Source organism: Musca autumnalis, unplaced genomic scaffold, assembly GCF_047663935.1.
Source record: "Musca autumnalis isolate F117 unplaced genomic scaffold, ASM4766393v1 scaffold_5, whole genome shotgun sequence".
Classification (NCBI taxonomy): domain Eukaryota; kingdom Metazoa; phylum Arthropoda; class Insecta; order Diptera; family Muscidae; genus Musca; species Musca autumnalis.
Genome location: NW_027412088.1, coordinates 170526976 through 170671154, shown reverse-complemented (window position 1 = coordinate 170671154; position 144179 = coordinate 170526976). Strand labels below are relative to the sequence as shown.

Below are 144179 nucleotides of genomic sequence, written 5' to 3'. Positions count from 1 at the left end.
TTCATTCAGAAAAGGTCTATAGAAGCACCCTTTCATTCAGAAAGGGTCTATAGAAGCACCCTTTCATTCAGAAAGGGTCTATAGAAGCACCCTTTCATTCAGAAAGGGTCTATAGAAGCACCCTTTCATTCAGAAAGGGTCTATAGAAGCACCCTTTCATTCAGAAAGGGTCTATAGAAGCACCCTTTCATTCTGAAAGGGTCTATAGAAGCACCCTTTCATTCAGAAAGGGTCTATAGAAGCACCCTTTCATTCAGAAAGGGTCTATAGAAGCACCCTTTTATTCAGAAAGGGGCCATAGAAGCACCCTTTTATTCAGAAAGTGTCCATAGAAGCACCCCTTGATTCAGAAAGGGTCTATAGAAGCACCCTTTTATTCAGAAAGTGTCCATAGAAGCACCCCTTGATTCAGAAAGGGTCTATAGAAGCACCCTTTCATTCAGAAAGGGTCTATAGAAGCACCCTTTCATTAAGAAAAGGTCTATAGAAGCACCCTTTCATTCAGAAAGGGTCTATAGAAGCACCCTTTCATTCAGAAAGGGTCTATAGAAGCACCCTTCATTCAGAAAGGGTCTATAGAAGCACCCTTTCATTCAGAAAGGGTCTATAGAAGCACCCTTTCATTCAGAAAGGGTCTATAGAAGCACCCTTTCATTCAGAAAGGGTCTATAGAAGCACCCTTTCATTCAGAAAGGGTCTATAGAAGCACCCTTTCATTCAGAAAGGGTCTATAGAAGCACCCTTTCATTCAGAAAGGGTCTATAGAAGCACCCTTTCATTCAGAAAGGGTCTATAGAAGCACCCTTTCATTCAGAAAGGGTCTATAGAAGCACCCTTTCATTCAGAAGGGGTCTATAGATGCACCCTTTCATTCAGAAAGGGTCTATAGATGCACCCTTTCATTCAGAAAGGGTCTATAGAAGCACCCTTTCATTCAGAAAGGTTCTATAGAAGCACCCTTTCATTCAGAATGGGTCTATAGATGCACCCTTTCATTCAGAAAGGGTCTATAGAAGCACCCTTTCATTCAGAAAGGGTCTATAGAAGCACTCTTTCATTCAGAAAGGGTCTATAGAAGCACCCTTTCATTCAGAAAGGGTCTATAGAAGCACCCTTTCATTCAGAAAGGGTCCACAGAAGCCCCCTTTCATTCAGAAAGGGTCTATAAAAGCACCCTTTCATTCAGAAAGGGTCTATAGGAGCACCCTTTCATTCAGAAAGGGTCTATAGAAGCACCCTTTCATTCAGAAAGGGTCTATAGAAGCACCCTTTCATTCAGAAGGGGTCTATAGATGCACCCTTTCATTCAGAAAGGGTCTATAGAAGCACCCTTTCATTCAGAAAAGGTCTATAGAAGCACCCTTTCATTCAGAAAGGGTCTATAGAAGCACCCTTTCATTCAGAAAGGGTCTATAGAAGCACCCTTTCATTCAGAAAGGGTCTATAGAAGCACCCTTTCATTCAGAAAGGGTCTATAGAAGCACCCTTTCATTCAGAAAGGGTCTATAGAAGCACCCTTTCATTCAGAAAGGGTCTATAGGAGCACCCTTTCATTCAGAAAGGGTCTATAGAAGCACTCTTTCATTCAGAAAGGGTCTATAGAAGCACCCTTTCATTCAGAAAGGGTCTATAGAAGCACTCTTTCATTCAGAAAGGGTCTATAGAAGCACCCTTTCATTCAGAAAGGGTCTATAGAAGCACCCTTTCATTCAGAAAGGGTCTATAGAAGCACCCTTTCATTCAGAAATTGTCCAGAAGCAGCCTTTCTTTCAGAAATTGTCTATAGAAGCAGCCTTTCTTTCAGAAATTGTCTATAGAAGCACCCTTTCTTTCAGAAATTGTTTATAGAAGCACCCTTTCATTCAGAAAGGGTCTATAGGAGCACCCTTTCATTCAGAAAGGGTCTATAGAAGCACCCTTTCATTCAGAAAGGGTCTATAGAAGCACCCTTTCATTCAGAAGGGGTCTATAGATGCACCCTTTCATTCAGAAAGGGTCTATAGAAGCACCCTTTCATTCAGAAAAGGTCTATAGAAGCACCCTTTCATTCAGAAAGGGTCTATAGAAGCACCCTTTCATTCAGAAAGGGTCTATAGAAGCACCCTTTCATTCAGAAAGGGTCTATAGGAGCACCCTTTCATTCAGAAAGGGTCTATAGAAGCACTCTTTCATTCAGAAAGGGTCTATAGAAGCACCCTTTCATTCAGAAAGGGTCTATAGAAGCACCCTTTCATTCAGAAAGGGTCTATAGAAGCACCCTTTCATTCAGAAAGGGTCTATAGAAGCACCCTTTCATTCAGAAAGGGTCTATTGAAGCACCCTTTCATTCAGAAAGGGTCTATAGAAGCACCCTTTCATTCAGAAATTGTCCAGAAGCACCCTTTCTTTCAGAAATTGTCTATAGAAGCAGCCTTTCTTTCAGAAATTGTCTATAGAAGCAGCCTTTCTTTCAGAAATTGTCTATAGAAGCACCCGTTCTTTCAGAAATTGTTTATAGAAGCACCCTTTCATTCAGAAAGGATCTATAGAAGCACCCTTTCATTCAGAAAGGATCTATAGAAGCACCCTTTCATTCAGAAAGGGTCTATAGTAGCACCCTTTCGTTCAGAAAGGGTTTATAGAAGCACCCTTTCATTCCGAAAGGGTCTATAGAAGCCCCCTTTCATTCAGAAAAAGTCCATAGAAGCACCCTTTCATTCAGAAAGGGTCCATAGAAGCACCCTTTCACTCAGAATGGGTCTATAGAAGCACCTTTTCACTCAGAATGGGTCTATAGAAGCACCTTTTCATTCAGAAAGGGTCTATAGAAGCACCCCTTGATTCAGAAAGGGTCTATAGAATCACCCTTTCATTCAGAAAGGGTCTATAGAAGCACCCTTTCATTCAGAAAGGGTCTATAGAATCGCACCCTTTCATTCAGAAAGGGTCTATAGAAGCACCCTTTCATTCAGAAAGGGTCTATAGAATCGCACCCTTTCATTCAGAAAGGGTCTATAGAATCGCACCCTTTCATTCAGAAAGGGTCTATAGAATCGCACCCTTTCATTCAGAAAGGGTCTATAGAATCACCCTTTCATTCAGAAAGGGTCTATAGAATCACCCTTTCATTCAGAAAGGGTCTATAGAAGCACCCTTTCATTCAGAAAGGGTCTTTAGAAGCACCTTTCATTCAGAAAGGGCCTATAGAAGCACCCTTTCATTCAGAAAGGGTCTATAGAAGCACCCTTTCATTCAGAAGGGGTCTATAGAAGCACCCTTTCATTCAGAAAGGGTCTTTAGAAGCACACTTTCTTTCAGAAAGGGTCTACAGAAGCACCATTTCTTTCAGAAAGTGTCTATAGAAGCACCCTTTCTTTCAATAAGGGTCTACATAAGCACGACATTTCCACTTACAATTATTAACATGATAAAAATCACCTAGAGCGACCTTCTTTTTGCTCTGTTCCAGAAACTGCAAGAATCTACTAATTTTTACTACGATAACAAGTTTCCCTTTATGTTATCGAAGAAAATAGTAAAAATTAGTAGATTCTTGCAGTTCTGGAACAGACCAGTTGTTTATGTATCTTAAGTCCAATTTACATATTCTTAATTAATATCGTTTTACGAAATCCTAGAATCAAATGAAGTGTATTTACATCTGTTTTTTGCGTCATTTGCTTACGCACACAATCGCACATACACACTTATACAATAACACAAACACACGCACACAATATATTTATTCAGAGAAATAGGAATTTCACAACACAAATGTGTATCAAATAACTTAAATTAATTCTAAAAACAAAAAACATAATTTTGCAAGTTTTTTAAACATTTATTTTCACTTTTGTCAGCGTTTGAGTATTTTTGTTTTTCTACAACACACACAAACAAACAAAGGCATCTTAAAACAGTTGCATTTTTTGGTAGTTTATGACAAAAAAACTGGGCTGCTTATAATAGTATGGTGTTTTCGTGCGTTGTTTAGAATAAATGACGCAGCTATCGTCATTTATTTTTGTATGGTAAATGACGCAAAATGTTGCCTGTTTTAGCAAATAAATGACGAAACAGCTATAAATGACGAAAAAGATGTAAATTGGACATAAGCCTTTTTTCTAATACACCGTTTACATGCACCTAAACAAACATATGTAATCTTCAAATTTTGACTGAAATTAACTTCTTATACATGTTCCACTTAAAATTAGGTCGATTACTTAATAAATAATTAGAGATGAGCAACCTTTACCCATGACCTGCATGACTTGCATAAAATCGAGCCACAATTACCAAACAAAACGATGACTAATCGCCAATCGCTTTACATGAGATGATTCCACAGATCATTGACCACCCTAAAGTTCAACTAAATTCTCTCATTTCTTTGATTCTTTTCAAATGTTGCTAATTATATTTCCACATGTGTTGAATGTTTCGGATCTGTTCCGAAATAATTATTTATCAACACGAGTGACTGTGATATCATTTAAATCGCTGAATATAAAACACGAAATATGATTCCTTTTTTTTTAGAAAAAAAAACTATTAATACACTGTCCAAAAAACTGTTTGACCATTGTTTGACACTTAATTTATGAGCTTGTCTTCTTTTTATGCTAATATCGGGATTATTGTATTTTATTGTATCCAAAAATGCAACAATATAACAACTTTCTTGCTTTCTTTTATTATTAGCACCCCTGCCTGAAATGTTGGAAGAGGAAATAACTAATTGTCGTTCATGGTTCTGTTTCTGTTTTCCTTTTCACTTTGGTGCTGGGTGCTTCATATTTGCTCATATTTTGCCGAATTTGAATGGCAATTCAAATAAGAAAGTCCATATCTCCTGGCTTAATACTCTCCCCTGTGGCACAATACTCTCACTACCCGCCCGCCACCCCTATATTGTGCGATGGTGACATTTGTCGGTGATATGTATTCTATTGTATTGTCATTTATATATTTTGCTGCTACAATGCATCTTGAAATGATTGGTGAATTGTATAGACAGTCAGTCTGTCTGACGGAAGGTTAGACTTTAAGAAATATTCTCATTTAGATTTTAAGTAACTTAACTCACACACACAGACACACTATGGTGCTAAACCTAAGATGTGTTATTGGAGGCTTATTAAGAGTGTGTTGTATACTCTGTGTGGCACTGGCTCACATTAAATGTTGCTGAACTGTGAACTGACCGACCGCCCCATCCCAAAACAGACTGACACACAGAGGCACAAAAATAGATCGCGTATTATCTGCACATCTGCAACAAAAGCACGTCTTTAATTGAATAATAATAACAACAAATAACCGTAGAGTAGCCAGCGAAGCAGCCAGTAAGTCAGTCCATAGAACTGACAATATGTCACAAATGAAATGCGCAGGCGAATGGACAGAACCAAATGATTGAATGGACGAAAAATATACTTTAGATACAGAGAGTATCAAAATAAGTTAAATTCATTGCAGGGTCTATAAAGGCATGCTTTCTTTCAGAAAGGGTCTATAAAAGGACCCTTTCATTCAAAAAAGGGTCTAAGAAGTCTATAGAAGCAATATTTCTTTCAGAAAAGGTCTACAGAATCAACCTTTTTTTCAGAAAAGGTCTACAGAAGCAACCTTTCTTTCAGAAAGGATCTATAGAGAAGCACCCTTACTCTCAAAAAGGGTATATAAATACACCCTTTCTTTCAGAAAGGGTCTATAGAAACAACCATTCTTTCAGAAAGGGTCTATAGAGAAAGATTCTAAATATGCGCCCTTTCTTTCAGTAAGGGCCTATCTTTCAAAAAAGTCTATATGAGAAAGTGTCTATAGAAGCACCATTTATATGAGAAACGGTCTATAGAAGCAAGCTTTATATGAGAAACGGTCTATAGAAACAACCTTTATATGAGAAAGGGTCACCCATTATATGAGAAGGGGTCTATAAAAGCACCCTTTATATGAGAAAGGGTCTGTAGAAGCATCCTTTATGTGAGATAGGGTCATTAGAAGCACCCTTTATTTGAAAAAGGGTCTTTAGAATCAACTTTTATATGAAAAAGAGTCTATAGAAACACCCTTTATATGAGAAAGAGTCTATAGAAACACCCTTTATATGAGAAAGAGTCTATAGAAGCACCCTTTATATGAGAAAGGGTCTATAGGAGCACCCTTTATATGAGAAAGGGTCTTTAGAAGCACCCTTTATTTGAAAAAGGGTCTTTAGAATCACCCTTTATATGAGAAAGAGTCTATAGAAGCACCCTTTATATGAGAAAGAGTCTATAGAAGCACCCTTTATATGAGAAAGGGTCTATAGAAGCACCCTTTATATGAGAAAGAGTCTTTATATGAGAAAGGGTCTATAGGAGTATCCTTTATATGAGAAAGGGTCTATAGACGCACCCTTTATATGAGAAAGGGTTTATAGAAACACCCTTTATACGAGAAAGGGTCTATAGAAGCACCCTGTATATAAGAAAGGGTCTATAGAAGCACCCCTTATATGAAAAAGGGTCTACAGAAGCACTTTTTATATGAGAAAAGGTCAATAGAAGCACCCTTTATATGAGAAAGGGTCTATAAAAGCACCCTTTATATGAAAAAGGGTCTATAGAAGCACCATTTATATAAGAAAGGGTCTATAGAAGCACCATTTATATGAGAAAGGGTCTATGGAAGCAGCCTTTAGATGAGAAAGGGTCTATGGAAGCAGCCTTTAGATGAGAAAGGGCCTACAGAAGCACCTTTTATATGAGAAAGGGTCTATAGAAGCACCCTTTATATGAAAAAGGGTCTATAGAAGCACCCTTTATATGAAAAAGGGTCTATAGAAGCATCCTATATATGAGAAAGGGTCTTTAGAAGCACCCTTTATATGAGAAAGGGCCTTTAGAAGCACCCTTTGTATGAGAAAAGGTCTTTAGAAGCACCCTTCATATTAGAAAGGGTCTATAGAAGCACCCTTTATATGAGATAGGGTCTTTAGAAGCACCCTTTATATGAGAAAGGGTCTTTAGAAGCACCCTTTATATGAGAAAGGGTTTTTAGAAGCACCCTTTATATGAAAAAGGGTCTATAGAAGCACCCTTTATATGAGAAAGGGTCTACAGAAGCACCCTTTATATGAGAAAGGATCTTTAGAAGCACCCTTTATATGAGAAAGGGTTTTTAGAAGCACCCTTTATATGAGAAAGGGTCTATAGAAGCACCCTTTATATGAGAAAGGGTCTACAGAAGCACCCTTTATATGAGAAAGGGTCTGCAGAAGCACCCTTTATATGAGAAAGGGTCTACAGAAGCACCCTTTATATGAGAAAGGGTCTTTAGAAGCACCGTTTATATGAGAAAGGGTCTGTAGAAGCACTCTTTATATGAGAAAGGGCCTTTAGAAGCACCCTTTATATGAGAAAGGGTCTGTAGAAGCACCCTTTATATGAGAGAGGGTCTTTAGAAGCACTCTTTATATGAGAAAGGGTCTGTAGAAGCACCCTTTATATGAGAAAGGGTCTGCAGAAGCACCCTTTATATGAGAAAGGGTCTGTAGAAGCACCCTTTATATGAGAAAGGGTCTACAGAAGCACCCTTTATATGAGAAAGGGTCTTTAGAAGCACCCTTTATATGAGAAAGGGTCTTTAGAAGCACCCTATATATGAGAAAAGGTCTTTAGTAGCACCCTTTATATGAGAAAGGGTCTATAGAAGCACCCTTTATATGAGAAAGGGTCTTTAGAAACACCCTTTATATGAGAAAGGGTCTTTAGAAGCACCCTTTATATGAGAAAGGGTTTTTAGAAGCACCCTTTATATGAGAAAGGGTTTTAAGAAGCACCCTTTATATTTTAAAGGGTCTATAGAAGTACCCTTTATATGAGAAAGGGTCTACAGAAGCACCCTTTATATGAGAAAGGTCTATAGAAGCACCCTTTATATGAGAAAGGGTCTATAGAAGCACCCTATATATGAGAAAGGGTCTATAGAAGCAACCTTTATATGAGAAAGGGTCTATAGAAGCAACCTTTATATGAGAAAGGGTCTAAAGAAGCACCCTTTATATGAGAAAGGGTCTTTAGAAGCATCCTTTATATGAGAAAGGGTCTATAGAAGCACCCTGTATATAAGAAATGGTCTATAGGAGCACCCTTTATATGAGAAAAGGTCTATAGGAGCACCCTTTATATGAAAAAGGGTCTATAGGAGCACCCTTTATATGAAAAAGGGTCTATAGGAGCACCCTTTATATGAGAAAGGGTCTATAGAAACACCCTTTATATGAGAAAGGGTCTAACGGCGCACGCTTTATATGAGAAAGTGTCTAAAGAAGCACCCTTTATATGAGAAAGGGTCTATAGAAGCACCCTGTATATAAGAAATGGTCTATAGGAGCACCCTTTACATGAGAAAGGGTCTACAGAAGCAACCTTTTTATGAGAAAGGGTCTATAAAAGCACCTTTTATATGAGAAAGGGTCTAACGGAGCACCCTTTATATGAGAAAGGGTCTAACGGAGCACCCTTTATATGAAAAAGGGTCTAACGGAGCACCCTTTATATGAGAAAGGGTCTAAAGAAGCACCCTTTATATGAGAAAGGGTCTGCAGAAGCACCCTTTATATGAGAAAGGGTCTGTAGAAGCACCCTTTATATGAGAAAGGGTCTACAGAAGCACCCTTTATATGAGAAAGGGTCTTTAGAAGCACCCTTTATATGAGAAAGGGTCTTTAAAAGCACCCTTTATATGAGAAAGGGTCTTTAGAAGCACCCTTTATATGAGAAAGGGTCTTTAGAAGCACCCTATATATGAGAAAAGGTCTTTAGTAGCACCCTTTATATGAGAAAGGGTCTATAGAAGCACCCTTTATATGAGAAAGAGTCTTTAGAAACACCCTTTATATGAGAAAGGGTCTTTAGAAGCACCCTTTATATGAGAAAGGGTTTTTAGAAGCACCCTTTATATGAGAAAGGGTTTTAAGAAGCACCCTTTATATGAGAAGCACCGTTTATATTTTAGAGGGTCTATAGAAGTACCCTTTATATGAGAAAGGGTCTACAGAAGCATCCTTTATATGAGAAAGGTCTATAGAAGTACCCTTTATATGAGAAAGGGTCTACAGAAGCATCCTTTATATGAGAAAGGTCTATAGAAGCACCCTATATATGAGAAAGGGTCTACAGAAGCAACCTTTATATGAGAAAGGGTCTATAGAAGCACCCTGTATATAAGAAATGGTCTATAGGAGCACCCTTTATATGAGAAAGGGTCTATAGGAGCACCCTTTATATGAAAAAGGGTCTATAGGAGCACCCTTTATATGAAAAAGGGTCTATAGGAGCACCCTTTATATGGAAAAGGCTCTTTAGGAGCACCCTTTATATGAAAAAGGGTCTATAGAAACACCCTTTATATGAGAAAGGGTCTAACGGCGCACCCTTTATATGAGAAAACGTCTATAGAAGCACCCTGTATATAAGAAATGGTCTATAGGAGCACCCTTTACATGAGAAAGGGTCTACAGAAGCACCCTTTTTATGAGAAAGGGTCTATAAAAGCACCCTTTATATGAGAAAGGGTCTAACGGAGCACCCTTTATATGAGAAAGGGTCTAACGGAGCACCCTTTATATGAGAAAGGGTCTAACGGAGCACCCTTTATATGAGAAAGGGTCTAACGGAGCACCCTTTATATGAGAAAGGGTCTAACGGAGCACCCTTTATATGAAAAAGGGTCTAACGGAGCACCCTTTATATGAGAAAGGGTCTAAAGAAGCACCCTTTATATGAGAAAGGGTCTATAGAAGCACCCTTTATATGAGAAAGTGTCTATAGAAGCACCCTTTATATGAGAAAGTGTCTACATAAGCACCCTTTAAATGAGAAAGGGTCTATAGAAGCACCCTTTATGTGAGAAACGGTCTATAGAAGCACCCTTTATATGAGAAAGGGTCTACCGAAGCACCCTTTATATGAGAAAGGGTCTTTAGGAGCACCCTTTATATGAGAAAGGGTCTACAGAAGCACCTTTTCTTTGAGCAAAGTTCTATATAAGCAGCCATTCTTTGGCAAAAGGTCTATAAAAGCACCCAAATTTCCGCTAGCCAGTCCGAATAGCAAATTTCCTATGGAAAACTGGGTGAATTTGTAAGTCTGTGCACCCTCTAATGACTCCCACTGTATTTCTGTTGCTTTCGATCCCCCTCTGCATCTCGTCTGTGTGGGTATGTGCGTTTCTTTTGCAATACAAAAACAAACAGACAAGACAAAATATACCACACACAAACACACAAGCGTTCCTACACATTGTTATTGGATGTTTGAGAACATGGTCATTCCCGAGACAAGATCAAGATCTGACAACGGTAGTCAAAAATTGAAGAGCAGTTCTAATTGAACACTGGTCTCGATCACATAAACACGGAATAACCTAAAAAAACGGAACTGCAGTGCAAAAGGAAATTCAATCATAACTAATTAAAATCTCTCAAGCTTTGGAAGCTCAAAGAAATTTTAACTTTCTTAATTAAGAAAAAAAAAACGTTTACACTTTCGCAATGTTTCGGCAAAATTTAGCGTCATTTACGGTTTGTCTAATGGTCTTACATTTTTCAAGTTTTGTCGGTTCAAATATCATAAATTCGTTAGCAACAACCGTTAACAGCAACAACAACAACAATGAAGAAGAAGCCTATTCGCGAGATTTTTACAGTGTACCCACCACCGTTAAAACCTATGAAAATGATACGGTTCTATTGCCCTGTGATTACAAATGTAAGTGAAAGTTCAACAAAAAAAGAAAAACACGACAACGATACAAGTGACAGGTGTCATCTTCTTTTAAAACACGCAATGTAAATGTTTTGTGAAAATTGATTTATTGTGTTTTGTGTTTCCTGTCATCATGTAGCTTCTTATCGTTCGGTACGTTGGCTAAGGGATGAGGATTTCCTGATGGAAGCTCCCTATATGGAGGAGGTTTCACAAAATCGTTATCATCTCTTGAGTAATGGCAGCTTACTGGTCATGGATGTTCAAACCGAGGATACGGGTCGTTATTTTTGTGAAATGTTAACTGCATCGGAGAAAGCTGTACAGGCTCATGCCATTGAAGTCCAATATCCTCCAAAGGTGTATGCCACCCCCAGTGGTTTTATTGAGCTACCAATTGGTGCAGTTTTGGAAATTATTTGTGAGACCGAGGGTGTCCCCCAACCGGCCGTTTCGTGGACATATAATAATGAAACGATTATCGATTATTTGGTGGGTAATCGTCAAACCCACATTGTGGAGATCAAGTCACGCAACATGTCGGGGAATATTGAGTGTGTGGCTCAAAATGGTGTGGGCCAACCTGTCACGGATGGAGTGGAATTGCTAGTTATGTGTGAGTATATATTATATGGGGTTTACATTAGAGCTTTTTGTCGGATTAACCTTCCTTATGAAGATTTATTTCACGCATGTTACACGGGGTTAAAGGACGTACTTTTTTGCTGATGTGACTAGATTTCGGAATATGAAAACTGGAAGATTTTTACATTATTCAGTTTTTCCATTCCAAACTCGGAAAAAAAAAATCCCCTCCACAAAATTAAAATTTCTAAGTCATTTCTGCATTAATCGATCGCTGATTTGATGTGGTATATCATGTATATTTCTATACTGCAGCTTTAAAATGTTCAGAGACAAACAAAAACAATGGCGCCCAACCTTACTTCTAAACGCTTATAGAAACGTATCAAAATTAGGACTTACCGCACGATCTGAGCATATTTTTTTAGCCGGTATCACTAGATTTCGTCATATAATATCCGGCATTATTCTGTCAAGCCATTATTTTGTTTTCCTGAACCCGCAAAAAATAGATCTCCTCAACACTACTTAAGCATGTTTGCCTTAAACAATGTCTAATCTGATATCACATTTCCTATTCATATACTGATGGTCTGAAAATGGCGCCCAACCTTTATATAAGCCTCTTATTTGACAGGAAACTATAGAACCATAAATAAATTGGGAATTAACTCAGATACTGAGTATATTCCGAACAACGCTGCTTTAAAGGAAGTAAAGGCCTCGGTACATAAGAAGCCTCGCAGTCTGGATTAAGTCATTACTTACTTAGTTGGCCCACTACAGAACATTTGTTCCATAGACCGAACTAAGAAAAGATGTCCATTCCTCTCTGTTTTTCGCTTGACTTTTTGGAATACCGCGCCTTTTCATTTCTTCATCCACTTGCATGCTCCATCGAAGCTTAGGCCTGCCGATTCTGCGTGCACCGTCATGTGGCATGTATTCATACGCCTTTTTAGCGGGTTCATCATCATTCATTCCCATGATATGGCCTAGCCAACGCAATCGTTGCATCTCGATACGTTTAACTATATTCATGTCTTTGTATAGCTGATATAGCTCGTCGATATTCACCGTCAACGCATATCGGCCCGTAGATCTTTCGAAGAATTTTCCTCTCAAACACACCAAGCACTGCCTTATCTGATTGCGCAAGTACCCATGCTTCGGAGCCATACATTAGCACGGGTAGAATCAGCGTTTTGTATAGTGTTATTTTTATTTGACGAGATGTGGCTTTGTTTTTAAATTGCTTACTTAGACCATAGTAGCATCTGTTGGCCAACACAATTCTTCTTCTTATATCACAACTGATGTTGTTTGTTGTATTTATGGCAGTGCCGAGGTAGACGAAGTCTTTAACTTCCTCAAAATTGTAGGTACCAACTTCCACAGTTGGTCCGAGCTCTATGGACGCTTTGCGCGTCGACACCATCAATTTGGTCTTTTCGCCGTTTACCGCCAGACCCACTTTCGCAGATTCTGCTTCGACCTTCCTAAAGGTATCAGTTACTTCCTTTACTGATCGTCCCATGATGTCTATGTCATCAGCATAGGCAAGTAACATGTGGCTATTGGTGTAAATTGTGCCATTTCTTTTGACATTTGCATCTCGTATTACCTTTTCCAGCAAAATGTTGAATAGGTCACACGAAAGGCTGTCTCCTTGTCTGAAACCTCTTTTGGTACAAAATTCTTCGGAGAGGTTCTTTCCAATTTTAACTAAGGACCTAGTATCAGTTAAAGTCATCTTACAAAGCCGGATGAGCTTTGCGGGGATACCAAATTCAGACATTGCATGGAATACCTTTGACCGGAGGGGACTGTCGAATGCTGCTTTATAATCGACAAAAAGGTGAAATGTGTCGATCTGCATCTCTTGGGTCTTCTCTAGGATCTGCCGCAGGGTAAATATCTGGTCAATGGTGGACTTGCCAGGTCTAAAGCCACATTGGTATGGTCCAATTATCTCGTTGACCATAGGCTTTATTCGTTCGCAAAGTATCCCTGACACTATCTTATAGGCAATAGGGAGTAGACTTATGCCCCTATAGTTGGAGCATACAGTCTTATCTTTTTTCTTGTGGACGGGACATAGGATGCTCAGGTTCCAATCGTCGGGTACGCGTTCTTCCTGCCAGATGGTGCTAACTAGCTGATGCATACACCTTATCAGCGCGTCGCCTCCGGTTTTAAACAGCTCGGCTGGTAAGCCATCGGCTCCTGCTGCTTTATTATTCTTCAGCCGGTTGATTGCTGTTTTTACCTCATCTTGGCCGGGTGGTATACATTCTATACCATCTTCTGGGATTGGATCTGCGGTATCATCGTCTTCGCCACTATTGGATACCAGCAGATTGGAGAAATGTTCCTTTCATATCCTGAGCACGCTATCTGTATCTGTTACCAGATTACCTTGCTGGTCTCTACAGGAGGATGTGCCTGTACCAAAGCCATCTGTTTGATGTTTCACTCTTTGGTAGAATTTTCGGACTTCATTCTGGCTCCTGTACATCTCGATTTTTTCACACTCCCGCTTTTCCATTTCTCTCTTTTTCTTGCGGAAAAGACGTTTCTCTTCTCTCCTTTTCTCCCGATATCTCTCTCGTGCGCTACGCGTTGCTACTGATTGTAAAGTAGCTCTATATGCCGCATTTTCATCTTCGGTAGCAGCACGACACTCCTGGTCATACCATGAATTCCTTTGTGGAGGTCTCTGGAATCCAAGTATGGATTTTGCGGCTGTTTGCATGGAGTGGGCAATATTTTGCCATTGTGTTGTTATGTTATCGGGACAAGAAGTGCTCGCGTTAAGCAATTGGGCTAGTTGAGTGGAATATGCTGGGGCTATCTGTTGTGTTTGCAGCCTATCGATGTCCAACTTCCGCGTTGTGTCTGTTCGTGCTTTATTTGCAACGTTTAGACGGGTACGTACCTTTGCTACAACAACATAGTGGTCCGAATCAATGTTTGCGCCTCGGAACGATCGTACATCCAACACGCTGGATGAATGTCTTCCATCTATCACAACATGATCAATTTGATTACTTGTTCTTTGATCTGGGGACAGCCAGGTGCCCTTATGAATATCGAGATGATTAAATCTGGTACTGCTAACTACCATGTTTTTTGCAGCTGCAAAGTCTATCAGCCTCATACCATTGTCAGATGTTTCACTGTGGAGACTGAATTTCCCGACTGTTGGGCCAAAGATATTCTCCTTTCCAATTTTGGCATTAAAATCGCCTAGAATGATTTTAATGTCATGGGCAGGGCAACGGTCATATATTTCTTCTAAGCGCTCGTAAAATATATCTTTGGTCTGTTCGTCCTTTTCTTCAGTGGGAGCATGAGCGCAAATAAAGCTGATATTGAAGAATTTAGCTTTTATTCGAATTGCAGCAAGTCTTTCATTCACTGGGGTGAAGCTGGATACCAGATGTTTTAGTCTCCGACTAACTACGAATCCGCAACCAAACTCATGCTTTACGTCATGGCAACTATAATACAGTGCGTCACCTTTAGGTGTTGTTGTGACGCCTTTCCCAATCCATCGTATTTCCTGTATGGCAGTAAAATCGGCCTCGTACTTTTCAAGTACGTCTGCCAATGCGAAGACTGCACCTTCTCTATAAAGAGTGCGAACATTCCAGGTGCAGATTCGCAGATCATGGTCCTTAAAACGTTTGCGGGGTTCGTCAACTTTAGAGGGGTTTGTTTTTCTTTTCTTTCGTTTTTTCATAGTAGGCTGTTTTTTTCTAGGGGAGGGTTACTAACCCGACGCCCAAACCCAAGTTTTTAACGTTCTTATGGGTGAACGCGCGGCACATGTTAGCTCACTACCTTTAACGGGTGTTAAAGGCAGTTCCCCAGGTGACACCACGGGGAGGTCAGTGTCCACTTGAGATGAAAGAGGGACCAAGATAAATCCTGGGCTTTGCCATGTTAAAACCGGTCAGGACCGTTCCTTGGTATCTTCCATCCCCTACGTCACCCATTGCTTTAGAACATCTCTACAAATTATGATCAGTGCAACCTTGTATCGCTTAATGGGCATTATTGGCAGAGGTTAGCAACAATTATTCTTCAGGTAATCTTTGAATGCGACTTGCTTACGTCTTCGTTAAGGCGTTGACCGACCGCTGATCTGATATCGTTTTATCTGTTCTTACCTAGCTAGTAGACGTCGTCATAGCGGGTTTTCCATCGCGAACCAACCATCAAATAGATCTGCCTGTCAAACATCAATCTCCGGAGGCATTTCCGAACCGATATCGCATTTACTTCTCACACTTCTGAAAAGTTTAGACTAAAACAAGAAAATCGCGCCCAATCTTAATGCAAGACGTTTGTCCCACAGGAAATTATAGAAGCATAGCAAAATTGGGACTTAATTCAGGTACTGAGGATTTTTCGAACTACACGAGATTTAAGAAAATTGAGTTTTAGCGGATTCTCTAAATATCGGCATATCCCGAACCAACCATAAAATAGATCTCCTTGGCAAATATCAGATATCCAAGGGTTTTCGGCGTTTGTCCTTTACTGATCTAACATCGTATTTCTTATTCCAATTCTGAAGTTCTGAAATATTTCGGATCAAACAAGAAAAAGGCTGCCAACTTCAGTTATGAGTATATTTATAACAACGCAGGGTTAAATTTCTTTAATCAGGGTTAAATTTCATTAGTCAATGTTATTGACTTCAGTTTTTCATTCCGAATCAGCAAAAAATATATTTTCTCGTCAAATATTAGGCTTCTATAAGACTCTAAACATTAATTCGGAGATTCATGGGTTACAATACCATCTTTTGAAGCTCTCTATAATTCCACTTGGACGACCAGGAGCTGCACAGAGTTCTAATTGCAGATGAAATCTGTAAAGATGTCCGATAGATTTTAAGGAGGTTTATAGATCACCGAGTTACTCAGAAAGAAGCTCTGTTGAAGCCTGAGTAGGGTACGATTGTTGATGAGGATGTACAAAGGTACGAGATTTGGTGAGGAGCCCTATAATTGTCTGAACGTATGAAGAGGAGGTCCATATTTATATTATGCAATTTCCCTTGCGGCAATTGACAGTTTGAAGGAGAGAGAGGTGAGGCATATGGTAACCCTTTGCCCTCAACACCCTCTCTCACCGACAAACAATTGCCGCAACGAAAATTGCCTAATGTAAATATGTATGAGGTCTGTTTTCCATTCCGAACCCGCAATAAAATAGATCTATTGGTCGCATATGAGACTTCTAAGGCATTTTCGAATTGATCGATATGATGATCTTTTTATTCTAAAATGTTTAGAGTCATACATGAAAATGGCGCCCAACCTTAAACTATAGTCAAAAATTAGTACTGAGTATATTTAGAAGTTCTGAGTATATTTCGAACAAGCCTGTGTTAAAGGAAGTAGGGTTTTAGGCAACATATTATACCGTGAGATATCGTCAAGGCATAAATTAGTTTTCCGTCCTGAACCAGCATTAAAATAGATCTCCTTGCCAAATCTCAGACATTCAACATCTATTCGGAAACTAATGGGGCACAATATCATCTATTGAACCTCTATAGAGTTAAAATTTGACGAAGAGGAGCTGTACAGAGGTATCATTGCAGATGAAGTGATATGTAGGCTTCCAGATTTCTGAAGAGAGGTCCGAGAGTTGGTGAGGAACCCTATAATTGTCTGAGCAGCTGAAGAGGAAGTCAATAAAAGTGTGATAGTCGTTGAATAGCTCTATAACACCGACAGCAGCTGAGAAAGTTCCCTATAAACGTCTGATTAGGCAATGAGGAGCTTGATGAAGGTCCGATAGTTGAAGTGCAATAGCAGTATGCACAAGTAGTTGAATAGGGCCTCTATTGATGATGAAGTGTTTCAACGACGTCCGAAAGTTTATGAGGAGCTCTAAAGATATATAGGGGTATGATTAGTTGATGGCTTGATGTGCAGAGGTCCGTGAGTTGGTGCGGAGCCTATTAGTCGGGGCAATCTAGTTCCCGGAGCGGATCGATCTTTCTAGTTCCATTTTCCAAAAGGAACTAGTTCCTTAAAATAGTTCCATAGTTCCGACACCGAAATAGTTCAACGAATCTTTCTCTCTCATCGTTCTTTTTGTTCCAAATAGTTCCGAGACCGAAATAGTTCAACGAATCTTTTTCTTTCGTTGCTCTTTTTTTCGTTCCGAGTTCCGAGACCGAAATGTTTTCATTGTATGGTGGATGAATTGACATAAAAAAAATTGCAGCGAACAAACAGCAACAACGAAAGATCGACGTAGGCGTTAAATTGAAGGAATGAGAAAAACGAAAGGAACTAAAGGAACAATAGTTCCTTGTTCGGAATAGTTCCTTGGAACTAGTTCGTACCGGATCTATACAACTCTATGTGAATGTCCTTAAAATTGCAGGCAGCTGATGAAGTTCCATATCGATGTGTGGCTAGTTTTTGTGAAGTTATCCCGATAGTTGATGGGTAGCGCTAAAGTAGTATGATTAGGAACTCTATAGAGGAAAAAGTGTTCCTTAGAGGTCCAATAATTTATGAGAATCTCAATAGATGTCCGAGTACTCGAAGATCTAAAGAAGTATGATTAGTTCATCAGTTTATATATAGAGGTCCGGAGCTCGAAGCTCGATAGAGGCCCGATAGTTGATGGGTAGCGCTAAAGTAGTATGATTAGGAACTCTATAGAGGAAAAAGTGTTCCTTAGAGGTCCAATAATTTATGAGAATCTCAATAGATGTCCGAGTACTCGAAGATCTAAAGAAGTATGATTAGTTCATGTGTTTATATATAGAGGTCCGGAGCTCGAAGCTCGATAGAGGCCCGATAGTTGATGGGTAGCGCTAAAGTAGTATGATTAGGAACTCTATAGAGGAAAAAGTGCTACTTAGAGGTCCAATAATTTATGAGAATCTCAATAGATGTCCGAGTACTCGAAGATCTAAAGAAGTATGATTAGTTCATGAGTTTATATATAGAGGTCCGGAGCTCGAAGCTCGATAAAGGCCCGATAGTTGATGGGTAGCGCTAAAGTAGTATGATTAGGAACTCTATAGAGGAAAAAGTGTTCCTTAGAGGTCCAATAATTTATGAGAATCTCTGTTGATGTCCGAATACTCGAAGATCTAAAGAAGTATAATTAGTTCATGAGTTTATATATAGAGGTCCGGAGCTCGAAGATCGATAAAGGCCCCATAGTTGATGGGTAGCGCTAGAGTAGTATGATTAGGAACTCTATAGAGGAAAAAGTGCTACTTAGAGGTCCAATAATTTATGAGAATCTTTATAGATGTCCGAGTACTCGAAGATCTAAAGAAGTGTGATTAGTTCATGAGTTTATATATAGAGGTCCGGAGTTGTTGGGGAGCTCTATAGTTTTTTAAACACTTGAAGAGAAGTTCTGTAGAAGAGTGATAGTTGATTAATATCCGGCATAGCTGCTTACCATCTCTCTAAATAGTTGAATAATGCATCTACCATGTGAGGAGCTTCATAAGTACCATAGTAGTCGAAGAGGAGTTCAATAGAAGTCCGAATAGTAAATAATGGGTTCTATAAAAACACGATTAGTTGATGTGAAAGTACAGCTGTCTAAGAGAAGCCCTATAATTGCCTGATTAATTGAAGATAATTGAGGAATAGCTCTATAGAGTCCAGAATAGTTGACGGAGAACTCTATTAACGACGGATTAGTTTATGATAGAGTTGTACAATCTAGTTCATTTAAAAGATCTTGTTCAATAGTTCAGCCCTATTAACTGAACTAGTTCAGTAATTTAGTTCATAGTTCATTATCCAGTTCAATCATTCGGGTCACAATCGTTCACAGGCTCTTAATCGCATAATGAAAATGCACACATACACCAAATAAACAAACAGACCACATTACGAAGGCAGCACTAGATTGTAATCGTTCGTTGATCGCACAGTCACCGACTGATTCTAGTTCACTGAACTATTGAACTATAATGAACTATATCGACTGAACTAGTTCATGCACTCCTTTAAATGAATCGTTCAATTGAACTAGTTCGTTCATGATAACAGAGAATAGTTAAATGAATAGTTAAATAGGGACCCCTATAGAGGCGCTCAAAATAGGAGCAATAGAATCCTATACAAACCCAGGAAGTTTATGTGTTATAATAAATATGTAGATCTGACAGTTGACAAAGATATCTACATATACATGTTCGAATAATCGAAGAAGACTTTTATGGACGTCGCATATTAGATGAAGGCCCTAAAGATTTCCGAGAAGTTGATGAAAACCTCTCTAGGTTCGGAATAGTAGAATAGAAGGCCTATATCGGTATGAATAGTTAACGAGGATCTCTATGGATGACCGTCAATTGATGAAGAACTCCGCGGAATTCAGAGTACTTAATCAGGAGAGGCTCTATAGATTTCCAAAAAATTATGAAAAGCTCCACAGAAGCCCGCGTATTTGTTGAGGACCACCAGGGTAAAAAGGACCTAGGCCTATGAAGTTTATAAGGTCTGATAGTTGAGTAAAATTTCTGTAGATATCCGAATAATCGAAGTTTCACATAAACCTGCATAGTTTATAAGGATACTACCGGAAAGTTGATTAGAACACCTATAGCGGTGAACAGAAGCCTGAGCGTTAAGCAGTAGGGCTATATCAGTCCGATAGTTTATGAAGATCTTTATAGATGTTCGAACAGCCAAAGAGGAGCTCTACAAAAGCTCGTTAATTTATAAAGAGCTGCAATGGGCCCGTCTAGTTGATGATCCATACGACCATATCTATATAAAAATCGAACAGTCGAAGAAGAACCCTGAGGCTATTTACATAAGCTCGAGCAATTGATTGAGAACCATTATAATTGTCTGATAGCTAATGAGAAGCCGCATAGTGGTCGGATAGTTGACGAGACGAGTCTATAGATGACCTATAGTTGATGAAGCGAAGTTTTACCTAAGGAAACCTCTATTCAGCCAGGCTGAATTGAAGTTTACGTATGGAAACCTCTATTCAGCCAGGCTGAATTGAAGTTTACCTATGGAAACCTCTATTCAGCCAGGCTGAATTGAAGTTTACCTATGGAAACCTCTATTCAGCCAGGCTGAATTGAAGTTAACCTATGGAAACCTCTATTCAGCCAGGCTGAATTGAAGTTAACCTATGGAAACCTCTATTCAGCCAGGCTGAATTGAAGTTAACCTATGGAAACCTCTATTCAGCCAGGCTGAATTGAAGTTAACCTATGGAAACCTCTATTCAGCCAGGCTGAATTGAAGTTAACCTATGGAAACCTCTATTCAGCCAGGCTGAATTGAAGTTAACCTATGGAAACCTCTATTCAGCCAGGCTGAATTGAAGTTTACCTATGGAAACCTCTATTCAGCCAGGCTGAATTGAAGTTTACCTATGGAAACCTCTATTCAGCCAGGCTGAATTGAAGTTTACCTATGGAAACCTCTATTCAGCCAGGCTGAATTGAAGTTTACCTATGGAAACCTCTATTCAGCCAGGCTGAATTGAAGTTTACCTATGGAAACCTCTATTCAGCCAGGCTGAATTGAAGTTTACCTATGGAAACCTCTATTCAGCCAGGCTGAATTGAAGTTTACCTATGGAAACCTCTATTCAGCCAGGCTGAATTGAAGTTTACCTATGGAAACCTCTATTCAGCCAGGCTGAATTGAAGTTTACCTATGGAAACCTCTATTCAGCCAGGCTGAATTGAAGTTTACCTATGGAAACCTCTATTCAGCCAGGCTGAATTGAAGTTTAACTATGGAAACCTCTATTCAGCCAGGCTGAATTGAAGTTTACCTATGGAAACCTCTATTCAGCCAGGCTGAATTGAAGTTTACCTATGGAAACCTCTATTCAGCCAGGCTGAATTGAAGTTTACCTATGGAAACCTCTATTCAGCCAGGCTGAATTGAAGTTTACCTATGGAAACCTCTATTCAGCCAGGCTGAATTGAAGTTTACCTATGGAAACCTCTATTCAGCCAGGCTGAATTGAAGTTTACCTATGGAAACCTCTATTCAGCCAGGCTGAATTGAAGTTTACCTATGGAAACCTCTATTCAGCCAGGCTGAATTGAAGTTTACCTATGGAAACCTCTATTCAGCCAGGCTGAATTGAAGTTTACCTATGGAAACCTCTATTCAGCCAGGCTGAATTGAAGTTTACCTATGGAAACCTCTATTCAGCCAGGCTGAATTGAAGTTTACCTATGGAAACCTCTATTCAGCCAGGCTGAATTGAAGTTTACCTATGGAAAGCTCTATTCAGCCAGGCTGAATTGAAGTTTACCTATGGAAAGCTCTATTCAGCCAGGCTGAATTGAAGTTTACCTATGGAAAGCTCTATTCAGCCAGGCTGAATTGAAGTTTACCTATGGAAACCTCTATTCAGCCAGGATGAATTGAAGTTTATCTATGGAAACTTCTATTCAGCCAGGCTGAATTGAAGTTTACCTATGGAAACTTCTATTCAGCCAGGCTGAATTGAAGTTTACCTATGGAAACTTCTATTCAGCCAGGCTGAATTGAAGTTTACCTATGGAAACTTTTATTCAGCCAGGCTGAATTGAAGTTTACCTATGGAAACTTCTATTCAGCCAGGCTGAATTGAAGTTTACCTATGGAAACTTCTATTCAGCCAGGCTGAATTGAAGTTTACCTATGGAAACTTCTATTCAGCCAGGCTGAATTGAAGTTTACCTATGGAAACTTCTATTCAGCCAGGCTGAATTGAAGTTTACCTATGGAAACTTCTATTCAGCCAGGCTGAATTGAAGTTTACCTATGGAAACTTCTACCTATGGAAACCTATGGAAACTTCTATTCAGCCAGGCTGAATTGAAGTTTGCATATGGAAACCTTTGTTCAGCCAGGCTGAATTGAAGTTTACCTATGGAAACTTCTATTTAGCCAGGTTGAGTTGAAATTTACCTATGGAAACATCTATTCAGCCATGCTGAATTGAAGTTTACCTATAGAAACCTCTATTCATTCAGGCTGAATTGAAGTTTACCTATGGAAACCTCTATTCAGCCAGGTTGAATTGAAGTCTACCTATGGAAACGTCTATTCAGCCAGGCTGAATTGAAGTTTACCTATGGAAACCTCTATTCAGCCAGGCTGAATTGAAGTTTACCTATGGAAACCTCTATTCAGCCAGGCTGAATTGAAGTATACCTATGGAAAACCGACAATATTTCATTCACTTCCATCTTTCTTACAGTTCCCCCGGAAATTCGCAGCCCCCAAAAGATCTACTATTCCAAAGTAGGTGGCCGCATACAAATGGATTGTTATGTTGAATCGGCACCACTTGCCAAGATGCGTTGGTTTCATGCTGGCAAGTTAATCTCCATGGGTTCCTATTACACACGTCAGGATGTTGAAATGCCCGCCAATAATTCGTACAACAACAACCACCCTCGTTACTATTCCGACATGAAACATTCGTTGATATTGAAAAATGTTCGTGAATCCGATATGGGCATGTATGAGTGTCGTGCCGAAAATCCACATGGCGTTCAAAGCAATTACATGGAGCTAACATTCCGTCCAATGCCATGTACCTTTAAAATTAGCCCCGACATGCAGAGTCCCACTTCGCATACGCTGGTGTGGCAAACTGAAAGTTTTTCGCCGGTTATTGAATTTAAACTGAAATTCCGACAAGTACCATCTGGTGAGTATGATGCTACGCAATGAGGGAGCGAGTGGATGATTGAGTTTGCGAGTGAATAAGCGAGGGAGGTAGCATGATCTCCAGCACTTTTAAATTGTTTAGCTGGTGTAGTGGGGCTACTCGGGTCATTATTCAATTTAATTAATTGAATTGTGGGTGTGAGGTTGAGTGTGTGCGAGTGAGCTTCGTGTTTTGATATGTCCAACATAAATATTTAATTATGTTGCTGTTGTTGTTGTTTTATGGTGGTAATTGCGTTTTTTATTGCAGAAACTACAGTGTCTTTCACAACATTGGCCAGCAGACCCGAATGGACCGAATTGACAATACCATCAGATATTTCAATAGGTAAGTAGGTGGAGAATAAAATTTCCCATTGGAAAATTGCTATTCGCCTGCCTGAATCCTTTGCTTAACTTCTCTCTCTCTCTCTTTTAGGACCCATTTACACCACCACTTATACTTTATATGGCCTATATCCGGCCAGCATTTATCAGGTGGTGGTATTGGCACGAAATCATTATGGCTGGAGTGATAGCAGTAAAATATTACGCTTTGCTACCGGCGGAGAAGGTAGGTTGGGCAAATTTTGCCGTCTATCTGCCCATGACTAAGTGCGGAGTTTTGTCATTGTTTTTTTCAGTTGAATTTCCCAATTACTCAACCGAATCGGATAGCGGTATCAGTGGCACTACTGACGACGATGATGATGGTTTAGCCAATGACGCTAACAATGTTTTGAAGAGCGGTGCTACTGATGGCGATCATGATATGGAGATAACCAGCAACGATATTACGGAGCGTTCAATTGTCGCCGAAAAAGATAAGACGCTATACTCAAGCATGTATGCTTTTTCTTCATCATCGTCGGCGTCAACGGCGTCCTCAGCATTGTCGGCTAGGTCATCATACTGCGATCTCATACTAAATTGGTGTACAATAAATTGTTTTGTAATCATAATTGTGCACAAATGCCACACATAAAAATAAACCTCTAAACTAAACTAAGAATCATTTGTCCATCCATTTAGATATCCAGCGGGACAGACATGCCAACAGACAACCAATTTACGTACTTAGCTATAATCTCTTTGCTGAGTACACAACCTTTTCAAATTTAATTCAAATGCCGAGGTATTTGAAGAAAGTCTGAGGCAAAGCAATTTGCCATTCCAGTGCTAAACTTGACACAAAAGTGCAAAAACACTTTGAAAGCTCAACAAAACTATCAGCATCATTTGTTTGTTGTTGTTATTGTTATTCTTAAATATAGGTATTTATTATTAATCCTATTCACAATCTTTTCTTTATTCAATTTGCACTAATTATTATTTTGTGTGTATTTGGTTTATATATTAAATGTCTATTTTGTTGTTGTTGTTGTTTGTTCTTCGAAAATCTTCTTTCTCCTCTCTCTCTCTCAGTGTACTATTTTCGTTTAATGTCGCGTAATAAGCCTAAATAGCGTTGTAGTAATAATTAGCAGCAGTCCATAGAGGGATAGATGACACCTCGTTGAGGCAGATGATTTTTGTTCTTTGGCTCCTCCGCCAAAACCGGCGATGACCACATTTTCATTGTCATCGACAATGTCCATTTCATTGTTATCTAAAAAAAGAAATATTTTCATTATATTTCAAAGAAAATATGTATAAATTTCCAATAAAATTCCTATTCAGCCAGGCTGCATACAAATTTCTGTCAGAAATCCCGATTAAGCTAGGCTGAATGGAAGTTTACCTTTAGAAACCTCTATTCAGCCAGGCTGAATTAAAGTTTACTTATGGAAACCTCTATTCAGCCAGGCTGAACGGAAGTTTACCTATGGAAACCTCTATTCAGTTAGGCTGAATTGAAGTTAACATATAGAAACCTCTATTCAGCCAGGCTGAATTGAAGTTAACCTATGGAAACCTCTATTCAGCCAGGCTAGAAAACTCTAACCTATGGAAAACTCTATTCAGCCAGGCTGAATTGAAGTTAACCTATGGAAACCTCTATTCAGCCAGGCTGAATTGAAGTTTACCTATGGAAACCTCTATTCAGCCAGGCTGAATTGAAGTTTACGTACGGAAACCTCTATTCAGCCAGGCTGAATTAAAGTTTACCTATGGAAACCCCTATTCAGCCAGGCTGAATTAAAATTTACATATGGAAACCTTTATTCAGCCAGATTAAATGGAAGTCTACCTATGGAAACATCTATTCAGCCAGGTTGAATGGAAGTTTTCCAATGGATATCTTTATTCACCCAGGCTGAATTGAAGTTTACCTATGGAAACCTCTATTCAGCTAGACTGAATTGAAGTTTACCTATGGAGACCTCTAATCAGCCAGGCTGAATTGAAGTTTACCTATGGAAACTTCTATTCAGCCAGGCTTAATTGAAGTTTACCTATGGAAACTTCTATTCAGCCAGGCTGAATTGAAGTTTACCTTTGTAAACCTCTATTCAGCTAGGCTGAATTGAAGTTTACCTATGGAAACCTCTATTCAGCTAGGCTGAATTGAAGTTTACCTATGGAAACCTCTATTCAGCCAGGCTGAATTGAAGTTTACCTGTGGAAGCCTCTATTCAGCCAGGCTGAATTGAAGTTTACCTATGGAAATCCCATATTCAGCCCGGCTGAATTGAAGTTTACCTATGGAAACCTCTATTCAGCCCGGCTGAATTGAAGTTTACCTATGGAAACCTCTATTCAGCCCGGCTGAATTGAAGTTTACCTATGGAAACCTCTATTCAGCCCGGCTGAATTGAAGTTTACCTATGGAAACCTCTATTCAGCCCGGCTGAATTGAAGTTTACCTATGGAAACCTCTATTCAGCCCGGCTGAATTGAAGTTTACCTATGGAAACCTCTATTCAGCCCGGCTGAATTGAAGTTTACCTATGGAAACCTCTATTCAGCCCGACTGAATTGAAGTTTACCTATGGAAACCTCTATTCAGCCCGGCTGAATTGAAGTTTACCTATGGAAACCTCTATGCAGCCCGGCTGAATTAAAGTTTACCTATGGAAACCTCTATTCAGCCAGGCTGCATGGAAGTTTACCTATGGAAACCTCTATTCAGCCAGGCTGAATGGAAGTTTTCCTATGGAAACTTTTATTCAGCCAGGCTGAATTGAAGTTTACCTATGGAAACTTCTATTCAGCCAGGCTGAATTGAAGTTTACCTATGGAAACTTCTATTCAGCCAGGCTGAATTGAAGTTTACCTATGGAAACTTCTATTCAGCCAGGCTGAATTGAAGTTTACCTATGGAAACTTCTATTCAGCCAGGCTGAATTGATGTTTACCTATAGAAACTTCTATTCAGCCAGGCTGAATTGAAGTTTACCTATGGAAACTTCTATTCAGCCAGGCTGAATTGAAGTTTACCTATGGAAACTTCTATTCAGCCAGGCTGAATTGAAGTTTACCTATGGAAACTTCTATTCAGCCAGGCTGAATTGAAGTTTACCTATGGAAACTTCTATTCAGCCAGGCTGAATTGAAGTTTACCTATGGAAACTTCTATTCAGCCAGGCTGAATTTCCTATGGAAACCTGTATTCAGCCAGGCTAAATAGAAGTTTTCCTATGGAAACCTGTATTCAGCCAGGCTGAATAGAAGTTTTCCTATGGAAACCTCTATACAGCCAGGCTGAATTGAAGTTTACCTATGGAAACCTCTATTCAGCCAGGCTGAATTGAAGTTTACCTATGGAAACCTCTATTCAGCCAGGCTGAATTGAAGTTTACCTATGGAAACCTCTATTCAGCCAGGCTGAATTTAAGTTTACCTATGGAAACCTCTATTTAGCCAGGCTGAATTGAAGTTTTCCTATGGAAACCTCTATTCAGCCAGGCTGAATTAAAGTTTTCCTATGGAAACCTCTATTCAGTCAGGCTGAATAAAAGTTTTCCTGTGGAAACCTCTATTCAGCCAGGCTGAATTGAAGTTTTCCTATGGAAACCTCTATTCAGCCAGGCTGAATTGAAGTTTTCCTATGGAAACCTCTATTCAGCAAGGCTGAATTGAAGTTTTCCTATGGAAACCTCTATTCCGCCAGGCTGAATTGAACTTTACCTATGGAAACCTCTGTTCAGCCCGGCTGAATTGAAGTTTACCTATGGAAACCTCTATTCAGCCCGGCTGAATTGAAGTTTACCTATGGAAACCTCTATTCAGCCCGGCTGAATTGAAGTTTACCTATGGAAACCTCTATTCAGCCCGGCTGAATTGAAGTTTACCTATGGAAACCTCTATTCAGCCCGGCTGAATTGAAGTTTACCTATGGAAACCTCTATTCAGCCCGGCTGAATTGAAGTTTACCTATGGAAATATGTATTCAGCCAGGCTGAGTAGAAGTTTTCCTTTGGAAACCTGTATTCGGCCAGGCTGAATTGAAGTTTACCTGTGGAAACCTGTATTCAGCCAGGCTGAATAGAAGTTTTCCTATGGAAACCTGTATTCAGCCAGGCTGAATAGAAGTTTTCCTATGGAAACCTGTGTTCAGCCAGGCTGAATAGAAGTTTTCCTATGGAAACCTGTATCAGCCAGGCTGAATAGAAGTTTTCCTATGGAAACCTCTATTTAGGCCGGCTGAATTGAAGTTTACCTATGGAAACCTCTTTTCAGCACGGCTGAATTGAAGTTTACCTATGGAAACCTCTATTCAGCCCGGCTGAATTGAAGTTTACCTATGGAAACCTCTATTCAGCAAGGCTTAATTGAAGTTTACCTATGGGAACTTCTATTCAGCAAGGCTTAATTGAAGTTTATCTATGGAAACCTCTATTCAGCCAGGCTGAATTGAAGTTTACCTATGGAAACCTCTATTCAGCTAGGCTGCATTGATGTTTACCTATGGAAATTTCTATCCAGCAAGGCTTAATTGAAGCTTATCTGTGGAAACCTCTATTCACGCAGGCTGAATTGAAGTTTACTTATTGCAACCTCTATTCAGCTAGACTGAATTGAAGTTTACCTTGGGGAATCCCCTATTCAGCCAGGCTGAATTGAAGTTTAACTATGGAAACCTGTATTCAGCCAGGCTGAATTGAAGTTTACATGTGGAAACCTGTATTCAGCCAGGCTGAACAGAAGTTTTCCTATGGAAACCTGTATTCAGCCAGGCTGAATTGAAGTTTACCTATGGAAATATGTATTGAAGTTTACCTGTGGAAACCTGCATTCAGCCAGGCTGAATAGAAGTTTTCCTATGGAAACCTGTATTCAGCCAGGCTGAATAGAAGTTTTCCTATGGAAACCTGTGTTCAGCCAGGCTGAATAGAAGTTTTCCTATGGAAACCTGTATTCAGCCAGGCTGAATAGAAGTTTTCCTATGGAAACCTCTATTTAGGCCGGCTGAATTGAAGTTTACCTATGGAAACATCTTTTCAGCCCGGCTGAATTGAAGTTTACCAATGGAGACCTCTATTCAGCCCGGCTGAATTGAAGTTTACCTATGGAAACCTCTATTCAGCCCGGCTGAATTGAAGTTTACCTATGGAAACCTCTTTTCAGCAAGGCTTAATTGAAGTTTATCTATGGAAACCTCTATTCAGCCAGGCTGAATTGAAGTTTACCTATGGGAACTTCTATTCAGCAAGGCTTAATTGAAGCTTATCTGTGGAAACCTCTATTCACGCAGGCTGAATTGAAGTTTACTTATTGAAACCTCTATTCAGCTAGACTGAATTGAAGTTTACCTAGGGGAATCCCCTATTCAGCCAGGCTGAATTGAAGTTTAACTATGGAAACCTGTATTCAGCCAGGCTGAATTGAAGTTTACATGTGGAAACCTGTATTCAGCCAGGCTGAATAGAAGTTTTCCTATGGAAACCTGTATTCAGCCAGGCTGAATAGAAGTTTTCCTATGGAAACCTGTATTCAGCCAGGCAGAATAGAAGTTTTCCTATGGAAACCTGTGTTCAGCCAGGCTGAGTAGAAGTTTTCCTATGGAAACCTGTATTCAGCCAGGGTGAATAGAAGTTTTCCTATGGAAACCTGTATTCAGCCAGGCTGAATAGAAGTTTTCCTATGGAAACCTGTGTTCAGCCAGGCTGAATAGAAGTTTGCCTATGGAAACCTGTGTTCAGCCAGGCTGAATAGAAGTTTTCTTATGGAAACCTGTATTCAGCCCGGCTGAATTGAAGTTTACCTTTGGAAACCTCTATTCAGCCCGGCTGAATTGAAGTTTACCTATGGAAACCTCTATTCAGCTCGGCTGAATTGAAGTTTACCTATGGAAACATCTATTCAGCCCGGCTGAATTGAAGTTTACCTATGGAAACCTCTATTCAGCCCGGCTGAATTGAAGTTTACCTATGGAAACCTCTATTCAGCCCGGCTGAATTGAAGTTTACCTATGGAAACCTCTATTCAGCCCGGCTGAATTGAAGTTTACCTATGGAAACCTCTATTCAGCCCGGCTGAATTGGAGTTTACCTATGGAAACCTCTATTCAGCCCGGCTGAATTGGAGTTTACCTATGGAAACCTCTATTCAGCCCGGCTGAATTGGAGTTTACCTATGGAAACCTCTATTCAGCCCGGCTGAATTGAAGTTTACCTATGGAAACCTCTATTCAGAAAGGCTGAATTAAAGTTTTGATATGGTAACCTCTATTCAGAAAGGCTGAATTGAAGTTAACCTATGGAAACCTCTATTCAGCCAGGCTGAATTAAAGTTTACCTATGGAAACATTTATTCAGCCAGGCTGAGTTGAAGTTAACATATGGAAACCTCTATTCAGCCAGGCTGAGTTGAAGTTTACCTATGGAAACCTCTATTCAGCCCGGCTCTATTGAAGTTTACCTATGGAAACCTCTATTCAGCCCGGCTGAATTGAAGTTTACCTATGGAAACCCTTATTCAGCCAGGCTGAATTGCACATTTCCTATGGAAACCCTTATTCAGCCAGGCTGAATTGCAAATTTCCTACCGAAATCCCTATTCAGCCTGGCTGAAGTACAAATTTACTATTGAACTATGATATTTGGACCCTTACCTTCACTCTCCTCTCTTATGGTGAAGATATACGGCGCTGAAAACTTCGACCAGCCCATTGTGTTTTTGGTTTTCATCCTTGTCTGCCATTCACCAGGCAGTAGTTCCATTTCATGGGTAACCTTCCAAATACCTTCCTCATGACGATGTGTATGCAGTACTGTGGTGGTACTCCAGGTGTAGGCCTTCAAGATAAAGAAAACTTTAAAGATATATTTGTATTTTTATAAGAAGAGCAAGGGAACAATGAAAGCGTTCTATTCGGAAGTACCTACCCCAGTCATTTTGTAATCGAGCACAGCTTCCGACAGAGGTTGAAGACTGCGCACCAACCAATACAGGGTAACAACATTTCCCTTGATTTCCACATTTTCAAATTGACCCTTCTCAGGTTCCAACATCAGGTGGACCTTCATTTCACTGGAACCTAAAGAGTTCTGCAAAAATAAATTACATGAGTGGTCGTTCATGGTGGCGTATGATACCTCAACATACCTCAGCTTGACACTTATATTCACCCAAATCATCGGTAGTCACATCCCGAACAGTCAACGTGCTACGATTGAAATGTTGTTCTGGGGCATAGCTCATCAGGTGCTTCTCCGATAAACTTAGGTATTGATTGTTTTTCAACCACCGTGTCACTGCTATGGGATAACTGCGATAATCACAATACAATTCAGCTGTACCACCAATCTCGGTATTGATGTGATGCCGATGTGTGGAGACTTTGGGAGCATAGTGGACAATAACCTCAAATCTGCCGTGTTTGGGTGTCGCTGAACCATCATCATCCATACACTGATATATACCGGCATGATGTTCATCAACGGGATCAATATAAATGGCATTTTCATCAACCTCAAGTTCAGCATCTGATGAACGGCGATTCTATAAGAGAAGAGAAGCGAAAAATTTGAGGTTTCCATAGGTAAACTGCAATTCTGCCTGGCTGAATAGAGGTTTCCATAGGCAAACTTCAATTCAGCCTGGCTGAATAGAGGTTTCCATAGGAAAACTTCAATTCAGCCTGGCTGAATAGAGGTTTCCATAGGCAAACTTCAATTCAGCCTGGCTGAATAGAGGTTTCCATAGGCAAACTTCAATTCAGCCAGGCTGAATAGAGGTTTAAATAGGCAAACTTCAATTCAGCCTGGCTGAATAGAGGTTTCAATAGGCAAACTTCAATTCAGCCTGGCTGAATAGAGGTTTCCATAGGTAAACTTCAATTCAGCCTGGCTGAATAGAGGGTTCCATAGGTAAACTTTAATTCAGCCTGGCGGAATAGAGATTTCCATAGGAAATCTGCAATTCAGCCTGGCTGAATAGAGGTTTCCATAGGAAATCTGCAATTCAGCCTGGCTGAATAGAGGTTTCCATTGGTAAACTTCAATTCAGCCTGGCTGAATAGAGGTTTCCATTGGTAAACTTCAATTCAGCCTGGCTGAATAGAGGTTTCCATAGGTAAACTTCAATTCAGCCTGGCTGAATAGAGGTTTCCATAGGTAAACTTCAATTCAGCCTGGCTGAATAGAGGTTTCCATAGGTAAACTTCAATTCAGCCTGGCTGAATAGAGGTTTCCATAGGTAAACTTCAATTCAGCCTGGCTGAATAGAGGTTTCCATAGGTAAACTTCAATTCAGCCTGGCTGAATAGAGGTTTCCATAGGTAAACTTCAATTCAGCCTGACTGAATAGAGGTTTCCATAGGTAAACTTCAATTCAGCCTGACTGAATAGAGGTTTCCATAGGTAAACTTCAATTCAGCCTGGCTGAATAGAGGTTTCCATAGGTAAACTGCAATTCAGCCTGGCTGAATAGAGGTTTCCATAGGTAAACTGCAATTCAGCCTGGCTGAATATAGGTTTCCATAGGTAAGTTGCAATTCAGCCTGGCTGAATAGAGGTTTCCATAGGTAAACTGCATTTCAAACTGGCTGAATAGAGGTGTAATATTTCGTTTCAGATTTTTTCTTCTTCCACTCACATTCAAAAACCATTTAATATTGGTCCCCTCTCCGCCCGAACTTCTACACTCACAAACATGAGATTCACCCTGGCGATAGACAATGCTGCGATCCAAGACATCGCGACCATCACAGCGTATGCTAAATGCCTTCTCAACTGTCAACACAATGTTTTGGGTAATATTTTGTGGCAGAACGGTGCAAAAATAATTGCCATCATCATCCGGTTGGGCAGTTCGCAAGACAATTGAATTATTTTTTAAGGCTTCGAAACGGTCGTTCATTGAGTGTTGGCCATTTACGATGACAGTTTGATCCTTATACCAGATGACGACATTGTTTGCTATCGATTAGATAAGAGGACAGGCACACCAAAAATAAATAATAAAGGGAAATGAATAAATTTCACGCGTAGGGGTTATCAAACCTTATTGCTCGCTATCAGTTAGCAAACAGTAAAAAGCTTTGCCCATTTGCCGATAAACGCGTTGTTGTTGATTGGGTTTTTGGTTACTCACCGTGAAAGTTCTTGACGTCACAATTCATTAGAACATCCGCATTTGGTTGTGCTGAAATTTCAATTTCCGCTCTTTCAAAGTAAGGTTGCTCCACAAACGTTGTATCCAATTCAATTAAAGGCTCCGGCCCACCACTCGATGTCTCCACATCATCATAATAATCCTCATAGTAGAGGTTCCGGTCATAGTCGGGCAGGGCCAGACATGGTGCTTAAAGGATTCGATTTAAGGTTAAGATTTTTGGGGTTAATACTGAAGTTTTGCCATTTAGCAAAAACAACAACAAAAACAAAGACAAATGGCGGGCGAAAAAGAAGAGAAAAAAGAAACGAATATTTTGATTTTATTATGAGTATGAAATGAATGATGATTTAATGAGGGGGGAGATGGGGAGGGTAAGGGAAATGTGTAAATGTGTGTTTGTATGGGTGCGGGTGACATTAACAAAAACAGTGGCCATTACAAAGGTGTTCTCTTGCATAGGAAAAAAAGAATGAAAGGAGCCTTTCTGAAAAAAAGGGTGCTTCTATCGAGCATTTCCGAAAAGAAGAGTGCTTCAATCTAGCTTCTGGAAGAAAGGGTGCTTCAACCGAGCCATTCTGAAAGAAAGGGTGCTTCTGTGGTTAAATCATCTGAAGAGTTGCAACATTGAAGTCGGTATAAGTGAAGAGGACAGTTTGTCGAGCACCCCGACAGTGACAGGACGAAGAGGAGAGTATTACGTCGCATCAGATCTCTTCCTGCCGAGGAGGAACCACAGTTTACAATGGATGATGTTGCCAATGCCATCAGGAACGCTAAATCATCCAAAGCGTTGGGCCCTGATGGAATCTCCATGGTAATGCTGAAGCAGCTGGATGAGCTGGGAGTAGAGTATCTCACTAAAGTTCTCAACTTGTCGCTAGTCACCCTCATTGTTCCTGAAGTCTGGAAAATGGGCAAAAGTGAATCGTACAGGCCGATTTCGCTTTTGTCGCCCGTAGCAAAGACCCTTCATGCCTTAGTCCTCCCCAGTATCAGAAATAGCTATAAAGTTGCCGATCATCAGCATGGATTCCGTAAGCAGCACAGCACGACAACAGCGCTGCACGCCATCTCCACACATATTTGTCAAGGACTCAACCAGAGACCGCCGTATGATAGAACAGTGATGGTGGCGCTTGACGTATCAAAAGCCTTTGATACAGTCAGGCACTCCACGCTGTTTGAGGACATTGAGCAGACAACCCTCCGGCCAAGCTTTAAACGTTGGAGAGTCAACTATAGCTTCGTTCCCGTACTTTTTAATAGTAAAACTTTTTAATAGACAACTGTAAAAAAATTATTCTCACATAAAAGTTTTTTGAAATAGTTCGGGAACGGGAAAATGGAAAATACGTCAAAAAAAAAACTGGAACAAATGGCAAAGTCAGCGTATAAGCCAATCAGACGCCGGCAACCACTTTAATATTTTTTTACACGAGTAAAATGTTTTTTAAAGAGAGCGTCATTTAGCGCCATTTTTGTTTAAAGAGAAGTGGACATTTTAAACTTTTTTGTGTACGGGAACGCTTTTTCGCGTAAAATGTGAAAAATTTTAAAAACTTTTTAGTTCTGGAACAAAGCTTATATGTGTGGACCCCAGCCGTGCGTGGAACTCAGGAACAAGAAGTCCAAACCCCATAGAGTCAAACAGGGAGTTCCCCAAGGTGGGGTGATATCTCCTGAACTGTTTAACCTCTACTTCTCCTGTATTCCACCCCCTCGAGACGGCATCGAGATCGTAACGTATGCGGATGATTGTACGACCCTGGCGTCAGGTACCTTCCCCGATAACATCTGTGAGAGACTGAACTCCTATTTAACCGATCTTACCTTTTTCCATTCGAGGAATATGCAGATTTCCCCCACAAAATCTACAGCCACTCTGTTCACCACATGGACAGCGCAGTTTAGAAGAGAATTGAATGTAGCAGAATTCCGACCATAAACTGCCCCAAAATTTTAGGGGTCACATTCGACATTACTTTCAAGACGTGCGCGCACGCCACAGCTATCTGCCCTAGCAGGCAGCACTTGGGGAGCAGATAAAGAAACCTTGTTGACCACATATAACGCGATAGGTCGGTCTGTAGTAAGCTATGCGGCTCCAATGTGGTCCCCGGGATTATGTGATACGAATTGGAAAAAGATTCAAACTTGTCAGAATGCCGCCCTGAGAACAGCAACAGGGCGCCTCCTCAATTCTTCAGTGGACCATCCCAATCACCATCTGCTGGCTAGGCCCAACACATTCAGGCATATCAGGAAATATATTCAAGGGATATCCTCCAACATTATAGGAGAGAACCCCTAAAACAACAGGCATATCAAGTAGGTTTAAGTAGTTGTTTTGGCTCAATTACGCTCGGGATATTGCAGTCGCCTAAATTCTTATTGGGCGGAAATCGACCGCACCGTGCAAGACATGTGGAAGGGCCCGCACGACACAAAACACCTTTTCAACTGTCCCGCCAAACTTGCCAAACCTACTCATCTAACTCCATTGGATCTGTGGTTACATCCCATCGAAGCTGCCACTTTCCTTGAACTGGAGATACACCCAGAGCCAGATTGAACAGAAGAACGAACATATAATAAACACTGTTGCAACAACAACAACAACACCTTCCAATATTTTGATTTATTTTTTGATTTCCTTAGTTTAGTTTACTATAGAATCCCATATAGAAATTAACAATCGGTGATAAAAAATGGGGGTTTTGGCCAGGAAAATCGATTTCTGACCACTGTGTGTCGAGACTTTCTGAAAGAAAGGGTGTCCTATCAGAAAGAAAGGGTGCTTCTATACAACCTTTCAAAAAACGTCTCTCTGACAGAAAGTGTGCTTCTATAGACCATTTCTCTAAGAAAGGGTGCTTCTATAGACTCTTTCTCTAAGAAAGGGTGCTTCCATAGACCCTTTCTCTAAGAATGGGTGCTTCCATAGACCTTTTTTGTCTAAGAAATGGTGCTTCCATAGACCCTTTCTCTAAGAAAGGGTGCTTCCATAGATTTTTTTCTAGGAAAGGGTGCTTCTATAGACCCTTTCTCTAAGAAAGGGTGCTTCCATAGATTTTTTTCTAGGAAAGGGTGCTTCTATAGACCCTTTCTCTAAGAAAGTGTGCTTCTATAGACCCTTCCTCTAAGAAAGGGTGCTTCTATAGACCCTTTATCTAAGAAAGGGTGCTTCCATAGACCCTTTCTCTAAGATAGGGTGCTTCTATAGACCCTTTCTCTAAGAAGACCCTTTCTCTAAGAAAGGGTGCTTCTATAGACCCTTTCTCTAAGAAGACCCTTTCTCTAAGAAAGGGTGCTTCTATAGACCCTTTCTCTAAGAAGACCCTTTCTCTAAGAAAGGGTGCTTCTATAGACCCTTTCTCTAAGAAAGGGTGCTTCTATAGACCCTTTCTCTAAGAAAGGGTGCTTCTATAGACCCTTTCTCTAAGAAAGGGTGCTTCTATAGACCCTTTCTCTAAGAAAGGGTGCTTCTATAGACCCTTTCTCTAAGAAAGGGTGCTTCTATAGACCCGTTCTCTAAGAAAGGGTGCTTCTATAGACCCTTTCTCTAAGAAAGGGTGCTTCTATAGACCCTTTCTCTAAGAAAGGGTGCTTCTATAGACTCTTTCTCTAAGAAAGGGTGCTTCTATAGACCCTTTCTCTAAGAAAGGGTGCTTCTATAGACTCTTTTCTAAGAAAGGGTGCTTCCATAGACCCTTTCTGTAAGAAAGGGTGCTTCAAAACGCCCTTTTTCTAAGAAAGGGTGCTTCAATACGCCCTTTTTCTAAGAAAGGGTGCTTCAATACACCCTTTCTCCTAGAAAGGGTGCTTCTCTACGACCCTTTCTCTAAGAAAGGGTGCTTCTATAGACTCTTTCTCTAAGAAAGGGTGCTTCTATAGACCCTTTCTCTAAGAAAGGGTGCTTCTATAGACTCTTTTCTAAGAAAGGGTGCTTCCATAGACCCTTTCTGTAAGAAAGGGTGCTTCAAAACGCCCTTTTTCTAAGAAAGGGTGCTTCAATACGCCCTTTTTCTAAGAAAGGGTGCTTCAATACACCCTTTCTCCTAGAAAGGGTGCTTCAATACACCCTTTCTCTACGAAAGGGTGCTTCAATACACCCTTTCTCTACGAAAGGGTGCTTCAATACACCCTTTCTCTACGAAAGGGTGCTTCAATACACCCTTTCTCTACGAAAGGGTGCTTCAATACACCCTTTCTCTACGAAAGGGTGCTTCAATACACCCTTTCTCTAAGAAAGGGTGCTTCAATACACCCTTTCTCTAAGAAAGGGCGCTTCAATACACCCTTTCTCTAAGAAAGGGTGCTTCAATACACCCTTTCTCTAAGAAAGGGTACTTCAATACACCCTTTCTCTAAGAAAGGGTACTTCAATACACCCTTTCTCTAAGAAAGGGTGCTTCAATACACCCTTTCTCTAAGAAAGGGTACTTCAATACACCCTTTCTCTAAGAAAGGGTACTTCAATACACCCTTTCTCTAAGAAAGGGTTCTTCAATACACCTTTTCTCTAAGAAAGGGTGCTCCAATACACCCTTTCTCTAAGAAAGGGTACTTCAATACACCCTTTCTCTAAGAAAGGGTACTTCAATACACCCTTTCTCTAAGAAAGGGTTCTTCAATACACCCTTTCTCTAAGAATGGGTGCTTCAATTCACCCTTTCTCTAAGAAAGGGTACTTCAATACACCCTTTCTCTAAGAAAGGGTGCTTCAATACACCCTTTCTCTAAGAAAGGGTGCTTCAATACACCCTTTCTCTAAGAAAGGGTGCTTCAATACACCCTTTCTCTAAGAAAGGGTGCTTCAATACACCCTTTCTCTAAGAAAGGGTGCTTCAATACACCCTTTCTCTAAGAAAGGGTGCTTCAATACACCCTTTCTCTAAGAAAGGGTGCTTCAATACACCCTTTCTCTAAGAAAGGGTACTTCAATACACCCTTTCTCTAAGAAAGGGTACTTCAATACACCCTTTCTCTAAGAAAGGGTGCTTCAAGACACCCTTTCTCTAAAAAAGGGTGCTTCAATACACCCTTTCTCTAAGAAAGAGTGCTTCAATACACCCTTTCTCTAAGAAAGAGTGCTTCAATACACCCTTTCTCTAAGAAAGGCTGCTTCAATACACCCTTTCTCTATGAAAGGGTGCTTCAATACAACCTTTCTCTAAGAAAGGCTGCTTCAATACACCCTTTCTCTAAGAAAGGCTGCTTCAATACACCCTTTCTCTAAGAAAGGGTGCTTCAATACACACTTTCTCTAAGAAAGGCTGCTTCAATACACCCTTTCTCTAAGAAAGAGTGCTTCAATACAACCTTTCTCTAAAAAAGGGTGCTTCAATACACCCTTTCTCTAAGAAAGGCTGCTTCAATACACCCTTTCTCTAAGAAAGGCTGCTTCAATACACCCTTTCTCTAAGAAAGGGTGCTTCAATATACCCTTTCTCTAAGGGTGCTTCAATACACCCTTTCTTCTTTCTTTCTTTCTCTAAGAAAGGGTGCTTCAATACACCCTTTCTCTAAAAGAGGGTGCTTCAATACACCCTTTCTCTAAGAAAGGGTGCTTCAATACACCCTTTCTCTAAGAAAGGGTGCTTCAATACACACTTTCTCTAAGAAAGGCTGCTTCAATACACCCTTTCTCTAAGAAAGGGTGCTTCAATACACCCTTTCTCTAAGAAAGGGTGCTTCTATAGACCCTTTCTCTAAGAAAGGGTGCTTCAATACACCCTTTCTCTAAGAAAGGGTGCTTCAACACACCCCTTCTCTAAGAAAGGATGCTTCAATACACCCTTTCTCTAAGAAAGGGTGCTTCAATACATCCTTTCTCTAAGAAAGGGTGCTTCTATAGACCCTTTCTCTAAGAAAGGGTGCTTCAATACACCCCTTCTTTAAGAAAGGGTGCTTCTATAGACACTTTCTCTAAGAAAGGGTGCTTCTATAGACCCTTTCTCTAAGAAAGGGCGTTTCTAGAGACCCTTTCTCTAAGAAAGGGTGTTTCTAGAGACCCTTTCTCTAAGAAAGGGTGCTTCAATACACCCTTTCTCTGTGAAAGGGTGCTTCAATACACCCTTTCTCTAAGAAAGGGTGCTTCAATACACCCTTTCTCTAAGAAAGGGTGCTTCAATACACACTTTCTCTAAGAAAGGCTGCTTCAATACACCCTTTCTCTAAGAAAGGGTGCTTCAATACACCCTTTCTCTAAGAAAGGGTGCTTCTATAGACCCTTTCTCTAAGAAAGGGTGCTTCAATACACCCTTTCTCTAAGAAAGGGTGCTTCAACACACCCCTTCTCTAAGAAAGGATGCTTCAATACACCCTTTCTCTAAGAAAGGGTGCTTCAATACATCCTTTCTCTAAGAAAGGGTGCTTCAATACACCCTTTCTCTAAGAAAGGGTGCTTCAATACACCATTTCTCTAAGAAAGGGTGCTTCAATACACCCTTTCTCTAAGAAATTGTGCTTCAATACACCCTTTCTCTAAGAAAGGGTGCTTCAATACACCATTTCTCTAAGAAAGGGTGCTTCAATACACCCTTTCTCTAAGAAAGGGTGCTTCAATACACCCTTTCTCTAAGAAAGGGTGCTTCAATACACCCTTTCTCTAAGAAAGGGTGCTTCAATGCACCCTTTCTCTAAGAAAGGGTGCTTTAATACACCCTTTCTCTAAGAAAGGGTACTTCAATACACCCTTTCTCTAAGAAAGGGTGCTTCAATACACCCTTTCTCTAAGAAAGGGTGCTTCAATACCCCCTTTTTCTAAGAAAGGGTGCTTCAATACACCCTTTCTCTAAGAAAGGGTACTTCAATACACCCTTTCTCTAAGAAAGGGTGCTTCAATACACCCTTTCTCTAAGAAAGGGTGCTTCAATACACCCTTTCTCTAAGAAAGGGTGCTTCAATACACCCTTTCTCTAAAAAAGGGTGCTTCAATACACCCTTTCTCTAAGAAAGGGTGCTTCAATACACCCTTTCTCTAAGAAAGAATGCTTCTATAGACCCTTTCAATAAGAAAGGGTGCTTCCATAGATTTATTTTCTAAGAAAGGGTGCTACTGTAGACCCTTTTTCTTAGAAATGGTGCTTTTATAGACCCTTTCTCTAAGAAAGAGTACATCCATAGACCCTTTCTCTAGGAAAGGGTGCTTCTATAGACCCTTTGTCTAAGAAAGGGTACATCTATAGACCCTTTCACTAAGAAAGGGTACTTCTTTAGACCCTTTCTCTAAGAAAGTTTGCTTCCATAGATTGTTTCTAAGAAAGGGTGCTTTTGTAGACCCGTTCTCCCTGAAAGGGTGCTTCTGTAGACTGTTTCTCTAAAAAAGGGTGCTTCTATACACTCTTTCTCTAAGAAAGAATACTACTATAGACCATTTCTCTAAGGAAGGGTGCTTCTATACACTCTTCCTCTAAGAACGAGTTATTCTATACACTCTTCCTCTAAGAAAGGGTACTTCTATAGACCCTTTCTCTATGAATGGGTACATCCATAGACCCTTTCTCTAAAAAAAGGTGATTCTATAGGCCCTTTCTCTAAGAAAGGGTACTTCTATAGACCGTTTCTCTAAGAAAAGGTGCTTCCATAGACCCTTTATCTTAGAAAGGATTCTTCCCAAGACCTTTTCTCTAAGAAGGGGTGCTTCCATAGACCTTTCTCTAAGAAAGGTGCTTCTGTAGTTCCTTTCTCTAAGAAAGGTGCTTCTGTAGTTCCTTTCTGAAATAAAGGCAGATTGTAAAATTCCGTTCTGAAAGAAGGGGTACTTCTATAGTTCCCTTTCTGGAAGAAAGGATGTTTCTACGGTTCCCTTCTGAAAAAGGGTTGCCTCTATAAAAAGGCTGCTTCTATAGGTGTTTTTTAAAAGATAGTTCCTTTCTGCAAGAAAGGCTGCTGCTATAGCTCAATTTCTGTAAAAAGTGTGTTTCTATGATTCCTTTCTGAAAGAAAGGCTGCTTCTATAGTTCCTTTCAGAAAGAAAGGCTGCTTTTTAGGTGCTTTCTTAAAGAATTTGCTATTTTTCAATATATTTTAAATAACTTAAAATTAAATTTTCCTTTAGTTTCGTTGCTTAAGATGCGTTCATTAAAATCCAACTTAAAATCTTTCACTCCATGCAATCTCCTCCTCCACCTTTCTTTAGATATGCTATCTATTTTTATATATTTATATTCGACACTGCTTTTCTTTTGGTTTTCATTGTCAAGATACAGAACCAAATTCAAATTCAAGGTCGTCTTTGCCATTAGGCCGGCAAAGCCAACCAAAACTAGTCGGCCAGCGAACTAAAAAGTTGTGACATTTCGTGTGGGTTTATGGTACATACACACATTATTTGGGTAGGGTAGGTATGCGGGTAAACCTACTTTTTCATAGTTTTGTTTTTAATATTTTTGCCAAATTCAATATCAAAAATATAATATATAAAAAAATGTGAGTGCGATTGCATGTACATATGTCATAGGTAGATATATATGTATGGATGTGTCTGTGGATAAATATGACTGTACTTATCTAAGAACTCTTGAGGTAAGAAGTACATATATATTATAGTAAACGCTGAGCGATAGTTTCTTAAGAGACTCGCCTATGTTTTTACGTATGTATATATGCATGTATGTATGTTGTTGCTATTGACATAGAATAACAGATAATATGAATATTTATATAAAAACAAACGAGTTTTTAACTCTTATTCCCACTTGTGCTTGGTTTAAATTTACGAAATCCACTCGATTTCAACTGTCAAATCCATAGGTTAAACATCAAATGAAATCCAGATGAGATTTCATTTGACGTTTGAGCTATGGAATTGACAGTTGAAATCGAGTGGATTTCGTAAATGTAAACTTAGCATTGGATTCCTCGTGAAAACCCATGATTTACATTAGGCAATTGCCAGTTTGTCGATGAGAGAGGGTGTTGAGATGTAAAAGATTCCTATATACATCACTTCCCTTTCTTTTTCTATCTCTCTCTCCCTCTTAAATTGGCAATTGTCGCACAAAAAATTTTTAATATAAATTTTGAATTAATGTTCAAAATAAAATCGCCCCCCAAAGGGTTATCGATATCGATAACTTTTGTCAACATTTGTTCACTTATTATTTTCCGCTTTAAATTTAGCGATGTTTGTGGTTAACAGCAAACAAGTTACAGAATCCCCACTTATTAGTGATAACTTGATGTGTGGCCATGTAGCTTTAAAATGCAGACAGCTGTTAAACTATGTTTACATCAAACTAGAAGAACATTCATGAAATTCACATATAAATGGAATAAGTGGCATTTAAATAAAAAGACATTGATCGATTCGAAATATTTCCAATACTGGAGCCAAATTTTATTACAGATGTTCTACAGTTCGGCAACTTATGTTCTCAGTAGATTCTCAGAAGCAAATATTTGGTGCAGCTTATCAAACGGCTTTAGGCAAACATTTGGCAAACCATATGAAGCTTATCATTTTCTTATTTCAACAATCTGCAGGTATTTTGTTTATATGGTAATAAATGTTCCAAAAAAAATGTTGAACTTGAATTGTGTAAACAAAAGCCGTTACATATTTACATACTTATCTGTGATGAGTGATGTCATAATTTGTTGGCCCTGATTAACAAAAAAATGTTCATTGGCTCTTAATACCAATGCGAGGAGGTAGAAACATCTGTTTTCTTCCTCTTCTTCGTCTTCCCAATTGTTCTTATTGTTTAACTTGGTTTTGTTAAGTGTAGTAGAATAACAAAAAAACATATCAGCGATATAAGTGCCTCTAAAAGTATAACAACAATATTTAATATTTATTGTTGTTGTTGCTGTTGTTCTTTTTTGTTGTTATTATGTTGATATAAGAACAGCAGTTTTTTTAACTTGTTGCTATTATTGTTGGCCTAAATGTCCGTATGTACTCATTATGTTCGCGCAAGGGAGATATAGACCTGGTTGGAGTGTAGGGAACCTCTACTTGAAAAACACAAAATTCATATTTAGTGGAGTGGAGAACCGGATAAGCTTTAACTGTGATAAGATAACACACAACTAATTGTACGGATGTGCTTCTGTCTGTGTGTGTGGTTGTGAGTGCGTAAGTGTATGGTTATGCGGAAAAAAGCTACAATGTTCCCTATCTTCCCTTGAATGTTTTGTTCTATTTTTTATGTAATTTTTCTTATTATTTTACTTTTAGTTTTGTACAAAATGTTTGTTGTAATGAAAACTGAAAGTGTTTTAGTATTGTTTTGCTGTTTTTTTTTTTGTTTTGCTTTCTATTGTTGGCGCGGCATTGTTGATGTAAAAGTCAAAACAGCAACCGACAATATTTCTATTTATTTTCTTTTTGCTGGTGAAGAGCGAAGAAAGGGTTGTAAGTACAGGAGAAAGAAAAGAAGAGTGAGTGGGCCGATCATTGTTGCCAAGCTGAATAAAAAATTTCCTATGGCAAGCACCATTGGGCCAGATTGAATAGCAAAATTTCATATGGAAATTAGTATTCAGCCAGGCTGAATAGAAAATTGCAAATTTTGCAAATGTTTGCTAATGGAAATTTTGTTATTCAGCTTGGCTGAATAAGGTTTTCCATAGGAAAATTGCAATTCAGCCTGGCTGAATAAGGTTTTCCATAGGAAAATTGCAATTCAGCCTGGCTGAATAAGGTTTTCCATAGGAAAATTGCAATTCAGCCTGGCTGAATAAGGTTTTCCATAGGAAAATTGCAATTCAGCCTGGCTGAATAAGGTTTTCCATAGGAAAATTGCAATTCAGCCTGGCTGAATAAGGTTTTCCATAGGAAAATTGCAATTCAGCCTGGCTGAATAAGGTTTTCCATAGGAAAATTGCAATTCAGCCTGGCTGAATAAGGTTTTCCATAGGAAAATTGCAATTCAGCCTGGCTGAATAAGGTTTTCCATAGGAAAATTGCAATTCAGCCTGGCTGAATAAGGTTTTCCATAGGAAAATTGCAATTCAGCCTGGCTGAATAAGGATTTCCATAGGAAAATTGCAATTCAGCCTGGCTGAATAAGGTTTTCCATAGGAAAATTGCAATTCAGCCTGGCTGAATAAGGTTTTCCATAGGAAAATTGCAATTCAGCCTGGCTGAATAAGGTTTTCCATAGGAAAATTGCAATTCAGCCTGGCTGAATAAGGTTTTCCATAGGAAAATCGCAATTCAGCCTGGCTGAATAAGGTTTTCCATAGGAAAATTGCAATTCAGCCTGGCTGAATAAGGTTTTCCATAGGAAAATTGCAATTCAGCCTGGCTGAATAAGGTTTTCCATAGGAAAATTGCAATTCAGCCTGGCTGAATAAGGTTTTCCATAGGAAAATTGCAATTCAGCCTGGCTGAATAAGGTTTTCCATAGGAAAATTGCAATTCAGCCTGGCTGAATAAGGTTTTCCATAGGAAAATTGCAATTCAGCCTGGCTGAGTAAGGTTTTCCATAGGAAAATTGCAATTCAGCCTGGCTGGATAAGGGTTTTCATAGGAAACTTGCAATTCATCCTGACTGAATAAGGGTTTCCATAGGTAAATTGCAATTCAGCCTGGCTGAATAAGGTTTTCCATAGGAAAATTGCAATTCAGCCTGGCTGAATAAGGTTTTCCATAGGAAAATTGCAATTCAACCTACCTGAATAAGGCTTTCCATAGGAAAGTTGCAATACAACCTGGCTGAATAAGGTTTTCCATAGGAAAATTGCAATTCAACCTGGCTGAATAAGGTTTTCCAAGGAAAATTGCAATTCAGCCTGGCTGAATAGAGATTTCTATAGGAAATTTCCTATACAGCCTGGCTGAATAGAGATTTCTATAGGAAATCTTCGATTCAAAGCCAAATTTTATTACAGATAGAGAGATATAGAGATATAGAGATTTCTATAGGAAATCTTCGATTCAGCCTGGCTGAATAGAGATTTCTATAGGAAATATTCGATTCAGCCTGGCTGAATAGAGATTTCTATAGGAAATCTTCGATTCAGCCTGGCTGAATAGAGATTTCTATAGGAAATCTTCGATTCAGCCTGGCTGAATAGAGATTTCTATAGGAAATCTTCGATTCAGCCTGGCTGAATAGAGATTTCTATAGGAAATCTTCGATTCAGCCTGGCTGAATAGAGATTTCTATAGGAAATCTTCGATTCAGCCTGGCTGAATAGAGATTTCTATAGGAAATCTTCGATTCAGCCTGGCTGAATAGAGATTTCTATAGGAAATCTTCGATTCAGCCTGGCTGAATAGAGATTTCTATAGGAAATCTTCGATTCAGCCTGGCTGAATAGAGATTTCTATAGGAAATCTTCGATTCAGCCTGGCTGAATAGAGATTTCTATGGGAAATTTCCTATTTAGCCTGGCTGAATAGAGATTTCTATAGGAAATTTCCTATTCTCCCTGGCTGAATAGAGATTTCTATAGGAAATTTCCTATTCAGCCTGGCTGATTAGAGATTTCTATGGGAAATTTCCTATTTAGCCTGGCTGAATAGAGATTTTTGTAGGAAATTTCCTAATCAGCCTGGCTGAATAGAGATTTCTATAGGAAATCTTCGATTCAGCCTGGCTGAATAAGGTTTTCCATAAGAAAATTGCAATTCAGCCTGGCTGAATAAGGTTTTCCATAGGAAAATTGCAATTCAGCCTGGCTGAATAAGGTTTTCCATAGGAAAATTGCAATTCAGCCTGGCTGAATAAGGTTTTCCATAGGAAAATTGCAATTCAGCCTGGCTGAATAAGGTTTTCCATAGGAAAATTGCAATTCAGCCTGGCTGAATAAGGTTTTCCATAGGAAAATTGCAATTCAGCCTGGCTGAATAAGGTTTTCAATGGTAAAATTGCAATTCAGCCTGGCTGAATAAGGTTTTCCATAGGAAAATTGCAATTCAGCCTGGCTGAATAGGGTTTTCCATAGGAAAATTGCAATTCAGCCTGGCTGAATAGAGATTTCTATAGGAAATTTCCTTTTCAGCCTGGGTGAATAGAGATTTCTATAGGAAATTTCCTTGCTGAATAGGGATTTTTGTAGGATAACCTACCTTATGTGGCAACCCTGCACCTCTGATGATTTTCCAAGATGATATAATGTTTTTTTGCCATTCAGTGATGTTGTTGAGATGATGATTGCCAAAGTATACAAACCGAAAAGTGCCAGGATGATGAGTTCTTATGAGTGAGAAATGGTGTGTGCGTGAGCGTAGCGTGTGGCGTCTGTGTTGGTGTTCTAGATTTTCTCATAGATTGCAATGTTCTTTGCCATTGTTATTGTAATGCTGACTGACTGGCCTTTACAAGACCCCTACCACATGAGAGGCTACTTGTGGGTAAGAACAATGTGCGTTATGTGGTGGCGATTATGTGTCAGGGCGGGTGGGAGTGTATGTATGTGTGTGTGCGAGTGATATGGTGGACATGGTTATATCTTTAATTATGAACTTATGGCTAATTTTAACACTTACCATTGCTAATAAATCCTAAAACTAGGCAAATAAATAAGCTTAGAAACCAAGTTTGCATATTCAGTGTTGTTGTAGATGTATTGTGTGCCATATTTTTTTGATTTTTTTCTTATGATTATTTTGTTGCTTTTGGTTATGTGATTCTTTTTGCTAAAAAAAATGGAAAAATATATTTTTTGTAATTTTTTATTATATAAAAATTTTTATTAAATATTTTTCTATTGTAAATATTTTGTCGATTTTTCTGTTTCATTTGTATTTTTTATATATAAAAATGTGGTGTTTTATTTGCCCATAATTAACTAATTAATTTTGTATTATTTTCATGTTTTTGTTTATTTTTCACTACGAGCACCACTTATTTATTTAAAAAAAAAAAAAACAACAATAGGAACAACACACATTACACACATTCACACTCATGAAACTATTCACGATCTGTATGCAAATTATTTTCGCATTTGCTTTTCAAATTTAAATTTTTGTTTCGATGTCGTTACATTATCGATTGATCGCCGTCGTCAACATAGGCGAACGGACGGACGAGTGATAGCGCCACTGTCACCACTGTCGGTCCGTTATTTGCGGGATACTCATTATTTGCATTGTCAAGCGACGAAGTGTTGATGTTTTCTCTTTTTTTGAAAATTTTGAATGAAACAATTAATTTTTGTTTTTTTTTGCATTCGGAACCGACAACTCACGTATTCACTAATCCACTTTTTTGTGCCACTAAAAATCAACAAAAATGCATTTGAGCAGCACCTGAGAATCGTCTGAATTCTCGTTCAATGCGTTTTTCTATTCGTAATACTACTACTCGTCGTTTGCTCTAACAGAATTCAACTAAATTGTAATTGCGCCAATAAGGCGATTTAGAGTACTCCCACAGAGTGCTGTTGTGCTTTGGTAATAGTCGTCATATCTACATTTGTCCGTCTGTATGTATGTTTGTAGATACCACGTAGTACCCTAGTTGTAGATATGGGAATGAGAATGTAGAGTCAGTCAACACATAAGATCAGAGTGAAAATTGTTGGCTGTTAGTACATACTTGGCTGTTTAATATTTTTGTTGTTGTTTGTTTGTTTTTATCTCTACGACTGCCGGCTGACTGACTGGCAGCAGAAAAAGCTGCCAATATGGCCAGCAACATGTATCCAAGCGAATTTTTGCACAATTCCGTTCGGGTGGTTTTTTGAAAAAGGGGGTAGTACAGTGGAAATCAAAAGTGTGAGCGCACACTTGTGCTACATTTACATTAGCATTCAATAAAACGGAAATCTTCGATTTAGCGTGGCTGATATAGATTTCTATAGGAAATATTCAATTCAGCCTGGCTGAATAGAGATTTTTATAGGAAATTTCCAATTCAGCTTGGCTGAATAGAGCTTTCTATGGGGAATTTCCAATTCAGCCTGGCTGAATAGAGATTTCTATGGGAAATTTCCAATTCAGCCTGGATGAATAGAGATTTCTATGGGAAATTTCCAATTCAGCCTGGCTGAATAGACATTTCTAAAGGAAACTTCCAATTCAGCCTGGCTGAATAGAGATTTCTAAAGGAAATTTCCAATTCAGCCTGGCTGAATAGAGATTTCTAAATGAAATTTCCAATTCAGTCTGGCTGAATAGAGATTTCTAAAGGAAATTTCCAATTCAGCCTGGCTGAATAGAGATTTCTATGGAAAATTTCCAATTCAGCCTGGCTGAATAGAAATTTCTGTAGGAAATCTTCGATTCAGCCTGGCTGAATAGAAATTTCTGTAGGAAATCTTCGATTCAGCCTGGCTGAATAGAAATTTCTGTAGGAAATCTTCGATTCAGCCTGGCTGAATAGAAATTTCTGTAGGAAATCTTCGATTCAGCCTGGCTGAATAGAAATTTCTGTAGGAAATCTTCGATTCAGCCTGGCTGAATAGAAATTTCTGTAGGAAATCTTCGATTCAGCCTGGCTGAATAGAAATTTCTGTAGGAAATCTTCGATTCAGCCTGGCTGAATAGAAATTTCTGTAGGAAATCTTCGATTCAGCCTGGCTGAATAGAAATTTCTGTAGGAAATCTTCGATTTCAGCCTGGCTGAATAGAAATTTCTGTAGGAAATCTTCGATTCAGCCTGGCTGAATAGAAATTTCTGTAGGAAATCTTCGATTCAGCCTGGCTGAATAGAAATTTCTGTAGGAAATCTTCGATTCAGCCTGGCTGAATAGAAATTTCTGTAGGAAATCTTCGATTCAGCCTGGCTGAATAGAAATTTCTATAGGAAATCTTCGACTCAGCTTGGCTGAATAGAAATTTCTATAGGAAATCTTCGATTCAGCCTGGCTGAATAGAAATTTCTATAGGAAATCTTCGACTCAGCCTGGCTGAATAGAGATTTCTATAGGAAATCTTCGATTCAACCTGCTGAATAGAGATTTCTATAGGAAATCTTCTATTCAGCCTGGCTGAATAGAGATTTCTATAGGAAATCTTCTATTCAGCCTGGCTGAATAGAGATTTCTATAGGAAATCTTCGATTCAGCCTGGCTGAATAGAGATTTCTATAGGAAATCTTCGATTCAGCCTGGCTGAATAGAGATTTCTATAGGAAATCTTCGATTCAGCCTGGCTGAATAGAGATTTTCTATAGGAAATCTTCGATTCAGCCTGGCTGAATAGAGATTTCTATAGGAAATCTTCGATTCAGCCTGGCTGAATAGAGATTTCTATAGGAAATCTTCGATTCAGCCTGGCTGAATAGAGATTTCTATAGGAAATCTTCGATTCAGCCTGGCTGAATAGAGATTTCTATAGGAAATCTTCGATTCAGCCTGGCTGAATAGAGATTTCTATAGGAAATCTTCGATTCAGCCTGGCTGAATAGAGATTTCTATAGGAAATCTTCGATTCAGCCTGGCTGAATAGAGATTTCTATAGGAAATCTTCGATTCAGCCTGGCTGAATAGAGATTTCTATAGGAAATCTTCGATTCAGCCTGGCTGAATAGCGAATTTCTATAGGAATTCTTCGATTCAGCCTGGCTGAATAGCGAATTTCTATAGGAATTCTTCGATTCAGCCTGGCTGAATAGCGAATTTCTATAGGAATTCTTCGATTCAGCCTGGCTGAATAGCGAATTTCTATAGGAATTCTTCGATTCAGCCTGGCTGAATAGCGAATTTCTATAGGAATTCTTCGATTCAGCCTGGCTGAATAGCGAATTTCTATAGGAATTCTTCGATTCAGCCTGGCTGAATAGCGAATTTCTATAGGAATTCTTCGATTCAGCCTGGCTGAATAGCGAATTTCTATAGGAATTCTTCGATTCAGCCTGGCTGAATAGCGAATTTCTATAGGAATTCTTCGATTCAGCCTGGCTGAATAGCGAATTTCTATAGGAATTCTTCGATTCAGCCTGGCTGAATAGCGAAATTTCTATAGGAAATCTTCGATTCAGCCTGGCTGAATAGAGAATTTCTATAGGAAATCTTCAATTCAGCCTGGCTGAATAGAGATTTCTATAGGAAATCTTCGATTCAGCCTGGCTGAATAGAGAATTTCTATAGGAAATCTTCAATTCAGCCTGGCTGAATAGAGATTTCTATAAGAAATCTTCAATTCAGCCTGGCTGAATAGAGATTTCTATAGGAAATCTTCAATTCAGCCTGGCTGAATAGCGAATTTCTATAGAAATCTTCAATTCAGCCTGGCTGAATAGAGATTTCTATAGGAAATCTTCAATTCAGCCTGGCTGAATAGAGATTTCTATAGGAAATCTTCAATTCAGCCTGGCTGAATAGAGATTTCTATAGGAAATCTTCAATTCAGCCTGGCTGAATAGAGATTTCTATAGGAAATTTTCAATTCAGCCTGGCTGAATAGAGATTTCTATAGGAAATCTTCAATTCAGCCTGGCTGAATAGAGATTTCATAGGAAATCTCAATTCAGCCTGGCTGAATAGAGATTTCTATAAGAAATCTTCAATTCAGCCTGCTGAATAGGAATTTCTATAGGAAATCTTCAATTCAGCCTGGCTGAATAAGGATTTATATAGGAAATCTTCAATTCAGGCCTGGCTGAATAGAGATTTCTATAGGAAATCTTCAATTCAGCCTGGCTGAATAGAGATTTCTATAGGAAAATCTTCAATTCAGCCTGGCTGAATAGAGATTTCTATAGGAAATCTTCAATTCAGCCTGGCTGAATAGAGATTTCTATAGGAAATTTTCAAATTCAGCCTGGCTGAATAGAGATTCCTATAGGAAATTTTCAATTCAGCCTGGCTGAATAGAGGAGATTTCTATAGGAAATTTTCAATTCAGCCTGGCTGAATAGAGATTTCTATAGGAAATTTTCAATTCAGCCTGGCTGAATAGAGATTTCTATAGGAAATCTTCAATTCAGCCTGGCTGAATAGAGATTTCTATAGGAAATCTTCAATTCAGCCTGGCTGAATAGAGATTTCTATAGGAAATCTTCAATTCAGCCTGGCTGAATAGAGATTTCTATAGGAAATCTTCAATTCAGCCTGGCTGAATAGAGATTTCTATAGGAAATCTTCAATTCAGCCTGGCTGAATAGAGATTTCTATAGGAAATCTTCAATTCAGCCTGGCTGAATAGAGATTTCTATAGGAAATCTTCAATTCAGCCTGGCTGAATAGAGATTTCTATAGGAAATCTTCAATTCAGCCTGGCTGAATAGAGATTTCTATAGGAAATCTTCGATTCAGCCTGGCTGAATAGAGATTTCTATAGGAAATCTTCGATTCAGCCTGGCTGAATAGAGATTTCTATAGGAAATCTTCGATTCAGCCTGGCTGAATAGAGATTTCTATAGGAAATCTTCGATTCAGCCTGGCTGAATAGAGATTTCTATAGGAAATTTTCTATTCAGCCTGGCTGAATAAGCAATCTGTTCACCTTTTTGCTTTTTCTATAGGAAATCTTCTGTCAGAGCAAATATTTTCATAATCTTGCGCCTTCAATATTGCACTTTCTATCAATTCAAAATCAAAAAGATAATTATTGTTTTTCTATCAAAAAACACCCACAATAACAATTGTAGCTAATTATAAATTTTAATTTCTTCTTATTTATTCCATATTCATTTATTGTTTATTTTCTCCCCAATTCCTAACTTCTATCCAAATATTTAGATTGATCATGCACTAACACCAATTAAACAAGCAAAGTGTTCATAAACTTTTACCCCACACTGTGTCCAAAATGTAAACAAACATACGCCACCGTTGTGATGGTTGTTTCCTTCCTTCGGTTGTTTATTCAGATGATTTTCTGCAGTAGCACCTGAGAAGAGCGACGACGACAATTGGTCGCTAAGTGTTGCGGCGGTACTTGCCGTAGCTACTCAATCATTGGCTTTTATTGGCGAGCTGCATGTGTTTGTCATTGTGTAGGGGTTTTATTTAAATTTTATTTTATTATAATAAAAAATTGCTTGAAAATATTACGAGGATGAATGTCTGTTTGTTTATTTTCAACACTGTCAAAAAAAGAAAACAACAAATCACTTGAGCTTTTATGATCAATTTGTGTTAAGAGCACTGTGAGTTAAATGAGGGTTGTATGATAAATTTCGGTAGATAGAGCTTGCAAAGATTTTTTTTTTTAAATTACATGGTCTGTTCCTTGACATTTAAAAATGGTAAAACCGGCAAAAGTAGTAAACGTTTTAAACTTTCCCACGTGAATTGCATGGTGTCGGAAGTAAATGAACGCTTTTCGAGTAAAAAGTGGTAAAACTTGAAGATTCACGTAAAGGAACAGAGCTACATATTTACAAAGGCCACTTGATGTGTGGCCAGTCCTCTTTGAGAAATACACAATCAGAGCATTTATCATGATAAATTGCCATTCGGCCGATGAAATATTTAATATGAAATTATTAAGTTCATTAAATTAATGTCGAAATATACCACCATTTAACCTCTAAGTTATCCATTTTAATGTAAACGTGTCTTAAACATGACTAGCCAGAAAAAAAATTTGGAAGTTGTGCAATTGGAGTTGTGATTTCACAACATCTTTCGATGTACTCCAACAGAGTTATGAAAAATGCACTCCGTTCGATACATTTTATAAGCAGTTGCTGTAGAGATCCCTACAGAAAAAAACAGTTGGTTGATCCCTACACATTTCTTCAAAAGATAAACGAGAGTGTATACATTTCGAAGAATTTGTTATAAAATAAAGAAATAACTTATGTTGCGAACATTTTTGTGGTAATTCACGAGACGGAAATTTTTAATAGAGTGGAGTTGGAGTCCATGTCGAAAGCTGAACTAGTGATGGGAAAGCAACATAAAAAAATGTTAAGATGATGGATGATGAAAGAAAATCAGATGCGCTTGCATTAAATCGAGAACGGAGGAAGTAATCTCAAATGTGATTGAATTTAATGGAAACTTTTTCTTTTATTTGCGTTTATATAATAAAGTTCTTTGTGTTCTTGTTTTACACAAATAACAAATGCGTTTTATTATTTTGGGATATTTCGCAATGGCTTGCATTTTAATTGCATCTTTAGGCTGACTAAAAATGCAATCCGTAGAGTGACGTAGGGGATGGAAGATACCAAGGAACGGTCCTGACCGGTTTTAACATGACAAAGCCTAGGATTTATCTTGGTCCCTTTTTCATCTCAAGTGGACACTGACTCCCCGTGGTGTCACCTGGGGAACTGCCTTTAACACCCGTTAAAGGTGGTGAGCTAACATGTGCCGCGCGTTCACCCATAAGAACGTTAAAAACTTGGGTTTGGGCGTCGGGCTAGAAACCCTCCCCTAGAAAAAACAGCCTACTATGAAAAAGAGAAAGAAAAGAAAAACAAACCCCTCTAAAGTTGACGAATCCAGCAAACGTTTTAAGGACCATGATCTGAGAATCTGCACCAGGAATGTTCGCACTCTTTATAGAGAAGGTGCAGTCTTCGCATTGGCAGACGTACTTGAAAAGTACAAGGCCGATATTACTGCCATACAGGAAATACGAAGGCGTCACAACAACACCTAAAAAGGTGACGCACTGTATTATAGCTGCCATGACGTAAAGCATGAGTTTGGTTGCGGATTCGTAGTTAGTCGGAGACTAAAACATCTGGTATCCAGCTTCACCCCAGTGAATGAAAGACTTGCTGCAATTCGAACAAAAGCTAAATTCTTCAACATCAGCTTTATTTGCGCCCACTGAAGAAAAGGACGAACAGACCAAAGATATATTTTACGAGCGCTTAGAAGAAACATATGACCGTTGCCCTGCCCATGACATTAAAATCATTCTAGGCGATTTTAATGCCAAAATTGGAAAGGAGAATATCTTTGACCCAACAGTCGGGAAATTCAGTCTCCACAGTGAAACATCTGACAATGGTATGAGGCTGATAGACTTTACAGCTGCAAAAAACATGGTAGTTAGCAGTACCAGATTTAATCATCTCGATATTCATAAGGGCACCTGGCTGTCTCCAGATCAAAGAACTAGTAATCAAATTGATCATGTTGTGATAGATGGAAGACATTCATCCAGCGTGTTGGATGTACGATCGTTCCGAGGCGCAAACATTGATTCGGACCACTACCTTGTTGCAGCAAAGGTACGTACCCGTCTAAACGTTGCAAATAAAGCACGAACAGATACAACGCGGAAGTTGGACATCGATAGGCTGCAAACACAACATATAGCCACAGCATATTCCACCCAACTAGCCCAATTGCTTAACGCGAGCACTCCTTGTCCCGATTACATAACAACACAATGACAAAATATTGCCCACTCCATGCAAACAGCCGCAAAATCCATACTTGGATTCCAGAGACCTCCACAAAGGAATTCATGGTATGACCAGGAGTGTCGTGCTGCTACCGAAGAGAAAAATGCGGCATATAGAGCTACTTTACAATCAGTAGCAACACGTAGCGCACGAGAGAGATATCGGGAGAAAAGGAGAGAAGAGAAACGTCTTTTCCGCAAGAAAAAGAGAGAAATGGAAAAGCGGGAGTGTGAAAAAAAAATCGAGATGTACAGGAGCCAGAATGAAGTCCGAAAATTCTACCAAAGAGTGAAACATCAAACAGGTGGCTTTGGTACAGGCACATCCTCCTGTAGAGACCAGCAAGGTAATCTGATAACAGATACAGATAGCGTGCTCAGGATATGGAAGGAACATTTCTCCAATCTGCTGGTTTCCAATAGTAGCGAAAACGATGATACCAGAGATCCAATCCCAGAAGATGGTATAGAATGTATACCGCCCGGCCAAGATGAGGTAAAAACAGCAATCAACAGGCTGAAGAATAATAAAGCAGCAGGAGCCGATGGCTTACCAGCCGAGCTGTTTAAAACCGGAGGCGACGCGCTGATAAGGTGTATGCATCAGCTAGTTAGCACCATCTGGCAGGAAGAACACGTACCCGACGATTGGAACCTGAGCATCCTATGTCCCGTCCACAAGAAAGGAGATAAGATTGTATGCTCCAACTATAGGGGCATAAGTCTTCTCCCTATTGCCTACAAGATAGTGTCAGGGATATTGTGCGAACGACTGAAGCCAATGGTCAACGAAATAATTGGACCATACCAATGTGGCTTTAGACCTGGCAAGTCCACCATTGACCAGATATTTACCCTGCGGCAGATCCTAGAGAAGACCCAAGATATGCAGATCGACACATTTCACCTTTTTGTCGATTATAAAGCAGCATTCGACAGTCCCCTCCGATCAAAGGTATTCCATGCAATGTTTGAATTTGGTATCCCCGCAAAGCTCATCCGGCTTTGTAAGATGACTTTAACTGATACTAGGTCCTCAGTTAAAATTGGAAAGAACCTCTCCGAAGAATTTTGTACCAAAAGAGGTTTCAGACAAGGAGACAGCCTTTCGTGTGACCTATTCAACATTTTGCTGGAAAAGGTAATACGAGATGCAAATGTCAAAAGAAATGGCACAATCTACACCAATAGTCACATGTTACTTGCTTATGCTGATGACATAGACATCATGGGACGATCAGTAAAGGAAGTAACTGATAACTTTAGGAAGGTCGAATCAGAATCTGCGAAAGTGGGTCTGGCGGTAAACGGCGAAAAGACCAAATTGATGGTGTCGACGCGCAAAGCGTCCATAGAGCTCGGACCACCTGTGAAATTTTGAGGTAGTTAAAGACTTCGTCTAACTCGGCACTGCCATAAACACAACAAACAACATCAGTTGTGAAATAAGAAGAAGAATTGTATTGGCCAACAGATGCTACTATGGTCTAAGTAAGCAATTTAAAAACAAAGCCACATCTCGTCAAACAAAAATAACACTATACCCGTGCCGTGCTAATGTATAGCTCCGAAGCATGGGTACTTGCGCAAGCAGATAAGGCAGTGCTTGGTGTGTTTGAGAGGAAAATTCTTCGAAAGATCTACGGGCCGATTTGCGTTGACGGTGAATATCGACGTCGTATGAACCACGAGCTATATACGCTATACAAAGACATGAATATAGTTAAACGTATCGAGATGCAACGATTGCGTTGGCTAGGCCATATCATGAGAATGAGCGATGATGAACCCGCTAAAAAGGCGTATGAATACATGCCACATGGCGGTGCACGCAGAATCGGCAGGCCTAAGCTTCGATGGAGCAAACAAGTGGATGAAGAAATGGAAAGGCGCGGTATTCCAAAAAGTCAAGCGAAAAACAGAGAGGAATGGAGATCTTTTCTTAGTTCGGTCTATGGAACAAATGTCCTGTAATGAGCCAACTAAGTAAGTAAGTAAAGTAAATACTACAACAACTACAACGCAATAACAACCACATAGGAATTTGTTTTTCTTTGTAACGTTACTGTCACCGGTACATGTAAACAAAACATGGAAATATCTATAAATTATTGGAATTTATAAAACTAATATTTTTCACATTTGATTGAATATTTTGGAAAATATGAATGAAAATTCGTTAGACTAATGCCAGACTGTGAAACTGGCACTGAAAATTTTCACATTTTACAGGGGTTTTTAGATCGAATTACCCACTATATGCAATATAATAAAGTGACTTTAATATGGAACTCGACCTAAGAGCGCATAATTTCATGAAATTAATTTCACTGTCTGCAGGGGGCCTTACATTTTCAATTTAGCAACCTGTTGCTCTATGTCGAACGAAAATGAAAACGAAAGAAAAACTACTAAACTCGTGTATGATCTTCAAATTTGGTATTTATTTCGAAGCAAAAACAAAGTTAATATTAACATGAAAAGCAAAGTTTAGGTGTTTTTCGTTCGCATTCGTTTTCTTTCGACATAGTAAAACAGGCCCTGAATGTTTCCACATCATTCCACTAAATGCATAATTTCTCGCAGAAAGTAGAATTCTTGAAAAAATGTTTGAGGTCGCTGGAAATTCACTGAAAAGGGAGAAGCTGGTGTAATCTTTTGTTTTTGAAATCAAAGAAGCACATGTTTATTTGTTTCAAATTTAACTAAATAACTCACATATTAACAAACGTTGTACCGCCTCCATAAGCGGTGCTTTATTGTGCGGCTCGTCGTTCGGACTTGTAGGAGGTTACATATGAAGTCTTTCTGGGAAATAGTTTTTTTCGGAATGATATATTTTTCCTCAAAAAATATATATCCCTAATGTACATCGAAATAGAAATAAATATAAATAAAATGTCGTATGGAATTTGCCACTAACGTTACAACCCAGTTCAGTCAGCTGTGTATTGCTGTTACCTTTTATTGTTCTACCATGATTCAAGAGTGACACTTAAATTACAATTGAAATGCCAAGTTTTAAGACATGTTTGCGGAATTTCAGATAAGAATTTATTGACGTAAACACAATGGAATTGGCAGTTGAAATTTACTAAAATTTGGTACATGAAAACGTTTTAATACCAATTCCCGTTTAATGTAAATATGCTCTTAGACACGTTGTCATGCTGAAAAGAGCTAGTGTAAATGTTATTTTAGTGCACAGCCATCCACAAAAAAGATTTATGATTATTGGGTTTGAGAATGAATGACAAAATTGAACTCTACTTTGCCATATGTATGTATGTGCTTACATGATGAATCATAGTATGAGATTACTGGCAATCCTTACACATTTGTTTACTATAATAAGTTGAACGCTTAATTTCCATTCAATTACGATAAAATAAAACAAAAACAACAAATTAAAAACAAATGTACAGAAAAAGCTATTCAATCAATGGATTTCAGGAATTCCATTTGTTTCAAGAAATAACACTTAAAAACGACTAGAAATCAATTCGTGACTGTGTAACCAGTTGATGTTTTGCTGTTGTTGGCTTTGCGGTTTATGTGTGACAACAAACGGGCCAGGCTCAATCTGACACAGGTGTTTCCGTTAAACGTCACGTAAATCATTCGTAACAGCAGCAGCATTTGTTCAATGCAGTTCAATTCATTTCAAAACAAAGAATTGAAAAAATTACATAATTTCATTTTTGATATGCAATTGGAATTCTGTGCGGTGCCAAGTATTTAAGAAAAAAATTTCTCATTTATGAACCTCCTTTGAGAATTGCTAATTAATTGGAACTATATACATATATTATAATTATTCTCGCAATTTATTAGACAGAACCTGTTCGTTTCAAACTGATCATTTGTTGGGAAAATTATGTCGGGTTATAATATATACCCAGCAAACAGTTTGCATCCACATACAGTATGGGACAAATGTTACATATGTACACCCTATAAAAGTATATTCCATAATACAAGAGCTGCCAAAGTCGTTGTTCAGACTAGCAAGGTTTCTTGAAACCAATTTCGTTAGTTTCTTTTCAAGCTTCGTTAGTGTCTGTCTGGTTACCCTTAAATTTGTACCAATTGTTGCTGGAAGTCGTCTATTAACACAAAAAGTCAGCAAAAGAGAGCGATTCGAGGGAGACATTTTGATTTACTGAGAGTTTGCAAATTCTTGCTGGACAAATTTCTTCTAGCAAGAACCCAGCGAAAAAATCGGAAGTTGTGCAATTGGAGTTATGATTTCACAACATCTTTCTATAGAGTCCAACAGAGTTATGAAAAATGCACTCCGTTCGATACATTTTATAAGCATGTCGAAAGCTAAACTAGTGATGGGAAGGCAACACAAAAAACCTTTAGGATGATGAAGCAAAATCAGATGCGCTTGGATTAATTGGAGAACGGAGAAAGTAAATTAAAATGTGATTGAATTTAATGGAAACTTTTTTTAATTTGTGTTTATGTATATAATACAGTCTTTTGCATTATTGTTTTACTCAAATAATAAATGCATTTTATTTATTCTGGGATATTTCGTAATGGATTGCATTTTTTTGCATCTTTAGACTGACTAAAAATGCAATCCGAAGAGTGCCTTTAAATTCAATCCAAAACACTACATCAAAAGCCGTGATTTGGATCGAAAATGGAGTGCATCCTAGCTGTGTGCTGCGTAAGCAAAATGGAGTGCATCCTAGCTGCGTGCTGAATTCATAAAAAAGATGTACTCCAACGGCACTTGTACTGTGCACTTCTAGTTATTCAACAACATCCGCGGATGCAAACTTTTTGCTGGGTAGGAAAAGATGTCCTCCAACGGCAAATGTACTGTACACTTGTAGTAATTCAACTGCACCTGCGGATGCAAACTTTTTGCTGGGAACTTGTATCTCTTCTTCTTCCTGAAAACAATCAATCATCTGTTTTCAATTTTTCGTTGATTTAGGTTTGTGAAAATTAAAAACAATTTTATTGCGGAAATAGCAAGTCTAATGCTAAGACTATGTTTACATTTACGAAATCCACTCGATTTCATCTGTCAATTCCTTCGTGTATACGTCAAATGAAAACTCATCTGAAATCGATTGGATTTCATTTGACGTTTGAGCAATGGAATTGACAGTTGAAATCGAGTGGATTTCGTAAATGTAAACATAGTATAAGTTTACATTTACGAAATCCACTCGATTTCAACTGTCAATTTCATAGCTCAAACGTCAAATGAAATCTCAACTGAAATCTATTGGATTTCATTTGACGTTTAACCTATGGATTTGACAGATGAAATCGAGTGGATTTCGTAAATGTAAACATAGCATAAAGACCAGAACAGAATCAATCGTCGCTTACTTCCCCAAATGTCAAATTATAAAGGAATGCCAGAGCATTATTGTGAGCAAATTTGACGTTTGACATGATTTGATGTAACACCTTCTTATTCCACCATGCTCTTTGCAAATCCGCCTGCGTTCTCCTTTAAGAGGCTCTGGCTTTTCTTTATAATTTGACATTTGGGAAGCAAACAAAGCAAGCGACGATTGATTCTGTTTCTACCTTAATTGTATTATTTTTTTGTAGAACAAAGTTACAAAGTGTAAAAAAATCCATTTTTTGGTCATTTTCTTTTTTATTTTTAATAAAATACGCTTGCAACGAAAATTCAATTGTCACAATTTAAGTAGTCCGGAACTAGTTCTAATCAGTACTAGTACAAATATTGGCCCCTAAGTAATGCGAAGGGAACCAATTGTCACATTTTTATCCCCAAGTAAACCGCCTCCTGGTTTGCGACTTAATTAACTTAAACGACGAGTTGTATAAATAATTCACATTTACATTTTCTTCATAACTTTAATATAAATGAAGCATCCAATAACAGAAGCAAGAATTCTTGCTGGAAAAGTAACCAGACAGACTTAATAAAAGAGCAAACACTTTTTTCATTAATAAAATTTGTTATTAAATTTATAAGTTATTTTCTACTTTTTCGTCTGTTCATGCTTGTTTTGTTGCTTGAGAAAATGAAAGAAACCGGAATAAAAAACCAGCAACGAATAACAAGAAGAGGCAACACAAAAAACCATGTACATGGGTTTCACTACTTCATACCCCTCGCCAATAAACTTGACGTCGCCATGTTGAAATCTTGCTAATCTGACCATCGACAAACCAACAGCGAAACTAGTCACATAATTTGGTGGTTGTGTGGATTCGAGTCTCCGGCTTTCCTTTTTCACTTGCAAAAAAGAATTTCGATCATAAAGCTTAACTCTAAACGAGAAAATTAATAATATTTGGAAACGTTAGTTTGTCTTTTTTATTTTATAACAAAAAATGTTTAAATTTCTACCTACACTCTCTTTTGTTTTTGGACGAAATGATGTCGCTGTTTGTAGAGATCTACCACCTGGCTTGGTTGTAGGAATCTCTAAACAACTGCTAAAAAAAATGTTCACAACTCCATGTGGACTACATCGAAAAATTCAGTGAAATAAAAAAAAAATTCTTTGCTGGGTAATGCCTACTGTAGAATAATGAATCATCAAATGACCATTTGTAAAATGCGTATTTTAAATTGTCAGGGATGGTAATACATCAGGTGGTCGTGATTATACAGGATTCCATCGTAACTTCTTGTAAAAAACACTATTCGGTTTAGTAGAAATTTCTATTGGACTGACGTCTATAAATTCCACAAGTCCCGGTCCACACTAGAGAAATTTCACAGAAATTTTGACATGAATTTTTTCTTTTTTTGCGAAAACACATAATTTGAAAAAAAAACTAGTGATCATAGTTTTATGCGTTCGTCAATTTTGCTTTGTTGCAATATTCGTAGTCCCGATCCACACTAAGAGAGATTTCACTGAAATTTTGACATGAAAGTAAAAGAAAATGCAAAATAAAATGGTCTGATTGTTTCATACGAATATTGCAACAGAGCAAAATTGCAGAACACAAGGAAGCGTGTACACTATAATTAAAACTTTTTTGCAATTTTTGCAAATATCAAAAATACCACCACATAGCCTTGTAGAGCATGAAAAATTACTATGAAATACGGTGTCATTTTTACGAGGATTTATTTTTGTATGGGAAATCTGGTAGATTATCGCGGGATTTAACAAATAAATCCTTATAATCCTCTAAATTCGGCTAATGATATCATATCTAAATGGCCTATTAGTGTGGACCGGTACTAACTCTCGTTAACTGGTCTTTTTTCATGCAATGCTGCCCAAATACTGCTTTCTGACGGTCTAACCTCCTTTATCAGGATTTATTTGACGCATACCAATTGGAATTGGCATTTGAAACCCAGTCGGCTTATTAAAAGTTTTTATATGTAAACGTACTATTTGTATTGTAAAGGGTGTTTTTTTTAAGTTTGTCTTTTTTTAAATTGTAAAAAGTAACACAAAAAATTAAATTTTGATGAAACTTTTTTTTTATTTGTTTCAGTATACTCTGACAAATCATCATGAATAGACTCACGCTTGAACAACGCTACGAAATTATCCAAATTTACTTTGAAAATAAGTCGTCGATTCGCGCAACTTATAGACGACTTCGTCATTTGTATGGCGTACATAATCGTCCATCTGAACAAGCCATTCGTCGAACTGCCATTCGCATATGGAGTGAGACCAATCCACAAGAGACCCTACAGACTCCATTACATCCAGAAAAATGCACCGTATGGTGCGGTTTTCACGCTGGTGGCATCATCGGACCTTATTTATTCAAAAATGTGGCCGGAGCTCGCGTTACGGTCAATGGAGATCGTTACCACACCATGATCAATGATTTTTTGTTTGAAAATATGGATGACATTGATCCGGAGGACATGTGGTTTCAACAGGATGGCGCTACGTGCCATACGGCGAACGCAACCATCGACTTATTGAAATCAAAATTTGGCGATAAGTTGATTTCGAGAAGTGGACCTGTCAATTGGCCTCCAAGGTCGTGGTTTAAGCTGATAAACCAGCAACAATTGATGCCTTGGAGGCCAGCATTGTTCGTGTTATTCGTGACATACGGCCAGCAGTGCTCGAAAAAGTGGCCAAAAATTGGACGTCCAGAATGCACTTCGTCAAGAACAGCTGCGGTGCCCATATGCCCGAAATCATTTTCAAATGTTAATGTCACGTATTGATCTTTCGAATAAAAAAAAAAGAATTTTGATTACAATTTAATTTTTTGTGTTATTTTTTACAATTTCAAGTTCTATCGCGCTTAAAAAAACACCCTTTAGAAGAATTGAAACGGCGTAGTCCATCATGGAACTGGACCTAATTTTGGGAGTCCAGATTAAAAAAATCTTCAACCTGGATTGGTGAGTCCATAAGGAATCAGTCGTTAGGTTAACCTGGCCCACTAAACAAATGCATCGGTATGTGCCCACATGCAGGGTATGTGCTGGATATCTTCCCAGCAAAATGTTCGATGCCAAAGATGACATTCAATCATGGGTGCAAGTGATCTAGCATGTCATCTTTTTAGCATCTTCATCGATGAATTTTATATGAGCGTGGACCCCAAAAGATGACGTTCCTTTCTGGATCCTAAGCATGTCATTTTAACCAATGCGTTGACATGTCATTTCCACCAATGATTTGGCATGTCATTTCCACCAATGATTTCACATGTCATTTTCACCAATGCTTTGACACGTCATTTTCACCCATGCTTTGACATGTCATTTTAACCAATGCTTTGGCATGTCATTTTCACCAACCCCTTTGCATGAAATTTTCATATTGTTTGGAAAATGGAAATGCTGTATTGAAATATGGTTTTCATGAAAAACAAAAAAACTCTTTATTAATTCAAACGAATGCATGAAATAACTACAATTAATTTATCAGTTTAGTTTTTCAAAAGTTTACATCCAAAATTGCAATGTAATCACCACCGCTGCAACGCAAAAGATTACTTCCTCCGTTCACCGCAACTGATATTCTTTCATCTTACAAAAGGTTTTTTCAATTATCTTCCCATCACCAGTTCAGATTTCGACATGGACTCCAAATGCACTCCTTTAAGTATTTTTATTTCTTAAATTACTTTTATTTTATAATTTTGTTATTTTATAACAACATTTTGGTAATTTATACTCTTTTGTTTAGTGACGGAAATATGTAGGGATCTACAACCCGGCTTGCTTTAGGGATCTCTAAGAACAAAATGTAACGAACGGGGAGGAGAGACTTTTTATGGAAAATACCATTTATGCTTAATTTATTTTTAATTGTTTCTTTCCAAAAGTAGTTTCTTCTTTATTTTCAGATTCTTGTTCCTTTTCGTTTCGGACTTTTTTTCCAAATTCCAAGAAGCGAGATTTGATTGATTTCATTCTATGTCAGATTTAGAACAGACAAGGGAACTTTTAAAATAGCAATGTGTGCAGTCCGATTCTATTTTTAGCTCGATGGTTGGGACTTCATATAATACCAATTGTTTAGAAGTTTTAGTTGTTTGATATGCAGGAAATGTAAGACAACATCACGACGACAGTTCTAACAACTTTGGTCTGTTCCAGAAACTGCAAGAATCTACTTATTTTTACTACGATAACAATTTTTCCTTTATGTTATCGGAAAAAATAGTAAAAATTAGTAGATTTTTGCAGTACTGGAACATACCAAAATGAAAATAAACAGGTGTGTAAATAAAAACACAAACATCATCTCTATTGGATCGATGGAATGGGTACAAATGCTGATGAAAAGATCGGATCTTTCACGACTTCCTTTGCATTGGTCCAAATCCTAATGAAAAGATCGGATCTTCCACGACTTCTTTTGAACCAATGCAAAAGATGACATGAAATCACGTCATCGCAAAGAACCCCTTCCGTCAAATTTTGCTGGGTTGCTATCACTTTGTGCACAATACGAAATAAGGCGGTTGCATCGGTCGAATTAAGATCTATTTACCAGGTCACGTAACTATCACAACAAAAACTTTATGTTGACGGAAAATTCTTTAAGCTGTCAACTTGTTTGTTTTCGTTTACGTTTTCATACAATTTATTCACAATAACATAAAATTTGACAGATTGAAACCAAGAACCACGCCGTTTTACACCACTATAATTTCATTATGAGCCGAATCTTAATCGGGCTAAAACCACTCGTGCTTTCTTTGATAGCTATCAAAGACAGCCCTGATATGCTGGTTGATCTAAAGGTTTTTGTTTGTACCTTTCAACAGTCATTCCCCAGAGCTGCATTCTGGTTGGATTGAATATTTTTCCACTTCGTAGTTCTAAAAACATTTGTGTTTTGAAAGGAAGACTTAAACGGGACACCATCGATCAATATGTTAGGATGGATCTTCATTTCAGTGGTGTTCAGGGGGATCATCTTTTCAGTGTGGTAGTGGATTTAACGGTGGTTATTTTCATCTTCCTCAGATGGAAGAACTACACTAATAGCCCGTTTAGACTAGTCATTTTAAATCGACTCGATTTCTAAATCCAACTTTCAAATCCTAGTTGTTTAGACTAGTCTAAAATGATATAAGATGCCAGTCAGCTGATCTTTGTTTACGTATACATACGCGAATTTGCAAAAATAATTGCTTGAAAATTAAAAATGGAATGGAATACTGCAAAAAATAATCTGACAAATTGCTATTAAATATGTTGTTTACAATCATATTAAATTAAAGCTACATCCATTTTATTTTTATTTATTATTTTTTCTATTTTTCCACTTCTGTTTGTATTTGTGTTTACAGTTATTTGAAAAATGTAAATAATAGGGTTATGACTTTTTTACAACCTCACATCCCTGTGTCCTATTTTGATGAGCTTTTGCATAAGATTAGATAAAATCTTAATTACAAGGTGATTCGATAGAAAAAAGCTCACGCACAAAAAGCTTTTATAGATGAGCTTTTTGGAAAAAAAATTGGAGTCACTTTAAGCACATAAATAACTCAAAACAATCGTCAAAGCCACACGACATGTCCAGAATGACTAAGTTTTTGTTTCTCACCAATTTTATCGTCATATTATTACATATACAGTGCTGCTCAAAACATTTGCAACTCAGATGCCTATATCACAGTCAGTCTATTTTTAGGGACATTTTGAGTTTTGAAATATGTTTGTTTTTGTTATTTGATTTTTAATTGACCATATTTTCAAGATTTGAAAAGCATTATACAGTTATGAACACTTATGTTTAAAAATGTGTGAAATATCGGAGGAACACATGTTTTATCCTGCTCAAAACATTTGCAACTCCGTGTTACGAATATCTATTAGTTAATTTTTGACGAGTTTTTTGTATTGATTGGCATCAAATTGAATTTAATTAGAAGAAGGGGGCAAAAAGCTTTCATGAAGAGTACATTTTATCCCACATATGTTTACTTTTGATAGACAAGTATGCCGAAAACAAGACATGTCCATGTTTTTAAGAAAAACTTAAATTATGACCAGAAATTTTTATCAACGCTTTGCTAAAACGGTAATTTTTGAAAATTGTGGATCCAACGAGGTCCAAAAATAAACATAGGAACATCACAATATCTAAAACAGAGCTGGATACCGCGTAAAAAGAACTATAATCGCCATAAGATGGGAAGGAGATGCAAGGACAACAACATCTACTGCATGGGATGATCAAAAAATTATACGAATTATTAAGCAGATCTCTCAGAGGTCATCAACAGATGTTAAAAAAAGACTTGACACCGATAAATCTATACAAACTCCTCCGATACATACCAAAGACACCGGTATAATAAAATAGGCAAATTTTGGGAAAACAGTAATTTCCAGGAAAAATGGAATTTTTCATAGTAATTATTCATAAAATGTGTGCTTATATTCTTGGAGTAGTGAAACCGAGTACTTCTCCTCGATATAAATCAATATTTAAGTTATACGACTTGAAAAAATTTGATTGATCACCAGAACGAAAGATAATAGAATTAGTCCCCTTATACGAAAAAGTTGACCCAAAATGTAGAAGGTGTTTTATATTGTCCTGGAGGTATTTTTATGGACAGAAATGGTACAGGATATATGAGGTCGAGATATTTATCAGATCCAAGAACTAACAGGACAGGTAGCATGTCAAAATCTCACCATGTACACTCCAGAATTGTCGTATAACAGAATGTTTTGGCATAATACCGCTTCTAAACCTATATATAACCATGTAAAACTAGTAATTTTTTAAAAATATGCTTAAGTTCTTATCGGACGCAATCATCTATAATAATCTTAATTCATATAGGAGGTTCCCGGACTCTAATCTGGACTCTAGACTATTAAATATCGAATAAAACCTTGGTATTTAACAATTATCCTTAGAGCACAGGATTCCAAAGGATATATTAATTTATTTAGTTAACTGGTTTCCTTTACGATGTCTCCAGATAATAAATAAAATGTTTAATTTCACAATAAATTATCAAAACAAAAATAATTTCTTCAGATTTTGAATAAAATTTTCTCAGTTGCAAATGTTTTGAGCAGAACCAAAAGTGAGTTCGAGCTTTGTTTTGTATATTTTTTCTAAAATAAGTGAAATTTTTGCAAATTAATTTTTAAATCTTTAAAAAGGATTCAATGAACAATCAATCTACAAAAATATTGGCATTTCAAATCCACAAACTACCTCAGAACTATATAAAATATGAAATAGTCATTCCAGTTGCAAATGTTTTGAGCAGCACTGTATATCATTTTATTCCATGTATCACATAAATTGAAAGTGCTTTGTGCGGGACCTTTTTCAATAATAAAAGGGAATAACAATTATTTTATTCATTAGTAGGCAAAATGTCACTTATTCGTGCAACAGGAAAAAATTTTGGTGCAAATTTTTAATAGGCAAAAGTTCATTCACTCTCGCTACAGGAAATCATTTTTGAGAAAAAAGGTCAAAAAGTTGTAACCCTAGTAAATAAACGACACAGTCGCCAATATTGGTACAGACTGCAATAGTTTCATTTTTAGGAGCAAAAAGCAGTGTTGTATATCAAAATATTTCGATTTAACATTTGATTTAAAACAAATCCAAGTTTTGAGTTGATTTAATTTTGTATGGTAAATCAGGGTGGATTTGAATGGATTAAGCACTTAAATCGAGATAATGTCCTTAATCATCGTATAAGGGTATAGTCTAAACGGGCTATAAGGCAGCTATGTAGATATTTAACCTATCACATTTACCATCGACTATAGTACTCGACGCCAAAATCGAACAGTCATCCTTATACGTTATGTCCTTATACATTTCAAAAAAGGTATATATTAAATAGTTTCGGAGATATCACCACGCCATGGGGAACTCCCTATTTCACCGTAATGGCCATAAACTTCTTTTTTCTGAATCCCAAAAACGAATGGCGCCCAACGTTCAAATACGGCTGGAGTCTTCTCTATGTCCTCAAACAGCTTGACATGTTTGGCGGCATTAAAGGCCTGTTCTGGTTCAGTCCTCAACTGATTTGTGTTGTTGTGGTACTGTGGAGTGGGAGTAGCGAGCAAAAAATTTTAGAAGTTATGCATGTGGAGTTATGATTTCAATACATACTTCGATGGATTGAGAAAATATTTTGAAATTGAAACAATTGGTCTGGGGCCTAATTACGACACTCGATTAGATCGAGTAGTTGCTCGTGAATGACAAAATCGAACTATGAAAACCTATGTGTTCTTCAAACAACATTAAGAAAGTAGATGGTAAAAAATGTGTTTATTTGTAAACAAAGACCATGATGAAATTATAAGGTGGCGTAAAACGGCCAAAGGTATTCCAAGCCATGTCTGAATTTGGTATTCCCGCAAAGCTCATCCGGCTTTGTAAAATGACTTTAACTGACACGAGGTCCTCAGTTAAAATAGGAAAGAACCTCTCCGAAGAGTTTGGTACCAAAAGAGGTTTCAGACAAGGAGACAGCCTTTCGTGTGACCTCTTCAACATCCTGCTAGAAAAGGTTATACGAGAGGCAAACGTCAAAAGAAGTGGCCAAATCTACACCAACAGTCACATGTTACTTGCTTATGCTGATGATATAGACATCATGGGTCGATCAGTAAAAGAAGTAACTGATACCTTTATAAAGGTCGAAGGAGAATCTGCTAAAGTGGGTCTGGCGGTAAACGGTGAGAAGACCAAGTTGATGGTGTCGACGCGCAATGCGTCCATTGAGCTCGGACCGACTGTGGAAGTTGGTTCCTATAATATTGAGGTAGTAAAAGACTTCGTCTACCTCGGCACCTCCGTCAACACAACAAACGACATCAGTTGTGAAATAAAAAGAAGAATTGTATTGGCCAACAGATGCTACTTTGGATTAAGTAAGCAGTTTAAAAACAAAGCCACATCTCGTCAAACAAAAATAACGCTCTACAAAACACTGATACTACCCGTGCTGATGTATGGCTCCGAAGCCTGGGTACTTGCGCAAGCAGACATGGCAGTGCTTGGTGTGTTTGAGAGAAAAATTCTTCGAAAGATCTACGGACCAATCTGCGTTGACGGTGAATATCGACGTCGCATGAACCACGAGCTGTATCTGCTATACAACGACATCAATATTGTTAAACGTATCGAGATGCAGCGATTGCGTTGGCTAGGCCATATCATAAGAATGAGCGATGATGAACCCGCTAAAAAGGCGTATGAATACATGCCGCATGGCGGTGCACGCAGAATTGGCAGGCCAAGGAATAGATGGCGCAAACAAGTGGATGATGAGATGACAAGGCGCGGTATTCCAGTGTGCAAAGCAACAAATAGAGAGGAATGGAGATCTCTTCTTAGTTCGGCCTATAGAACAAATGTTCTGTAATGGGCCAGCTAAGTAAGTAAGTAAAACGGCCAGCTGATTGGTTTCAATCTGTCAAATATTTTGTTATTGTGAATAAATTGTATGAAAACGTAAACAAACATTTTGACATATTGAAGAATTTTCGGCCAAAATAGAGTTGTTGTTGTGCTACTTACGTGACCTGTTAAATAGATCTTGACAAAGACTAAAAAACAAAATTATGAATGACAAAATGCAAATATTTGTTGAAATCGTTGAATAATACTTTTGCGAATTATTTTCGGAATAAAGTTGTGCTAGAAAAATGTACGGAATGATTTATTTTTTTAAAACTTTCTGATATTGTTGTAACAAATCGCTAACGCATTTATATAAAACAAGGTTTAATAAAACCTGTTATATCGTGAATGGAATTGACAACTGTAATGTTTTTATTAGAAACCTCTTTAGTTTCTAATTTGTAAAAAATGACAATCCTAATTCTAGGCATAGAGGTGTAATTTTAGCATGTCTCAGTACGGACCGATATACGTTGGCATTCTTTGAGGCATATTTTGCCAATCATTACCAGTTAAAAAAATAAATTCCCATTTGCTATTCGAAACGAAATAGAGCTCTTCCTCAAGTATTTAGCCATTATAGCTTTCACACAAAGGTCCGGATGAGCTGCATGGAAGTGTGATAGCTGTTAAGGCCAGAACAGAATCAATCGTCGCTTGCTTCCCAAATGTCAAATTATAAAGGAATGTCAGAGCCTACTAAAGGGGTACGCAGGCGGATTTGCAAAGAGGCTCTGGCATTCCTTTATAATTTGACATTTGGGAAGCAAGCGACGATTGATTCTGTTCTGGCCTTTACAACTATCAGACTTCCATGCAGCTCATCTGCACCTTTGTGAACACTTATAGCGTTACTTATTAACTTTTCAGACCCTGTTCTGAGCTCTTAATCACGTGTAGAACCTGTATGGTGGTCTTCTGGAAATATTCGACAGTCTAATGGGTATTTTACACGATATGTTTTTTACATATGGGTTGCCACTTTTTGTATACAAAACGTATACGCAAAGTGACAATACATATGTAAAATAACATATCGTGTAAAGTACCCATAAGAGAACCTCATAAACTATGGGGCCTCCTTACACCCAATAAATTAGTTCCACATACACATTTTTTCAAAATGTACGGAAACAGAAAAATGGCAGAAACGCCATAAAAACTGGAACAAATTTCAAAGTCGACGTGTCAGCCAATCCGTAGCCGGCAAACATGTTGCACATTTTTGCTCGCCCAAATTTGTCGTGTAAAAAGTTTCTAAAGAGAAAGGTATTCAACGCCATTTTTGTTCAAAGAGAAGTGAACATTTTGCAACTTTTTTGGTGTACGGGGACACATTTTGGGCAAAAATGTGCAAAATGTGTAAAAACTTTTTAGTTCTGGAACGAAGCTTATATGTAATACCTTTAACTATTATACCCCGTTTGCACTTAAGCGGATTTAATAAACCCACTGGGTTTCAAATGGCAATTCCATGGCGCAAACGGAGGGGTTAACCCTGCAAAAAGCGCTAATATGTCTGTTTGATAACTTCGCAAGCAAAAAGTACTTGTAAAAACTTTTTCTGCCAACTCGCTCTCTTGTACTGAACAAGTTTGTTATCGAACAACATTTTGTAAAAATGTGTACAAATTTTTGATTTATCGTACAGACCTAATGCAAACGCCGTTAAGACAATTTATAGAGTTCCATATGAACTTTGTCCTCCTATATAGTGCTCGTCATCATATATACAACCTTTATTGACCCTCTCATTGTAAGGCTTCCTTACAACTATCCCATATTGGCTAAAATTCGTATTTCAAAGACTGACAACCAAGAAACATCAGGAATTCTAGAGTTACCACCTGTGGATTAAAATAAAACACAATAAGTGAGTATATTTTTTAATTGATAATATCTTTATTTAATTCATTTTGGTTTTAAGGTTTTTTCCAATTCATTTTTTTTGGTTAATTTCAGTGTCTTAAGAGAGATTCATCTATAATTCGATACAGCTGGTTTGTTGTTGTTGATTTTGTTAATTAAATAGTCTTATTTGGAAGTATTTAAACTAATATAACAAATTGTTGGAGTATTGTTTGTTGTTGTTCTATGGTATTTGTTTTTAAATCAAATGTTTTATGTGTTTACATCTAAGATACACACACGACGTTTATATTATAAGGAAGTGGGAGTTTGGGGAGGGGGATGGGGAGAGAGGGAGGTAGACAAAGATTTAATAGATTAGATTTTGTGTTTTATAAATTTGTTGGTTTTGTTATGTTTGTTTTATTCTATGGAGGAGAGGAAGGGGGAGGGGGTTTTTGATTCATTCATATTTATTTCTCGTTTTAAAATATAAACAACATATGCACATCTGCGGGCATATGGATCCAGCCATGTTAACAACATCTATCTGACACATGTCCAAATATCATAATTTTTTTCTTCATCTTCTTCTTGTTTTTTTCTTTAACGCATAAAAGGCGACAGGCACTAAAAATAACACTGGGGGTAGAGGGTTTTTCGGTAAGGGCCGGGCAGGCAGTTCTAAGAGAATGGATTGGATGGATGGATGTTGAAGAGATTGCATAGAGATTTGCACTTTGTGTGCGTTTTCTTGTGTGTGGGTGGGTGGGGGAGAAATTATGTTTGTTCTTAATAGTTTCACGTATATTATATATCTACTATATAGTATTTCTATGTAGTTATGTACGAATGCAGTAGGTGTAAATTTAATTTATATTTAAATGTAAAACTTATTATGCTGCGGTTTTTCATTTTTGTTTAAATATCATATTTTTGAAAAATTCTATGGAGGCACTCTAATTTAACTTTGGCTTTGATTTTGCGACATAAAGACAAAAAACAAATAGACAAAATCATTTGAATTTTTTTAAATTATTTGGAAAATAAAATATTTTACATAAAAAATCCTATCTTTACAGTAATTTGCGCGTCATTACAGTTACAGTTTTTTATTACTAAATACATGCTATAATTTATAAAATTCAAAAATTCCACAAATAAGTTTATACGTAGTTTACCCAACATTATGCGCCCAATATCCAAGCTTATAAAAATTGTTTTTGGAAGGTAACTACTTTTGGCCCGGGTTTCATGTGTTTTTGTTTGTTTCGTTTTTTTTTTATTTTAGACTAATTATACAAAATTTTGTTTAACAAAATAAAATCTACATAGTAAATATTACAATTTACAATAAAAATTACAAAAAAAAGAATAAAAATAATAATATAAAAATGACGAGAACTTATTTGAATGAGGCAAAAAAAAGAGCTAAACCATACATACATCATCTTAAGATTGGAATTTTTTTATTTATTTTTTTAGGGTACATAAACGTTAGAGCAAATTTACATTGTCGCCTTTTACCGATGTATTTTAGTTAATTTGACGTATATTCTCCTATATTCTACATCATATGTCTCAAGAAGTTTGTCACGATAAATAGCGCCAGTGTAAATTCAGTTTTAGCTATTTTGTTTTAAAGATTTCTATTATTAGGTTCACACGCTGTTTACAAGTGTATAGCATATTAAGGTTACCTGGCCACATTACGAATTATTTGGAGACCATATTTTGAAATTAAAACAACGTAAGGCTTCATTTACATTAGCCTTCATAATTATACTCATTCACCTATTGGGATCCAACTTATAGTACGTTTACATTTATGAACTTGAGTGGAGTTCAACTGTCAATTCCACTGCTTAAACGCCAAATGAAATACAGTGGATTTCGCACGTGTTTTCATTTGACGTATACGCAAAGTAATTGACAGTTAAAATCCACTCGATTTAGTAAATATAGAATTACTGTATATTTATATACTTTTGACATCAAATAAATGAAACCTTGGCAGTTTATCATGATAGCTACTGCAAAATAAATCAATTTTCGCGAATAAATTGGACAAAGGCGTTACTGTAGCGAAACTTTAGCATACATTTTAAATAGCTATAACCCCCTGTTTTTGTAACTATTTTTTTGTTCGTTCGTCTATATTCGTAAAAATTTGGGCATTCATAGCTCAGCCCCTCGATGACATACAGATATAATTCTTCGTATACACGTTCTATATATAGTTAAGAATTCATCATTCAAACATCTGCGATCCACATTTGAGCTTAGGCGAGTAAATCGATCTACAAATTTTGACAATTCGGGTGAGAACAAAAAATTTGTTTTACAAAAACAGGGGGTAAGTATGTACTCCGCAAGAAAAAGGTCGACTTACATCACATTTACATCAAATCCGTAAAGATTTGGGTATTATACATGTGGTTATTTTTGCGTCTTAAAGTCTCACAAAGCTAGCATTCAACCCTGTTCTACGAAAAAAAGTGTTTCATGACGCTTTTCATAATAGTAATACATGTGCTCCACAAGTAAAAGATCAACTTACAGAGCATTTACATCAAACAAGCTTTAATAAAAGCTTTAATTTATTCAGTGGAATTAGCAACTGTCGTAGTTTTATTAAAAATTGGATTTAATAAACCCACTGGGTTTCAAATGTCAAATCCATTGCGTATACGTCAAATACCTCCTCATATAAAAGTTTAACCTTGCAAAAAGTTATAATAGCTTCGTTCCAGAACTAAAAAGTTTTTACACATTTAACACATTTTGAACATTTTTCGCCGAAATGCGTTCCCGTACACCAAAAAAGTTGCAAAATGTTCACTTCTCTTTTTACACGACAAATTTGGGCGAGCAAAAATGTGCAACATGTTTGCCGGCTTTTTATTCGCTGACACGCCGACTTTGACATTTGTTCCAGATTTTTTGACGTTTCTGCCATTTTTCCGTTCCCGTACATTTTGGAAAAATGTGTGCGTTGAACTCATTTTAGACAGTTTTCTCTTTTGAACGTTTTACCATTAAAAAAGTACTGGAACGAAGCTAATACAAACAGGATATTAACCTACTTTATGAGGATTTATTTGACTTACGTCATGTTTACATTAGAGTTTTGTTTTCACGGTTCAGGATGAGGATTTATTTGACATATCATGAATTGACAATTTAGATGCATTGACTTTACCAAATTCAGTACTGTCACGATGTATTTAACAAGGTCACGTAGAAATTACAATAATAGGTCTGTACGATAACCAAAAAAATTGCAAAAATTTTTACTGAATGCTGTTGGATAACAACATTATCCAAAAGAGGGCAAGTTGGGAGATTTTTGGGGAGTTTTGTGACTGAGAACTTTATAATTTTTGCTGAGAAAATGTGTCCCGCAAAAATTTGTAAGTTCAGCCAGCTGGTTTTTAATCAGCTGTTCAATGTAAACAACTTGAAATGTTAACATTTTTGACCAAGAAAAATTCACAATTTCACTTTTTTTAGATTTTAAAGCGTTGTGGATAGGGTTACTGCTTTAAATAAATCAAATTCCATTTTAAAATTTATGTTTTTGTTCCATTTGGTTTAAAATATCTAAAGAAACAAAAACAATTTTCATACATTTCCCGAAACATACATTTCTTGCAAGTTTTTGCAAAATGATGTTCGATAATTTTCTGCAATTGAGAGAGTTTGAGAGAGTAAAATTCATTGAGAGAGGTTGCTGGAACTTGCTGGGAAAGTTATCGTACACACGAATTGAAATACCTCCAAGCTGTCAAAATGTCCAAGCAATTAATTCGCATATTTGGTGAAATCACCTGACCTCGCTACGCCACATTATATGTAATTGTGCCACGACTAAGTAGGACCAAACTATCGCACAATCTACTAGACCTAAGGCATGTTTATATTATAGTTTTTTGCTGGGTTAACCTTCTTTATGAAGATTTATTTGAAATATAAGCAATGGAATTGACATTTGAAACCCAGTGGGTTTGTTAAATCCGGTTATATACATAAACGTATTATTATACTTGGTTTACGTTTACGAAATCCACTCGATTTCAACTGTCCATTCCATTGGTTAAACGTCAAATGAAATCCAAATGATTTCAGATGAGATTTCATTTGACGTTTGAGCTATGGAATTGACAGTTGATATCGAGTTGATTTTAAATGTAAACTTAGCATTACATAGTCTAAACAAATCCCCATTAGCTATTCGGAACGGAATAGAGCTCATAGTCAAATATTGAGCCTTAATAACGCTTCTCATTAAGTATTTGGGTCTTCTAGAGCTTTTAGCCAACTGTGGGACGTTTATAAAGCTCGTTTATAATTATCGGCCTTCTATACAGCTCATATGCAGCTTTGTTTACACTTATAGAATTATTTATTAACTTTTCAGTCTCTTTCAGAGCTCTTTTTCATGTGTCGAACCACTATGGAGCTTTTTTTGGAACTATTCGGCTTTCTATAGAGATCCTCATTAGCTGTGGGACCTTTATGCAGCTTCTTTGTAACCATTAGAACATTTACAGAGTTCCATATAAACGTTGTCGACATATATATATATGATGAAAACCGAATCGACTCGATTTGCAGAATCGAAATGGTATATAATCGGAGGGCCGTTGATGACATATATTGCTTTGCTTCGCAAACGCCCCTTATTTGAATAATATTTTTAAAACCCATTTTCAATTTCATTAAAATATTCACCAAAATTGGAGATATACGATTTCGATTTATGGCAAAACGAGTCGAATCGTTTTCCATCACATACCCGATATAAAACCTTTATAGACCCTCTCATCAACCATTCGGATCAGTTTTTTAGGTAGCCAAACTCTGTACCAAGATCTATTTAACAGGTCACGTAAGTAGCACAACAACAACTCTATTTTGGCCGAAAATTATTCAATATGTCAAAATGTTTGTTTACGTTTTCATGCAATTTATTCACAATAACAAAATATTTGACAGATTGAAACCAATCAGCTGGCCGTTTTACGCCACCTTATAATTTCATCATGCTCTGTACAGCTTCCCTGCCACTTTTCGTGCATTTATAAAGTTCTACATTTACTTTTCATAGGGATCTGGAAAGTAAATGAGACCTCTTAATTACATATGGATCCCTCAACTAAAGTTGCGTTGCCAAAAGTGAAAATCACACAATAAAAATAAGTGAAATGACAGAAAATTTTGTCAAATTCATTCAATATCAGTGTTTTCAGCAAAAAATATATGAATTTCAATTTAGAAATTTAATTTTGCATTAGCAATTAATCCCAACCTATAATCATTGCTTAAACATGATGTGTGGCCAAACAGTTTAAGATCTCTATCATGAATACAACTGTACGGTCACATGTCAAACTGCAATATATACAGGACAGTTTATATTAGCTTCGTTCCAGTACTTTTTTAATGATAAAAGTGTCAAAAGAGCCAACTGTCGAAAATGAGTCCAACACATGGCACAATTACCCAGGTAGTGGCATCGTAAAATTTTGAATATGTTATGTTAAAACTTTCTTTATGTTGTTGGGGAAATTACAACAAAAATTATTTTTTTATAAAGGGATTTGACTTTTCATATTCGATCAGCTGGTGTGATACCACTACCTGGTAGTTCTGCCATGGTCCAATACAAACATTTTTGCAAAATGTACGGGAACGAAAAAATGGAAAAACGTCAAAAAATCTGGAACAAATGTCAAAGTGTGCGTGTCAGCCAACCAGAAGCCGCCAAACATGTTGCACATTTTGCTAGCCCAAATTTGTCGTGTAAAAAGTTTCTAAAGAGAAAGTTATTCGACGCCATTTTTGTTCAAAGAGAAGTGAACATTTTGCAATTTTTTTGGTGTACGGAAACGCATTTTGGGGAAAAATGTGTTAAATGTGTAAAAACTTTTTAGTTCTGGAACGAAGCTATTGAGTTCTCGAAGTTAATAGGTCTGTCTGGTTACCATAAAATTTGTAGCAATTTGTAGCACCAGCAAAAGAGAGCGATTCGAGAGAGACATTTCGACAGTTCTTTTACTGAGAATTTGCAAATTCTAACTGGACAAATTTCTTCTTGTTCTTTTGGGATCAATTTAAAGTGTGGCCATGTAGCTTAATAGAAACACAAGTGCACATTAGTGTGAACCCGTTTAGCTTAATATCTTATTTTAAAAAATTCTAACAAAAAACAAACTAATTTTTCTAAAAAGAAAACTTGCTAATTTTCGTGTATAAGTACATTTGTGGTTCCTCTGTTGTTTTTGTTGTATATAATTAGCATTGTATGTCAGTGGTTTCGTTTTACATATACATATATGATAAGATTATAAAGAGATAGAGATGTATGTATGTGGTGTAGTAGTATGATGTGAAATGTGTTGTTGTTGGTTGTTTCAGCCTCTTTTTTTACACTCGTTTTATAATAATTTATAAATTTTGTTCCATTTTTTCATTTGAGATTACCTAAAAGTTCACTTTTTTGCTTCTTATTTTTAGGTAGATGCAGGACAAAAAAATATATGTATGCACAAAGGAAAACAATTTACTTAATTTAATACCAATTGGAAATTGCCATCATCATGGTGATCGAAATCGACACCATCATCATTGCGAGGGAATGAATTAGAGATGCTCCACCATTCATTTCCGAGAGATTTTCAGGTGCCTTCATTTCGATTTTCACATATTGACGTACATCAGCGGGTAGAACACCACAGGAGAAATTACCCACTGTTGTGCTGGTATAATTGTAAATGGTTAGACTGTGCTTGTTGTCCACTTCATAATTGCCCACAACGAGTGTAGTGTTGCCGTTTGTAATGGGTAATTCATCACGGTACCACAATATTGAGTGTTTGTTTTCTGTAATCAAAGAGAGAGAGAGGAAAAGAAAGAGGGTTAAATTTGTCTTTAAATTGCCCAAATAAAGAGTATATTATTAAAGTTAATCAAAAATTGGAAATTCCCTCCCGTTAAACGAAACCCAAGCAGCACGTGCCTTTATAAAATACCCCCATCACAGCCAATAGCACACATTATGTTAAATATACTCCCACCAATGATGTGATGCGGGTTTATTATCAAGTTGTAATTTTAAATTGGAATAAAAACAACAACAACAACAATTAAATTTGATAATGAGTGGCAGAACAATGGAATAGAAATGAAAAATAACTTCATTATTATGAAAAAGTGGGTACAGTAATAGGGAGGGAGTAAAAAATATTCCCATAAAAGTCATCAATTGCAGAAATAACAAAAACATTCTTTGAGACATGAAAAAAAATCAAAACAAATTACAATAGATTGATCATGGCAACCCTGTGTTATGAATATCACAGAGGGAGCTATTTCCTGTGTCATGAGAGCGTTTGAGTTATGTCCTGTTTACATTAAACCATTTCTGGAAAACATATCTTAAAGCTACATGGCCACATGTCAAATCTAATTCTTTATATTAGATTGTTTTTGGCACAAACAACAAATTGTGCATATTTATGCTGAGAATCACATTAAATAGCAATAAATACTTTAACAAATCATCAAATATATCTAAAACTATGAAAAATGAAACCAAACAAAATTTTTCACGTTTTCAAGGTATCGACATTGAACTTTACTCCGAAACAAGAAAAACCAACAGATTTCTTATATCTTTTCACAAGTGATAACGACCGCTCGTCGTCCGTCCGTCCGCCACATTATTGGTCAGAAGAAAAATATTTCCAGAATGTTTTCATTCATTTATTCGCACTTTTTAATTACCCTAACCGAACGAAGAATGTTGTTATCTTAACAAGTGGTGGTGGTGGTGATGGCGGTGTTGCTATTATTTGCCTTAAAAAAAAAACAATAAAACAGCATACAACATTAAACAAAAAATAGAAAAAAAAAACAAATACCAATTGAATGAAATATTCAAAAATAGAATATTTGAGGGATTACTAAGTATTTTTTTCCAAAAAACATATCTTCACTTCGAGGAATAAAAAAAGAATGTTTGTTTTAATACTCATGGCACCTTATAAAAAAGCAAAAAAATACAACATGGACAGATAATAAAATTTTTAGATATAAAATATCATCACTGTGGCACATAATAAAATTTTCGAGATAATTTAAGGGAACACGAAAACTCATAATTAGAATATTTTATCGCTGGCCAAACAAATTTCACAGAAAAAAAAACGAAAAACTCAAATCTAATGTTGATTTTTTGTTCTTGTACAAGAGATTGATGATAAGATATGCACATTACCTCATTTAAATGACGTCATTTACCATGATTTTAACACGAAGGTCGATGATACACACATTCCTGTTTGTTGTTCTTCTTTCTTAATGGACAAACAACGAAGCACTTAAGATTCTTATCGTATGTGATGATGAAGGAGCTTCACGATAAGTGCTTAGTGCAAAAGAATAACTTTTGAAGTTCTATTTTCAATATTTCGGCAATCGTTTTTTTGGCAAGTTTGATAAGAACTTTCACTTGATAGAAGAGAAGTTGATAGAAATAACGTTTTCAACATCGGCAAAAAGTAGTAGTAAATACTTTCTAATAGGAAATACGCCTTTTCCAATAACCGTTAATGGAGAATTGATTGTTCCTTTACCTTCCGGAGCTGTTATTTTGAGTTTATAAACAACGGGACGATGTACAATGGTTCAGGGAACGATTTTCCTGGCCAAAAATCAAAATTTTGTTTTGTCAAAGATATTTAATTTCTATATGGGATTCGGTAGAAAACATATTGAAACTAAGGAAACAAAAAAATTAGGTCAAAATGTTGGAAGTTGTGGGCGTGGTGTGTCCATAAAGACGAACAGTTTCCCCATTTTTCGGAAATACGTTGTTTCTGCAAATTTCTGGAGAAAGACGCAGCTTTTTCTCGGAAACTATAACGAATATTGTGTTCATTGTTTTTTGTAAGGTATCGTTTTATATATATATACTTTTGCACCCGTCCCGTTCCGTCCGTTTAACACTTTTTTCGATTTATTGAAATTACGTGGGTAAAAATTTGTGTTTTTCTATACCTTTTCTCATATGAATTACAGCTTTTTGACACAAATAAAAATTTTTATGAGTATATGACTTTTTATACGAGTTATATAAGTTTTATGAAAACCTAAGGAGTATTTTTTTAATTTTTAAAAAAAATTTAATTTTTTTTTTCAATTTTTTTTTTCTAAATTTTTTTTTAGTTTTTTTTTGGTAATTTTATTGTTTTTTTGTTGGTGTTTGACCATCTTTAATACACAGGAAGGTATAAAAACTAGGAAAACACTCATATTTTGATGAAAAATAGTTAACAACTCAAAAGTTTAATTTTGACCTTGTATTTCTCTGCAAACCCAACACCGAATTTGGCAGATTATAATTCATCTGAAAACTTCGTCTGTTATCTGTCTAACAAAAAAGAATTATGAAAATATCTCTATCCGTTCAAAAGTTACAGAATTTTGACCAGGAAAAAACGATTCTGAACCACTGTGCGATGTCAAGAAAATAATACGTCGTTTTCATTAGAGCTATCTGACGGCTTAACCTTTTTATGAGGATTTATTTTGACGTATACGCAATGGAATTAACATCTGAAACCAGTGGGTTTATTATATCCGGTTATATGTCGGTATCTCTATTTAGGGTATGTGTTGAAACAAACTGGTTAAGAAAACGGCATCCTTGTTATAACCCGCTTAATGTAAATAGCGTTTAAGTCATTCGATTAAAATATGCATTCTTAGTCCCGGTCCAAAATTTTTTCAATGAAATCACTCTAATGTGGACCGGGCGTTAAATCGAGTTCCGAACTAGATTAATTTTATGAAATCACTGTACCGGGAGTAAGAAAAAAACGGCACCATCCCTGCTGAAATCAAGGCCAAAACTCAATGGATTTTCATGCTTATTTTTTCCACTAAAATACTAAACATTATAGAGCAAACTATTTCGAAATTGGCTCGGCCTTCTTTATTCTTTTATTTTTATTCGGCCCAATCACGAATGAAAATTCCGTGCGGAATTTCTCTCTTTTCTCCTCTCTTCTATCACAAACAAAAAATCCGCACGGAAAAAATTCCGATGGAGAAAAAGTAGGTAGCAAACATGTGTTTTCCTCCAAAAAAATCTCCCTTGCAAAACTGAAGGGAGATTACAAAAAGTTGGTATTTCCCAAAAATTTTGTACAAAACATGCAAAATAAACAGTTTTGTTGGGTTTTTATACTAAAATCGTCAATTCGCGGTTGGAAATTTATTAAAAACTGAACATATTATACAAAATAACATTAGTTTGAAAACTCATTCACTCTCAACTTCTTGTACCGGTCAACGATGGGATGGCAGAATTTTGCACATACAAAATACCGATTCGTTATTGTTGAAAACACTGGATAAATGCATATTTTCAATTATTTTTATTTCAATGTTCATATTTTTTAAATTTTTGCCATCTTTTTATTAAAAACACTCGTTTTTAATACATTCGTGATAGTGGCAGTTCCATAGCACAGTGCATTCCTTGGAATTTTCTAATCTTATTTGATGATTTTCGTAATAAGCAACATCTTCTGAATATCTTTGATGTGTAAAAGTGTAATTTATTTGATAAAATTTGTTTATTTTGTCTAAAAACAAAAACACTTAACATTTCCTCTTTGTTTTCACAACAATTAGGGCACACAAGGTATGAAAAATACCCTTCAGTGCTGCCAAATTCAATGATTATTTTTCTCACATTATTCATGATAGGAGGAATGTTCTCTCGAGAAAAATCTATTCCGCGAGAACTGCATTCCGCAAGAATATTCATGATTGGGCTGATTATGTCAAAAATGAAGCAGGCTGTCAAGGTAAACAGGCGAGGCATCTTATGTACCGAGGTCTTAAAGGCCATAAGCTGCTTCTCCTGCTTGCCTTGCTGGCTTCTGATAAAAGAATAAAGGAGCCGATTCAATTTTCTTTGTTATTCTTTTATCAGAGGCAAACAGGCTAGGCAGCTTATATACTCATGCCTTAAGCGGCTGACTCTCTTGCTCCGTACCATTCCTGATAAAAGAATAAAAAAGTTCGAAATTGGCTCGGCCTTCTTTATTCCTTTATTTTTATTATATCAAAAATGAAGCGGAGCAAGGCTGTCGTCCAGGCTTCTTATGTACGAGGTCTTTATGTACCTACGCCTTAACATAGTACCGAAAATGTTGAACTATGTTACCCTTTTTATACACCATATTTTTATACACCATAATGGGATATAGCCCCCATAGACCGGTACCTCCCGATTTTCGGTATTTTGAACGTTGTGGCCTCAATATTCCACCTGAAATTTGGTATTTAGCTTCATAGACGAAAGGAAACTAATTATTCCATTTTATTTCTATACAACTTGTGACTTTAATGCCGTTCTTACTTGTTCCAGTTATTCATGTACGAACAAGCCAGCAAATAAATTATTCCATAAAGTGACGTTTCTTATGTACTGAGGCCTTATAGGGCTGAGTACATAAGCTGTCTCGCCTGTTTGCTTCTGATAAAAGAATAAAAGAGAAAAGAGCAACATAATTCGAAATTGGCTCGGTCTTCTTAAAGACATAAGCTGCCTCGCCTGGTTGCCTTGCTTGCTTCTGATAAAAGAATAAAAAAGAAAAGGGCAGCCCAGTTCGAAATTTGCTCGGCCTCCTTTATTCTTTTATTTTTTATTATGTCAAAAATGAAGCAGGAAAGCAAGGCAATCAGGCGAGGCAGCTTATGTACCCAGGCCTTTATTCTTTTATTTTGTTATGTCAGAAATGAAGCAGGAAAGTAAGGCAAGCAGGCGAGGCAGCTTATGTACTCGGCCCTTAAAGGTCAAAACTCAATGAATTTTTCTTGCTTGCTTCGATTCATTTCTGGTAAAAGAATAAATAAAGGCCTGCGTACATAAGCTGCTTCGCCTGATTGCCTTGCTTACCTGCTTCATTTCTGACGTAATAAAAATAATAGAATAAAGACGAAATTTCGAACTGGGTTGCCATCAGTTGGAAATTGGGTCGGCCTTCTTTGTTCTTTTATTTTTTTATTGAAGCAACAAAGCAAGGCAATCAGGCAAAGCAGCTTATGTACGCAGGCCTTAACGGCCGAGACATATTCGAACTAGGTTGCCGTTTCTCAAGCAAAGCGAACAAAGCAAACGAGCTGATTGAGATTTGGCCTTTAAGGCAGTGTTTTCGAAATTGGGGAACAAAATTTAGGACTGGGAAGCTGGGGATTTGATGGGGAAAAGTCTTACAAATTTGGGGATTTTATGGGGAAATTTTGTGTACAAATCAATATGCAATTGTTATGAAAAAGAAACACAATCGTCAGTCAAATCCTCTTGTTTTTCAAATCTTGTAGTTCTCATCGAGAATAATGTACTTTGAATATTTGCATTTTGTTGGAACATGCTGAAATTAATAAAATATATAGCAAATAATATACCACAAGACGTGTAAGTCAAGTTCCTATGATGGTAGCCGGCTGTATTGTTGTGTACGTCGTATGACCTACTGAATTACTTCATATTTTCAAATGATGAGGTGGAAAATGCGAATATTTTTGCTGCCATCTATCTCGGTCTGAAACTTTGACATGATAACACCAAATTTCTCAGAGGTTCTTAAACTCCTCAATAAGGGACACGTTTCTAAATATGTCTACTATATAAAACTTCATCGAAAGGAGTGTCGAACTATGCGCGCAAAATTGTTTGAATTCAGTGTTAAGCTGGTCAGCAGACTTGATGATTTAAAATAATATCGGTTTACAAAAAATATTTGCACCCTTTGGAAGAAGAGTAAGTATATGGTTAGTATAGGGCGATGTTGCAAGTTAGAAGTTTTTATCAAGTCGGGTACTATCGATGAAATGCGTAAAGATGGTTTAAGTAGGTATTCAAGACAATTCTCATATACAAAAAAATTAAAGTTCCTTTGGAATGTTCTGATTCCAAACACTTCTTACAAGTTTTAAATCGATAGAGGCAAGGAAATTTACATACCGGACGCACTAAAGGCCTCGACAAATAAGAAGCATGGTATTCTTGCTTAAGTCATATCTGGTAAATGACTAAAGACCAAGTTCGACCAAATTCAAATGTGATACTGAAATCTTTTTATTAGGTTGAACTTGGTCTTTTATCAGATATGACTTAAGCAAGAATGCCATGCTTCTTATGTGTCGAGGCCTTAACATTGAGTCAAAAGCAATAAATTAAATACATTTCCTGATAGTAGTAACACAAATGAGAAATGTCGTGGACGATCTACCAGTAACACCAATAAGGGGATGGAGAAATCATCGCTTTCGTGAATAACCCGGGATGAGGCACAGAAAAATACTGACAACACGCTTTAAGGTCGCTTCTATATAGAAAGATTGCTTCAAATAGTACATTTACATTTACGAAATCGAGTGGATTTCAACTGTCAATTCCTTTGTGTATACGTCAAATGAAATCGCATCTGAAATCCATTGGATTTCATTTGACGTTTAAGCAATGGAATTGACAGTTGAAATCGAGTGGATTTCGTAAATGTAAACCAAGCATAAGAGGTACTTTACACATTGATAGATAGTGTAAATAACCTCTAAGATCCAACATTTAGCTCATAGCGCATTTACACCAAACAAGTTGTGGTAAAACACTTCTTATGTGTTGATCACCAGTCACGTCCGCCTTTGTAAGTATTCACTACATCTTCTTCAACTCGCTTTCTAGTTGCCATAATCATCCAAAATTAACAAAATTGATGGACAAATTTAATTGTTTTGCTGTTAAAGAAGCTTTCTTTTAGAATCACCCTCCATTCATGCTTCCATTTCGGGCTATAGCGCATTTATATAAACTCTTATCTAGTGAAACGAGTAATGTAAATCATAATTTCCGTTGATTTACTATTAAATTAAGGACATATTTCGTAAATCTTGCCAGTGAAAAAATTACAAAAATTCTATTTAACATACAGCTTTTATTTCTATTTGGTAGAAATAGACAACTTTTAACAAAGAGTTTGGTCACTGAATACCAAAACAAAATAAATCTACATATTTATTTTTTTCCCTTTTCTAAAAAAAGTTTAATTTTAATTCGTAGGCTAAATAAATTCCCCGCAAAAGAAACACATTCCTTCACATTCCCATTTTAATTAAAAGCAAAAAAAAATCTGCCTATTTTTGTAATTTGTTTAACAAATGTTTATCTGGGGATTATAGACTGTGTGTGTGCTTAACATACCATGGGGAATATGGGGGATCATTAATTGCAACATTTTAACTAAAAAACTGTGCCTAAATGAGATAACTTTTTGTTTTTGGCGGTTTGGCGGGGTTGAAGAAGAACACATTGCCTCACAAATCCCCCCAGAGAGAGATATTTGATATTTGCCATTTGGCGATTGACATCATGGACGCGCAATGCATGGTACTGACTAATAAAATACCAAAATGACAACAAGAACGAAAAATGATAACAAATTCCTAGTTAGTCATGTCCAAAAAATTATCATCACCTAACATAACCCACATTCCGTACACACAAAAACTAATAACGTGCAAATGCTCAAACATTGCATACTTTTAGGAGTAATGCGAAAAACAAGAAATTCCTCCCAAACACGAAATTTTTTATTTACGGTCATTATTTCAATAAATATTTTAATGTACAATGGCAATGAAAGAAAAATGCAATATATGTAATTAGTTCTACTTTCTGTTGGTTTTTGTTATTCCTTTTTCGTGAGGGAAATCCACATTGCATTACTGACTATGACAACGTCCTATGCGTCGAAATTGCGTCCTTGACCAGCTTTTTTTCTTTCAATGGAAGTGCTTTCACAAATGACTCAAATTGTTTGAAAACAAACAATAATTCAAATGTTATGTCCAATTAAACTGGAATTTAGAGCATACTAAGCATTCGTAAAAGGCCAAAGGGAGGAAGCCTTTTGATGAAGAGTTGTTGGAATTTAAAAATGAAAGAAGAAAACATGGAGATATATTATTTAAGACATCTACATTAGATGGTGGCTGTGAATGAAGAGTTCATTTCTATTTAATCGATAGGTTATTCAAATGATGGAGGAGATTTTTATCAGGAGACAATGGTCTTGCAATGAACCCGGAGAAGAAGGAGGTCGTACTATTCACCAGGAAGCGCGAACTTTCCAATATGCAGGCACCAGTTTTGGATGAAGTTACTTTAGAACTTTCTCTTGAAGCTAAATATCTCAGTATAATCCTGGATCAACGTTTGCCGTTTATAATTCATATCGATGAGCATACAAAGAAAGATCTTATTGCATACTACACCTGCAAGAAATCCTAAGGCAAAAATTGGGCACTCAGACCACAACTCATACATTGATTGTATGTAGCCGTGGTTCTGCCCCCACCTATACTGTTCAAAGGGCTGTGTCAATTCTGATCATCGGAGCAATCAAAAACACACCTCAGGCTGCCTTAAACATGATCCTGGATCTCCAACCTCTGAACAACCTGGTTCAGTTTCAGGCAGTGAGAACGGCTTTTAGACTCCGAGAGCCAGGAACGTGGCAAATTCCACAGTTTGGACATGCGAAGGTCTTTACTCACCCCCAGAAATTGTCTAGGACATAAAGAAGTCTTTATGGACAAGCTAAGGGAATTCTTTATAAACGAACAAAAAGTGTCTTAATTGACGAGTAGGAGGGAGTCTTTAAAGATGAACAGATGGAAGTCTTTATAGGAAAGCTGAAGGGAGTCTCTATATATGAGTTGAAGGGACCTATTACTCTCTTATCAGAAGACTTGTCGCTTTCCTATAAGAAGATCTACTAGTTTCCTATCAGAAGATGAACTTGTCTCAAGACCTTTAAGATCACAAATTGTCAGTTTGAGGTATCTACGTAATACCTCGAATAGGTATCCACTTTTCTTGGCGCACATTTCTATCAGCAGTTACAAAATATATAATGGAGACTTTATAAACGAGCAAAAGAGAGTCTTAATTAACGAATAGAAGGGAGTCTTTATAGACGAACAGACGGAAGTCTTCATAGGGGACCTAAAGGGAGTCCCTATATATGAGCTGAAGGAACCTATTAGTCTCATATCAGAAGACTTACTGGTTTTCTTCCAAAGACGAACTTGTCTCAATACCATTAAGGCTTCAAATTTGTCAGGATTTCGAATCTAAGAAAATCCTCGAGCAGCTATCGAATCTCTTTGCAAATATTTCTATCAGCATATCAGCTAAAAAATGGGCAACGGCACCGACAAGGAACAGGACTTTTGTCCTAACTCGAAATGATGCCCTCAGCGCCAAAACTGTCTAACCCACATGCCACAAATTCAAAACGAACATAAAGATTTAATCGGAACCTTATGAAATAAATACTAAAAAATATGGATTTTTTCAGTATTTATTTCAAAAGCATTGTATAACACTAGCTCATACTACCTGCTAAAATAATGCAATATTTAGTTTTTTAGTAATTATTTGTAATAGGGGTAACACTCCCACGTTTCAAAATAGATTAAGTGGGGAAAATCTTGACATAACCCATACCCACATGGACAACTCCGATGTAGAGAATTAAAAAGTATCAGAAAAGTGCTCCTTTTCGGATCACAAGATGATACTATTTGAAATCTCTATACTTGGGGTAACACAGAACCCTCATAGAAATCTCAGGAGTACGGATTGGGGTAAATTCGAAGCTCTGACGGCCTCAAGATTGTATGGAAGTGGAAGTAACACCCTTCATACTGCTGAGTAGCTCGAGAGAGCTGTGGATTCCCTAACCAAAACCCTCCTAGTGAGCTATGAGGACTCTTGTCCAATCACCTATCCGGGGAAGAAATCCCAACCGGTGTGGTGGACTAAACAATTAGCCAAGCTGCGTAAAGCAGCCAGGAAATCCTACAATAAAACCAATAAGACTAAACTCAGTACGGATTGGGATGACTACAAGGTCAATTTCAATAAGTACAAGAGTGAAATCAAGAGAGCTAAACGAAATTCTTGGGTTAGTATCAGTGAGTCGATAGAAGGAGTTAGTGAAGCTGCCAGGTTCCGTAAGATACTATCTAAGGACCCAAAACCCACAGGTAGTATCAAACGGAGCGATGGTTCCTGGACTAACTCCGGTCTAGAGACTTTGGATCTGCTGTCAGGGGTTAATTTTCCCGGTTGTGTTGACTTTGATGGAGCCTTGCCAAGAGCAAATCTCAGTCCGAAACGTCGAGTATGAACAGCTGATTGACAGAATAACTAATCACACAAGAATTCGGTGGGCGATCAACAGTTTCCAGACTTAAAAATCACCGGGAGGGGATGGTATAATAACGGCAATGCTACAGAATGTGGCTGAGCCGGCGCTATCAAACCTGGTAGACATTTTCAAGGTTTGTTTAATGTTTATTCCCAAAGCGGGGAAGCCAAGTCATACTTTGCCAAAAGACTACAGACCAATTAGTCTCTCTTCCTTTCTTTAGAAAGGTTACTGGATCTTGAAATTAGAACACAATTAAACCAAAACAACATCAGCAAATCACAACATGCCTACACTAAAGACAGATAAAGAGAGACTGCCCTGCATGAGGTGGTCGGGCATGTTGAGAAGCATATGGAAAATTCAGGATTCACGCTGGCGGCCTTCCTTGATATAGAGGGGGCTTTCAATAACGTGAAGCTTGAATCAATCCACAATGCTCTCAGCAAAGCAGGTATTTCCTCCATCCTTGTGGAATGGATTGATGAGATGCTGAAAAGTAGAATCATCAACTGATCCATAGGAGAGACTTCCGTGAGGAAATCTGTTAACAAAGGCACACCGCAGGAAGGAGTTCTCTCACCTCTGCTATGGCTTCTGGTAATAAATGAAATACTTGTGTGCTTCGATCGGCTGAAGATCAAGGTGGTCGCATACGCTGATGATGTGGTTGTGCTGATAAGTGGCAAATTCTTGCCAACCCTGTCTGAGCTCATGCAAATAGCATTAGTACAACTCGCAAACTGGGCCCAGAACAATGGTCTGGGAGTAAACCCGAAGAACACCGAGCTTATACTATTCACTAAGAAACGCAAAGTTCCCAATTTCGAGCCTCCAGTCCTGGACGGGGTGGCCTTGGAACTTTCTACGGAAGATAAATACCTCGGCACTATTCTGGACCATCGCTTGTCATGGAAAAGAAATGTAGAGGAGCGAACGAAGAAAGGACTCATGGCACTCTATTTCTGTAAGAACTCCATTGAGAAAAGCTGAGGATTGAGACCACAGATCATACACTGGCTGTATGTAACCGTGGTCCTGCTCATACTTGCCTATGGTGGACTAGTCTGGTGGCAAGCTCTTAGGAACAAAGCGTTACTCTCCAAATTACCGAGTGTACAAAGAACCGTGTCACTGCTGATTACCGGATCGATTAAAAGCACTCCTCAAGCTGCTTTAAACGTCATCCTGGATCCCCAACCTCTGGATATCCTAATCCAGTTTCAGGCGGCGAGAACTGCTTTTAAACTCCGGGAGTCAGGGTGTTGGCGTGGTTCACACTTTGGACACTCGCATGTCCTAAAACTAGTTGATAGTCGACTTGAGTTAGGTGACAATGGTTGCGTAAGCGACTATATGCCTACCTCATTCAAGTTTGACTCCTTAACTGTTATCTTCCCAAGCAGAGACGCATGGGCTGAGTGCATATCTCCTCTGGACGGTCTGACAATTTACACAGACGGGTTCAAGATGGAAGAAGGTACTGGCGCTGGCGTCTACTGCGAGAATCCACTACTAAAAAACTCATATAAGCTTGACGATAACTGTAGTGTTTTTCAGGCGGAGATGTTTGCTATCAAGAAAGCAGCTGAATTGGTGAAATGGCTTGAAGGCAGTCTTACAGGACCGGTGACTATATATGTAGATAGTCAAGCGGCCCTCAAGGCTCTTAAGTCATGGACCATAAATTCAAGAGCTATTCTTGATTGTAGGAGAGCTCTGCAGGATATATACCATATCGTAAAGCTATGTTGGGTTCCGGGTCATAGCAACATCATGGGAAACGAAGTAGCAGATGAACTGGCTCGAGATGGCTCTAGGTCACTTATCAGTTGATGAAACCGTCCGACCACCGATATGTCATTACATCGGCAAACTTCGGGAGATCTTCAGTGAGAAAGCACATCAAAGATGGTTATTGGAACCTGGTTGCAGGGTATCCAAGGCAATCTGGTCTGTGGTTTCTCGTCGAAAAACGGCTTCCCTACTCTCACTTGGGGATGACAATCGCGGTGGGACTTTTAACAGGTCACTGCAGAGTAAGGTCCCTAACTTCAAAATGGGACGACAGTGACATTGACTACTGCAGACTATGTGAAGATGCGGAGGAGATAGAGACTGTCAAACATCTGCTTTGTAGGTGTCCTTTGTTGCAAACAAGGAAATACCGTACACTAGGCAGATATGAGATAGACACTCAAACCTTCCTGTCTAACATAGATCCCATCGTCCTACTGAGCTTTGCTAGACATCTAGCATGGCTTGGCAAAGGTCCTTAACAACCTTTAATAATCAGACTCTTTTCACTTTTCCAGATAATTCCTTGAAGTCAATCTCTACATCTCCTACACTCACCATCATCTCTATTCTATCATCCTTATCTCATCAAGCTGTATCAACACTCTATCATCTCCTTCATCTTTAATCATCTCAACAACACGCCTCCATCATATTTAAATCATCATCCCCATCATCTTTAAATAGCCTACACAGGATGAACACAGTGGACCAACGGTCTCCGAGTGAAGCAGTTGAAAAGGTTCCGGTTAAATCTTTATAGTCAGTTTGATTTTTTAGGCATGTGGGTTAGGCCGTTTTGGCGCTGAGCGCATCTTTTCTAGGTAGGACAGAAAGTCTTTGGCAATTCAAACAGACGGATCGAAGATGGAAGAAGGCTAAATTGATGCTTCGGTTAAAACAACATTTCGGGGATATCTTCCAATCTATATTTCTCTTTCAGTGCCAATTCCAATTGTGAATTTGACCATTTAAAAGAAATGCATATACGACACTTTGCTTTAAAACTTAAGACGCACAGTTTTTCTGATTTTCTAATGACCATGTCTCGCAATATCACTAAAACCCATACGACAATTCGACATAGGACAAAATTAATATGGCAATATAGGCAGACGGATCCAAAATAGAGGAAGGCATTGGCACGGTTAGTATTTAATTTCTTGCTGCGGCTAATATTTCATACAACATACTCTTTCTTCGCAGTGGCTATAAAAATTTCCCAATTGTGAAATAGACCACTTAAAAGAAAAGCATATGCGCCACTTTTGTTCAAAAGTAAAGAGACCCAGTCTTTCTTGATTTTCTAATGAACATGTCTCGTATGTAATGACAGTAGATTCACTAAAACCATAGGACATTTCGAGATACGACAGAACGACTCTGACAATATAGACAGACGGATATAAGATGGCATTGGTGCGGTTAATATTTGATTTCTTGCTGCGGTTAATATTTCTTCCAACATTTCACGGACCCATAGGACATTACGGCATGGCACAAATAGACAGACGGATCCAAGATGTATGAAATTATTGGCGCGGTTAGTATTTAATTTCTTGCTGCAGCTAACTAGGCGTTTACACGAGACAGTTTGTCTTCAAATACAACTCTGCTTTACAAACACATACATACATTTGTCGGCTGTCTTCCAGCTGTCCATCATTTCTTCACAGACAGTCGGGTTAACAAATGTTTGACATTTTTGTGAAAAAGAAGTGAGATGGTAATTCAAATGTGCTGAAAACAAATGAACATGTACAAAAACGAAATATGTGAATGGAAAACGAAAATAAATCGATGATTTTCATTCATAATTTTACAACTGTTTTTGTCTGGGCGCCTACGTCACACAGGCAAGTTTTGGGTTTTTGACAATCAATACATGAACTCAACTGTCCTGTCAAGTGTAAGAGTCAGGGTGTTGGCGTGGTTCACACTTTGGACACTCGCATGTCCTAAAACTAGTTGATAGTCGACTTGAGTTAGGTGACAATGGTTGCGTAAGCGACTATATGCCTACCTCATTCAAGTTTGACTCCTTAACTGTTATCTTCCCAAGCAGAGACGCATGGGCTGAGTGCATATCTCCTCTGGACGGTCTGACAATTTACACAGACGGGTTCAAGATGGAAGAAGGTACTGGCGCTGGCGTCTACTGCGAGAATCCACTACTAAAAAACTCATATAAGCTTGACGATAACTGTAGTGTTTTTCAGGCGGAGATGTTTGCTATCAAGAAAGCAGCTGAATTGGTGAAATGGCTTGAAGGCAGTCTTACAGGACCGGTGACTATATATGTAGATAGTCAAGCGGCCCTCAAGGCTCTTAAGTCATGGACCATAAATTCAAGAGCTATTCTTGATTGTAGGAGAGCTCTGCAGGATATATACCATATCGTAAAGCTATGTTGGGTTCCGGGTCATAGCAACATCATGGGAAACGAAGTAGCAGATGAACTGGCTCGAGATGGCTCTAGGTCACTTATCAGTTGATGAAACCGTCCGACCACCGATATGTCATTACATCGGCAAACTTCGGGAGATCTTCAGTGAGAAAGCACATCAAAGATGGTTATTGGAACCTGGTTGCAGGGTATCCAAGGCAATCTGGTCTGTGGTTTCTCGTCGAAAAACGGCTTCCCTACTCTCACTTGGGGATGACAATCGCGGTGGGACTTTTAACAGGTCACTGCAGAGTAAGGTCCCTAACTTCAAAATGGGACGACAGTGACATTGACTACTGCAGACTATGTGAAGATGCGGAGGAGATAGAGACTGTCAAACATCTGCTTTGTAGGTGTCCTTTGTTGCAAACAAGGAAATACCGTACACTAGGCAGATATGAGATAGACACTCAAACCTTCCTGTCTAACATAGATCCCATCGTCCTACTGAGCTTTGCTAGACATCTAGCATGGCTTGGCAAAGGTCCTTAACAACCTTTAATAATCAGACTCTTTTCACTTTTCCAGATAATTCCTTGAAGTCAATCTCTACATCTCCTACACTCACCATCATCTCTATTCTATCATCCTTATCTCATCAAGCTGTATCAACACTCTATCATCTCCTTCATCTTTAATCATCTCAACAACACGCCTCCATCATATTTAAATCATCATCCCCATCATCTTTAAATAGCCTACACAGGATGAACACAGTGGACCAACGGTCTCCGAGTGAAGCAGTTGAAAAGGTTCCGGTTAAATCTTTATAGTCAGTTTGATTTTTTAGGCATGTGGGTTAGGCCGTTTTGGCGCTGAGCGCATCTTTTCTAGGTAGGACAGAAAGTCTTTGGCAATTCAAACAGACGGATCGAAGATGGAAGAAGGCTAAATTGATGCTTCGGTTAAAACAACATTTCGGGGATATCTTCCAATCTATATTTCTCTTTCAGTGCCAATTCCAATTGTGAATTTGACCATTTAAAAGAAATGCATATACGACACTTTGCTTTAAAACTTAAGACGCACAGTTTTTCTGATTTTCTAATGACCATGTCTCGCAATATCACTAAAACCCATACGACAATTCGACATAGGACAAAATTAATATGGCAATATAGGCAGACGGATCCAAAATAGAGGAAGGCATTGGCACGGTTAGTATTTAATTTCTTGCTGCGGCTAATATTTCATACAACATACTCTTTCTTCGCAGTGGCTATAAAAATTTCCCAATTGTGAAATAGACCACTTAAAAGAAAAGCATATGCGCCACTTTTGTTCAAAAGTAAAGAGACCCAGTCTTTCTTGATTTTCTAATGAACATGTCTCGTATGTAATGACAGTAGATTCACTAAAACCATAGGACATTTCGAGATACGACAGAACGACTCTGACAATATAGACAGACGGATATAAGATGGCATTGGTGCGGTTAATATTTGATTTCTTGCTGCGGTTAATATTTCTTCCAACATTTCACGGACCCATAGGACATTACGGCATGGCACAAATAGACAGACGGATCCAAGATGTATGAAATTATTGGCGCGGTTAGTATTTAATTTCTTGCTGCAGCTAACTAGGCGTTTACACGAGACAGTTTGTCTTCAAATACAACTCTGCTTTACAAACACATACATACATTTGTTGGCTGTCTTCCAGCTGTCCATCATTTCTTCACAGACAGTCGGGTTAACAAATGTTTGACATTTTTGTGAAAAAGAAGTGAGATGGTAATTCAAATGTGCTGAAAACAAATGAACATGTACAAAAACGAAATATGTGAATGGAAAACGAAAATAAATCGATGATTTTCATTCATAATTTTACAACTGTTTTTGTCTGGGCGCCTACGTCACACAGGCAAGTTTTGGGTTTTTGACAATCAATACATGAACTCAACTGTCCTGTCAAGTGTAAACGCAGGGTAATATTTCATACAACATTCTCCTTCTTCGCAGCGCCTATAAAATATTCCAATTGTGAAATAGACCACTTAAATGAAATGCAAATGCGCCATTTTGCACAGTCATTCTTTTTCTGATTTTCCAATGACCATGTGTCGTAATTTCTTGGCAGTAGTTTCACTAAAACCCATAGGGCGCGGCCTTAATTTTCTTTCTGCGGTTAATATTTCATACAACATTTCACGGATATCTTCCAATCGATATCTCTGTCTCCTAATTTCAAACCCATAGCACATTTTGGTATAGGACAAAACTCTCGCAATATAGACAAACGATGGATTCAAAATAAATCAAACACTCATAGGCCCATTCTTACATTTTGTCTTTAAAGTCCATTTGTGTTATACCTTACTTTACGTAAAGTAGGGAATAAAGTTAGCATTTCTAGAGATTTATTATTACATCTGCCATTTAAAATAAATGTTACATTTTGTAAAAATATGGCAATATCAGGCAAAAAAGACTGTACCATGGTGGAATAAGAAGGTGTTACATCAAATCATACCAAATGTCTAATTTGATGACAATAATGCAGAGCTGTGGATTGCTTGATTACATTTTGTATGAGATTTTATTCACAATAATGCATTTTGACAACTAGTCTGAAAATCAGCTGTTTTTGGCGCTGTACCTTCTTATTGTGCCATGGACTGTACACATCAAATTTACTCAAATCTGATTGGTTGATTTGGATATGCTCTCAAATTTTTCTTGTTTTTTTTTTTTTTGGTAAAGCATACTTTCGGGCGCACTTTGATTTTTAAAAGGAACACATACCTCCTTTTAGTTTATCTGACACTTATTTTTAAAGGAAACATGTAAAAACAAAAAACGTGTTATCTGTCCGATACCGTCCAAAATTTAACTACAGAAAGGGTGTAATAATGGACCATGTAATAGCTGTAGCGTCTTTCAAGCAGAGATTCTTGCTATCAGCAAAGCAATAGAGTTGGTTAGAGGACTTGAAAACAGCCTCACAGGACCGTAACTATATACTATGTATGTCATTAATCAGGCGGCTCTTAATCATGAATGTTATGCTGTTATGCACCGTGGACTTATCAGCTCCCAAGAGTATGCAAAAAATCCTTGCTTTGGCTTCGTTATCGTTCTGGGGTAAAACAACTGTTGTGATATCGTTATAGCTCCTCTTCTCCTCAATGGAATGATAAGCTCCCCAATAAATTAGAGCCACTTATCATTAAAACGAAAAATTGCATACCAAACTCTTGTCACTAGGTCAAATTTACCATTAAACTGGGTTATTAGCAACAATTATTTTCGTTGTTTACACAATTTTCCATGTCGATGTGTACGTGGCTGCTTGGCTGTTTGAGGTTAAGAATGCACATACATATGATATAAAACAACAAAAAAACATATTTACCATCCAAATTTTTTGGCGCACAATTTAAGGTTATGTTCTCCCCCTCATGTGAATAATAAACAATGTTTAATTTGTTTTCAAAGTAGGGTTTTACTGAATTGGTTTTTGGGGTCACATCGCCGTTGGTGGGAACAACCTCAGGCTCACTTTCATCGCCGTAATCGAATTCTGGTGAGCCGACATCCTGTTTACCCTTTTGTTGTTGATTCTCCACAGCGTCAATGCCTGCAAAAGAAAAGGATACACAATGAGTACAATATAGATTGAGAGAGGGAAGTAGGGAGAGAGAGAAATATTTAACAATAGATAAGAAAACAAGAGATAAGGTTAAGTATAACAACAAAAGACATGCTTGGCTTTAGCACACATAAGGAAGATTTATTTTTTTTTTTTGGATTTTCTGTTTTGCAATTTTCTGCTAAGGAAGGCGAAAACGCAAACAACCAAAAAAAAAGTATTTTAAGGAAAATCATTGTACATATGAGATGTTTTGTAAACAAAAGCAAAAATATTAATCCATATTTTAGGGTGTGTATGACAAGCAGTGGTTTCTGCATAGTTGTGAGATGTGTGCATTACCGAAAAAGAACAACAACAACAATAATAATGGGGAAAAGAATTTAAGGAAACTGATGCTAATGTTTGCTGACTAAGAAGGCGGGCAAGCACCAATGATCGTTTGTCCGCTGCTGCTGTTGATGATTTTCGAATGAAATATGCAATTTTTCGTTGTTGTTGGAATTAGTATTCAATTTTTTTCTGTTTAAAAAATATACAAAATCTCACACATCCCATCCATCCATCGTCCATATGGATGAACCTGGTAAAATACATCCATCCACCCATACATTTATACCTATGTATGTACAATATGGTCGGTGTATGGGAGTGGGTTCGTGCGTGCTGGCATTCTTAATACAGTTTTATTTGTTTCAAATATTGCACACGCATTGTATAACTGTTGGATGTTGGCCCGTTTTGTCTGTCTTATGACTGACTGACATACCGAATCGTCATCATAGTCCTCGTCCTCCCCTTCGTCAATGGGTGATTGTGTCGAAAAAAAAGCAACAACATTGGGGTGGACGGACACCGAACGTCATGTCTGTCCATCTGTCTGTCTGCCAGCCACCATGCGTGTGTATGGGTAAATTTGGCTCCGCAAGTATAGTTTTTTCTTTTTCATGTGGCGTTGGCGATGATGTCAGCAGCAGAGTCAGAATGTAGTTTTCCAATATTTAAATGTTCATGCACATTCCACCAAAAACGACAAACGGCCAAATGTACAAAAATATTGTTTGTTGTTGTCTTCACAACGACCAATAACAACAGCAACAACAGAAGCAGCAGTACCATTGGCACATGACCGTATTGGCAAGAATGTTTTCAAGGGCCCCTTAACATAGAATAAGTACATAGTAGCAATAAAAAAACTAAAGAAATAAATAAAAGCTGTGTTCCAGAACTAAAAAGTTTTTACAATTTTTACACATTTTACTCGAAAAAGCGTTCCCGTACACAAAAAAGTTCTAAAATGTTCACTTCTCTTTAAACAGAAATGGCGCTGAATGACGCTCTCTTTAAAAACTTTTTACACGACAAATTTGGGCGAGTAAAAAAATAGTAACATGGTTGCCGGCGTCTGATTGGCTGATACGCCGACTTTGACATTTGTTCCAGTTTTTTTTTTTGACGTATTTTCCATTTTTCCGTTCTCGAACTATTTCAAAAAGCTTGTGTGTGACAACAAATTTTTTGCAGTTCTCTCTTTTACGAGTTTAACCATTAAAAAGTACGGGAACGGAGCTAAAGTTCGGCGATTCTATTGTTCGAAGGTAAAAGTAAACTTATAGACCTTTGACCTTTTCACAAATTTCTTTAAAACAAGTGAAAAGCTTTAAAAACTCAGAAGATTCTTCTCTATAAGGAAAAAACCTTTTGCACCTCTCCTATAGATGGCATACCTTCTCCAAGACTTATATCCATTGATTGAAGACAATTTTTAGTTAGGTATTATGTTTTAAATACTTACAGAAACACCAAGGGCTTATGGCCGCGGCACATACGGCGCGTGGAGCGTCGCGTTACAACAACCACATGAAAAATGCATAACCAAACTTGGCATCACTTACACATTTTTCATATGGTTGTTGTTTTCAACGCGCAACGCGTCGCACAACGGATCGTATGCGTCGAGGGCTTTAGCTTTGTGCAGTTAAACTGGCATTGGACCTGTAAAGTAGATAAAACAGCAGCCTTTCTTTCTCCGATTTTCTAATGACCCTGGGCTCAATTCTATTTCTATGAACATGTGAAATGAAAACTTTTAGGAAGGAAAAAAAAACTGTCAAATGAAAAAAAATACGCCTGATGAGCTGGCTAATAAAAACCAACAGCAAAACGATCGTAGCGTAATGGTTGAGTGTGTGGTATTTCGCTAGAATTCATTTTTCAATACAAAACTCCTTTGGCCATGTTAGCTCGATTAATTCAATTAATTAAGAAAAAAATCTATGCGATGTTCGAGTCAAACGAAGTGCAGATATTGGATCCGATCATCACCTCGTACTAGCCGTACTACAAATGAAAGTGAATGCCTGCAAGAAAATCCACCAAACATGTCCATCTAAAAATTCGACGTGGCTAAACTCTCTGAGCCTCATCATAAACAAACTGTAACAAATGAAATAATTAAATTTTCGGAGGATCAATATCCGGAAAACGACGGAATCGAAAAGATGTGGAAACATATAAAAGAGAAAATTCAGTGCATATGCGAAGAAAAAATAGGACAATATTCAAAAGAAAAACGAGAATGGCTATCTATTACTACGTGGACCCTAATTGAAGAAAGGAGAAATCTAAAGAAATTAAAAAATGATGAGCCATGCCCAGCTCGGCGTGTAAAACTGGAGAAAGAATAACAACTAAAGAACAAAGAAGTGCGTAAAGCTTGTAACGGGTGTTTTTTTACAGGTTTGTTTTTCGTATAGAGATAAAACTGGCATTTTGTGGTCAAATCTGGCAACTCTAATGTCATTTATGTTCAGTTTGGTTTGCCATTTCATCATGAACAGGTTGACAAAAGAACAACGCTTGCAAATCGTGCAAATTTATTTCGAAAATAATGGTTCAGTTCGCGATGTTTACCGCAAGCTCCGTCCATTTTATGGTCGACATAAGCGTCCATCGGAGCAATTAATTCGGTTAACCATGGATCGTTTTCGCACTACGTTTACTCTATATGATAATACGCATCCGCAGAGACGTCGAACAGTGCGCACCGAAGAAACAATTGCCGCTGTAGAGCAAAGTGTTGAAGAGGACCCGAATGAATCGATTCGCCACCGTGCACAGCAATTGGAGTTTTGTCCATCAACTTTATGGAATATTTTGCGCAAAGATCTTGGCTTGCGACCTTACAAGATCCAGCTTGTGCAAGAATTAAAGCCGCGAGATCATGCAATGCGTCGTGATTTTGGTGTATGGGCCGAAAATGAGATTGATCTCGATGCTGATTTTCATCGCAAAATTTTGTTCAGTGATGAGGCTCATTTTTGGTTGAATGGCTACGTCAACAAGCAAAATTGCCGCATTTGGAGTGAAGAGAATCCACATAAGACCCTTGAGACACCATTACATCCACAAAAACTGACTGTTTGGTGTGCTCAATGGGCTGGTGGAGTCATTGGGCCATACTTCTTCCGAAATAATGCTTGAGAGGCAGTTACCGTTAATGGAGACCGGTATAGAGCCATGATAACCGACTATTTTGTTCCCGAATTGGATGGCATGAATGTGGATGAGTTGTGGCTCCAACAAGACGGCGCTACATGCCACACAGCGCACGTCACAATCGATTTTTTGAAGGAAACATTCGATGAGCGCATAATTTCGCGGAATGGACCTGTCAATTGGCCATCAAGATCGTGTGATTTGACACCATTGGATTATTTTCTTTGGGGATATGTGAAGTCGCTCGTCTACGCCAACAAACCAAAAACGTTAGGGGAATTGGAAGCCAACATTAGTGGCGTTATTGCCGACATACGGCCCCATATGCTCGAAAAAGTGGTTGAAAATTTGACCTCTAGAATTGGCTTTATTCGAGCCAGCCGAAATCATATTTAAACATTAATGGCATAAAATTATCCTTCCAATAAAGCCAAAATGATGGACAATAAAACGATTTTCTTGTGTTTTATTTCAATTCTAAGTTCTATACCACTAAAAAAACACCCGATAGAAAGGACAAAAGGCTATTCATAGACGAACTTGCCACTCTAGCTAACGACGTTACTAGTAAAAATGACACTTAAACCGTTTATAAACTTACTAAGAAGCTTATTGGAAAGGATATTTCAGCAGATCGGCCAATTAAGTCTAAAGATGTCGCAAGTGTGTCAAGTCGCACTCGATTGGCTAAAGGGAGATTTTGTACACGAGGTAGAGGAAGTATTTATTTTATGCCCGCAGGGGCGGTCTTAACGACCCCGCGGACCCCACGTGAATCCAGTGAGCGACTGTCCCGGAGCGAGCGGTTCATGGGTCAGCGTCTGTTTTCCCATGTTAGGGGCGGCTGAGTACTAAAACACCTGCAGCGTCTGTTTGCCAGGAACGGCCCGCTATACAAACATTCAAAACGTGTCTTTGGACTCAACACCCATCGACTTAGTACACTGATGTTTTTAAGAATGGAAAGAAACAATTATAAAGAATACACAACTCCAAGGGGTAATGGTATGAGAGATCCACCTGCTCTGGCAGCTGGCACAAGGATTTTGGAGGTGTCTAATCTATGCAAGAACATTTCGATGAATGAAACCGAACCAAATCAAAGATTATTCTGAGGCCCTATGCTCCACAGGGAGTGAAAGATAACAGAAGAAGAAGAATTAAAGGGATGATATAGAAATGAGCAGAAGAAAGTCTTAATAGACGACTAGAAAGGAGTCTTTATAGACGAACAGGTGCTGAGTGGAGTCTATATATGTATGTATGGATGGGACTTATTAATCTCCTATATGAAGGTGGGATGATATCTCCGGAACTGTTTAACCTCTACCTTTCCTGTATACCGCCCCTCTCCAGACGGCATTGAGATCGTAACGTAAGCGGATGATTGTACAATCCTGGCGTCAGGTATCTATCCTGATGACATCTGTGACAGACTGAACTCCTATTTAGCCGATCTTACCATCTTTTTTCACGCGAGGAATATGCAGATATCCACCACTAAATCCACGGCTACTCTATTTACCACATGGACGGCGCAGTATAGAAGAGAGTTGAATGCCGTAGTCGATGGTAGCAGAATTCCTGTCTCAAATTTCTAGGGGTCACATTCGACACTACGTTCACGTTGCCCCCGAATGCCAAAACAAGGTCCTCAAGTCTGCACTTGGGGTGCAGATAAAGAAACCTTGTTGACCACATTTAGCGTGATAGGTCGTTCTGTGGTAAGCTATGCGGCTCCAGCTTGATCCCCAAATTTAGTTGATACGTATTGGAAAGAGATTCAACAGCAACAGGGTGCCTCCTCAAATCTACAGTGGACCATCTACATGAGGAGGCAAAGATTCTTCCAGAACGAGAACATAATGAGATGCTGTCGTTGCAGTACTTGCTCGGGTGTTACCGTGAGAGCCATCCCAATCACCATCTGCTGGCTAGGTCCGACACACCCAGGCATATCAGGAAGGATACTCATGCTCTAGAGAGGGAGGTCTAACAATATAGGAGAGAATCTCTAGATCAAGAGACATATCAGTCAGGTCTGAATAGCATTCACACGGACGCAGTTGCTAAGGCCATAAGCAAATACAGTGTAAATAAAGTCATCGTAGTACATCCCCCAACTATCGCAGCTGAGTAGCGTCAGCTGCCACGACAAACCAGAGTAGTTTTGGCTCAAATACGTTTAGGATATTGCAGTCGCTTAAATTCCTATTGGGCAAGTATCGATAGCACCGTGCAAGACATCTGCCCAGTATGCGGCATGGGCCCGCACGACACAAAACACCTTTTCAACTTCCAAGCCAAACCTACTCATCTAACTACTCCAGTGTGGGATCTGCGGTTACATCCCATCGATGCAGCCACTTTCCTGGAACTGGAGATAGACCCAGAACCAGATTGAGCAGAAGAACGAACACACAAACACAATAATAAACACTGTTACAACAAAAACATAAGAAGATATTTGTCGGTAACTCGAAAAATGAGTTACAGAATTTCACTACTGGTTAATGCCCTAGACAGACGGCAGCGTTAATTTGCATTAACTGCCTTAATTCAAATTAATTCGTGCATTATCCACATTCTTAATGCACAAAAACAGAGTGAATTTAAACTGAATTTAGGTATTTCATTATGGCAATGCTGTAAAAGAGAGCCCATATTCATGTAGGAGAGAGAGCATATTCATGCTCTGAGACACAATTTCCATTGCAAACAACAACAAAACAGTTGTTTACCAGCAAACAGCTGTTTCATAAATGCATGAACTGTCGTCTGTCAGGTTAAAATTATATGCACATCTTAATGCAAATTAATTCTTGCATTATCCACATTCTTAATGCACAAAATCAGAGTGAATTTAAACTGAATTTAGGTATTTCAATATGGCAATGCTGCAACAGAGAGCCCATATTCATGTAGGAGAGAGAGCATATTTATGCTCTCGAGACACAATTTGCATTGCAAACAACAACAAAACAGCTGTTTACCAACAATCAGCTGTTTCGTAAATGCAGGAACTGTCGTCTGTCAGGTTAAAATTAAATGCACATCTTAATGCAAATAAACGTTGCCGTCTGTCTAGCGCAATGGTGCTCGCTTCCTTACGGTAGCGTAAAAAAACAATGATTGACATCGCTAATTAAATTTTAACATTGATATTTCTTGCTGGAATAATATTTCATACAACATACCTATCGTGGATAATTTTCAATCGATTTTTATCTTTTTTCGCAGTGCATATAAAAATATTCCAATTCTAAAATAGACCATTTAAAAGAAATGCATATGCGCAACTTTTGCTCAATGACGCATATCCTTTCTTTTTCTGATATTCTAATGAACATGTCTCGTTCCAAAGATATTTGCTGATAAAAGAAGCCATTCATTAGTTCCATTAAGGACCCAATATGCATTAAATGTACAGTCTGTCCCAAATATATTTTGACGAAGTAGTACTTGATATGTTTTTATGCACAAATCCAAAAAATAAACATTATTTGATCTAAGATAGAGATATTCCCTATAATTCCTCTAGTTTTGTCACACAATAGCTCCGAACAGACTCGATGACTCGCTAATTTCCTTGTCACATTATTCATTCATCATTAATATTTGAATTAATTATGGAAAAATTTAACATTCTTCCGCATTCAAATAATGACCAAACAAAAATGATCATGACCTTTGCATTTAAATTGAAATTAAACTCAAAATTACAAGACAATCATTTTTTTTGGTTAAACGAAGGCACCATTAACGAGTTAAAGAATGTCCATAAATGGTGAAAAAAATTTTGGGGGTGCCCTTGATATTCATATTTTTGTAGTAATTATTATTACAAATGATGATGACACTATACGCCACTGTTGGGTCTACATTAGATCTACTCCCCCACTGCTGTAACCTGCTCTAACCATCATCTATCCCGTCATCCATTGAGAAATCCAGCAGAGGCACCCATCACAACCAATAATAACAAAAATATTGTTGTTGTATTAATATACCAAACACATTTAGTCACGTCCAAAAAAAAAAGATGATATTTTTAATGGGGTTTTACAGCAACAATAACAAAAATACAGCCAAAGAATACAACAACATCAAAATTTTATTTCAATTACTTTAATTCATTACACGCTTTTTATAGGAGTGTCATCGTATCCAATGGAAATTGGATAGAAGAAGCAAAAACAAAAAAAAAAGCAAACGTTTAAAAACACTAAACGCTGTTTGGCAGCTTGCGCGACCGAGCGAGCGTACTCGTATGCTAGAGTAATACCCTCTATTTTCTAACTTCTATGGATAAATATGACCAAATATGTGGCTATGTATTTATGGTTAGTATATTATGGGAATAATTATCATTTAGATATTACAACAACCAAACAACGAAGAAGAAGAAGAAACTTCATTATCGCCACCAACATTCACTCATTGTTTTATTATTGGCGTATAACGAATTATGCTTCTCGCTCGCTGACTGACTTCTGGTCTTCCTCCTTCAAACGCTCATAAAAAATTTATACTTTGTTTGGGTTCAATTGATTGAAAAGGCAACAACAAATTTACAATAAAAAAATTGTCTATATGGGAAAAGGAAGCAAAAAAGTTTTTTTTATTGTTGTCTTTGTTGCTATTTGAACTTTAAAATTTGTGTGGAAAAAAATTGTTTGCCAAAATTGGAAAATATTAAATAATTTTTATGATTGATTTTTTCGATTGGTTATTATTCCTTATATGTAGCTAAAGGGTGGCAATATTAGTTCCTGATATTGTATACCCAAATTTATGCAATATTTAAATTTATTACTTAATTTTCTATGGGAATTCTGCAGCGACAACAAAATATTACTTTGGTCACACACGTGTGCGTATTAGACGTCATAAATTTGAAATATCAAATTCAATCGAATCTCAGGATGTTACTTTTTCAAATCTCTATACTCGCAGTCAAATAGAGCCCTCATAGAAATCCCAGGAGAACGGATTGCTTACTTTTCTATGGGAATTCTGCAGCACCGATAAAATATTATTTTGATCGAACATAGCCACAGGTCTTCAACGACCAAGGGATAATATTTGATAAACATTTCGCGGATGTTTTTCAATCGATATCTCTCTTTTTTCGCAGTACCTATACAATTTTTCCAATTGTGAAATAGACCATTTAAAAGAAATGTATTTGCGCCATTTTTTTAAGTAATACCCTAGACAGACGGCAGCTTAATGTCCACATTCTTAATGTACAAAATCAAAGGGAATTTAAACTGAATTTAGGTATTTCAATATGGCAATACCGTAAAAGAGAGGCCATATTCATATGAAGGAGAGAGCATATTCATGCTCTGAGACACAATTTGCATTGCAAACAACAAAACAGTTTTTTTACCAGCAATCAGCTGTTTCGCAAATGCAGAAACTGTCGTCTGTCACGGTAAACTTAAATGCAGTTCTTAATGCAAATTAATACTATGTTTACATTTACGAAATCCACTCGATTTCAACTGTCAATTCCATTGGTCAAACATCAAATGAAATCCAATCGATTTCAGATGAGTTTTCATTTGACGTATACACAAAGGAATTGACAGATGAAATCGAGTGGATTTCGTAAATGTAAACATAGTATAACGCTGCCGTCTGCAAGGGCATTTAGGTATTTCAATATGGCAATACCGTAAAAGAGCCCATATTCATATGAGGGAGAGAGCATATTCAGGTATTCATGCTCTGAGACACAATTTGCATTGCAAACAACAACAAAACAGTTGTTTACCAGGAAACAGCTGTTTAGTAAATGCAGAAACTGTCTTCTGTCAGGTTAAAATTAAATACGCATCTTAATGCAAATTAATCTTGTCGTCTGTCTAGGGCAGCGACGACCACAGAAATACAACCAAAGCGAAGACATGTATGAACGTATGAGTGAAAAAAGCAACAACCACATTATGTTTTTGTTTGTTTTCATTCAATTACACTGTACGTGAGAGAGAGAAGCAAATGCAAACACAACTCAGTGGGCGCCCTCACTATACGATCTAAGCAAAGAAGCTCGTCCCTGGTCTAGGACAGCGTCGCTCAAGAATTTCCATCAATGTTTTAATAGGTGTGTATGTATGATTGAAGAAAACAACAACCACATGATAGCTTCGTTCCACTACTTTTTTAATGATAAAAGAGACAAAAGAGCAAACTGTCGAAATGAGTCCAACACACATTTTTCCAAAATGTACGGGAACGGAAAAATGGCAGAAACGTCAAAAAATCTAGAACAAATGTCAAAGTCGTCGTGTCAGCGAATCAGAAGTTGGCAAACATGTTGCACATTTTTGCTCGCTCAAATTTGTCGTGTAAAAAGTTTCTAAAGAGAAAGCTATTCAGCGCCATTTTTGTTCAAAGAGAAATGAACATTTTGCAACTTTTTTGGTTTGCGGCAACGCATTTCGGGGATAAATCTGCAAAATGTGTTAAATGTATAAAAACTTTCTAGTTCTGGAACGAAGCTGATGTTTATTGTTATTTCCATTCACTTACTCTGTTCCAGAACCTGCAAGAAGCTACTAGTTTTTACTACGATACCATTTTTTCCTTTATGTTATCGGAGAAAATAGTAAAAATTAGTAGATTCTTGCAGTTCTAGAACAGAACAACTGTAAGTGAGTGAGAGAGAGAGAGAGAGAGAGAGAGAGAAGCAAACGCAAAAACAACTCAGTGGGCGCCCTCACTATAGGTGTGTACGATAACTTTCCCAGCAATAATTACTCAGTCAGTTCCAGCAACCTCTCTCAGTGAATTTTTCTCTCTTAAGCAAGAGAAATTGCTGAAAGTTATCGAACTGCTGTTTGCAAAAACTTGCAAGAAAGTCAGCTGTTTCCGAAAATGTATGTAATTTGTTTCTTTTGATATTTTAAACCAAATGGAACAAAAACATACTTTTTAAAATTGAAGTTTATTTATTTAATGCTTTAGAATCTAAAAAAAGTGCAATTGTGAGATTTTCTTGGTCAAAAATGTTAACATTTCGAGTTGTTTACATCGAACAGGGTTAAATTTTCCCAGCAAAAATTTGCAAGTTCTCAGTCACAAAACTCTCCAAAAATCTCTCCAAACTCGCTCTCTTTTGCTGGATAATATTGTTATCGAACAGCATTCAGTAAAAATTTGTACGAATTTGTACACATTTTTGGGTTATCGTGCAGATCTTTGCAAAGATGCGCGTCTCTAGACTCTAGAGTATAAGACTCAGATTTTCTAATGACCATGTCTCGTAATTTGTTGGCGGTGGTTTCACTAAAACCTAAAGGAGATTTCGACATAGGACAAAAGGTCTTCAATCGGATCACAGGATGACATTTTTTTCTCTAAACTTGGCATGATTTCCTATAAGGACTTCTGTTCTGATTTCCGTGGAGGAAATCATTTATTTTATTTCTTTCAAATATTTATTATAATCAAAATTACAATAAAATTATGTAAAAAATAGCACTAGTATCTAAGGCTATCGGCTAGGGAGGAAATCATAACAAATTTGATGGAACAAACATTTAGCAACTCGACCCAAAGCAGCTAGGAGATCATACTAGTATAACAAAGCCAGTAAGACGAAACTTAGTACTGATTGAGGTGCCCATAAGATTAATTGAAATAAGTAAAAGAGTGAAATCAAAAAAGCAAAGCGAAAGTCTTCAGTGCAGTCATGGTTACTGCTGTATAAAGACTTTTTTCAAAATCAATGAAGATTAGAAGAAGTTCAGGATTAAATGATCAGCTGATTAGCAACCACTTATGAAAACTTGAGCTTGAGCGATGTTAATAGAATTTTCCTGGTGAACTTTGATGCGATTGGGGATCATTTTAGGAACTATTTTCACTATAGTCGATATCACACAAATTCCCCGCCAATTATCTTATTTTTTCAAGTCTACTTTCTTCACAACACTTGACTGTGGCACCCCTGTTTTCTACTATTCCAATACCACTTCTACCCCATCGACGTCCACAAATTGCTTCTTATTTTCAATATGACCTAAGTTCATTTTTCCTCACACCATAATAAGGAAGTTGCAAGCAGAATCTGATGCTCAGTAATATCAAAAGCCTACAACAGAAGGCAACAACAAAAACTAGACTTAATTAGTGACTATTGTAATGTCTAATAAGCTTCGATTGGGCCAGAGATAGGACTTTTTATAACAAAGAAAATTTCATTAACATACAGCTTCTAATAATTTTTCTGAAATTTACACATTTAATTCCGACCAATAAAACCATAATCCTTCTTCTATTGCGAGAATACCACTTGGGGAAGTATGGAGAAAAAATGATAACGTTGTAACAAAGACTTTAGCTTTCCACAGCAAAAAATTACAATGCTGAGGTCATGAATACCCGCTATTAAAATTTCAACACGATCCGTGAAGTGACCTTACAATGGATGAAAGCACAGAAGTGTTAACCTTTTTCGAGGATGTACCTGATGTCCCTCTTAGAACTGGATGCAATTTTTACAGTAATTTCTTTCGATATGGAACATTTCATTTATAATATACCCGATACTACTTCCGAGAGATTATACAACTATGCATAATTACTCGTAGTGTTTATTGTAATGTCTAATAAGCTTCGATTATGCCAAAGAAAATTTCATTAACATACAGCTTCTAATAATTTTTGTAATTAACGCAATTTCACATTTAATTCCGACCAATAAAACCATAATTCTTCATTTATTGCGAGAATACCACTTGGGCGGTGGTTTTGGAATATTCGGGCCGGTAGAGAGAGAAGTAGGGAAAGCTGAAAACGTTAGTTCGAGAGGAGTACGAATGAAGGGCCCATGAAGCATTGGTTTTCCTTAGCAAAAAAAAAAAATACAATTTTGTGACTGCCCACTAGAAGTGACCTTAAAATGGATTAAAACAAGAAATTGTTCAACTTTTGCTGAGGACGTACCTGAGGTCCACCTTAGAACTGGATCTAATTCTGAGATCCATTTCTTTGCTTATTTCACATTTTAAAGTTTCTATATCAGGAGCAATACGAGTAGATTTGTCAACGAAAAAATTTTATGATTATAATCAGAATCACAAGTAGTAACTTCGATGAAAATTTTAAAACAATTCTTGAACCTTCCTTAAACTGCTCTTAAGGAAAAATGTTGAATGTTTGTCGGCGAGGTAACGGAAGAAGTTATCGGATATAGTCCACTTCGAGATTGATTTAAATGTGAGAGAAATATGTATTACAATGTGAAAAGTTTTCACAAATGTCTGTCACTCCTTTCGATAGTTATCGTGCCTAGCAGTCATTTTTGTTGGGCATCGTGTTTAAAGATTTTAAATCACTGTGTAAGGAGGTAGGGACTTGCCCACGAAAAAGAAAACAAGGACTGCGTTCGACGAAAATCATCAAAACAATTCTCGAACATCCCTTTAACTTCATCTTCTTCAAGATATGAAACAAATCTTCATTTAATTTAACAGCACCATCATCAAAAGGTAAACCGTCATTATTTAGAAAAGCCACTTCGTCCGTGTTCCGTCTTTCCAAATTATTACTCAATTATTACCAGCACTATTATTATACCCTCAGCCTTTAGGCGAATGCTTGGTTTACATTTACGAAATCCACTCGATTTGGTTTGTTGGTTGTTCTGACATTTTAGTTTCTACCATGCCCCCCATTCCGCAGTGGTGATAGGGGACAGCTTTCCCTTCTGTTCTGACAATTTAGTTTCTACCATGCCCCCCATTCCGTAGTGGTGATAGGGGACAGCTTTCCCTTCTTGTCGTTAGTCACGGCAACCATCAGGTCGTCCTTAACTACTTCATTGAAGGGTCGTTTTATTGTTAAAGAGGCAGTAGTGTTATGTTTTTTCCTCTTGGCGGGCTTATTGTCCTCAGTTCGGGAGCGCTCACGTTTGGGGGAAGTTGGGCGATCGTCGCTTTTAGAGGTTTTGGCTTCCGCGTATTCTTCGACGATTTTTGTGTACCTAATCTTGTCCAACTCCTCCCGTTCGTGGGCCGTACCATTTGCAGCGTTCTTGCGGAGAATGAATTTTGCCTTCTGGTATAGGGCCTTTCGAACGTCGGCCGGACTTTTCTTGTTGGATTCTGTAGTTTTACCATCCTCAGTGACGGTCAGAGCTGCTGTTTTTGTGGTTGTCTGATGAAGTGTGTCAGAACTGACAACACAACACTTAGTTGGCTAGCTACCAGTTCCTGGCTGGATGCTAAAAGGTCATTCTCGGAAGAGTTGACAGACTGCAACCGAAGAGTTTGGTTTTTGTTTTCTTTTGTATTTTTCTCCATATGTTGTTCCCACGAGTGTGCCGTAAGGGGATGGACCATCGTACGCAGTGACAGCTCGCGCAGACTAGGCTACTAATAAGTACAACTCTACCCGTGCCCTGTCGTCGAGGGGGAAATTGCTAGCGACCAGACTTCTTTAGACACTAGTCGGCCATTCAGATCCTCAACGCAACTCCCACTACGTTGCAACGGAATTGACAATTGAAATCGAGTGGATTTCATAAATGTAAACCTAGCATAAGAAAGGTATACATATATGTACATACACTTTGATACGACAAAAAATGTTCTTCATCGAAATAACGGGTTTAGACCCCAAGTATGTTTTGATGAAATTCGTTTCAGCCAATTTGGAGTTGACTTAACCATGTGCCTCCGTTTGTCTGTCCGTCTGTCTGGCTGGTGCGCACGATAAATCTCGAACGGATGAACCGATTCGAAGGTGAATTCTAAAAGCTCCTCTCGGATCGTTTTGAACTTTTTTCAGCAGGTTGTCCTTGCGGCTCCCTTTACGACGGTACAATTTATTTTGGGCGCAAGTCCATACTTCCTGAAATAATGGCTCCAAGAAACCTTGACGGCACCAACTAAAATGGCAAATTCGCAAGATTACTCTCACGGAGAGATTCTGATTGGTCCAAACTTTGTACATCGTACTATTTCATCTAGTCATGAAACAGGCCGGAATATGGACTATATTGGTCCCGTCGTATGGGTACATCCACACAAAATTTGGGAAAAGTGCACTTCAATGCCTCGTCTCTGATCGTTTTGAATTTATTTGCAAAACGTTTAGGTACTACGTAAGATAACCCTCGAAGGGAGAAACCGATATTGTCCAAACGTTGAACATCGTATTATTTTCTACAGCCTCGAATTATATCCTATTATTGAAAAACATAGGACCACTCTTCCGGGTACGTCCCACAGAAAGTTTGGAAAGAGTGCAGATTAAAGACTCGTCTGGCCGTTTTTAAATTTTTGGTAACATGTTCTGTATGCTATTGATTATTTTCTTTAGGCCCGACGACTTTTCATATTCGATCAGTTGGTGTGATACCACTACCTGGTAGTTCTGCCATGGACACAACCAATTAGTCTTATATTACGTTTACATAGTAATAATAGTGTGTTTACATTGAACTGAATTTATTAAATAAATCCTTATAAAGGAAGTTAACCTGGAGGAAGTTAACCAATGTAAACATGGCTTTATTGGGGACCTATGCTTCCTTTCTTGCTCTTATGAATCGAGTATGTTCTCGAAATATTTTGGTCTAAAAAATCTAAAATCTCAACTGGGGCAACCCTTAAGTCTCATTACAATTATTGTGTTCAGATGGACAATCAAACAACCAGCAGCATTAATGGTTAATAACAATAATGATTGTCAAGTAGTGTAGTTTGTAATCCAAAATACAATAGGTCTTTATTTCCATTGCCATAGCGCCATCCTTCCTTCTAGAGTGGCAAAATCAACCAGTATACTCTCAAATAACAAGGGCCTATCCTATATTGTTTATGATATTGTTGTTGTTGCTCCCATTATACATAAGTAGTGGCTGGTGGTGACGATGACGGGAATGAATGGTGGCAGGCAATGGTGGTGGTAGTGTGTCTATATGTTATGTGAATTCTAATGTTTTTTGTTGTTAAGGAAAACACCCCTTTTTCCACAACAAAACATATAAAAATATTTTACAAAGATTTTACATTAATAATGGCAGAACGCACGCACGCAGGCACTTGTACACAGCCAGCCATACAGACCGACACACATAATCTCACATTTATTAATTAATTATGGTTCATAATGTTCTTTCTTTATAATCCTTTTGTGGAAAAGAAGTCTTTTTTAAATATTGAAATTAAGAAATAAATAAAAAGCGATTTTATTTTTAAAACTTTACCTGATATTTTTAACAAGCCCACAATAAAGAGCAAAGGCAACAGCAAGGTATTCACTTTATGGAAATGCATTTTTTTTTCAAAAAAAACTGTTTCACTGTATTGATTTTTATGTTAATAAATTTCTTTGCTTTAAAGTTTTCCAGTTGCCGTGTGTGTTTGTCCGTCTAACGCGTTGTGTCTGTCGTCTTTTTGCACAATACTTGAAATTTGAATTATTTATAGTTTGAAATTTTTTTAAAGCAATTTGTTTCTGTTTGGAATAGTATTTTGTAGTTTTTCCATCCACTTGTCTAGTTTGAATAATGAATGTTTGGTTGGTTGTTTGTTAGAGAGGATTTCTTTTTATTTTTGTTGTTAGTTTTTTTGTCTGTGTTTCTTTTTCTACATCGGCGGCGGCGTTGTGTGGATTAAATGTGAACCACGCTGGACTTGACATAAATACAAACTGATATGTGGTAATACATTTGCTTGGCCACAGAGCCAAAAAACATTGACGGCGCGGATATTTTTTGTTGTTGTTGCTGCTGTTGTATTTGTTTTCTCTCACAGGAGGGTTTGTTCTTCTACATATTTTCCGGTTTGGTTTGCACACATTTCAAACAAACAGAAACACAGAAATTCATTCAAAAGCGCCTCATTTTTTGGGTGTGTGTAGTTTTTCAAAATAATATGCAAAGACGACTAACCTCTCGCTCTCTCTATGGCTCTCATGGAAAATCATGTTTAACATTTGTAAACTATTAGAGAAAATTAGACACGCTCAGGAAAAATATGTGAGAAAAACCATGCCACTCAGAGTGATAAAGTGTGGAGGGAGAGAGACTGGAGAGCATGCAACATGCCATAATAGAAAAACATTTGCCGTTTTGTTTGAACGACCAGCCATATGATGATCAATCAACCTTACCACCCCACTTAATATACATTGGAGAAGAAGAAGCAGGAAAATTACTCTATTGTCTTCCGCCTAATGTTGCAGAGTTGCCACAATAAAAAGTTAAAGAGACATGTAAAACCTCCTGCAAAATCCTTCAAATGATATATCCCAAACATAGTGGAATAAAAGGGTGTTAATGCATTACTGTGAATTGCTTGTTTACATTTTGTATGCGATTTTATTCACAATACCACATTTTGACAACTGGTATGAAGATCAGCTGTTTTTGGCGTTACACCTTATTATTCCACCATGATCCCAACCATGAAAGATGGAAGCAGCATCATCGGAATATCGAATGGGATGAAGTACTTTGGTACCACATAACACGAACAATTGATTTTCTGTCGACAAGTGGATTATGTATTATGAAAGGCAAAGGAGATGAATTTAGCATATCAAAGGTTATTCTCTATGCGGGAAGGGCTATCATCGGAAGTTAAATTGCTTATCTACAAGTAAGTAAACCAACCTGTCATCACTTATTCGTTACATCATGGTCTGACAAATCATCCGCTCAAATTCGGAGAATAAAGGCCTCGGTACATAAGCGTCTGCCATTCCTTCTTAAGTCACATCTGGGTAAAGACCAAAAGCCCAGCTAGTACGAACTTGGATCGGTTCTTCATAATTCATTTATTAGAAAATGGCTTTAACAAGCGTACTTAATTACTTAAGATCTAAAAATATGGTAGAGAAGGATACTAAGGCCTAGGTACATAAAAAGCCTCGCCTGCATGTCTTGCTTGATTGTGATAAAAGAATAATGAAGGCCGGGCAAATTTCAAAATAGGTTGGTTGGTTTACGTGGTGGCTATAACCTTCATAGCCTCAATTAGTATGTTAAATATACCGTTTTGAAAACCATAGAGAGAGATTGTTATTCTGTTTAGTATGTTGGTAAATTATATCCAGCCTAATGAAGTGAGAAACCTCAGAAGGTCTCCCAGACCTAGTTCGGTTATCTCAGTAAGATCGTGTAGGATCGGTCGTCCTAGGGTTTTCAATCTTCTTTGCAATTGTGCAGGGCAGGAGCAGAGGAGGTGTTCAACCGTTTCTTCCTCTTTTTCGTTTCCGCAGCTGCGAAAGTAGTCATTGGGTGTAATATGTAAGCGCTTTGCATGCTAACCAATGGCCCAGTGACCGGTTAGCACCGCAATTAGTCTTGCCAGGTTCCGTCGATTTTGGCTGATCAGGAACTTTGTACGTTTAATGTTGTAGTGTGGCCATGTAGATTTTGATATTTTACAAATTTCAGTCTTGTCCCATCTGATCTCTCTGTTTGTGAAAGATAGTATTTGAAGATATCCCCTTTAACTACTCCCATTGGTGTTGCGACTGACGCCCTTGGAAGTTCGTTAGAGGTAGATCCCGATCTAGCTAGTTCATCTGCTTTTTTGTTACCATCGAGACCCTTATGACCTGTGATCCAAGTAAGAACTACTCTGGTCAGATGTCCTAGCTCAGCAAGTTCTTCTCTACATTCCTTCACCAGCTTTGATGTGACAATGTTTGAATTCAATGCTAGGAGCGCCGCTTGATTGTCGACAAAAATTCCTATTGAGTTTGGTGAGTGGTGCTGTAAAAGTATATTACAAGCTTCCTTTATATATATACATTGATGTCGTACACCTTCAGTGGTGTTCTATTGTTCCATTCTTTCCTGCTTGGAAATTTAACTTTAAAAGGCTGATCAAAAGTTATTGCAGGTGTACAGTAATAAGCATTTGTTGCTATTTTTCCCGGTAGTTTGAGAAGCACGCAGGCATGTATTGTATTGAGGGCTACAGCCGGACAAGTTCTCATTGCCCCTGTCACCCCGATACATGCGGATCTCGGTATGCTGTATAGTTTTTTCTGAATTGTTTTCTTTCCCACTGTTGGCCACCAAACGAGTGCTCCATATGTGAGTATTGGTCTTATTATGCTGGTGTACATCCATAACACCATTTTGGGTTTGAGGTCCCAGCGGCTCCCAAACATTTTGCGACATGTGTAGTATAAAGTAGGTAGGTTACTGGTTTTTTTTATTCTTTTATCAGAAGCAAGGAAGGCAAGGCTGCCTATGTACACAGGCCTTTGGCTTCATGTCTAGGACTGTGGTCAACGAATCCAAAATAGATCAGTGCATATTGAATTTGTTCATTCTATTTCAGCATCTGATATTGATTAAATATATAGAATCTTGTCAAAGATTGGTTTTGATATGTTGTAAATTTTTCTATTGGAATATTTCCGTGTTATTCCCACAGGCGTCGTACTGCTCTTATAGATGAAGCAAAATTATATTTTCCGTAATAATTTGTATCTTTTTCCGCCCTGTTGGAAAGCATAGCTGAATGCTAACGGAGGCGTCCACTGGTTGCAGATAGTGGAAAGCCCAGTAGATATATTGGGTAGCTGCGTATCATATAAGCAGTCGCGGACAGCTCAGCGACTACAGGGGGAGAGTCTCGGGAGCTATAATAGGTCACAAATTCCCGAGTTGGCCAGAGATCTCAGTAGTGACAAGGCGAATATTTGGCGCCGGAGTGAAAACCCAATAAAGCCAGTATGGTGGCTTAAAGGTAGCAACCCCACTACTATTCAAGGGTAGAATGGACCAATCCATCCACTTACCTGAAACTCAATACCTACAACAAATGAAGAAACAACACCCGTAATGTTGACGAACTTTAGCACACGAAAAAATGACACGAATTGCAACCTGGAACGTTAGAACACTGAGCGATTCTACAAGGCTTGCGCAGGTCTTATAAATCGTAGACATCGGAATCCTTGGGATAAGTTAAATGCGATGGACCAAAAATGGGGAGTTTACAACATCAAACGGAAGTCTAGTCTTGTTCAGTGGCAAAGCGGAAAGACGAGAGAATGGAGTCGGCATTATGCTCTCAAAAGGTACTAAACACACACTAAAATCTTCTATGAGAAAATGACCGCTACTATTGCAAAGGTTCCTTGTCGGGACATTCTACTATTTATTGGCGACTTCAATGCAAAAATTGGGTCCGAAAACACCGGAATAACACAGATAATGGGCAAACAAGGGATGGGAAGAAGAAATGATAATGGAGAGCGTTTTATCGCGATGTGCCAAGCCTTCAACCGCATCATTGGTGGCTCGATATTCCCACATAAGTAAGTACGCAAATATACTTGGACATCGCCCGATGGAAACACAAGAACCACAACTACATCAGCATCCGGAAGCAATGGAGAAGTTCTTTAACGGATGTTCGAACAAAACGAAGTGCAGATATATACAGCCACCATGAACTGGTCATTGCCCACATCTGACTCAAGCTGAAGAGAGTCCATAGAAGATGCAATACTCAGAGAGTACGGAAACTTTTTGAGGTCCAAAAATTAACAAACGCCAATACAAGAGAAGAGATGAGACAGCAAATAAATAATACTCTTTTGCCAAACAACAACTACTCATGGGAAACTACTTGTAATATGCTAAAGAACATAGCAGAGGATAAAATTGGATACGTCAGCAGCCAAACAAGGAAAGCCTGGATATCCGACAATACCTGGAATTTAATCCAAGAAAGAAATCGCTTAAAAATACAATCACTTAATAACCCTAATATACTACCAACATATCAAAACGTTGCAAATCAAGTGAAACGGTCAGCACGTACCGATAAGAGAAAATAACCAGAAATGGCAAAAGATGCCGAAAATGCAGCAGGAGCAAATAATATGCCCAAATAATTGGCCAAATATCTAACCAAGCACTCAACAGAAACAGAAGAATTAAGGATACTAATGGCGATATAATTAATAATGTTGAATCGCAAGCTGAAAGGTGGAAACAACACTTTGCAAGCATTAGCAATAGTTATGGAAACGACGAAAACGAGAGTGCCAACAACAACAAAAACATGCCTGTTAATGAGGAAATTGACGAGAACTCTACCAACAATAGACGAAATTTCAAACGCGATTATGGCACTTAAAAGAAACAATTCTCCAGGGGAAGACAGCATACCGGCCAAAATGTTACAGATTGAACTGAGGACTTCAGCAGAAATTCTACATCCCTATTTGACGGAAGTCAGGCAGCTAGAAAGACTACCAAATAGTTGGACGCACGGAGTAATCATAAAACTCCCCAAAAAAAGGCGACTTAACAGACTGCAACAATTGGAGTGGGATAACCCTCCTTAACACGATTTACAAAGTATTAGCCATAATCATTAACAATAGGCTACAGGTGATCGAGCGCTCATTACGCGACGAACAAGCTGGATCCAGACCCCATCGTAGTTGTATCGACCAATCGAATACTCTCCGAATACTTATCGAACAATCCATCGAATGGCAATCGCCTTTATACCTAGTGTTCATTGACTTCACGAAAGTATTCGATTCGGTAAAACGCAGTGCAATATGGAATTGACTGCGAAATAATGGAGTCCCACAAAAATAATCCACATAATAAAAGCAATGTATGAGAATGTGTCACTCAAAGTTCGACACAACAATGTATACAGCGATACATTCACCACAAATATCGGAGTGAAACAAGATTGCCCTCTATCCCCGCTATTGTTTGCGCTAGTGCTTGGCACTGTAATGGCCGAAGTCTGCAAGTGAACGAGAGGAATTGCATGGGGATTTCAGCGCCATCTTAAAGATTTGGACTTTGCAGACGATATACAGTTGCTCACACTGAAAGTGAACCACCTCAAACATAAAAAAATTTTTGCTTATAAAACATAAAAAGAAGTATATTTCGGTGGGGTTTTCTATTTTATTTTATTCATTAAACAAAAGAGATAATTTACAACGTGTTTGCTTATTAATATTCTGTTTTAAAATTAAAATATAAAATAAAAACTAAAAACTACCCAGCAAAATGTTCTATACCAAAGATGTCATTCAATCATGGGTAAAAGTGGTCTGGCATGTCATCTTTTTAGCATCATCATCGATGAATTTTGTATGAGCGTGGACCCCAAAAGATGCTATTCATTTTTGGATCCAATGCATGTCATTTACACCAATGCTTTGAGATGTCATTTTCACCAATGCTTTGGCATGTCATTTCCACGAATGCTTTGGCATGTCATTTCCACCAACCCTTCGCAATGGCATTATCATTACCACGAGAGTTGTGATTTGGAGTCTCCGCCAACATCAAACCTATTGTAAATAAATAATCCTATAAATTTAGAAAAATGTGTATAAATAAAAACACAAAATTCATCTCTATTGGATCGACGGAATGGGTTCAAATGCTGATGAAAAGATCGGATCTTTCACGACTTCCTTTGCATGGGTTCAAATGCTAATGAAAAGGTCGGATCTTTCACGACTTCGTTTGAACCAATGCAAAAGATGCCATGAAATCACGTCATCGCATGGAACCCCTTCCTTCAAATTTTGCTGGGTAAAAAAGTCGAATTTCGTATGTCACATTCAAAGTGAACCACTTTACACAAAACTTTTATAATGCTATTTTAATATTTTGTAGGCCCACCATTGGCCAATATAATAGCTTCTAGTCGCCTTGGCATCGATTGCAAGAGTTTGGTTGTATATGTAGATGGAATTGCTGCCCATTCAGCCTGCAAATGGTGTATAAGGTCGTTTTTTTCCTTACATAAACATCATAAATATGCTAAATCATATCTCTTAATTTCTAAACTCTTTATATTTAAGTATTCACCACTGTTAAAGGACTGGAAATGTTATTGATTGAATAAATAAATAAAATAAGGTAGTTTTTGGAAGAAATAGGATATTTTCGCACATTTGTGTCTAGTAATGCCCACAAATGTTCTATTATGTTAAGGTCTGGGAACTGTGGAGGCACTTTCAATACATGGGAACAATTATTTGAAAGCCATTCTAGGGCAACACGAGAGTTGTGTTTGGGATCATTGTCCTTATAAAACCAGAATTCATCTTCTATCCCTATTCTCAACACCAGGTCTAAGATTTTCCTTTAAAATATCAATATATCTAAATTTATTGAGTATTCCTGGTATGTAGCGCAAGTTTCCAGTGCCACTTCCTGCCATACAGCCCCAGACCATGACTGAACCACCGCCGTGTTTTATACTGGGCAAAATATTTTTTAACATTAATTCAGTATTTTTCTGTCGCCACACCCTATGATTACCATCTGGTCCAAATAGGTTAAATTTGGATTCATCCGTAAATAAAAACTAAATAAACAGGATTTAGTACATTTTTTGCTTATATAAACTTAATTACCCTTTGCCAGAAGTTCATGTCCTTTGCTAAATATTCACGAGCGAATGCTAATCTCTTTTTTCGGTTCTTTAGGCTAATAAATGCCTTCTTGCTAGCAATTCGCCCATTAAATCCGCGTTTTCTAAGAACTCGTCTTACTGTTTCAGGATTCGCATCAATTTCCAAATGATTTTTGACCATTTGGGTGAGCTTTGGAGCGCTTAGATGAGGATCTTTCTTTATCTCTCTAAGAATGTAGCTTCGTCGCGGTCAGTACAAATCTTTCGTAGGTTTCTTCTTGATTTATTTTCGATATATCGTTGTATAATTTGTTGTACAGTTCCCCGGCTTATTTGAGTGGTTTCTGCTATATTTCTTTGCGATTTCCCCTCCTGGTGCAATTTAATTACAAGCCTTCTCAAATCTAGGCTAGTTTGTCCGCCCATCTTCGCGAAATGCCTGTTAATCTAATACTGATGCTTAACCGATCAAGTGTTTTCGGTTTAAAACATTTCTGATAGAATTTACCGTTAATTTTGCAAAAACAATTCGTGTGGTTCACTTTGACTGTGACATGCATTTATTTGTTTTCTTTTATTCATTATTCTATTACAATGTAAACGACATTGAAAACCTCAAATAGTTTGAAAATCATAGTTGGTGTTTAAACTTTAAATTAGCGTACTCATTGGTCACTTACATCTTTTCTTTTTACGATTTAACATCGACAATATTTTCCTTTGTGGTTCACTTGCAGTGCAACTGTATGTCTAATATCCCAGAAACATAGCGATATGCAAAGCAAAATCAATGACTTAACATCGGCAAGACTAAAGCCATGCAAATAAACGGTAAGATCACCCGAAAATTCAATATAGATAATGTAGAAATTGACTTCGTTGAACAATTCTGTTATCTAGGATGTATTATGTCAGCCCAAGGAGGAGTTGAGGACGATGTGAATTTTAAACTGGGCAAAGCTAGAACGGCCTTTTGGACGATTGTCTAAAATATGGATATCTCCACAAATATCCATCCAAACCAAGTTACGTATATTCAATGCATGTGTCAAAACAACATTTGCTCTGTTCCAGAACCTGCAAGAAGCTACTATTATTGAAGCTCGGTTGAAAAAAGATCTACTTAGAAATATTGGGAGTTTCTTTGAAAAATTCATGAAAAAAGATTTTTTTTATGCACAACTCCTTAAATTTGTAAATGTAATACATTAAATCAAAAACACCAGCTGATTTGTACCCTTCGCAGTTGTACCCCCTTTTAGTATTTGGTATTTGCCGGTTTGATGTAAATACGACTTATCCTTGAATTGATTTATCCCTTAATCGAACTTTTGAAATGGCAACCCTATTACCTTCTCATTGCTGTACTACTCAATTTAAAAACCGTTGCTCTTTTTCCTTTTGTTTCCCTTTGTGTTGTGTTTAAACAGGCAGTGCAATGGTGTGGGTAAGTACAGTCAACCAAAAAAGTCTACATACACCCTATAAATCTCGAGTTTTAAGGGTAAGGAAACATTTTTATGAAAATCCAAGTACATAGATCTATTTCATATCCCTAATGAACAATATTACATACAACAAAAATATATTCCATAATACAAATAACGGTAAATTCTATAAATATTAAAAAATTAATAGAGAAAAAGTGTACATACACCCAATGAAATATTAAGATTACCGTAAAATTTATGGAATAAGCAATACAAATTTTACATTTTATTGCTTTATCGAATGTCTCTGGTTGTCTATGATATATTTTTGACAAAATAGGAACATATTTGTGCTTTAATTGACGTTATTTAAGGTCAGACTTCGCGTATAGCTCGTTAAGGCGGACCCTTGCAGATTTCTTTGAGTTTTTCAGTCTGATAGTTTATGAAACCCCAGGAAATACAGTGGGACTAATTATTTTGAGATCCTAGAGCACTTTGAACTTGTTCTTTTGGATAATTTATGCTCCTGAGCTTCGCTAAATATGCGAATCCCTGAGTTTTTTTTTATAAATTTTATAGTTTTCACAGCATTCCAAGGGTCAAATTACAAGCAAGAACCTTGGAATTACTTTGTAATACATTTTTGGACCTTAACTCAATCAGAAATGTACAACATTATTCTCCAAACCCGCTCCTAAAGTTTCCAAAGCATCAAAATAAAAGCACCACCAAAGAATGCATGCAATTTGTATGAAATGTACACTGTTAACTAGTATGCCCTCGTATTATGACCGTTAGGGTCACTTGAAGCGCAACAAATGTCGGATACTTTTACATTGCTGATTCAAGGCATGCTCGAGGGTTGTACCAGACCTTATTACAAGGTAATTCGAAGGCTTCTGCATGTAATTTGCTCCTTGGAATGTTGTGAAATCTTTAAAATTTATAAAAAACTCAGGAATTCACATATTTATCGAAGCTCAGGAGCATTATTATCCATAAGAACAACTTCAAAGCGCTTTAGGGTCTCAAAATAATTAGTCCCACTGTATTTCCTAGGGTTTCATAAACTACCAGTCTGAAAAACTCAAAGAAATCTGCAAGGGTCCGCCTTAACGAGCTATACGCGAAGTCTGGCATTAAATAACGGCAATTAATCCACAAATATGTTCCTATTTTGTCTAAAATATATCATAGACAACCCGAAACATTCGATAAAACAATAAAATGTAAAATTTGTATTGCTTATTCCATAAATTTTACGGTAATCTTAATATTTCATTGGGTGTATGTACACTTTTTCCCTATTAATTTTTTTGTTTTTATAGAATTTACCGTTATTCGTATTATGGAATATATTTTTGTTGTATGTAATATTGTTTATTATGGATATGAGATAAAACTATGTACTTGGATTTTCATAAAAATGATCCCTTACCCATAAAACCCGAGATTTATAGGGTGTATGTAGACTTTTTTGGTTGACTGTATGTTGCTTTGAGATTTTTGCGGTTTGTTTGTTGATGTTTTAGCTGTTCTGTTGTGTTTCAGCGACCACCATTCATCCATCCAACCATTCATTCCACCCCTGAGAAAAAATGCCTTTATTAACGAAATCCAAAATAAAACAAGTAAGAACAGACTATAGTCGGACGGGGCCGACCATGTGATACCCTATACCACTATCCCTGTGCACTAGCTTTCCGGGCTAGCTGTTATAAGATGTGCATTAGAAATTTTACCAATTTTCACACAAAAGTTTTGATCAATTTAACCCGCTAAATATTATCCGATCATACCGTTGACTTGCACGCTACTTCTTCATCTCAAACCAAAACTACGTTTAAAATTTCGCGCCGATCGGACTATTATTGCGACCTACAGAGCGGCTACAAAATCGAGCAAAAATTTTGTTTTTGGTCCATTTCATCCCTTTAACATTTCACGATCATCGCCAAAAACTAATCAGTTCTATTCTGGTCCAAACCCGACCTCCATACTAAATTTCGTGACAATCGGTCCATAATTGCGGCCTCTAGCTTGATTACAATTTTTAATGGACGGACAGACGGACGGACGGACGGACGGACACACATCGCTAAATCGCTTTATCTCGTCGAGATATGAAGTTTGGTATACCACATGAGGGGTCTACGACGAATATTTCGCGGCGTTACATGAATTTTTGGGAAAACAAACTTATTATACCCTTTTCCACATTGTGGTATAGGGTATAAATATAGAGAAAGAATTAAAAGTTTTCGCCAGTGGCTGGCTGATTGTTGGCGCTAATTCTTCATACTCTCTCTCTTTCTCGATATATCTCTTTCCCTCTGGGCGATGTTCTTTTCACCAAGACCATAAGTATTTGCATCGTGGTATCATATCATCCTCATCATCGCCAATGTTTATTATGCGATATAATGTTGTTATTCTATTCGGCTATGAATGGCAGCAGAGCAGTGGATGATGACTCACTCCAGGAAGGATTTTTTATAGTTTGTTCGTATTTCGTTGTGGCTAAATTGCTTGGTGGCATGTACGTAAGTATTTGCTTGTGTTGGTGTGTGGAGCCACGATGTAAAGAAAATTTGCTGTAAAATTCAACGCCATCATTCATGGGTGTTGTTGGTAAATATGGATAAATTTTAGCATTTAATGAGATTTTTATGTAGTACGAATTGTGTCTCGTATTTGGCGTCGCCTCAAACTCTGACGCCGACGCCAAGTATGCTTTTGGGGTTAAATGCCATTATTGTGGGAGTGGAAGTGTTAAAGCGGGCAAAAATGGGTTTGGTTTGCAGAGATGGATAGAGAAAGAGAGTGTTCCAGTAGTTTGAAGTTATTGTTTTTGATAAACTTTTTGTTGTCTTTTGTAAAATAGAGGTAACCACTAATGATGATGATGGCAAAAGAAGAGCAACATGCAGACAATAGGCGACGAGAGAGCGAGGAAACAACACCCGCCGTTTAATGGTGCCATCAGCAGACAAAGTATTGCGCTGACATTGCACCACCAGAACGACTACATGGCGATGTCTTCCATTGGAATTGGGTCAAGGACGGGTTGAAGAAAATAGAGAAAATTTGTGTGATATTTTTTTCGTTGTTGTTGTACATGCTTGTACTTTCAACTTTCACTCTACGTAAGCACGAACAAACAGCATGTAAGCCACAACAACAACTAGGTACAATAGAGTATGTAAGTATGTACTTTTAAATGTGTAATTATCATTTAAAGATTTATTTCTTTTTTTCTTCATTGAAGTTAAAAGTTAAGCCAATGACATCATATCGCCGTTTAGTTGTCTATCCATGGGTGGTGGTGGTTGTGGTGTTGTTTTTAAATGAATTCTTGATTGGCCGTTGGGTGATTCATGGCTAATCTATGTTTAAATTGTGTAAGTCCAGAACGTGTTACATTTGACACGTTCAAGCGAATTCCCTTACATTATCAAATACGAGCTAATAAAAATAAACACATATTTTTACATTGAGGTGAATTTTTTTATAGATATTTGTATTGGCAAAAAGTCATAGGTGAATGAGGAAATAGGTGAAGCGGAAACGATGGCTTTATAAAGCAAATAGTGGTTAGCAAGAGGATTACAATTGCCGATAGATTAAAAAAAATTCATAGAACTAAGCTGAGTTAAGCGGCCAATGGATAAACTAATTTTACATAGTTTTGGAGATACATATGTATATCAAAAGCCTGGCCTGCTTGGCCACACTCTTCTTAAAACCCCTAACAACATTGTAAGGTATGCTTTGGAATTGAACCATCACAAGGCAAAAGAAGACGTAGATGTCCAAAGAATATACAAAAATAAGCTCGCCTTTTAGTGCAATAAAAAATATCTGTCATTGTAAAATAGTCATATGTTTCCATATGGAATTAGTAAAGGAGACAAAATATTCCCCAAAGTCCACGGTTGTCTAAATGTAAAATTTAAATTTGCAAATTGGAGCTTTAAAACCGTATCTTTCGTAATCTTTCCCATCCCTCGTATATAGTAATGGAATGTGATAATCACAATAAATTTATGTGCAATTATTATTCTTTTTACAGCAACAAAACTGCAATTGTTTTTACGTTTTTAAAACGTAAAATTTGTTTTTTTTTCAGCTCACTACAAAGTGGGATTCGATATCTCAGTTATAACGGCTTCGTCTATTTATAAATTATAATAAAAACTTGTCGGGAAAATAATATAAGAAATGTGAATTATTTATGAGATTATTGTATTTTATAATTGATATTTGAAAGTTGACATTTTTCAATTCCTATTAAACTAGTAATTATATTAAGAGCGTTCAGTTGGCAAACAAAGCAACTACGCTTCAGAACGAAACCAGAGTCTACGTTTATAAAATTTAAAGTCAAATTAGACTAATTAAAGCAGGTTGAGGAGAGCAACTAACAACAAGAAAAAGAGGAGCAGTGTATTGGGCAAATAGGAAGGTTAGGTTAAAGGACGCGCAGCTGTCGTGTTGGACAGCCACTCCACTCGAAGACCTTATGGTCCATTGTGTTCATCGTATAGTGTGGGCAGGAGACAAGAAAAGAAATAATTGCATAGAAGGTATCGAGTTGAGAAGTAAGAAATAAGAATAACTAAGTAATTAAGAAAATAAGGGAGAATAATTAAGAAAGTGCTATGGATTGAAAGACAATTGAGAAATTATTTATGAAAGGAGAGCGAGTAAAGGAGGTTTTGCCATATTAAGTAATTCGTTCATGTTGAATCCACTTCAGACCCTTGGCGAGAAGAAGCAGTGTTGTCGGCTTGGCAGAATGTTGTCAGAGATGATATTGTATGTTCACCCAATGTTTGGATTCTCCTGGTCCTGAGCATTGGACAACGGCATAATAGGTGCTCAATCGTCTCTGTTTCTTCTTCATCTTCGCATAATCTGCAGTAGTCCGTGGAGTCATCTCTATCCCATTTGCAGGTCATTGATCTTATTCTGCAGTGTCCCGTGATTACTCCAACCATTAGTTTCAGGTCGGGTTTTCTCATAGAGAGTAGAGAAGTGATCTTCCGTTTGGAGAGTTTGGGCCAGATTGCCTATGATACCTTACATCCAGGTTCGTTGTTCCAAATCTGACCAGCCTTCGCCCTGTATACTTGTTCTAGGAGCCGCATGAAGTGACACAGGGGTGGCTTGATTGAGTTATCGATTTCGATGTCGTTTGACCCTTCCATCTTGGATCTGTCGGTATACCGGGTAGAGGTAGGGAGTTGTGGGTCCAGGCTTCTCTATCAGGTATCCGAACTTCAATATCGTGGAAGTGTAATTGTGGTGATATATAGTCACTGATTACCTCCAATCCCACTGATAGTCCAGATCGTCGTAAAATAACAGCGTGGCCATAGTCGAAGTTGCGGCGTGAGCTTATCTCCTTGAGTCGGAGAGCACTCTTTGCTGCCAACTCTTGCACCACGAGATTCATCGGATGAAGATCCAGTAATACATTGAGGGAAGCCTGTGGAGTGCTTTTCATGGCACCGGTAATTAAGAGAGATGCCGCTCTTTGAACGGTATTAATCTTGTGGAGAAGGGATGTCTTACTTAGTGCATTCTACCATACCAATGAACCATAAGTCAGAATAGGGCGAACTATGGCCGTAAAAATCCAGTGGATGACCCGTGGTTTCAAACCCCAACTCTTACCAATAGAGTTCTTGCATGAATAAAGGGCTATAAGACCTCTCTTGGCACGTTCTTCGACATTCCTTTTCCACGTTAGTTGGTGATCCAGGATAATGCCAAGGTACTTGGCCTCTAGAGAGAGCTTTAGGGCCACTCCATCCAGCGTTGGTAGGGTGAATGGTTTGACTTTTCTCTTGTTCGTAAATAGAACCAGCTCTGTCTTAGATGGGTTCATCCCAAGTCCATTGTTGTGTGCCCATCCCGGTGATCATTATGACCACGTCAAATTCCTTAAGTATTTCGTTAATCACCGCCACAACAGTGGAGATAGTACGCCACCTTGTGGTGTGCCCCTGGTGACAGACTTCCGAATGGAGGTCTCACCGATATTTGAATTGATTATCCTGCCGCTAAGCATTCCATCGATCCAATTGATCAGTGTGGTGGAAACACCTAAGTTCAAGAGCGAATTGTGGATGGATTCGAGTTTGACGTTATTAAAGGCGCCTTCTATGTCAAGAAACGCTGCTAACGCATAATTTGAGCCCATCATATTCCTCTCGATTAAACCAACGACTTCATTTAGTGCAGCCTCCACCGATCTGCCTTTGATGTAGGCGTGTTGGGCAGGACCTATAACACTGTTTTCAAGCTTGGACCTTATTCCTAGATCAAGCAATCTTTCTAAGGTTTTCAATAGAAAGGAAGATAGGTTGATTGGTCTATAGTCTTTGGGAAGCGTATGACTTGACTTCCCCGCTTTGGGGATGTATGTCACCGTGACCTCCCTCCACAGAACCGGAGTGAGCGATAGACGTAGACAGGCCCTATAAATGTGATCCAGGTGTGGGATCAACACCTCCAGTGCATTTTGTAGCATTGCAGGGAAGATACCATCTGGACCAGGTGATTTAAAAGGCTTAAAAGTGTTTATCGCACAAGCTATCTTTGTGTGACTTATAATCTCCTCGATGACAGTCACTTCCCCTGTGGCTTGGTTGCACATATGTGGATCGGCTGAGCGATCTGGTGCATCCATGCACAGTTGGGAAAGTGGGTTTTGGCTAGGAGATCCAGAGTTTTTAGACCGGTGTTAGTCCATGTGCCATCATCCCGTTTGATACTGCCGATGGATTTGGGGTCCTTCGACAGTGCTCTACGAAACCTGGCTACATCCTTTTCTCCCTCTATAGACTCGCTAAAGCAGACCCATGATCTGCGTTTAGCCTCCTTTATTTCGCTGTTGTACTTATTGAAAAATACTTTGTAGTTTTCCCAATCTGTGGACAGCTTTGTTTTGTTGGCTTTGTTATAGAGCCTTCTGCTAGTCTTTCTGAGAATAGCCAGATCTTTCGACCACCAGACCGGTTGACATCTTCTGCCTGGGTAAGTGAGTGGGCAGGCGGTCTCATAGCTGTGGCTGTTTGGGGGTATCGTTACACTCGCAGCTTGGAGCTTACTAGTTCATTAAATTTGTTCCAGTCGGTTTTCCGTGCATTTCTAAATGGTGGCTGTCGAATACCATTAACAGAGACTTACCCTTCAGTCACTTGCACCACGGTGGCACCCAGACTATGTTTACATTTACGAAATCCACTCGATTTCATCTGTCAATTCCTTTGTGTATACGTCAAATGAAAACTCATCTGAAATCGATTGGATTTCATTTGACGTTTGAACAATGGAATTGACAGTTGAAATCGAGTGGATTTCATAAATGTAAACACAGTATCAGTTTCTTTCATTAAAACTGCGATTGCTAAGAGTAAATTAATAAAAATGATTTTGTGTTAAAATTAATAAAATAAAATTAGCAAAATTCACGTAAATTTAGAAAGAAAAAAAATTGTCAAACAACATGTTTAGGTCTTGGTGTGATATCCTTTACAGCTTTTAGCCTTTTTGGCATAGATTTAACTAAATTTTCGTTGCAAGAAATCTGAATTTTCCCTCATTCTTCATGCAAGGCAAGGTAGCTATACTTTAGATGTTATGACTTCTTACATTTGTCTCCAAAATACTCCATAAATTTTCTATAGGATTAAAATCCGGGGATTGGAGAGGTCTTTGAATCACTTTTGGACAGTTATATAGCATCCATTATCGAACATTGTTTGACTTGTGCTAGGGGTTATTATCTTGATAAAATTGGAATGTTGTCTCAAATCAAACACAGCAAAATGTTTGCATCCGCGAATGTGGTTGAATCACTACAAGGGTATTCTACATTTGCCGTTAGAGTACATCTTTTCCTATGAATTCACTTATGAATTTTACAAGAGAGCGCGCAGCTATGATCCACTCCATTTTGCTTCCACAGCACACAGCTAGGATGCACTCCATTTTCGATACAAATCACAGATTTGGATGCAGTGTTTTGGATTGAATTTATATGCATTATTCGGATTGCATTTTTAATCAGTCTAAAGATGCAATTAAAATGCAAGCCATTGCGAAATATCCCAAAATAAATAAAAGGCATTTATTATTTGTGTAAAACAAGAACACAAAGAACTTTATTATATAAACACAAATTAAAAAAAGTTTCCATTAAATTCAATCACATCTGAGCTTACTTCCTCCATTCTCGATTTAATCCAAGCGCATCTGATTTTCTTTCATCATCCTAAAGTTTTTTATGTTGCCTTCCCATCACTAGCTCAGCTTTCAACATGGACTTCAACTCCACTCCATTAAAAATTTCCGTCTCGTGAATTACCGCAAAAATGTTCGCAACTTATGTTTTTATTTCTTAATTTTATAACAAATGGTCTGTTCCTTTACTTTTAAAAATGGTAACAGTGGCAAAAAATGGTAAAAGTGGTGAACTGCTCTCATATAAATTGTATTATTTTTTTAAAGTAAGGAAGCACTTTATAGGTAAATAGTGGTAAAAACCGGTAACCTCAGGCACGTAAAGGAACACGACTAAATTCTCCATAAGACCAAATTTCCCAGCAGAGGCGACGGGACTAGCAAATGAGCGTGATGAGCTTCGTCGAATGAACCCTGAAGACCCAAGAGTTAGAGAGCTTACTCTTGAAGTCAACAGGCTAGTGGGCGAACATAAGCGGAAAAAGTGGCTAGAGCATCTGAAGCAATGCAACATTGGTGCAGGAATAAGTAAATTGTGGGCAACGGTTAAATCACTCTCGAGTCCGGAAAAGAAGGATGACAGAACGGCTGTTACTTTCAACGGCGTGACAGTAACTGACCCAAAGAGGTGCGCGTGTTATTTTTACCGGCAGTTCATAGAGCACCCCGAGAGTGATAGGGCGAAGAAAAGTGTGCTACGCCGTATAAGAAGAGTTCTTCCAGCCGAGGAGGTACCACCACAATTTACGATGTTGCAGATGCCATCCGAAACGCTAAATCATCCAAAGCGTTGGGCCCGCACCGAATATCGATGGTAATGCTTAAGCAGCTGGATGAACCTGGAGTTGAGTATTTAACAAGTGTTCTCAACCTATCGTTAGTCACCCATATTGTACCGGATGCCTGGAAAGTTGGCAGGGTGGTCCCGCTACTGAAGCCTGGCAAGGATGCCAGCATGGGTGAATCGTACAGGCCGATTTCACTCCTGTCGCCAGTAGCAAAGATCCTAGAGGTTGCCCAACATCAACATGGATTTCGGAAAATGCATAGTACTACAACAGCATTAGACGCCATATCCGCACATATCAGTAGAGGACTGAACCAGAAAAGGCCGTGCGACCGAACAGTCATGGTGGCTCTTGACCTATCGAAGGCCTTCGATACCGTCAACCATGCCAAGCTGTTCGAGGATATAGAGAAAACTAATCTGCAGCCATGTTTGAAACGTTGGGTAATCAACTATATGTGTGGACGCCAGTCGTTTATATAATTCAGAAACAAGAAGTCCAAAACCCGTAGAGTGAAACAGGGAGTTCCCCAAGGAGGGGTGATATCTCCGGAACTGTTTAACCTCTACCTTTCTGAAATTCCACACCCTCCAGACGGCATAGAGATCGTGATTTATGCGGATGATTGTACGATCTTGGCGTCGGGTCCTATCGTCGATGACATATGTGATAGGTTAAATGTCTACATTGCTGACCTAGTGCAGTTCTTCCATCTGAGGAATATGAAAATATCCGCCGTCCACAGCCACACTGTTCACCTGATTCCGACTACTAACTACCCTAAAATACTGGGTGTAACGTTCGATAGCATGTTCAAGTCGTCCGCGCATGCCACAGCTATTTGCAATAAGATCAGAACTAGGAACAAGGTTCTCAAGTCGCTGGCCGGCAGCACTTGGGGTGCTGATAAAGAAACCTTGTTGACCACCTACAATGCAATAGGCCGGTCTGTGGTAAGCTTATGCGGCGCCAGCGTGGTCCGCAAAGGTTAGCGCATCGCAGTGAAAGAAGATTCAAACCTGCCAGAATGCCGCCCTGAGGACTGCAACAGGGACCATCTTCATGAGGAGGCGAAGGTTTTACCGGTGCGTCAGCACAATAAGATGTTGTCGATGCAGTACCTGCTTGGGTGTTACCGCAGTGAGCATCCCTGTCACGATTTAATGGACAGGCCCCCCCACCCAGGCACGTCAGGAGAGACCTTCATGATCTAGAGAGAGAGGTCCAAAGGTATAAAAGAGAACCGCTAGATCAACGAGCCTATCAGGCAGGCTTGAATCGTATTCACACCAACATGGTTGCGCAAGCAGTACGAAGATACAGTGTGAATGCCGTACTTGGAAACCATCCCGCATCCATCGCAGCAGAAGAACGACAGCTGCCAAGGCAAACACGAGTGGTTTTAGCTCAGTTAAAATCCGGACGATGCGACCGCCTCAATTCGTATTGGGTCAGAATTGACGCCACGATACCCAACATATGCCCAGCATGTGGATTGGGACCACACGATACTCTGCATTTATTCAACTGCCCAGCTAACCCCATTCACCTGTCTCCTCATTCTTTATGGACGCAACCAGTCCAGTAGAGTTGGGCAATATAGTTCCTGGAGCGGATCGATCTTTCTAGTTCCTTTTGCCAAATGAAACTATGTATGTAGTTCCTTAATATAGTTCCATAGTTCCAAATAGTTCCGAGAGCGATATAGTTCCATGAATCTTTCTCTTTCATCGTTCTGTCGATTTCCTTCGTTCCAAGACCGATATAGTTCAATGCATCTTTCTCGTTCCTCGTTCTTTTTTTTCTTCATTCCAAATAGTTCCGAGATTGAAGTAGTTTAACGAATCTTTCTCTTTCTTTTTGTTTTCATCTTTTGTTGGATTAATTGACATACAAACATGGCACAATTACCCAGGTAGTGGCATCGTAAAATTTTGAATATGTTATGTCAAAACTTTCTTTATGTTGTTGGGGAAATTACAACAAAAATAATTTTTTTATAAAGGGATTTGACTTTTCATATTCGATCAGCTGGTGTGATACCACCACCTGGTAGTTCTGCCATGCATACAAATAAATAAATTGCAGCAATGTAACGAGGATGTGATTTACGTTTATTTAACAATGTGGCGCATCTGAATGATGAAGGAATCGAACGAGAAAGATCGAAGAAAGAAAATGAATTATATAAATGAAAGGAATTATATGCACGGCTGGAACTATATGAACTAAAGGAACTATATAATTGAAAGAGCCGGATATAGTTCCAATAGTTCCTTGTCCGGAATAGTTCCTTGGAACTAGTTCGTACCAGAACTACACAACTCTACAGTCCAGGTTGCAGAATACTTGAGTCTGGATACAGAGGAACTTGATAACTGAAATAATACGCGAACGAACATATATGCGTTGCTACAACAACAACAACTAAATTCTCCGAAATATATACACTCTTGTTTGCCTTTTGAAAAAATGTGTAGGGATCAACCAACTGGTTTTTTCTGTAGGGATCTCTACAGCAACTGCTTATAAAATATATCGAACGCAGAGCATTTTTCATAACTCTGTTGGATTGCATCGAAGGATTTTGTGAAATCATAACTCCCACATGCACAACTTCCAACATTTTTTGCTGGGAAGAATATGGCATCCAGTGTACTGTACAAACAAAACAGCTGTTTACCTGCCTATAAAAGCCTTGTATTTGTCACTCACTTTTCCAATCTTTAAACCCCTTCAACTTGTTGGTAATTTTGTTTTGATTCGCGATTTTTATCTCTAGTTTCCTCATTTCTCGTTTGCGGCGTCTTGCAAAAGAGCTTTGTATTCAAAGAGGCCTACTCCGTTTCTAAAACAAAATTCCAAATGAATAATGAAGAAAGTGAAAAGGCTGATATTAAAGAAGACCCGTTGGAAGAGGAACGCAATGGTCTGGTGCGAGAGGTAGGCAATCAGGCTGTGTGGAGTCTATCATCATGTAAACCTGGCTTTGGTGTGGAACGTTTGAGGGATAATATTATGGACACATATTGGCAATCGGATGGTCAATTGCCACATTTAGTGAATATCCAGTTTCATCGTAAAACAAATATCAGCCAAATTTATATCTATACCGATTATAAATTGGATGAAAGTTATACACCATCACGTATTTCCATAAGGGCGGGATCACATTTCAATGATTTGCAGGAGTTGCAAATTGTTGACTTAAATGAACCCACTGGTAAGAATGCTCAATTTATGTTGTGGTTGTTGCAATGTGGAAATTATTATTTTTCTTACCTTCAGGTTGGGTTACCATACCCATCAAGGATGGCAGTGTGAAGTGTATACGCACCTTTATGCTCCAGATTGCTGTAATTTCCAATCATCAAAATGGCCGTGATACTCATATGCGTCAAATCCGCATACATGCCCCGGTGGAAGATCGCCACTATCCCTTGGAACTGTTTGGTAAATTTAGTACTGTAAATTTTCAAAAATTTGCCACATTACGTTAGGGAGTTTTATATTCTGTAAACAATTTAAATTATTTATTAAAATGTAAAAAATATATACAAATTTTATAAAACTATTATAAACAAGTAAGAAATTTCAGCCATTTTGGTGGATTAATGTGGCCACAACCTTCAAAATACCGAAATTCGGAAGGTACCGTTATATGGGGGCCATATGATGGCGTGGACCTATACCTACAAATTTCTGGGGGAAAGTTTTATACGCCTAAAGAAGACTAAATACCAAATTTCAGCCATCTCGGTGTGATAATGAGGCTAAAACGTTCAAAATATCGAAAATCGGGAGATATTGTATTATGGGGGCTATATAAACATTTTATGGTATAAATGTTTCTTAGCCTTCGGAAACACAAAATACAAAGTTGCAACCGATTCTTCGGTCAAATGGGTCTAATACATTCAAAATATATTAAAATGACGCGTACTTTATAAGGGGCCTTATGTGGGGGCTATACCAAAACGTGGACCTATATAACCCAACTTTGGTATGAATGTTTTCTGGCCTCTGAAGACACAAAATTACAACCAATTCTGTGGTCAAATGGGTCTAGTACATTCAAAATATATTAAAGTTACGCGTACTTTATATGGGGGCTATACCAAAACGTGGACGTATATAACCCAACTTTGGTAGGAATATTTTTGGCCTCTGGAGACACAAAATACCAAATTACAACCAATTCGGAGGTAAAATGGGCCAAATATCTTAAAAATTCCATAAAACGACGACGCGTCATTTTGTATGGGGGCTATACGAAAGCGTGGACCTACGTAGCCCGCTTTCAATAAATTTAAAATTATGAATGGGGTTATTACATGTTACCTAAAATAGAGTTCTCCGACAGACAGTATTTCCCTTGGAAGGCCCCAATGTCTTTTAAGGTTTTCTTGTAGAACAAGACAAGGTGTCTGTTGCAGAGCCTTCAAGAATCTACAAATTTTTACTACGACAGCAAATTTTTCTTTATCATATCGAAAAAGTAGATTCTTGCAGTTCTGGAACAGACCAAGTAACTTTTACCCTGCGTTTACAAATGACAGGACAGTTGACTTCATGTATTGGTTGTCAAAATCCCGAAACTTGCCTTTATGACGTAGGCGTCCAGACAACTACAAAAACAGTTGTAAAATTATTAATGAAAATCATCGAATTCCTTTTGTTTTCCGTTCACATATTTTGTTTTTGTTCATGTTCTTTCGTTTTCAACACATTTCAATTATTATCTCACACATTTTTACAAAAAATGTCAAAATTTTGTTAGCCCGGCTGTCTGTGAAAGAATGATGGACAGCTGGTAGCCAAACGACAAATGTATGTATGTGTTAGTAAATCAGAGTTGTATTTGAAGACAAACTGTCTAGTGTAAACGCCTAGTTAAGGTCACATGCCAATGAGCTCATCGTGTAGAAGACTACAAGCTTATTTTATATAACACCTTAAACTCTTCTCAGAGACGACCACAAGGACCACATATCCTTATAGAACAGCACATGGCCTCTCAAGTTCTTCTTATAGAAGCCCAATAGATTTTCTTATAGAAGACTACAAAGTCTTCTTATAGAACAGCACAAGGCCTTATAAAAGAAGATCACAAGGTATTCTAAAAGATCACAAGTTCTTCTTATAGAAGCCCATTAGGTTTTCTTATAGAAGACTACATGGTCTTCTTAGAGAAGACCACAAGGTCATAACATCTTCTCTGTATCACCCTGTATTTAATTTAAACATGAGCATGAACGCACCCTGTTGCTGTAGGGATCTCTAATTCGAGTCATAATAATTTGTTGCTATCAATTCCTAGTGATTTTCATTTACCCTTTTACTTTGCGATTGGATAACTTTGGAAAACATGAGCCGGCTATTAAGAGCTTGCACTGTTATTGCTCCACAGATCAGGAGTAATACTCACTTGGTACATCGAGGAATAAGGAATCTCTCCACTGGTCTCACAACAAAGGTAATATCAATTCATAATTTATTCAGTAATTGTGAAATTCAAATTCCGTCTCTTGTGTTTCCCTTTGTGAACAGTCCCTCCTCAAACCAAACACCTTCAAAGCTCCCATCATACGAATATGCCACAGCCAAACTCAACAAATTGTAGTGCAAGGTGAAAAGGCAGTGGGAAAATGGTTGATGGTATGTGGTGGAATGGTGTATTTTGCTGTTGCCTTAGGTGGAGTTACACGCTTAACCGAGTCCGGTTTGTCAATGGTAACCTGGAAGCTACTGGGTGAGAAATTTCCCACAACACAGGCAGAATGGGAAGAAGAATTTCGTCTATATCAGCAATATCCGGAATTTAAAATGTGAGTGTAGTCAATATATTGGTTTATTCCAAAGTTGTTAATGGGTTTTTCTTTTTTTAGGAAAAATCAAAACATGACCGTGGATGAATTTCGTCGCATTTTCTGGTTTGAGTATATTCATCGGATGTGGGGCCGTGCTATTGGTGCAGTTTTCCTGCTGCCAGCCATTTACTTTTGGTCCAAGGGTAGATTGAATTCTACCACCAAGAAATTTGTCCTACTCATGGGCACTTTGATTGGTTGCCAAGGTCTGATGGGTTGGTATATGGTCAAATCGGGTTTGGAAAACCGTTTTGATGATGTCAATGATGTGCCGCGTGTATCCCAGCATCGTTTGGCTGCTCATTTGGGTGTTGCATTTGTCCTTTATACACTATTCTTGTCACAGGGCTTGAAGAAATTACTACCAGCTGAACAATTCCCAACAGCCAGTCTGAGTACCTTGCGTTTCAAACGTTTTGCTTATGCAGCCAAGGGATTGATTTTCCTAACAGCATTTTCGGGTGCCTTTGTAGCTGGCCTGGATGCAGGTTTGGTTTATAATTCCTTCCCCAAAATGGGGGATAAATGGTTGCCGGATGATATTTTGGCATTCCAACCCATCAGTAAGAATATAACCGAGAATCCTACAACTGTACAATTTAATCATCGCATTTTGGGCGTTACAACATTGTCTCTGGTCTCAGCCATGTGGCTGTTGTCTAGACGCACCAGATTACCCAAGCGGGCCTATTGGGCCATGAACTCAGCCGCATTGGTAGCTTGGTTGCAAGTCACATTGGGTATTAGCACATTACTGAGTCATGTACCCGTACATTTGGCTGCTGCCCATCAATCGGGTTCGTTGTTGTTGCTCTCTTTTGCTGTTTGGCTTTGTCATGAAATGCGGTATTTGAAATATTTGCCAAAGTAATGGAGCAGGAAGAGGGACGGGACGATATTATTTATCCATAATATTGATTTATTGTAAAGTATTATAAGTTAAAGAATGTATAATTTGTTTAATGGATTTTGATCATATCAAAAGAGATGTGTTTAATTTTGTAAATATTAAATCCAACTAAAGAAAATGTTATTTTGAAGCCTGAATTCGAATAAAGTAAAAACAATTTTAATAATCTTCTTTATTAAAACTTTGGGAAGGATACCCGGCTCCAGAACGTCTAAAAAGACTCTCTGCTTCAGTTCGTTTTAAAACAGGAGAATATCGTCACCATAAATGCCAAAAGTCGTAACTAACAAAATAATAATTTTCCGGGAGAAGCAAAAAAACGTTGTAAAATTTAAAACTGTTTTATGGAATATTAAACTTATAAAGGCGAGTATATGGGTTATTATCAATCATATATGAATCATATACATAGCGATTATGAATCTTCACGTAGGGAGCTACTCACAAGTGAGCTGCAGTTCACTTTCACCTGCTCGAGCTATTATGATTGAGCAGGGAGGAGCACAAAAAGTGAACAAGGGTTGACATGTCGGAAAATGGAAAATAATGGCGCGACTTGTGAACCCTTGAAATAATAATTTGTGTTGCCATACCGTCATTTTTTGCACAAATAACTTTGAGATTAATTAATTCTTATTTTTTGTATAAAAAATAAATAAATTTTCAAATTAATAAACATTTCTAGCAAGAAAAATGTCAGTTATTAACAATCCACTGTAAAAGAACATGGATATTGGTAAAAGAAAATACAACATTAAAACAACATGGCAACATCTGTAACAGCTGTTCTTTTGTTTTGGCAGATATGTGAAAATTGTTTATTTACACTGAAGAATTCGTGAAATTTATTGGAAAATCGTAAAAAAGTGAACAAATGTCGTTTAAAAACGTCATTAAATGGCTACAATAAGTAAATGTTTAATGTTGCATTTTGGGTGATAACAGAAATGGCAAATTCTGAGGAATACCAAGGAAATGAAGTGGAAGTTGTGTTTAGCACCATCTCCCATTCTTTCCAAGACTGCGACCCCAAAAGATCCAAATCGTGTACATTACTCTCTCTAGGAATAACAATTGCAGACATGGGTTGCTCCTGATTGGGTCCTTGTATAGTTGTGAGCCGCTTTATGCAGAATGTACCTTTTTGATCTGTCCATACCTGAAAACTCGATTTAGGCCTTCCTTCACTGATACATACCACGGGCAACGTTTTAGTTACAGTACTTGCTCGGGCATTACCGCGAGATAGGTATGGCTCTCACGGTAATGCCCGAGCAAGTACTGTAACTAAAACGTTGGGTGGGTTGGCCCGACACACTAGGTCCATCAAGAATGATCTTCACGTTCTAGAGAGGGAAGCCCAACCATACTGGATAGAATCCCTTGCTCAACAAGCATTTCAAGTAGTTTTGAATAGCTTTCACATAGTCGCAGGTTCTAATGTAAACAAATATAGTGTGAATAAAGTCCATAACAAACCAGAGTAGTTTTTGCTCAACTATACTTGGGATATTGCAGTCGTCTAAATTCTTAGGCAAATATTGATAGCACCATGCGTCTTTTAATGGTGCGATGCCAAACCTAGTCATATAACTCCAGTGGATAGTTACATGCCATTCTTGGAACTGAAGGTAGACCCAATTTTGAACCAAATTCTGAAAGAATTCAGAGATTCAGACCGAATTCGTAAAGAACTCTGAAAAAATGTTAGCGGTCAATGTCCTAAGCTTTAAAAAACAAGAACATTCGTTTTATGCAACTATAAACATTATGGTAGAAATTTATAATAATGATATTTCTTTCTTTTTATAAGAATAAAAACAAAAACGCCCATTTGTTTTTAAATTTTTAAGTTGACCTCAAGCCAAATTAAAACCAAGGAAAATAGCGTCCAAAGGTCAACAATAACCTCACAACATAAAAAATCTCTTATTTTTTTTTGTTACTTTCAACCTAAAATACAATTAATTATCATTACAGATACAAAATATTCGTATTTTTTAAAATAAATGTTCACACTTAAATTTTTTTTTCAACTCACTTTGATTTCGGTAGTGAGAAATTTCAGCAGAAATTTGCCTCTTTTTCTCACTTTTTTTACATTTGTAATAGCTAATTTTTTCACGAACGTGAGTTTTGCTCACCCTCTTGTTGTTTATAATAAGGGAACAGTGAGAACATAACATCACTCACGGCGATATGATGTTTATAATAGGGGAGGAGGCGAGAAAGAGAAAACTCACGGTGAGAGACCGTTCATAATTGGGCTGATAATTTTGACTTTTTTTGGAGATACGACTTCGGGCATTTATGGTGACGATATGGAAAATTAAAATTTACTTTGGGCCTATCTCAATATAGACGGGGGCTTTCAATAATGGAATTTCTGAGTGGAATGGATTGATGAGATGGTGAAAAGCACGATTATTAATTAATTCCGAGAGAGATACGCGATGAAAACTAGCAGAAGAGGTACGATTTAATGAGGGTCTAAATAAACGTGCAGATTGGTTTCTTTATAGGCGAGCCGAGAAGCAGACGAACCTAAACAGTTCGTTTATAGAGAAGTAGAGATAAGTCTTTCTGTTCGAACTAAACGGAGTGTTCATAAACGATTCGAAGGAAGTCTTTAAGGCAGCGTCGCCCATAATATTTCCATCAATACTACAGCATATGTGTATGCATGGGTGAAAAAAAACAACAACCACATGATATTCATCGTTTGTTTATTTACACGTACACTGTACGTGAGAGAGAGAAGCAAATGCAAAAACAACTCAGTGGGCGCCCTCACTATACTTCTTTGCAAAGACAGCGCGACCCTGCTTTAAGGTGAACCGAAGGGCGTCCTAATAAAGAACCTGAAGCGAGTATATATAAAGGAATTGAAACGAGTCTTTATTTACGAGCCGAGGAAAGTCTTTATTGACGAGGCGAGTCTTTACAGAATAGCCGAAGTGATGTCTGTGTAGGCGAACAAAGTGGAGTCTCTATAAATGTGCTGTTGCTCCTATCAGAGTACGAACAACTCTTCTATAAGAGGACCAAAATACATCCTATTAAAAGTCCAAATAGTATTATATTTATAACCTGAATGAGATTACCTATGAAGCTCATAGTTCTTATTTAAGAAGACCTACCCTATAAGAAGATGTATCTATGACGACCAATTAGTCTAGACAATCCCACGGCAGCGGGTTCTTTCGTACCGGATTGACCCGAAACCATAGTGCTTCGGCCAGTGGCTGCCAACCCAGCATTTAACCTATGCTTCTACATAGGTTTTTATGCTGCTACAAAAACAACAACCAATTAGTCTAAAGCTGGGCACTCACCTATCAGCCATGCTGTCGCGCCGATGAACCCTTTTTGTATGTGTGTGCATGACAAGTGTGTAGCCGAGCCTTCAGTCAATTCTCGAAACCTTGAAAATTTCCTCCAAAAATGAATTAATTTAAAAATTTTCTTTGTTCCTTCACAAACATTATTATTTGTTTTTCAAAATTGTGTATTGACAATTCGAAAATAAACACAATTCACCCATACTGATGGGGATTCATTTTGAAATCAAAACTATACTAGTAACTAGTAACAATTTTTCTTTCAGAACGTGTCCATAGTAGCAATCTATCTTTCAGAACGGGTCCGTAGTAGCAACCATTCTTTCAGAACGGTTTCATAGTAGCATACTTTCTTTCAGAACGGGTCCATAGTAGCAACTTTTCTCTCAGAACGGGTCCGTAGTAGCAACCTTTCTTTCAGAACGGGTCCATAGTAGCAAATTTTATTCAGAACGGGTCCATAGTAGCAACATTTCTCTCAGAACGTGTCCATAGTAGCAATCTTTCTTTCAGAACGGGTCCATCGTAACAACCTTTCTTACAGAACGGGTTCATAGAAGCTCCCTTTGTTTCAGAAATGGTCTTTAGACGCACCCTTTATACCAGAAAGGTTTTATAGACACACCCTTTATTCCAGAAAGGGTCTATAGTAGCACGCTTTGTAAAAGAAAGTGTCTATAGATGCACACTTTCTTTCAAAAAGGGCATATAGAACCAACCATTGTTTCAGAAAAGGTCTATAGAAGCACCGTATCTTTCAAAAAGGGTCTATAGAAGCACCCTTTCTTCAGAAAGGGTTTATAGAAAGATAGAGTCCCAGAGAACATTTCCTTATGCCAGGAATGTTCAATTTCAGTTTTTTGTAGAACAAAGTTGTCAATTTTCCGTTTTCCAACTGGAGGTCAGGGCAGAGTATCGCCTCTGGAATCTTCCCTATACAAACCTCGTCCAAACTGAATACATGGAATTAAAGATAGAGTCCCAGAGAATATTTCCTCATACTAGGAATGTTCAATTTCAGTTTTTTGTAGAACAAAGTTGTCAATTTTCCGTTTTCCAACTGGAGGTCAGGACAGAGTATCGCCTCTGGAATCTTCCCTATACAAACCTCGTCCAAACTGAATACATAGAATTAAAGATAGAGTCCCAGAGAACATTTCCTCATACTAGGAATGTTCAATTTCAGTTTTTTGTAGAACTAAGTTGTCAATTTTCCGTTTTCCAACTGGAGGTCAGGACAGAGTATCGCCTCTGGAATCTTCCCTATACAAACCTCGTCCAAACTGAATACATGGAATTAAAGAGAGAGTCCCAGAGAACATTTCCTCATACCAGGAATGTTCAATTTCAGTTTTTTTGTAGAACAAAGTTGTCGATTTTCCGTTTTCCAACTGGAGGTCAGGACAGAGTATCGCCTCTGGAATCTTCCCTATACAAACCTCGTCCAAACTGAATACATGGAATTATAGATAGAGTCCCAGAGAACATTTCGTCATGCCAGGAATGTTCAATTTCAGTGTTTTGTAGAACAAAGTTGTCAATTTTCCGTTTTCCAACTGGAGGTCAGGACAGAGTATCGCCTCTGGAATCTTCCCTATACAAACCTCGTCCAAACTGAATACATGGAATTAAAGAGAGAGTCCCAGAGAACATTTCCTCATACTAGGAATGTTCAATTTCAGTTTTTTGTAGAACAAAGTTGTCAATTTTCCGTTTTCCAACTGGAGGTCAGGACAGAAAATTGGCTGTGGAATCTTCCCTATACAAACCTCGTCCAAACTGAATACATGGAATTAAAGATAAAGTCCCAGAGAACATTTCCTCATACTAGGAATGTTCAATTTCAGTTTTTTGTAGAACAAAGTTGTCAATTTTCCGTTTTCCAACTGGAGGTCAGGACAGAGTATCGCCTCTGAGAACAGTTCCTCATACTAGGAATGTTCAATTTCAGTTTTTTGTAGAACAAAGTTGTAAATTTTCCGTTTTCCAACTGGAGGTCAGGACAGAGTATCGCCTCTGGAATCTTCCCTATACAAACCTCGTCCAAACTGAATACATGGAATTAAAGATAGAGTCCCAGAAAACATTTCCTCATACTAGGAATGTTCAATTTCAGTTTTTTGTAGAACAAAGTTGTCAATTTTCCGTTTTCCAACTGGAGGTCAGGACAGAGTATCGCCTCTGGAATCTTCCCTATACAAACCTCGTCCAAACTGAATACATGGAATTAAAGATAGAGTCCCAGAAAACATTTCTTCATACTAGGAATGTTCAATTTCAGTTTTTTGTAGAACAAAGTTGTCAATTTTCCGTTTTCCAACTGGAGGTCAGGACAGAGTATCGCCTCTGGAATCTTCCCTATACAAACCTCGTCCAAACTGAACACATGGAATTAAAGATAGAGTCCCAGAAAACATTTCTTCATACTAGGAATGTTCAATTTCAGTTTTTTGTAGAACAAAGTTGTCAATTTTCCGTTTTCCAACTGGAGGTCAGGGCAGAGTATCGCCTCTGGAATCTTCCCTATACAAACCTCGTCCAAACTGAATACATGGAATTAAAGATAGAGTCCCAGAGAATGTTTCCTCATACTAGGAATGTTCAATTTCAGTTTTTTGTAGAACAAAGTTGTCAATTTTCCGTATTCCAATTGGAGGTCAGGACAGAGTATCGCCTCTGGAAACTTCCCTATACAAACCTTGTCCAAACTGAATACATGGAATTAAAGATAGAGTCCCAGAGAACATTTCTTCATACTAAAAATGTTAAATTTCAGTTTTTTGTAGAACAAAGTTGTCAATTTTCCGTTTTCCAACTGGAGTTCAGCACAGAGTATCGCCTCTGGAATCTTCCCTATACAAACCTCGTCCAAACTGAATACATGGAATTAAAGATAGAGTCCCAGAGAACATTTCCTCATACTAAAAATGTTAAATTTCAGTTTTTTGTAGAACAAAGTTGTCAATTTTCCGTTTTCCAACTGGAGTTCAGCACAGAGTATCGCCTCTGGAATCTTCCCTATACAAACCTCGTCCAAACTGAATACATGGAATTAAAGATAGAGTCCCAGAGAATATTTCCTCATACTAGGAATGTTCAATTTAAGTTTTTTGTAGAACAAAGTTGTCAATTTTCCGTTTTCCAACTGGAGGTCAGGACAGAAAATTGGCTGTGGAATCTTCCCTATACAAACCTCGTCCAAACTGTATACATGGAATTAAAGATAGAGTCCCAGAGAACATTTCCTTATACTAGAAATGTTCAATTTCAGTTTTTTGTAGAACAAAGTTGTTAATTTTCCGTTTTCCAACTGGAGTTCAGCACAGAGTATCGCCTCTGGAATCTTCCCTATACAAACCTCGTCCAAACTGAATACATGGAATTAAAGATAGAGTCCCAGACAACATTTCCTCGTACTAGGAATGTTCAATTTAAGTTTTTTGTAGAACAAAGTTGTCGATTTTCCGTTTTCCAACTGGAGGTCAGGACAGAAAATTGGCTGAGGAATCTTCCCTATACAAACCTCGTCCAAACTGAATACATGGAATTAAAGATAGAGTCCCAGAGAACATTTCCTCATACTAGGAATGTTCAATTTCAGTTTTTTGTAGAACAAAGTTGTCAATTTTCCGTTTTCCAACTGGAGGTCAGGACAGAAAATTGGCTGTGGAATCTTCCCTATACAAACCTCGTCCGAACTGAATACATGGAATTAAAGATAGAGTCCCAGAGAACATTTCCTTATGCTAGGAATGTCCAATTTCAGTTTTTTGTAGAACAAAGTTGTCAATTTTCCGTTTTCCAACTGGAGGTCAGGACAGAGTATCGCCTCTGGAATCTTCCCTATACAAACCTTGTCCAAACTGAATACATGGAATTAAAGATAGAGTCCCAGAGAACATTTCCTCATACTAGGAATGTTCAATAACAGTTTTTTGTAGAACAAAGTTGTCAATTTTCCGTTTTCCAACTGGAGGTCAGGACAGAGTATCGCCTCTGGAATCTTCCCTATACAAACCTCGTCCAAACTGAATACATGGAATTAAAGATAGAGTCCCAGAGAACATTTCCTCATACTAGGAATGTTCAATTTCAGTTTTTTGTAGAACAAAGTTGTCGATTTTCCGTTTTCCAACTGGAGGTCAGGACAGAAAATTGGCTGTGGAATCTTCCCTATACAAACCTCGTCCAAACTGAATACATGGAATTAAAGATAGAGTCCCAGAGAACATTTCCTCATATTAGGAATGTTCAATTGCAGTTTTTTGTAGAACAAAGTTGTCAATTTTCCGTTTTCTAACTGGAGGTCAGGACAGAGTATCGCCTCTGGAATCTTCCCTATACAAACCTCGTCCAAACTGAATACATGGAATTAAAGATAGAGTCCCAGAGAACATTTCCTCATACTAGGAATGTTCAATTTCAGTTTTTTGTAGAACAAAGTTGTCAATTTTCCGTTTTCCAACTGGAGGTCAGGACAGAAAATTGGCTGTGGAATCTTCCCTATACGAACCTCGTCCAAACTGAATACATAGAATTAAAGATAGAGTCCTAGAGAACATTTCCTGATACTAGGAATGTTAAATTTCAGTTTTTTGTAGAACAAAGTTGTCAATTTTCCGTTTTCCAACTGGAGGTCAGGACAGAGTATCGCCTCTGGAATCTTCCCTATACAAACCTCGTCCGAACTGAATACATGGAATTAAAGATAGAGTCCCAGAGAACATTTCCTCATACTAGGAATGTTCAATTGTAGAACAAAGTTGTCAATTTTCCATTTTCCAACTGGAGGTCAGAACAAAGTTGTCAATTTTCCGTTTTCCAACTGGAGGTCAGGACAGAGTATCGCCTCTGGAATCTTCCCTATACAAAACTCGTCCAAACTCAATACATGGAATTAAAGATAGAGTCTCAGAGAACATTTCCTTTTACTAGGAATGTTCAATTTCAGTTTTTTGTAGAACAAAGTTGTCAATTTTCCGTTTTCCAACTGGAGGTCAGGACAGAGTATCGCCTCTGGAATCTTCCCTATACAAACCTCGTCCAAACTGAATACATGGAATTAAAGATAGAGTCCTAGAGAACATTTCCTCATACTA

General features: G+C 37.9%; 5 protein-coding genes across 9 annotated transcripts; 3 read left to right on the top strand and 2 right to left on the bottom strand.

Moving 5' to 3' along the window:
• The first annotated feature begins 10293 nt into the window (after positions 1-10293).
• Positions 10294-24023, top strand: wrapper. The gene is made up of 6 exons (XM_073956015.1): positions 10294-10739; positions 10876-11352; positions 22560-23015; positions 23286-23363; positions 23454-23588; positions 23659-24023. The coding sequence occupies exons 1-6, from the start codon at positions 10523-10525 to the stop codon at positions 23997-23999; spliced, it is 1704 nt and encodes a 567-aa protein (XP_073812116.1). The 5' UTR covers positions 10294-10522; the 3' UTR covers positions 24000-24023.
• Positions 24024-24252: 229 nt separating this feature from the next.
• On the bottom strand, positions 24253-47086 carry LOC141387011 (opioid-binding protein/cell adhesion molecule homolog). Of its 5 annotated transcripts, XM_073956016.1 has the most exons (9): positions 47020-47086; positions 46670-46937; positions 45966-46115; positions 32495-32704; positions 31997-32319; positions 30506-30901; positions 30286-30447; positions 30012-30195; positions 24253-24623 (listed from the first exon to the last, which is right to left on the bottom strand). In XM_073956016.1, exons 3-9 carry the CDS (start codon positions 46054-46056, stop codon positions 24454-24456), a joined length of 1536 nt encoding a protein of 511 aa, XP_073812117.1. In that variant the 5' UTR covers positions 46057-46115; positions 46670-46937; positions 47020-47086; the 3' UTR covers positions 24253-24453. The 5 variants fall into 5 exon arrangements, with proteins under 5 accessions (XP_073812117.1, XP_073812118.1, XP_073812120.1 ...); XM_073956017.1 differs by lacking the exon at positions 47020-47086 and having other exon boundaries at positions 46368-46813; XM_073956019.1 differs by lacking the exon at positions 47020-47086 and having other exon boundaries at positions 46373-46813.
• A 29243-nt stretch (positions 47087-76329) lies between these two features.
• Positions 76330-111923, bottom strand: LOC141405352 (uncharacterized). Its single transcript, XM_073989582.1, has 3 exons — positions 111315-111923; positions 95354-95578; positions 76330-77341 (listed from the first exon to the last, which is right to left on the bottom strand). Exons 1-3 carry the CDS (start codon positions 111382-111384, stop codon positions 77031-77033), a joined length of 606 nt encoding a protein of 201 aa, XP_073845683.1. The 5' UTR covers positions 111385-111923; the 3' UTR covers positions 76330-77030.
• Positions 111924-124425: 12502 nt separating this feature from the next.
• On the top strand, positions 124426-132530 carry APC10 (anaphase-promoting complex subunit 10). The gene is made up of 3 exons (XM_073989581.1): positions 124426-124504; positions 131742-132182; positions 132248-132530. The coding sequence occupies exons 1-3, from the start codon at positions 124441-124443 to the stop codon at positions 132457-132459; spliced, it is 717 nt and encodes a 238-aa protein (XP_073845682.1). The 5' UTR covers positions 124426-124440; the 3' UTR covers positions 132460-132530.
• Positions 132531-134261: 1731 nt separating this feature from the next.
• On the top strand, positions 134262-135893 carry LOC141387253 (heme A synthase COX15). The gene is made up of 3 exons (XM_073956650.1): positions 134262-134435; positions 134510-134787; positions 134848-135893. The coding sequence occupies exons 1-3, from the start codon at positions 134328-134330 to the stop codon at positions 135698-135700; spliced, it is 1239 nt and encodes a 412-aa protein (XP_073812751.1). The 5' UTR covers positions 134262-134327; the 3' UTR covers positions 135701-135893.
• Positions 135894-144179: the final 8286 nt, after the last annotated feature.

Coding starts and splice junctions, on each gene's coding strand:
- APC10 (XM_073989581.1), top strand. CDS start 124,441: ATGGTCCATTGTGTTCATCGTATAGTGTGGGCAGGAGACAAGAAAAGA. Junction 124,505..131,741: donor AAGAAATAATTGCATAGAAG/GTATCGAGTTGA, acceptor TTTTATCTCTAG/TTTCCTCATTTCTCGTTTGC. Junction 132,183..132,247: donor TGACTTAAATGAACCCACTG/GTAAGAATGCTC, acceptor TCTTACCTTCAG/GTTGGGTTACCATACCCATC.
- wrapper (XM_073956015.1), top strand. CDS start 10,523: ATGTTTCGGCAAAATTTAGCGTCATTTACGGTTTGTCTAATGGTCTTA. Junction 23,364..23,453: donor ACCATCAGATATTTCAATAG/GTAAGTAGGTGG, acceptor TCTCTCTTTTAG/GACCCATTTACACCACCACT. Junction 23,589..23,658: donor CTTTGCTACCGGCGGAGAAG/GTAGGTTGGGCA, acceptor TGTTTTTTTCAG/TTGAATTTCCCAATTACTCA.
- LOC141405352 (XM_073989582.1), bottom strand. CDS start 111,384: ATGCATTTCCATAAAGTGAATACCTTGCTGTTGCCTTTGCTCTTTATT. Junction 95,579..111,314: donor GGGCTTGTTAAAAATATCAG/GTAAAGTTTTAA, acceptor TTTCTTTTGCAG/GCATTGACGCTGTGGAGAAT. Junction 77,342..95,353: donor TGCGCCAAAAAATTTGGATG/GTAAATATGTTT, acceptor CTTTGATTACAG/AAAACAAACACTCAATATTG.
- LOC141387253 (XM_073956650.1), top strand. CDS start 134,328: ATGAGCCGGCTATTAAGAGCTTGCACTGTTATTGCTCCACAGATCAGG. Junction 134,436..134,509: donor CCACTGGTCTCACAACAAAG/GTAATATCAATT, acceptor CTTTGTGAACAG/TCCCTCCTCAAACCAAACAC. Junction 134,788..134,847: donor CAATATCCGGAATTTAAAAT/GTGAGTGTAGTC, acceptor TTCTTTTTTTAG/GAAAAATCAAAACATGACCG.
- LOC141387011 (XM_073956016.1), bottom strand. CDS start 46,056: ATGGCACACAATACATCTACAACAACACTGAATATGCAAACTTGGTTT. Junction 30,902..31,996: donor ATATTAAATGGTTTTTGAAT/GTGAGTGGAAGA, acceptor CTTCTCTTATAG/AATCGCCGTTCATCAGATGC. Junction 30,448..30,505: donor AATATAAGTGTCAAGCTGAG/GTATGTTGAGGT, acceptor TTATTTTTGCAG/AACTCTTTAGGTTCCAGTGA.